Here is a 144,179-nt window from a genome sequence, read left to right as displayed (position 1 = left end):
ACTAAGTATTTTATATATTTGAATATCGGAATTGTATTTCGTTGCGTTAAAAGTAGAGTTTAGATGTATAGTCTTTTTAAGTAATACTCGTGATATAGGGTCAAGTACCAAGCATATTTAAGTACTACAATGATATTAAATTAAAGTTTAAAAATATTTCCATTCTACGTTACTTTAACAACGAATATTCTATGACGTCAAAACACTCAAATCCATGTTTCAAATTCAAATTAACCGCGCAAAACACTTAAATCTATGTTTTCATTTGATTTTTAAATTAACCGCGACGCGCCCCCAGACCGCGTCCCCCGAGAAATCCGCGCCCCAGACCGCGCCCCCCAGGGGAAATCAGCGCACGCGCGCCGCCCCTGGCTACGGTGAGGTGGGGAGGGCTTCGTATATCAACATATTGTGTTCAGGCCAACTTGTTCACTATGTTATATTGTTTTACTAATTTACGCGCACTGTGATTTTCGCAACTTACCATTAATATATTAGCATCTCTGTATAATGTATATAAACAAGGTATTTAACAATGCGTCGGTTAACGCCATGCAGTTACATTAACATCGCTGCAAAATATCGCGTTAATCATTCAATCAATCAGCTAAAGCACATATCGTGATGACTACATGTAAGTCGTTCCGGCTTCGTAGGTATGTCTCTTAAATAAATAACTAAATAAATAAATAAATCTAACCGTCATAAGAACATTTGTACCTACACATATTGCACTTTCATTACTTGAAACTTCAGATTAGTTAGATTGTATCGCTAATTAATCCACTGAATATTTTAGTATCCCGTTTTTGTGAATAATTCCAAACCGAGTTAGTTTTGTTTGAAGTTACGAGCAGACCTGTTTCAATAAAGTTTTAAAACGGAATTTATTTTTCCTGAGTGGCAGAGAAAAGATTCGTTCATACCAAAAAAAAGGTAACGTCGTCCATCGTAAGTTAATGCGAACTTGTCGTATTGTCGAAAACGTATACCGTTAAATTGTTAAAGCTCTCGTGGAGGTTTACGATAATAATATGTAATGACTAACGTAGCTAAACGATAATAGTAAGTTATGACTAACGTAGTTTATTGATAATAGTAAGTAATGACTAAACGCAAAATTTAACCATGGTTAATTTAAACTAGTAAATAGTAAGTAATATACTATAGAGACAGATACTTCATGGTTTAAAATACACTTTTATTAAAAAGAATATTGGGGAAGCTTTTTCGAGCCCACTCGTTCCTTTTCAACCCTGATAGAAATGGCTAAAAAATCCAAATACAAACAGATAGAGCGCGTAAAAAGTCATAACCTGAGCGGTGCGCGTAATCGGATAATACAGAAATATAAATTACTTGATCAAAAAATTTTACGAATAATTTTGAGAGCTTTATCTAGTGAATAAAAGTTAACCATCCCCGACCTCAAGGGTGGTATCGACTTAGATAGAAGACCCTATATGTTCGCGAATTCCGACAACGACCCTAATTTCAACCTATGTTTTTTATATTTTTTATTTCTTTCTTTTATTTTGTTTAATTATATATATTTAAAAATGAAGCTGAAACAAATTTTAAAATGACTTTGGTTTCCCATAAGACATGCTGAACACATATCAGTCGACTATAGCTATCTCAACAAGCTATACAGATGTTTCAACTCACACAGTTAACGTAACTTCAAGGCGGTGCGCGTGCGCTGATTTCCCCTGGGGGGCGCGGTCTGGGGCGCGGATTTCTCGGGGGGACGCGGTCTGGGGGCGCGTCGCGGTTAATTTAAAAATCAAATGAAAACATAGATTTAAGTGTTTTGCGCGGTTAATTTGAATTTGAAACATGGATTTGAGTGTTTTGACGTCATAGAATATTCGTTGTTAAAGTAACGTAGAATGGAAATATTTTTAAACTTTAATTTAATATCATTGTAGTACTTAAATATGCTTGGTACTTGACCCTATATCACGAGTATTACTTAAAAAGACTATACATCTAAACTCTACTTTTAACGCAACGAAATACAATTCCGATATTCAAATATATAAAATACTTAGTGAAAAGAGACTTTAACCGTTTTTAAAATTCACAATATATTTATTTAAAAAATCGAACGTTTCGGAGGAACTGTTCCTCCTTCTTCATGGGATTTTTACAAGTCTGACAGTACGATGGTAACACTTTGGGACGAAAAAATATTTATGCATACATATAGTGGATGCCACTGTTCTTTAGCCGCGAGCGTTTTTTTTTCTCAAAGGCGAGTCGACCCCCGTCGAAGTGTTATATGGGCTCGATATCTTCGTTCGCGCTCGAGGCTACTATGGTCTGAATGGGTGGATTCTGCGAGAGGAGGAATTGGTTTGTTGTCTGTGTGAGGGGGTGAGGTCCATAAAACATTTAAAAAGTGGAGAAAACGGGGCTACGTTAAAGGGAACCATCGTCACGGTTTAAACATTGCGCAGATTTATTTTTTTAAATTTCGATGGATTCGCGTACATTGAAATGAGTTTTATGTAATTTTGGGTTGAGCTAGTATGTCTATTGAGTCCCATCTAGCATTATGGCACCAAAAACACGAAGGTGTTCGTTAAGGGGAGAATTATTGTACGGGTTGTTTATATTTTTGGGGCTCTTTACGCCCTTGAAGAAATGGGCTACGGCATTGCCCCCCCCCCCATGTAATAATCACCACAATCACAGGAGATTTTATAAATGAGGGCCTTGTTGGTTCTTTGTTATTACATAATAAAGCTGACAATTTGGGCGGTGGGTGATAAATAGGATCGAGACCTACTGATTTAAGATTTTTGGCTATTTTTTGGAGAGAAAACATGATAAAAGGGGAAACATGCTGAGATGAAAGAAGGAGGAACAAGGGGAATCCCAAAATAGGCCTCACTTCAATTTAAATGCACTTTTTGAAACTTAATACTTTCATATGCTACACTGCCGAAACGTTGGATTTTTTAAATATATGTATTAAGATTTTTAAAACCGTTTAAAGTCTCTTTTCATTTGGTTTTTCACAATGTGTTTTCTCTTCACTTCTAAAAATACTTAATTAAGTTAGTTTGTATGAAATACTTACTAATACCCGAACGATGGACTTTAGATTGGATAAGATTTGTAAATATCATTTCGAAACTAATAATTTTCACGCTTTATTTAAATCAAGTAATTACATTTTTAAAAATGAAAGAAATTAAACAATACACATGTAGTCAGAAAGATATTATAAAAACACTAAAATTAAAATTAAATGAAAAACTCTTTATTCAACTTTAATACGTTACGCTATTTAAGAAACGTAATTTTAGAAAACAGACATAACGTAAAACCAATGTGATGAAAAAGTAGCAAAAATAATCTTAAAACGACTTATATTTTCTTACACACGATTTTTCGGTACCACACAGCGATTTTGTGAGATTTCACAACGGCGAAATTATTAGGGTCACGGTGAAAATGACAATGTTTAGGAGCACTTATACAAAGAATGGTAGATAATTTAGGACAGTCAAAATCCTCGACGTTCTTGACGTTAACTCCTATGAAATCCGATAAAACTTTGGCCTTTACTAAACCTTTCCAAAAAAAACTTTAACCCTTGTTCTTTTATATAATTCGCGATGGCTCCTAGGCTGTTGTAGTCTTCCCGTCCGTTTTTGAATTGAACACCATCTCTTCTGAATACCTGTGTTGGTTAATTCTAAGGGGGGTTACATATTTTTTTCGATTCAATAAATGTAATTCTGGGGTGGAACAAATTGCATGTAATAAAGTTATCGCATTGAAAGAAGCTTCAGTGTTTTCATAGTGAAATGTAAGGAAAGTTGGCTTTAAATATAGTGGAAAATTATCTTTGTTATTCTATGTTCACCCGTTGAGAATGGTAGCAGGTGAAAAAAATAATTACCCAACCTAATACTGTAATATATGCAAAATTTTCACTAAGAAGCACAATTATTAAACCCAAAAAATATTTAGCTATTTTATTATTACCCATACAAAGCTAGTCAGACTTAGGGAAGCTTGTTTTAAGATAAGTTTAAAATTAACTTGATAAAAACAATGGTTGAGCTTTTAAATGATACAGGGTGGATACCGAAATTTCAGAAAAGCTTGCTAAATGAAATTTTTTCACTTCCTAACATAATCAATGGGTGGACACAGACTTAAAAAGATAATTTTCAACTATATTGTAATGCAACTTCCCTTAATTATCACTCTGAAAACACTGAAGTTTCCTTCAATCCAATAACTTTAACATATGCAAATTTTTCGCTCGAATCATCACATTAACTGAACCCAGAAATATTTATCTCTGTTAATAGTACTCTACACAGCTATTCAGACGTGCTAAGTTTTTAAAGTGATTGTTAAATTAGAATAAAAAAATAATATGTAAATGATATAGGGTAGATACAAAAAAAAATCTTATTTAAAAGCTGAAGTAATTTTCTTTTAAATTGAACACTACAAATGTAGTTTTCGCATTTTAACTTTAAATATTGACTATTTTACCATTCTCGAGTATCTTGCATATTGAAATTGTTACGCATACAGGGGTGCCATTTAATTTTGGAATAGATCACCGAAATGTTTTAATTAAAATATCTTTTATTTTCTACAATAATTACCCTTTATAAATATTGCAAAAATACTCTTTACGTTCAATACGTTTAAATAGCTTTCCAAAATGTAAATATAGGTAGTAAAATACTATAAAAACCCCTGACTCTACGTTCAATACGTTAAAATAGCTTTCAATACGCCAAATATAGGTGGAAAAATAATAGAAAACAAACATACTATTATTATTTTTTAATTTTTGGAAATACACAACATCCACCAGTTACTTCGCAATATGACAAATTGGCTGCTCTCTTAGTCCCTAACATATCACAATTTAAACACAAATATATGCGTGGTAACGCTTTTAATACACCTGGTGGAATTCTTATACTTAGAATTCTTTTAGATTGGAAATAAACAGCTTTACGGTACTTCAAACAGATTGAGTATCCGTCACAGTACCATGCTAGCCCTCCGACAGTTGGAACATGAAAAACTGAACCGTCACAATATATACAGAAGTAGTCACCAGTTCTTAATAATGACGTGATTCCGTCTTTCTTCAATTCTTCGACTGATATTGCATTCACTAGTGGTAAATACACGCTTGGTTATAAATTCATATATATTTCGTATAATAGTTTCTAGGGAAGGCTACCAGTAATTAAGAATTAACATTACAACTAAATAATTATATATAAAAATAATGTGATTTCTAAGGTAGCTTTTAAAAAATAACCTAAAACAATCTTACTTTTGAGAAATGACTCTTTAATATCAAAAATCGTCTGTCATACTCGGAAACAATTAATTGATCACTGATGTCGTTTCTAATATTTCTTCAGCTTTTAAAGAAAAAAAGAGTTACTCGAGAAGGGTAAAATAGTCTATATTTAAATTTACAGTGATTCTTATTTTGGATTCCACTTTCACAATGGGAAAAGTGTCTTTCTCAAATGTTGTAATTGTACTATTGTTAGAACTATTTAAATCCATAAGATAGAATCGTTCAGTACTTTGCGGATATAAAAAGAGGGACTCGTTTAAATGGAAAAATTTTTAAACTTCATTTTAATATCATTAGCGTGTAAGTGGTCCGTGTACCCAAAATTGAACCGCCAGTTCAGATATGCAAATACATCGAAAATACTATAAAAGCATCTTAACTCTACTTTTAATACTAAGTTACGTTTAAAAAGAACCTTTCGTAAACATGAATTCATCCAATTGTTAAACATAGATTCCAGATTAGATGGTGTATGTATGATGGGTAAGACTCTTGTCAGAAAGGTGAATTCTGCTTTTAATACGTTAAAATACATTTCGACTATACAAATATAGTTTTCGCACTTTATCTTTAAATATAGACTATTTTACCATTCTCGAGTATAATGCATATTGAAATTGTTACGCATACAGGGTTACCATTTAATTTTGGAATAGATCACCAAGCTAAAAATATAAAAATTGATAAAAACTTACATGGCTACGTCCTCATCCGAGAACAGCGGAGATGGATTTCTAGTGGACTTGGTTGGATACAAAAAAGACCAGAGTTGTGATGTCTTAGGGACCCAATCCCTGGGTTTTTATACCCAAAAGGACCCCCAAATACACACTTTGAGGGGGCACCCCCCTATGTAGGGGCCATTTGGGATGTAAAAACAACAATCTATGAGAATCCCTCGTAGTTTAAACTGAAATAGTTAAGAGGTTCTATTCCCGCTACTAGTTTATGGGCCTCCATAAAATTCTACGCGCCAAAAAAACATTTTTGGTGGGACCACTCGTTTGTTATAACGATTTTAGCGCTAAGAATCCACACCTGATGTAAAAAGTTGGGGGCCACTTTTTCAATTTATTCGCCATGGTCTCTACAAATCATAGAATGTCGTAGAATAATAAACCGTTTTTATAATACACTCGGCTCTTTTTTACCAAAACGACACTTTTAGCTAGCGAGAGGGGACACCCGCTGTGTCTATTTTACGCGCTGAGGGTAAGGGCCATTCTCTAGCTACCCTTTACCCCCCTAGGGCCGATATTCCGTAAGACGGGTAGCTTTGCGCATCGTGAAAGTGTTTGAAAATAATGTTACACGAGGGAAAGTGTTTGTCGGCGAAAACACAAAAGGCTCGACCCATTAAACTATTTGGATTTATTTATAGCTACTGGCTGTTTGCATAACATCATGTCAGCGCGTCATTTTTTAGATTACGTAATTAATAGTTCATTGTGTCCATTCATTCGCCCACGTTGGAAAAATATTATAAACGTATTTTAAAAATATTAAGTGTCAATTTACCCATGTAAAAATTACTTTATACGGTCACCTTTAAAAATAACAATGTATTCAATATAAAAACGTTTATTCACATTTTCTTTACAGCGGTTTTAATATTATGACTTTGATTAGTTTTACAATATTCTTGAAAATAAATCAGAGCAGCCATTTCCTTTTCAGTCGGCATTTTTAATTCGGCTGGCAGGTTAGATGTAGTTGGTTCGGTTGATTCCATTGTGGCACCGCGCTTTTTACATGCCACAATAAGTTCGTTAAGATAATCGATAATTTTATCATCTGACATTTCCTCGGCCTCCGTGTAATGGAGCGATTCACTCGCATCACAATCACACGCCAGATCCGAATCTTCTTTCATTGTATTACACGATAAATGTGTCATTAAATGTTGTTTGAAACCTCTCACGGACCGGTATATTTCCGCGCATATCCAGCATTTCTTCGGTACTCTAAGCGGAGACATCTTCCTCTTTCCCATAGCGGCTGGCTTATGAAAACCACAACGCATCTACGTAATCTTTACGTTTCATGGTGTAGATTACGTCATCTTTAGTGAGTCATTTTTATAGATTACGTCATTTTTATAGATTACGTCATTTTGGGGTTTAGACCCAGAAATATTATTCCGTAGCTCAAATAGAATCGGGATGGCTAGTCACGAGGATCTCACCACCGTAACCGGTCGGCTAGAAACGTTCAAGCAATGGGACAACGTACACGTGAACAAGGAAGACTTGGCCCACGCAGGACTTTTCGCCGTAGACTCGGACGGCATAGTCGAATGTTACCTCTGCCACGGACAGTTAGGCAGTTGGGAATCCGGCGACGTACCCCAAACGGAACACGACAAATTTTATCCCAACTGTCCGTCACCCGCCGCTTTGGAGGGCCAAGATATCCCGCCATCCGAAAAATACATCTCCGGCGGAACCACAACCACCCCCGAGGGACCCGGCGACAACGTAATCGTAACTCTTACCATCAAACGCCTCGAGGTAGAACATTTAATGAAAATGCTCGTAAAAACGCTAATTTCAGATGGTTCGTTTCAACCCTTTGAGTGAACTTTGGTATATACCCTACGAAGATCGACGTAATTACCATGATATAAATAAAATACATTTCCAAAGACGTATTTTCAATGTAAATCGTATTATACAGCCTCTACTCGAAAAATATATAAATAAAACCGTATAATTTGTATACACTCTGCTCTTTTTTTCCAAAACACTTTTACCGATGACCGCCCGCTATTTTACGCTACCCTTAGGGGCCCGAAAGTGTTTGTCGGCGAAAACCAACTCGAATTGTGCCCGACATTAACTATGACGGGTAGGCTGTTTGCATAACATCGTTTCACCGCCATAGGGGCAGATAACCTATTGACCTAAAATGGGTTAGCACCTGGGTTTTATGGGCTATAACATCGTAAATCAGCTAACCTTTTGACCTAAAATGGGGGTGCCTCCAGCTATTAACTATGACTGGCCGGCTGTTTGCATAACATCGTGTCACCACCATAGGGGCAGATAACCTATTGACCTAACATCGTAAATCAACCCCGTAAATCATCTATTGACCCTAAAATGGGGTGCCTCCAGCTATTGCCCTATTGACCTGCCGAAAATGTACGCAAAATGGGGGCCCCTATAGGGGGTCCGTTTCACACCTATTTAACGGCTGTTTGCATCGTGTCCATAGGGGCAGATAACCTATTGACCTAACATCGTAAATCAGCAAACCTTTTGACCCCGCCGAAAATGTACGCAAAATGGGGGCCCTATAGGGGCCCGTTTCACCCTTATTTAACGGCTGTTTGCATCGTGTCCATAGGGGCAGATAACCTATTGACCTAACATCGTAAATCAGCTAACCTTTTGACCCCGCCGAATATTGCCGCAAAAGGGGGCCCCCTATAGGGGCCCGTTTCACCCCCGTTTCCCCCGTCCGCAGGTGCCCCTTATCGGTATACACACTCCCTTATCTCTCCGGATAATTCAAGTAATAATATAAAGTCAAGAATAAAAATGAGATTATCATGATTTCATTCATTTTCTGAAAACTGTCGAATACATTTGAATTTAATGTTGAAACATTTTAAATTTTAAAATATTTTTTTGAAAAAATTGCGAATTAAGAATACTTGCAATTTGTTTTTATTAAACTGGCTCTTTTCTTGATTTTTTTAAGTTGATTTTAAATTGTTATAGCAAATTTTCAAAGTCAATTATGTAAGCCTAATCATTAGGCTGACATAAAAAGGTACTGTATACATTGAACAAAAAAAAATATACACATTAGGCCCTATTGCATACAGGGTGCTTCAAATCGTTATGCAAAAAATTTAAGGAGTTGTAGGGGTGAGTTGAGAAGTATGCCTGTTTTTTCCTCATTTTCCTACGATGAGTTAAAAGAGCTTCTAAGTGTGGCCTACTAGCCCCTGGAAATATGCTGCAACAAGCGCAAAATCAAGCAGCAGGGAAATGCGAACAGTAAGGTTTGGGTTCGTGTTATAGGTAAAAAAGGAATCGAGGTAACCAGCGTAAAAAAGTTAACCTAAACAGTATTTAAAGTCCTTGCATCTTGGCTTTGTGCTTGTTGCAGCCTATTTACAGGGGCTAGTAGGCCACACTTGAAGCTCTCTGGCACTCTTTTAACTCATCGTAGGAAAATGGGGGGAAATCAGGCATACTTCTCAACTCCCCCTACAACTCCTTCAAATTTTGGCATAACCTTTTGAAATACCCTGTATTTTTTCAATGTAGAGTACCTTTTTTCAGTCCCATATTCTCCTTGATGAGATAATTAGAAAAATGCTAAACGGTTTTATAAATTTTTATTAAATTATATATTAAATTATTATAGAACGTTTAAATTAATTAAAATAAGCCAACCAAAATTAAAGAAATACTTTGTTTTCGCTACTGCTGTGAACCAAGGCTTAGACAGGCTACTTAATACACACAAAATTAATTCATTATAACCCAGAATTAAGGCGTTTTTACAAACACTCCCTAAGGGATTTGTGTGTACTAGTTACACATATAGTAAAGCTGATGCCGCCGATGACACCACCTCCGTATCAGCTAGGCTAATACCCTTGTCACCACCTTAGGCCCAAGTCATCAAGCGACTTTTAAAGCCTTTAATTCAGGTGGGTGGGTTACAATGCGTAGGAGGTTGGTGGCAAGCCCTTCATTCCACATAACTCTCCAAAAATTAGGCTTAAACGGGTCAGGGAAGGAAAGGATATATCATACCATTGGTAGCCCGTTATGAATTTTGGAGATCGGGGCCCCACAAGCTGGTCATTTGTTCATTTTAGTGATCTTTGATGATTTGGGACTTTAAACCTACATACTTTTTAAATTAAAACCGACTTGGTTGAAAATTATATTTTTAGTTAGTGCTAATCATTTCTGAACTACGTTTTCGGCTGCATTCAGAAATTGTAATTTTAACCAGCGTACACACTATTGTGATATTTGAATTTCGTACCATTTCAAGATTCCGAATGCAAGCGCAATCTGTCCCAAAATATTTTATCTTCCGACCTTGAAAACCTCTACAGATCGTTGGATTGTTTCGGCACTGATCGCTTATTATACAGATGCTACGTTATGTTATCTGTTAGAAAACTACATGAGTTAAATAAAAGTTTGAACGATATAACGTAATGCTTTTATTTACAACAAAGACTGAAGCGAGATACACTTCATAACAGAGACGGGAGACAAATTTTACTTTCAGTTTTGAGCCCCGCCTATCAATATAAAAATTGAGGATCCTTTGACCGAGACCGTGGCGGTATCTATGTCACGATTACGGCATATATATACATTTAAAATAGAGCGCGTCTTTTAGTCTCTAACATTATCTTGACGGTTTCGTGTCTAGATCGTGTAACCCCAGTTGTTCACTGTGTTCTTTCACGTGAACTGATCCTAATGGTTTCGTCAACATGTCAGCTAAATTACTTTGAACCGTCGGTACATATTCGAAGGTGACCTTCCCCTCGTCTACCATTTCCCGTAGGAAGAAATATCTTAAATCTATGCGCTTGCTTCTGTCGGAAGCTATCTGGGTTTTGGCCAGACACATAGCGCCTTGATTGTCAACGTTGATTCGCGAGGGTTCTTCGAATAGCGTTCCGTCGGCTATTTCTGTGAGCAGGGTTATCAATCAAATCGCTTCTTTGGCCGCCTCACACATAGCCAGATACTTGGCTTCTACCGTTGAGAGAGCGGTGGTTTTCTGCTTCCTACTTCGCCATGATACGGCTGTGCCGCCTAGTGTGAATATGTAGCCACTGAATGATTTTCTGTCTACTTTATCCCAATCTGTGTCTGAATAAGCTGATAATCCTCCTTCACCACCTTCGAAAGTTAACTTGTAAAATTTGGTCTTTTTGATGTAACGCAGCACGTGTTTAACGCTTTTCCAATGTTCTTCCGTTGGTCTTTCGTTAAATTGTCCGCTAGATCAGGTCTCGTAAGTGCTGCTAGGTACAATATACTTCCCACAGCTTGGCGATACGGAATATGTTTACTTTTGGGTTCTTCTTCTGTCCAGTTTTCGTCTGACACTTTGCTTAACTTAACTCCTGGATCTAATGGCGTTGTTAAGCCTCGTGAATCGACAATTCCAAAAGTGGACAAGATTTCCTCGGCGTATTTAGTTTGATCTATTGATATAGATCCGTCTTCTTCTCTTTGGATACGAATGGAAAGCTGATGATCCGCCTCTCCTAAGTCGCGTATCTCGAAGACCTCGTTCATTTTTCGTATAAAACGATCTCCAATTTCATTGTTTTTAACGATCATGGGTGTATCATCGACGTAAGCGCCTATGATTATTCCTTCTTCCAGATTGTAGTAAATACAAATTTGACTGTTTGAGAAACTTGTCTAGACAAGTATTCCACTCTCGCCCAGCTTGTTTTAATCCATATATAGCTTTGGACAACTTGCAAACTCAGTCTTCCTCTCCCTTTTCGGAATACATTTCGGATTGCTCCAATATATTTCTTCTTTGAGAGTTCCATTCAGGTACGCCGTCGTTACGTCTAATTGTCTAACTTGCCAATTCCATTTTGTCGCGAGAGCCAGCAGTATTCTAAACGATTTCATCTTAATAACGGGTGAGTAGGTATCGATATAGTCCATATCGGGAATTTGCGAAAACCCTTTTTTCCCCGTCGTTATTGTATTTCTTCGTAAAAATCCATTTAGAACCAATGACGTTCCTGTTAGCTGGTCGTGGTACTAATTCCCACGTATCGTTATTTTTCAGATGACCAATCTCTACCTGAACTGCTTCTTTCCAGTTTATTAGCATCTTTCCCTGACATCGCCTGTGTAATGGTAATAGGATCTGGATCTAAGCTCTGAGTATGGTTTGCCGAATAGCATTTCTTCTCTCGAGCGGCTATCCTTTCTGATCTCCTTGGTGGGTCATCGTTGATAATCCGTTCTTTTTGTTTTATCTTCTTTTTATTTTTATTTGGTTCAGTAATGGTGTTTCACGCTACCGAATGAATCACAATGTCTTCTGTCAGCGTTGATTGCTTCCCCCGCTTTCCAGCGGTTGTTTCTTTTTTCGCATCAGTTTCGTCGCATTGATTTATTGAAGTGGATTCACTCTTTTCGTCTTCTAGTATTTCTTCTCCAAATAGTATTTCTTCGTCATATTCTTCATCTTGATTGACGTTTGTCGCTTCTTTTCGTTTGAGAGGGTAAAAACATTCGTCAAACACGACGTCTCTGCTTACGAATACTTTATCAGTTTGAAAATTCCAGATTTTATATCCTTTCACCACGTTCGGATACCCGATGAAAACGGTCCCTTCTCCTTTAGGATCTGATTTACTTCGTTTGTCTAGTTGGCTTCGTACTGCCCATACTCTGCATCCAAAGGTTCTTAAGTGTTTGAGTGTCGCTGGTTTACCTAACCATAGTTCTTCAGGAATACCGTTTTCGACTGATTTTGAAAGACACCGATTTCTGAGGTAACACGCGGTATTCATCGCGTCTGCCCAAAAGTACTTCGGAAGTCCGGATTCTATCAACAGACAACGCGTCATGTCCATGAGGGTTTGGTTCATCCTCTCCGCAACTCCGTTCTGTTGAGGTGTACCAGGTATCGTTAGTTGACGTGTGATTCCGTTTTTCGCCAGATATTCGTCGAAATGGTTACTGACGTATTCACCGTTGTCAGTTCTTAAGGTTCCTATCATCAATCCGAGCTCATTCTCCGAACGCTCTTTGTATTCTTGGAATTTAACAAGGACTTGATCTTTACTTTTCATAAAGAAAATCGAAGTACGACTTGCAAAATCATCAACGAAAGTTACGATGTACTTCGCACCTCCCTTTGATTGTAGATTAATTTTACCAACGACATCGGAGTGCACCAGTTCCAAGGGCCGTCTTGCTCTGGTTGCCTGTCCCCTTGGAAATGGTTTCCTCCTTAATTTCCCCAGCATGCACGTCTTGCAGGGTGTGGTTTCTTCTGGTTTGCCTTGAACCTCTTCATTCAAAATTATTTTTAAGGCACCGTCGTTGACGTGGCCTAATCTCTTATGCCACGTTTCTTTGTCAGATGTTTTGACAAGTTCTGCCAGAGGTGGTACAATATCTTCTTCTATTTTGTAGAGTCAGCCCATCCTGGTCGCTGTCAAAATAATTTCGTCTTTCTCCTTTTTGGTGGCCAATCCATTTTTAAATTCGATGGAACAGCCCATCTCTTCTAGGCGGCCAACGGACATTAGGTTTCCGTCTAATTCAGGTACGTATAAAACCCCTTCTAGCTTGATAATATATTTATCCGTCGCAGATTTTGGTGTGAACTCCATATCACCTTTTCCTTCTACCTTTATTGAGTCTTTGTTAGCAACTTCTACGCTAGACTTGAACTCGATAACATGTGGTCTGTAGCTCCACTATCGAGAAACCAGGTGTTTTCGTTAGCGTCGTCTACTTTACGATTACCCGAGCATGGTGCTTTATGGTTTTCTGGAATAATCGCCTTCTTAGCTACGTTTTTCTGACCATTTTCTTTATCTACGTCGGGACACTCCCTCGCTATATGGCCGAATACTCCGCAACAGTAGTATTTAACATATCTAATCTCGGCTTGACCAGTCCTCTTCGTAATGTTTTGCTTCTGAGGTTTCTTCTTGAACGTTGCGCCTTCTTTATTGTAGTCGCGCATGATAAAGGCCTTATTAGTGCCTGACTCTCCAGTGTCGTTGTGACTTTCTTCTTTTCTATCTTGCCTCTTTTCTTCGACTGCCAGACGTGACTTGACCATTTGCGTAGTGATGTTATTTACATCATGTTCCAACGTCAGAATAAGACTTTCATAGGGCGGTGGTAAGCCCATAAGCATGATCAAAGCAACTTCTTTGTCTGAAAAACCATAGCCACACGCTGTTAACTTTCTGTGTAGGTCCAATCCATAATTCGTATGCATATCTTCGGGCGTTAGCCATGCTTCTTTAGCCCTAACGTGATTGCCAATCCTCGGAGGATTGGGTAGCCTGCTGTGGGGCAGCGGGCCTCTGTATGAGGGCACGGCGGTCCTGTTTCCTGGCCTCTTGGAGTCCCACCGGGATCTCCGGTGCCAGCTGTGCCGGGTTACTTGGACTGCGGTATGCTCGTCGTTCCCCTTTAGGAGCTCTCTCCAAAGGGTTTGACTCTAGGGTGTCGGCTGGAGTTGCTACAGCATCCATTCTTAATCAAACTGCTGTGTGCGAAGTGGGGATTGGTCCACCCATTGCTGCACCTTCGGCTGGGTTGAGTGGCTTAATTGCGTCAAAGCTGCGACCATCAGTAGTAGGGTACTACTACCCATGCTGGATTTGTCACCTGTCCGGGCTAGGTGGACGCTGGCGTAGGGCACTATAATGATAGGCCTCCGGTGGTATGGTCTCTGTTACTAGGTATACAACGGGCTATAAATTCTGACACACTGCCAATATCATCTAAATAATTGTATTCGACTACATGGTATAAGAAGGAAAGAACTTTTTCGTTTCCTTTTCTTTCTGCGTCTGTCATTGCGGGTCCAAATCCTGGGTCTATGGCTTCCCAAATTCCTTTGCTGATCAACGCCGCTTTAGTCCTTACTGACCAGGAATGATAATTTCCTTTGTCAGCCGATAACCGATTTCCTTCTTCTGCAGCAATAATTATTAAGTAATGTCGCCACTTACTTAATCTCCGAGACTCCGACTTAGTTTGCGCAATGGAAGCTTGCTGGGCCCATAACCTGTTAGAAAACTACATGCTTTAAATAAAAGTTTGAAAGAGCGAGTTACACCCTTTTCCCCATAGTCGAACCACCGCAGTAAGGCACCCTCCCCCTTTTACCCATGCGACAATTTCCGTGGCACCCTTTACCCCTTAGTCGAACCACCGCAGTAAGGCCCTTCCTCCCTTTTTTCCCATGTGATAATTACCGGAATACTACCGGTAAGGCCCTTCCTCCCCCTTTACCCCATGTGATAATTACCGGGATACCCCTCCCCCTTTTTCCCATGTGATAATTACCGTGGTACCCCCTCTCTGCTTTTCCTATGTGATAATTACCGTGGTACCCTCTCCCCCTTTTCTCCATGCGAGAATTTCCGTAGTACTTCCCTCCCCCTTTCCAATGCGAGAATTTCCGTGGTACCTTATTCATCCAAGGTGGTACCCTTTTCCTGGCAAGAATAACTCAAACTCTCAGTCGTACCAAACACCCTGTACCCCTTTAAACCCCCTGTATCAAATGGCTGATGCATAAAGGCCACGGGACTAGCGTACGCCGAGACTCCCGACTTACAAATCGGAACGACCCCGCAACTCCCCTCGCCCCCCCCCCACCTACCCTGGCCTTTGAAACTACCCCTTCCGATCCCCCTCCCTCCGAAATTCGCGACGGAAGGAGATAAAATTTCGGGTGCATTGCGTGTTGGGACAAACACGGCCCAACTCTCAGGGGCGACAGATTTTGAGCATTTTTAGAAACTGACATTTGCGTCACTTTTGAAAATTTGTATTAAATAATTTAAAAAGCAAATCGGAAATCAAAGCCGACTCGATGCGAAAACACGAATCTTAGCGTACGTAAAAAAATGCCACGCGACCCTCGCGCCGCGCGAAAAGCGTCAGAAAATCGAGAAATAAATCTCCAAAATCGGTTGACGAACGAACCTACCAACCTACCTACCACCCAACCAACAGCTTTTTATTAATATAGATGCTTTTATAAGAGAATGCTTTTATTTACAGCAAAGACTGAAGCGAGATACACTTTATAACAGAGACGAGAAACAAAGTTTTACTTTCAGTTTTGACTCATCGAGCCCCGCCTAAGTATCTATATAAAAACAAGCCGAGAAGCCCCTCAGCTAGTTGTGTGTTTCGAGACACTCCACCCCAGTAGGCCCCCCCCCAACCCCTTTTTCCCAGGGGATAATTTCCGTTCCACCCCTTTTCTCATAGTCGAACCACCGCAGTAAGGCACCCTCCCCCTTTTACCCACGTGAGAATTTCCGTGGCACCCTTTTCCCCATAGTCGAACCACCGCAGTAAGGCCCCCTCCCTTTTTTCCATGTGATAATTACCGGAGTACCCCCAGTAAGGCCCTTCCTCCCCCTTTTCCCCATGTGATAATTACCGGGGTACCCCCTCCCCATTTTACCCATGTGATAATTATCGGGGCACCCCCCAGTAAGGCCCTTCCTTCCCCTCTTTCCCATGTGATAATTACCGTGGTACCCTTTTCCCCGTAGTAGAACCACCCCAGTTAGACCCTTCCTCCCCTTTTTCCCATATGATAATTACCGGGGTACCCCCTCCCCATTTTACCCATGTGATAATTATCGGGGCACCCCCAGTAAGGCCCTTCCTTCCCCTCTTTCCCATGTGATAATTACCGTGGTACCCTTTTCCCCATAGTAGAACCACCCCAGTTCTACCCTTCCTCCCCTTTTTCCCCATGTTATAATTACCGTGGTACCCCCTCTCCGCTTTCCCCATGTGATAATTACGGTGGTACACTCTCCCCCTTTTTTCCATGTGAGAATTTCCGTAGTATACTCCCCTCCCCTTTTCCAGTGCGAGAATTTCCGTGGTACCCTTTTCCCCGCAAGAAGAACACAAACTCGCAGTCGTACCAAACCCCCTGTACCCAATGGCTGATGCATTAAGGCCACGGGAATTTCAAATCGGAATGACCCCGAAACCCACGGCACCTCCCCGTTTCCGAAACTCGCAGGCCTTCTAAAACTATCTCAAACGATCCCCCCCCCCTCCGAAATTCGCGGCGGAAACAGAGATAAAATTTCGGGTGTATTGCGTGTTGGGACAAACACGGCCCAATTCTCAGGGGCGACAGATTTTTAGAAAATAGATAGTCGAACCACCTCAGTAACGAAGCAAAGGGCAGTCTCGGTTTCCCTCTGTTCCGCGAGTCGCTTTTTCCTCGCCGCCCCGCCTTTGGCTTCATGACCGACTAAGCACACATTCCTGAAAGCTGGGACGTACGACCGACGACGACCAACGTACCAAGCGTTCCTTATAATATAGATAGATAGATAGAGGATCCTTTGACTGAGACCGTGGCGGTATCTATGTCACGATTCCGGCATATTTAAAAAAAAAACTTTTTTTAGTCTCTAACATTATCTTGACTATTGTTAGATAGGATGTGGGCTTTGCTATGTAATGATATTTTGGGTATTGGTATATGGGTTTTGGCTATGTTTTCTTTGGTACTTTCACAGATTAATTTTTAATGGCGGCAATTTTCTAATACATGGTTTTTGACTGGATAAATGACATGGTGATTAGTATCGTTGTTAATGCGCTAAGTTGTTGAGGAAGTGCGGCGTTTGATAAATATATCCTTTAGGTTGTTTTAGTGCGCTTAGCAAGTTAATGTACAGGGTGATTGAAATATTGTTCATAATCAACACGTTGATTGATATAGCGTTTTTGGGGTAAAGTTACTCTTCGGTTGTTAATTAGTTCCATTATTATGTTAAAGGTAGGATGATTGAGTTGTGTGTTCACGGTGGTTGATATTTTGGTGAAATTTACTCCTATGTTGTTAAAATGCGCTTATTAATTTAACGAACAGGGCGATTGAAATATTGTTCATAACCAATTGACAGGGTGATTCATAAAGCGTGTTCAGTGCCCGATTTACGTGTGCTACAGCACATGGCCTCGCGATTTGAAGGGGCGTCACCGGGGCTAGGTTTCCACTTATCTCTGAATGGTAACTGATTTTCTGAGTTATTGCGCTTTCAAGGTTTAGTTAGCACATGGCGCCCTAGAGTACCCCCTACAATTTGAAATCAGATCAAATGGTCGCATATTGGACTCGTGAAAATAATGTTGATAAATTGGTCTACTGAATCGTATCGTCAGGCAAAATAGGGTATTTAAAGGCTTGTTGGCCGATGTTCTCAATGATTGTGAAATTACCACACGTAATGGAGCGTTATCGTTACACGACTGAAGAACGAGCGGACATTAATTTTACGTAGCGGATGGTAATGTATATGTTGTTTAACAAATTTACCGTGAAAAGTATCCAAACAGGAATATCTTGAACCCACTAATTTTCGCAAATGTCCATTGTCGATTGCACGAGACAGGCGCCACACAAGTAAGATTTGGTAGTTAACCTTTTTGTAATTACTTTTAAGTGTAGTAATAACTTCTTAGTAAAGAGACGAACCTGATTTCCTTACAGGCAGCCAATCATTACAGAGGCCGCCCAAGGGATATTCGAAATCCCCAGATAGAAGCGGATGTCTTACTGGCCTTTTATGACAATCAGTCGACTAACACACGTGCTGTTGCACGTTCATTCGGATACAATTATTCGTCTGCTTAGCGTGTTCTACACGATGACGGAAAGCACCCTTATCACCGGTCAAATGTGCAAGATCTTACAGCGAACGATTTCCCATTGGGTGATGGTTTGCAGAGCGTTCTGTCCAAGATCCCGTTTTTCAAACAACTCTGCTTTTCATTGACGAAAACACATTTTCCAGGGAGGGCGTTTTCAACACTCACAAACACCTCAAATGGGCTCACAAACATCATCACGCGACATTAACCCGTGGTTATCAGGAAAGATTTTCTGTTAACTTGTGGACTGGAGTAGTTGGAGACGTTTTGATTGGCGCTTACAAGTTGCCGCCAAGACTCAATGACACCACGTACATTGTTTTTCCTCGTAATACCTGACCTTCTTGATGATGTCCCGTTAGAATTTTTACGATAAATGTGGTTTCAGCATGACGAGGATCCGGCTCATTTTTCCTTGCGGGTTCGTGAGTTCCTCAAATAACAATTTCCACAGAGATGGATAGGTTGAGGAGGTCCACTCGCCGGGCCTGCAAGATCACCGGATCTAAACCCGCTAGACTTTTTCTTCTGGGGCTGGATGAAAGATCTTGTCTACGAAACTCCAGTCGAATCCGAGGTGGATTTAGTTGTAAGAATTCACGCCGCTGCCGAACCCATTCGTACCACACCTGGAGTGTTCCAGGACATACTTTCATCTCTTCTTCGCCACTGCCTTCTTTTTCTAAGAATCGGAAGACAACATTTTGAGCATTTGCTTAAAAAATAAAATTACTTTTCGCACACGATAAGGTTTTGCTTCTTTATTTCATCAAGTTCCAATTTCCTCCTACCCCTAAAATCGGCTTTCCTATCTGGGTTTTTGTGTTCGCGTGGTAGCCTATGGTTAGGCGTCCTTAGGCCAACTTTAATACACTCTAGCGCTTGTCCAATTCGTTGCAGAGGAGCACCACGAAGGAACAACCCATATAACACGTTATACTTTCTGTACTGAATTTTTAAACACAGCCCGTATTATATTGAACCACCTTAAAGCCGCGACTTCTCTATGACTTGGACCTTTATGGGGGGGGGGGGGGGTAATTAAGATAACGTGTTGATTATACCCCGTGGTTGAGAAAACGCTCATTTTAGACGAATTTCCTCTTGGGTTATTTTAGTACGTTTATTAAGATTATGCACAAGATTATTGAAATTTTATCAATTTTGAACTTAATATTAAAAATATATTTAATACATCAGGAGATTGTGTGGCCTTAAATGTCCGTGATCTCTTAATGTTCTATTTTAGATCCTCAATAAGAAGATTCAATTGCTTTAGAAGCTGAATTAGATTTGGGGATATGAAAATTTTAGGATTTTTGACACTGACCAAGTTGCGCAAATATTGATGATCCTTTTGACAAAGAGCGTTTGCGAATCACAGAAATAGAGGAAAGAAACGAAAAATAAATTAAGGAAATCAGAATAATGTGACAAGTCAAACGCTCTACAAGTGTGCAAACTTTGTACAAAATTACCTTATAGCTCCAAATTGGTATTATTATCTAACACTTGGTCAATCTTGGTACCCAAGATCCAATTTTAACTCTCTGTAATTATGTTCAAATTTAAATTATCAATGAGACAAAAAAACGCCAACATTTAACGAAATACAGTGATTTCAAAAGTCACGAGTGAAGATTCTGTTCCTCTTATTGTACTTACAAGGAGACGACCCGAGGTGTTACACACCGATTTTGTTCAAACTCGGGGGATTGGTAGACCTTCATGTAACTTGAAAAATCCTAAAGGGAATTTATTCAATGGGCAACGGTTTTGCCATGGCAACGAAAAATGTTTTTGACAACATGAAATGGATATTTTCCCATTTAAAATAACATGGGATTTTGACCGATTCCAATTTTAAGAAAATTGAAAAAAATTTAAAATACCAAAATTATAAAAAATTTATAAAAATTGACGAAAAAAATCAAAATTTATCACATTTTGATCAATTTGAACCAAATAGGTGAAAATGAACCGATATGGCTTAAATTGGAAAAAATGTGAGAAAAAATTTAAAAAATACAAACATTGAAAAAAATATTTCAAAATTGATTAATATAATTTTTTTTTCAAAATTGAAAAAATATATAAAATTGAAAAAATATTGATAAAAAACAGTAGTTTCGATCAAAATTCATAGGAATTGACGGAAATTTATAAGTTGTGTAAAACTGGATTAAGGTATAGATAAATTGCGATTTTTTCAAAAACAAAGTATTTACTTTGGTCAATTTGATCAAAATTGGAAAATAATAGATCTAAATTAGCCCAATTTTAAAGTTTTGTAAAAATTATATAAAATAAACTAAATTCGACCAACTATTTCAAAATTGTTTGAAATATTTTTGTTTTTCAAAATTGAAAAATGTTATTAACACTGAAAGTTTCGATCCAAAACGATCACGATTGATAGGAATTGATGGAAATTTATTTATATAGATAAATTGCTTTTTTTAAATCATTTTTCGAATTTGGAAAATAGATCAAAATTAGCAAAATCTTTAAATTTTGTAAAAAAAAGTATAAAAAATTAAAATAAATCAGTAGTTTCGATCAAAAACCTCATGAATTTCCAATCTATATATATCCGTAGTTGTTTTGGTTCTAAAAGTTCTAAAATATTATTTACTTGATAAATAATAAATAAAAAAATAAATGAAAATCATTAAAAATTATTTCTATCAAATAAAATTGGGTAAAAACCTTTTAAAAATTAAATATTTGGAATAAATTGGGTAAACCTTGGAAAATAAGTTATTTGTAATAAAATTGGGTGAATTTCATAACCAATTATTTATATCAATTCAAATTGGGTTAAATTCATTAAATTGGGTGAAATAAAGAAATTACGCTAAAATTGACCCAAATTGGGAGAATAAATAAAAAAATATTAAAATTGGGTAAAATAAAGAGATTTCGCTAAAAATGACCCAAATTGGGTAAAATAAAGAATAGTCGCCAAATGACAGCGATTTTGATTATTTTGGGCTTTTATAGGTAATTTTAGATGCCTACAATTAAATACGGATGAAAGCGAACAAATTTGGGTAAAACCAATAAATATTAGTTACTTCAAGTAAAATTGGGAAATATTACTATTTATTTCAAATAAAATTGGGAAAAATTATTATTTATTTCAAATAAAATTGGGAAAAATTATTATTTATTTCAAATAAAATAGGGAAAATTATTATTTATTTCAAATAAAATTGGGTAAACGCGTAAATATTTCAAATAAAATTGGGTAAACGCGTAAATATTTCAATTATACTTGAGTAAACCATCGAATAAGTTACTTTTAATTAAATTCACAATTGTTAGTAAAAAATCTTGTTGGTTGGTAGATAACGGAAATGTCGAACTCATTTACAACGAATAAAACAATTTTGTATTACACTGTTTCATAAAATAATCAATAATAATAATAACAATAATAATAATAATTTAAAAAATTTGCTAATTTTGATCTAGTATTTTCCAAATTTGTAAAATAATTAAAAAAATAAATTTCCATCAATTCCTATAAATTTTGATCGTTTTGGATCGAAACTATTGATTTTGATAATTTTTTCAGTGTTATTAACATTTTTCAATTTTGAAAAAAAATATTTGAAACAATTTTGAGATAGTTGGTCGAATTTAGTTTATTTTTATATAATTTTTACAAAACTATAAAATAGTTGATTTTATAAAATATCTTTACGCTTGCCCAGCTTGTTGAAATGTTGCACTGGAATAGTTCAGCCAATGCCTAAGAATGATTTCATAAACTCTTTAGTGGGAGGGAAAACGGATCCACAGCTGAAGCGGGGAGGCAACATTTCAACAAGATGGCCTAGGTTATTTTATAAAAAGAACTATTGGGCTAATTTAGATCTATTATTTTCCAATTTTGGTCAAGTTTGATCAAATTGACCAAAATAAATACTTTGTTTTTCAAAAAATCGCAATTTATCTATACATTAATCCAATTTTATAGAACTTATAAATTTCCACCAGTTCCTATGAATTTTGATCGAAACTACTGTTTTTTATCAATATATTTTCAATTTTGAAAAAAAAATTATATTAATCAATTTTGAAATATTTTTTTCAATGTTCGTATTTTTTTAATTTTTTTCTCACATTTTTTCCAATTTAAGCCATATCGGTTCATTTTCACCTATTTGGTTCAAATTGATCAAAATGTGATCAATTTTGATTTTTTTCGTCAATTTTTATAAATTTTTTATAAATTTTGTATTTTAAATTTTTTTCAATTTTCTTAAAATTCTTCACAGGGGGGACCCTTGGAAACGGTCAAAGTCCCATGTTATTTTCAATGGGAAAATATCCATTTTATGTTGTCAAAAACATTTTTCGTTGCCATGGCAAAACCGTTGCCCATTGAATAAATTCCCTTTAGGATTTTTCAAGTTACATGAAGGTCTACCAATCCCCCGAGTTTGAACCAAATCGGTGTGTAACACCTCGGGTCGTCTCCTTGTTAGACAAATTTATATTGGACATTTAATGCCGTCAATTGTTTTTTTTCTGATAAATAACATCTGGAGCTCTTAAACTCGCTACTACAGTCGAAAGTTTTGACCTTGAAGCGAGAGTACTTGACATTGGCCTCCAATATATTGTAAGTTGAAAACAGAATGGATTCAAAACAACTTTCGTTTCGAAACCTTCTTCAAATTTGGAATATTTGAATCGTGCGAATTTCAATCTTAATCCCTTTATCAATAAACGGCCCTACAAAATAAGAAATTGATGATAACAATGGGATGCCGAGGAATAAATGCGAAGCCGCGTTAGCAACAGCGTCGAATTCTGCTATCCATCTAGAAATCCCAGAATCTTTTGGCTTTCTTCAAAAATCCGCAAATTCGCAAGAAACAAAGCTAAAATTAGCCAAACATACAATTCCGTTGATTTTCGAGAAATCCACATATTCCCAGGGAACAATCAACAAATTCACTAGTCAGGTCGAAAATTGTAAGATTTTGACGAAATCGTGTGTTTCGTGATAAAAGCATGAACATTTGTATACATCCTACTCTAACGACCCCGAAAAAGCGCCTGTGAAATCGAAAAAAAAAAAAAAACAAAATGGCCAAGAAGAATGTATATTCTTAAATTATCGAACCTTTATACATTATTTATCGAGGTTAGAACTTTCTCAAATATAACAGTTATTACTTAATTTACGTTATATATTTGAATTCCAGATATTTGTATATGCTACATACTAATCTATAAAAATATCTCTTGGGTGGCTCGATTTGTTCTGACTAGGCTTTTTAATCAAAAACTAATTGAGATATAATTTTGAAAAATTTTCAGGATATGCTTATTTAGTTAGGAACGCTTTGAATTGCAAATCGCAGAAAACTCGAATACGTTTTCACGTTTTTTTTTTATTTATTTTTTTGACCGCTAGGTGCTAGGGAACAATTTTCAACGATATAGTTGTAGAATATACTTGAAAACCTACAAATAACGTTAGTTCGATCACAAACGAACAATTTTTCCCTTAGGTAATGAGGTCAGCAAAATATCAAGTACGCCATAGCAGGCCAAAGGGTTAATTTTTTTTTAGAATAACATGTCAATGTACGATAAGTTAACCATTTATTTGTTACAAACAAGTGAGAGAAAGATAAACAAGTACTTTCCAATCAACCTAAAAATTTTTTAATCGAAGTAACGAAAGTTTGTCAGAATTTATAGCCCAGTGTACCGGTAAGATTTAAACCACACCACCGGAGGTCTATCGTCATAATACCCAACGCCAGCGTCCACAAACCCGGACAGGTGACAAAATCCAACATGGGTAGTAGAACCCTGGGTCATTCCATGACAAATAACCAGAGGTGTCCAGTGTCCACCCACACATCTCATTGAAATTTCGAATATAGGGTACTTTAGTGCGGAAAAGCTGATTTCAAAGTTTTTATTATTGTACGATTAGCGGATTTCGAGATATTCGATACCAAATTTTGGCAAAAATGGTAAAAAATGACGTTGACCCATAAACATAAATATTTATATTTTTTTCAAATAATAGTCAGATTTTAACGGCACCAAGTTTATTTTTAAGGCATTTTTAGGTACTTTTTGTAAAAATAAATTGAAAATTCTATTCCAATATTAAAATACAGTTAACACATTTTACCTTTGACCTTAACCAGTTACTCATTTTTTAAAAAATATTCAATATTTTTTTTCGAATTCCCCATATGTGATTTAGTAATAAATGCTAAAATCTCAAGGTATTATTTTTAGTTTTCGAGAAAAATAAACTTTTCTCCAGCCCCAATAGCTCTTTCTATAATATAATAGCAGAAGAAAAAAGGGGGGAGTACGCTTCTGTGGGTTTGAGCTATACAAGTCTTCATATTTTAACGCAAAGGTCCTTTCACGCGTAGAAATCTAAACCGAATAGTACAGGGTGATTACGATGAAACTACTCTTTTGTTGTGCAGGACGAAATACAGGGTTTCCATTGGGAAACAACCCAAGCGACGATTCATCCGTTCGTAGTATATCACCGAGAAGAAATAGGAGAGGTACTTAAGCACATAAATAGTATGATTAGTGACACAAGATCTAACGCAACTACTACAGTCTACATGTTAAAATTTCTCGAAAAACTAAAACAGAAAATTCTTGCCTTGAATAAAGTTATACATATTTTACCGATGGCTGCGCAGCACAGTATAAGAATAAATATAATATTCTTAACTTGTGCCACCACAAAGACGACTTTCATTTGGAATGTGAGTGTCATTTCTTTGCCACTTCACACGGTGAAGGACCTTGTGATGGAATTGGTGGTACAGTTAAAAGGAAAGCCACGAAAACTAGTCTACAACGACCAATTTATGGTCAAATTCTAACTCCGATTGAAATGTTTCATTTTTGTAAAGATGCCTTTGAAAACATAGACTTAGTTTATATTTCAAATAATGAGATCAAAGAACCAACTGCCTTTTTAGAGACACGATGTTTAGACGCAGTAACGATAAAAGGGACTCAGCGGTACCATCAATTCACCCTCGTCAACAAACTACGCAAATAATTAAATAAAACTGTCAACTTCTAAAATAAAAGGTGAAAAGTTTATTTTTCTCGAAAACTAAAAATAAAACCTTGAAATTTTAGCATTTGTTATTAAATCACATATGTGGAATTCGAAAAAAAATATTAAATGTTTTTTAAAAATTGAGTAACTGGTTAAGGTCAAAGGTCAAATGTTTTAACTGCATTTTAATATTAGAACGGATCAGAATATAATTTTAATTTTTTTTAACAAAAAGTACCTAATGCGAGAGGTCGGACATTTGGCCAAATCCCGTACAAAATTTGGAAAAAAATCCACAAATCCAAAATCCAAGAATTTTGCTCCCATAGACTTTGTATGACAAATCCACAATAAAAAATCCTGGATTTTTAAAAAATCCAAAATCCCGTACAAATAACAGGCAAATGTCCGACCCCTCCACCTAATGCCTTTAAAATAAAAATGGTCCCGTTGAAATCGGACTATTATTTGACCAAATATAAATTTTTATGTTTATGGGTAAACGTCATTTTTGACTATTTTTAACAAAATTTGGTAACGAATATCTCGAAATCCGCTAATCGTACAATAATAAAAACTTGGAAATCGACTTTTCCGCACTAAAGTACCTTATATACGAAATTTCAATGAAATGTGAGATGGGAGGGTGGACAAATTAAATAATTTTGGTTGATTTGTCATGGAATCTACTACTGATGGTCTCACCTTAGACGCAAGCCACTCAACCCAGCAGAAGGTGCAACAATGGAACGACCAACCGCTCACTTAGCACACAGTAGTGGGAATAAGAGCGGGTGCTCTAGAAACTCCAGCCGACACCTTACCTACATAGAGCACGACAGGCACACAGCGGTCCGCATAACCCGGCACAGCTGGCACCGGAGATCCCGGTGGACTCCAAAAGACCGGGAAACGCGACCACTGCGCCTCATACGGAGACCCGCCGCCCCACAGCAGGCTACCCAATCCTCCGAGGCGGCCAGTTTGCCTGGACCCTCTCCGTTAGCTTGTACCGAAGTTCATTTTCCAGCCCAAACCTGACCCAAGTCGGAGGTGGAGATAGGACCATTTGACCAGAGCTAACATCTCCCAGTGCACCACTGCCCTTATAAATTACAAGAGCTGGACCCCAACTCCCCGGTTAAGCCACCAGTTATTGCACACGCCAACCCATTTAGGGCCAGTAACGAAAGGGTTGCGACATTAACGGTATGGTTTGATGATTGCTCCGTCTGCCACGATACATATTTTAGCGCGATGAAGCATACTTTGGAATGCACGCTGGATCATGTCGGGAGTGACCAATTGAAAAGTATCGATGATACGCTAACTTAAAATGACCAGGCTCGTAACAGAAATTATTGTTGTTGGTCGTCGGGAAATCCCCATCGTGGATTCACATCAATCCACATGTGATTGTTTTGGTGGTTAAATGGTCCGTCTCTCACACCAACACTCATCGGTCACCAAGAGCAGATTAAAAAAATTCGGAGTTTCGATCTCATGTTGCTTAACCAATTACAAAAGTCAAACCCACGAACGATATCTCCGTTATGGAGAGCTTAATAAAGTGTCACTCGATAAGGATGGAAATTGTGCTCGTGAAGGATACTCCAAAAGCGGATTCTGGGCAAACCCAACTCAACGTTGGCATTTCGAATGTATGCTCGAGGATATGTCGCGAAGTACACTAAAACTAGCTCTTCTTTGTCGATGTTTTGACAACCAGCTCCTCAGTATCTTGGATTGACATCTCCATGGTTCTGGAAATCTCGAACAGCTTCGAGAACGGTGTTGTGACTGGGAAATCTGTCAGGAAACCGCATTCTGAAAAGTTGACATACCCTACGAGTGTTTTGATGGGCTTCACCAAAACTAATTCGATCATTTAAGCACGCTGTTCAGCGGAATGCACAGGCATAGTTGAACTTGCTAGACTCGGACTGCGCTTCATTTTAGGTTATTTGGGTTTAAATACTTCGTCCGGGCCCCAGCTAGAACTAAAATCCCGCGAAGACTGAGTCATAAACAAAACCGTATTCCCCCTCCCAGTCTCCATTCTCCAAGTGACGATGACGCAGCCGCTAAATTGACTGAGGCAGAAAAATATTGGTTGTATAGGTGTATGTAGGTTGCAGGATTCACGGCACCTTTCCAGGGGCAAAAATACATAGGTTTTGACTCGCTTTTTAACATTATTTAAGTAATTAACTTAACCCAAATTGGAAATCGATAAAAATAGCGCGACTCGCTGCCTTTGCGCCATAAAGGCTGTCGCACACTATGTAGTTTCCCGTACCGGCAACAGTTGCTGGTACCAAAACCAGCGCTGCTATCGGCGATGTATATCGCACACTATGCGAGTAAAATATGAGTCTGATACCGGCGATCACGCGCTCGGACGAAATCCGTCACCCGTACCGAGTTCAACTAGTCTCAACTTTTTGTCGCTCCTCTCGGAGAACCGCTCTGACGTCACGGCATTCCTTATCTCTTCAACCAATTGGGAGCAAGAAAATATTAGACAACTTTTGAAACACCGGCGTGTTGGGATATTTCTTTCTTTCGAAAGGGTTTATTTGTTATCCGTATTCGGTCAGTAAAAACATGGCAGAAAATGATATTATGTCCATTTTATTAGAAAACGGTAGGGATGTGACCGATTTGACGTAATATTCTTATATCCATAGCAAATAATTTAGTATTTTTTCTTACCTTAGTAAATTCTAACTACGCAGCTTTATCAAATAAGAATGTTTCACTAAATTATATAACAGTTATACGTCTAGAAAATCAAATTAAAACGTAATATATACAATACGAAACCAAAACAAACGGATGCGCGCGCACTCCTGGTCTCGTGTATTTTGTAGCAGTGCTTCCTCCTAGTGTGCGACTGCATAAAAAAATTCACCGGTATCGACAGCAAAATTCCCCGACGCCGATAACGAAAACATTTTCCCCCCAAAAGAAGTTTTGATGCCAGTACCAATTTCAAGATTTTTTTCTGTAGTGTGCGACAGCCTTAAGAGTAGCTGTGAGAAATTTGGAGGTCCTAGGTTGAACGGCTCGGACGTCTATAGAGAAACAGACGCAAGGCAGACAGACAGACAGAAGACACTTAGGAATATAGTATAGATTTTAAAATCCCGGCCTTGGTCTGCCTTATATTTATAGTTGTCCATTGTTATCGCGAGCAACTTTACAAATTGTAACGTATATTAATTAAAATTTGCTTTGATAAAGTGGAATTTTAAAAATTAAATATAATTTTTTTAAGATCTGTGAATGGTCAACTCATGTCTTATGCGGTTGCCACTTTGGCTGAAATTCTTCCCGCACTTAAACCGACACGGATACGGCTTGTCACCGGTGTGGGTTCGCGAATGCTTCTTCTGCGTTGAGCTATCGCTGAAACACTGTTCGCAGTGTGCGCACTTGTACGGCTTGGCTCCTGAATGTATACGTAAATGCGTGTTAAGCGAAGAACGCTGTACAAAACAATTCCCGCAAAAGTCGCACCGATATTTTTGTTCGTCTTTGCTTTTGTGGCGCATGCTGTGTGTTTTGAATCTCTGCTGATCGTGAAATTGTTTTCCGCAACGATTTTTAGTAATTTTGTCTATATGACTGCAAGTAATTAGTTCGCGACACAAAGCCTTCAAATCAGCCCTAGCCTGGACAGACGCGTTTTTGGAATTTGGGCTGATCATTACAGTCTGCGTATTAACCTCGGCGGGTGCAACCTCGTTCGAGGATGTTACCCCCTGTGGTGCCGTCGGACTGCTGAATGACGTATCATTGTCCGCGGTTTCGATGGCCGTCGACTGTTCGGAAACCGGAATTGTAGATTCGGAAACCTGAATTGTTGACGAGGCTGAAATGGAAATTCCAAATTAGTTATTAGAAATTGACGATAAATGTAATTAACTAAGTTACTCGTATCACTTGTGGCTAGTGGTTCATCCAGCGAACAGGTTTCGACGTCGATTACCGGAGACACAGCGCCTTGCCGGCTGATAGAAAACAGATTAATGGCCGCTTGCCAGTCGTCTACGGTCATACTTGGGTAGGTGGACATTAGACGTGGTGTTGGACGCGGCATCGTGAAAGACGTGTTTTGTTGGTAATGCAACTCATAGAGCGATGAAGATCTCTGGTACGGCGATTGATGGTTGTTTCCGTCTACCACGCCCGACTGGTACCCTCTTGATGGTTGGGGCAGCAAACACTGGTTGAAATATCCAGTGTAAAATAATTGGCCAGGAATGGAGGATACTGAATATCCCGCGCCAGGAAGTGAAGTCCTGGTCATGATTTCTCGTAGTATGTCCGATCCGGCTTCGTGTGACGGTGGTTGATGTCCCCTTGTTGCCTGCGCGGAATCTGTATTGTAACTGAGGAAGAGCCAGATAAAAGGATTATCTCCAATATCCTGTAGTTTAACACAGTTAATTATAACTAATTGAAACTACCACTTATGGTCTTGGGTGCCCGAGTGTATTTACCATACCAAATAGAGGTCTTTTCATGCGTGATATTTAAACGTTGTTAATATACTCACGATTCCATTACGGTCGGGGGAAGAACTGGGGCCAATCGAAAAGGTGAATCACGTCCAAAAGTAACAAAAGCAGATTGCGCAGGTTCAGCAAGAGGGAGATGACTTGTAATCGAATTATCCACCTTAAAAACAAGTCAAATAACATTAAAAAAATTATCTAAAACTACAATGTTTTGATTCCCAGAGGCGGACTGGACATGTGGGCAGGCAGGAAACATCCAACGGGGCTGCCACCAATATTTTGCTTTGAGGCTGTTCGCTGTACTACGGAGGCCGGTGGGGCCACCGGGGTACTATGCCCTGGTGACTAAGACGTGCAAAGTTCGATTACGTATGAACCACAACGCTACTTTATTTCCAGGTAATAAAGTTATACATAATCCCGAGACAACTAATGTTAGTTCAAGTGCAAGTTCTGCTAAGCTACGTGACGTTTAAAAATAGTGAGCCACGGGAACGTTTTTCAAAACCAGTTAGGTCATTCTAAATAACATTCATTTATTAAATGTAGAACTCTAACAAAGTTTCATTGAAAATTATTTCAAATAATTACACAAATTGCTATCGCCGGGGCTCTCACAAACGACCAGTTACATTTCCCCGTCATAAGTAAAATATATAATTTGGACTTGAAACTAGTTTTTCATAATTATGCCAATTTGTTGTCCAGGTTCTGGCCGCAACGTTCGGCAGGGGTCAAGACAGTCGGAAATTTAGATCTACGGCTTGAAATAAAGTACAGCACTTTGGTAAACGAGTTGGTTTCAATTAACATTACTACCTAGACTACAATACGCATTTCCAACGCATTAGGTACTGGCGTCATAATTTCTGAGAATGGTAAATTATAATTACGGTTCGTTTGCGAATTACGTAACGCAAAACCAATTATTTACCCCCGAAAAATGATTTCTGAAATTGTTTACTTTAGTTGGCTCTTTTTATTAATCTCTAACTATCCCTAATTATTTTGACTAGAAGACACGCTTACGGATCTCAATTAAAGCCCTACGCCGACCACAAACGAATGAAAAAGGGTATCTTACCGAAGCCAGATTAGCGGCTGTTGGAGGACAGTGATTTCGCTCGTGATGGTCGTGGTGAAAAACTGGAGCCATGATGGTCGCGAAAGAGAAACTTCGTTTGGCGGCGAAGACCGAAGAGAGCGAGAGGACGTCTTGGCCGATGGTAAGATGCGGAAGTACGGACATCCCAAACTCTCGAACTTGGTTTTATAAGAAGACCGCGTCCACTAACAGTCCTTATCTGCCGCGCCAGCAACCCTTTGAACCCTCAGCCACCCCGCTCTCGTTTCAGCAGATTAAGTTTCTTATCACCCCCGAAAGTGAGAGCTCCCTTCTAATTGGCGGACCACAGACGCGAGAAAGTTTTTCTGGGGTTCACGAAGACCATACTCGGCCAATTTTTACGAAAAGAATACAATTACAAATAAAAGAAAGTAAATTACATTCAATGCTATCATATCAACTCTGATAATGTGTATATATATATGTCTAGTCCTATATCTAGTTTAGCTAAGCCTAGTTTATAATAAATTTTTAAACATATTAAAATATGATAATATGTTAATATATTTCATACCAATTTAGTTACTTTGAGTTACTTTGAACTTAAATGTCATTTTCACGCGTTACTGGCTTCGAAAAAAGTTTAATAAATAAATAATTATCCTCCTTTAAATGCTGCTGTAATTTTAATCGATTTACAGATTAACAAGCCAAATTGAAGACTAGATTGATTAGTACCGTAATTAAAATAAATTACGTAAATAAATAAATAAAATGGGAAAAATTACTTTATCTAGATCCAGGCGATGACTTTCATGTAGTTTTCTTTATTTCTAAAATAACACCCTGAGCGTTAAGAAGAATCAGGCGTGCGCAAAACAGCAATTAATTATACCGCTACTGATATTGGCTTAAATCATATTCCATAACCTTACGTCGGAAATATGTGTTTTCTTAATAAATAAATATATGCGCATTAAGACTACGAGTTGGTTCTGAAACAATTCTTTGAAATACGCGAAGCCGTTGCGTAGAAGCCCGCCAACGACCGCTGCTACAGACTGTCCGAAATGTGCTTTCAATCTAGCGACTTTTAAATGAAAACGGCCCGTGCAGTTCGTGCCGTGAGTAGGTGAGCCACGAACAATCTCAAAACGGCGGCTGACGTCAAATCCGAGCCGAACTAACCCCGCTGTTCGCGTTTAGCGCTCAAGTGCCAACTATTTTCCGCTTTTGAAGATCCATTTCGTTTGAACTTTATTAAAGTAGCCCCAGGCTGGGCTCTCATTGAAAATTGTTTTTGATAAATATTCCACTTCAGAGGCAAGATTATCGAAATATCCCGAAAATCAACAGCAAATTTTTGATATAAAAATACATTTACGTGTTCGAGTGGCCATCGACTTCCACCGAAACAAAAATAGGACCGAAATCGTGTCTTTATGATTGTTAAACATATCTTCAAAATAACATATGCTACACGATCATATTAGTAAGCCGATCTCACCTTGTCACGACGATTAGCTCATTACAGCAGCCCCAGTGGTGCCATCTCCGGATTAATTGCTAAAGTATTAATTTTCATGAAATTGTAGCTAAATAGTGCTTCAGTAAAGAATTTAGAGATAGCGGTATAGCGTAGGTAGAACATTTTTTTTCTGCTATGGCAAAGTTTTACATTAAGTTAAATCTCTAATTTATTTTTGCCAATCTAAACAGCTAGTAGGCAATACTCGATACTTTTAGAAAATATGATTTATAAAATTTTTTGCTTTGTGTTGGCCATTTTAGTCCTTAGTTGATACTAAGAATGCATTTATTTATACCATAAGTAACATAATAAACATGTATGTCCCAAAACGAATTCGGTTCATGATAGTCTGTCGTGGAGTGATTGCGAAATAGGAAGTTTCCAAACAGGAAACTTGTTCCTTCCTACTGTTTCCGTTGACAAAATAGTTGGTTAGTTTCAGTGGCGTAGCGAGGGGGGGGGGGGGCGGACCGCCCCAGGCGCCACCATTAGGAGGGCGGCAAAATTGCCCCTTTTTACAAGGATGATTTTGGCGCGTTCATCCCTTCTACTTCGCCTCTCTTCCTATCCTCCTTGGAATTATGATTCCGCCCCGGGCGAAAATGGCCCACGCTACGCCACTGGTTAGTTTGATGGCGAGAAATACGAGCGTACACGCGTTTAGGTTTAAAATTCGAAAATAACTAACTTCTGAAATGGAACCAGTGTTTATAATAGTTATTTATCTTCCGAATCAATAATTCATCATTATCTTCCAAAAGTTAGCGTAACTATTTACACTTTTGAAAGCATTTGAATACTTTAGTAACAGTTCGTGTCATACTTATATTTATTATGCTACTTATGTTAATATTAAGGTAGAATGACCCGACATTTTGACACGGTGGCCTAAATCGGAAGGCTTACTGCGGTAGGCTAGCCGCTTTTAAGCGCCTCAAGAATTCGGTTCAATTATCACGACGTAAGAGGTTATTTTGACTCTGTGGAAACATCGAGAAATAAACACTGACTATTTTTTCATGAAGGTAGGAAATGCGGATTTGAGGAAATCCCAATTTTGTTCTCAGCGGGGAGATTTTTAAGAAACTCGTATTTGGACGTTTTCATGGAAGTCCACTCTTTACTTTCAAACGGGTTTCACACCCCAGAAACCTATACACTTGGAATGTTCAATGTTCTAACCACTCTCTCGACTTCCTTCGGATAAGGGCAGCTTGCCGGTCGTTTAATTTTGCAGTAGCGCGTGATTACTGTAAACTCCAAGCAAATCGATCCCAGTTTAATGCTAAAACTGCTTTAGCTTTATTAATTTCCCAATTTATTAGCTTAGGAAAATTAATACGTCAACGAACACAAAACTCAATCCTAAGAAGGAGAAGCATTCTTTCGTTGGCCATTACTAAAATTGAGCTATATTCAGAATTAGGTTCCACTAAGCACTAACCGGACGGGAAAAGCAGGCTAAGCAGCTTAAAAAGGTATCCCCCCACTGTCCGTTTGCGTCCTACTTCGTGTTAGCTCAAATAGTCGGCTGTACTCGATTCTCAGGGCCGTCAAGGTCATTCGGAAGTGTAAGCGTCCGCTATCTGTTTAAAATGGCGCGGGCCACGGGATTATCGGAAAATTTAGGTGACATTTTAATTTTAAAGAAAAATGTATTTCAACTGGAGCATTCTTACAATGGAAAGTAAGTACTATTAATTTTGAATTTTATAAAATGAATTATGGCTTTTAAAAACCTAAACAAATTACTTTAGATTAATTTCATGCTAAGCCTTGTCTTTGTACTACTGTTTTGAACCATTTAGAAAATCTACATTGGGGAAACAACTTGAACAGTTGGATGAAAATTTTGATGGAATCAAGGAAATGAAGGAGGAGGAAAAAAACTGTGCAATAATTGTAGAACAATACGTTGATAATGATGTAACAAATTCCATTAAATCCAACTCCACCCCAGTTAGTCTCATTATTTTTCCAATTATTCGTAATGTTGTTACTGCTCCTCCAAAAAAGAAGGTGAGGGTGCAATCTCATGGAATTTTGTTCAGTACGTTGATAGAAAATTTGGAATTTAACATTTAAATGTTATAATTAATTTAAATTTTTGCAGATTTGACTCAGATTAACTTCCGGCACATGATCAACCTAAGTTTGGAGCAATTACAAACTTAGAGTATTCCAAAAGGAAGGGACATAAATACAACTGTAATCATGGAGGAACTTATTTCAATTGGCATTGCTAAAAAAGCAACGGTGTGGGAGTCTGGCCTTTACATAATGTATTCCTATCTATCAGAAATTAAATCATGCAAATCATTTTGGGAAATAGGGCAATCCATTCATTCAGACGAAAGCTTCTGTCGGATGGAATTCAATACATAACCTTGATAGCTCCACCAGTAAGTAGCTTTATATTTTTATTATTACAAAATACGTCTAAATAAATTAATACACAGTATTTCATTGCAGATATTTACATGTTTGCCGTTCCTGAATCAAAGGAGTACTAGTCACAATTTCACTCTAAATAATAAGTATGGTATAGTGTGAAATAACTTTATATACCATTTGTTTTAAATTATAAATTGCATACTGTAAACAATATTTGGGAATCAGCAACATTTCTGGCATACATGTATCAAAGGAAAGTCCTTTGAAAGTTGACACTTCTGTTAATTTCCGACCAAAAGTGGTAACCCCATTTTGATACTAATTGACACGAATAATCAGGGCCGGACTTAGAGATCCTGGGCCCATAGGCAGATAAGGAGTCTGGGCCCCCTTTTACGCGCTGCATTTACTCTTATCCCTGGAACTAGGCTGTGCCTGAATTTCCCCGATTCAGAGTAGAAGTCTGAGCTCTACGGTTATATAACTAAATAAAAGCTCTTAACAATCGTCGACTAAATGTGCGATAATTATGCAACATTTCGATTTAAGGATGGGTCCGTAAATTGCCAGGCAGAAATTTTGGTAAAAACACGAGAACCACCAATGGTCTAGAGAGTGAGGAGTAAAAACGCGAACAAGTAAAGAGACCAAGAAATGGGGGAGAAAACTAAGCTTTAATGGGGAAAAATAGGCGGTACTTCGGCCGATAGGCCTTCAAGGCGAAAAACTTTATAACGACTCGTTATAAAGTTTTTCGCCTTGAAGGCCTATCGGCCGAAGTACCGCATATTTTTCCCCATTAAAGCTTAGTTTTCTCCCCCATTTCTTGGTCTCTTTACTTGTAGAAATTTTGGTAATTTTAAAACTAAATCTTCTACCTAGGAATTTCTCCAATATACAGGGTCTTTTTTTTTGCTCGGAAAAGTGTTTTTTTTCAAAAACTATTTATAGTACCGATTTCAAATTTGGAAGGTCAATTCTCTATACCGGGGGACATCAGTTTGAGAAATTTGAGCGTTTTCGGTAATGTTTTTCACCAATTTTGAAAAATTATTTTTCGACCACTAGGTGCGAGATAAAAAATTTCTATTATAAAGTTGTAGGCCGTCATCGAAAACCCTTAAAAATTGTTCACTCGACGAAAAACAATTTATTTATCAGTGAAAATTCGAGCTTGAAAAATTTACAAGTTGGTGAAGCCAAATTACGATTGTTTGAAACGATAATTGAAACCGAATTACCTAATCCAGTTGAAACTTTGGTTAAAAAAACGACCGGATTTAAAAAACACGAGGCTATAGGTCAATCCTAAACATGCATTGGGTATTTAAAGGAAAACTTTGGGAGATTATTATCAGTGTTTGATAATATTTCGAACAATGCCTCGTTATTCAGTAGCTGAGCGTACCGAGATAGTTGCCATTTACTATGGAGAAGCAGCGCAAAACCTTAAAAGAGTGACTGAAATCTTCGCAGAAAGACATCCAAATGGAGCACCATCTGTAAATACAGTAAGACGAGCAATTCACGATTTCAATCAATTTGGTAACTTGCAACCTAGGTTTCGCGGATTGGGTCAACCGGATTTAGACTTCGAGAACAATGTACTCGCGTACTTTGTGGCATATCCTCGTCGCAGTTGCGCTAACGCCGCTGCTGATTTGGGTTGTTCTGCAAATCGTGTGTGGAAAATTCTTCGTAAGAATCGCTATCACCTATACAGAGCTACGCTCCACCAAGGACTAATTGACGGAGACCATCAAAGACGTTATGAATTTAGCAACTGGTTACTAAATGCTGTCCAAGAAGATAGACAATTTTTGCGCCATGTTTTGTTCTCCGACGAAGCGTCATTTTCTAGAGATGGGCCCTTTAATCATCAAAACAGCCATCTTTGGTCTGACATCAACCCACATTGGGGTTTTGAATATCATCACCAGGTTCAATTTGAACGGGTCAATGTTTGGGTTGGACTTGTTGGAAACCGTTTGATTGGTCCCTTTCTCCTGCCGACGAACCTCAACGGCCAAAGGTATTTACATTTTCTACAGAACGAACTGAGTGACGCAATCGACGACCTTCCATTGGCTGAAAGACGTCAGTTGTGGTTTCAGCAAGATGGCGCCCCTCCGCATTTTTCCCGGCAAGTAACTGAGCACCTCAACAACGAGTTTCCTGAAAGGTGGATAGGGAGAAATGGTCCAGTGCATTGGCCAGCAAGGTCACCTGACCTAACACCGCTGGATTATTTTCTCTGGGGATTCGTTAAAGCAAAGGTATACGCCACGCCCATTGAAACTAGGGAGGAACTCATTAGACGAATAATCAGTGCTTGCCGAGACGTCACACCAGAAATGGTAGAGAAAGCGTTTGAGAACTTAATTGTCCGCGCACAAACCTGTGTTGCAGCCAATGGTGATATTATTGAAAATGTTTTGTAAAAATTTATGTGAATAAAATATCTGCATTTAAAAACCAAACGTGTACATTTTTTCAAGTGTGAAAACTCTACTACGTTTGTATTAGACTTGTTCCCTTTTCAATTATCGTTTCAAACAATCGTAATTTGGCTTCACCAACTTGTAAATTTTTCAAGCTCGAATTTTCAATGATAAATAAGTTGTTTTTCGTCGAGTGAACAATTTTTAAGGGTTTTCGATGACGGCCTACAACTCTATAATAGAAATTTTTTATCTCGCACCTAGTGGTCGAAAAATAATTTTTCAAAATTGGTGAAAAACATTACCGAAAACGCTCAAATTTCTCAAACTGATGTCCCCCGGTATAGAGAATTGACCTTCCAAATTTGAAATCGGTACTATAAATAGTTTTTGAAAAAAAACACTTTTCCGAGCAAAAAAAAAGACCCTGTATATTAAGATTGATATTATAGATTTATGCCTTCGAATACAGTAATTACGGTCACTGGAGGGCCCCTTTAAAAGGACGGGCCCCTTGGGGTAAGACACTCTGCGAACTCGGTGTAAGCTGCCATACCTTTGACAGTGCTAAATGGAACTCGCGAACTCTTTCTTTCATCTTTTATTAGCCCATGTTTTCACTATGCAACAGTGGTTTTTTATTTAAATTATTTTAATTCATAGGTGTTAGAACAACATAAAGAACAAGTAAGAACTTGTTCGACAGTACGTGCGAGGAAGTATGGTTAGGCTTAGATCAATAATTTTTTAAAGTTTAGAAATGAAATGGATTCCAGTTAATTGGATTAAAAACCTCAGCCATTGGTTATTTTTTTTTCTTGATTTGTTAAGGAACAACAGATATCATAAAGCTCTCGGTTGCCCTATAGGCTGAAGCCTACTTAGATCCACAGCCAATTTGCCTCTGGAGTCTGCCACTGAAAAACCTCTTGATCGTGCCACTACTTCCATGCGCTATGGGCGATTTCATTTAGGACCACTTGTGTGATCTCATTTACATTTCATGTGTGATACATATACGATCTTAATTTATTTATTTCAAGTAAGCCAAATGTGATCTACCGTTAAGAGTGATCTAAAATCTTTACAGTAGTTATCTTAGTGTGACCCTTAAGAACGCTTGGCGTTCGCCGTGGATCATTTTCTCGTTCGCGGTGGAACGCTTTGTCGTTCGCGGTGGAACCCTTTGTCGTTCGCGGTGGAACCCTTTGTCGTTCGCGGTGGAACGCTTTGTCATTCACCGTGGATCATTTTCTCGTTCGCGGTGGAACGCTTTGTCGTTTGCCTTGGATCATTTTCTCGTTCGCGGTGGAACGCTTTGTCGTTCGCGGTGGAACCCTTTGTCGTTCGCGGTGGAACGCTTTGTCGTTCGCGGTGGAACGCTTTGTCGTTCGCGGTGGAACGCTTTGTCGTTCGCCGTGGATCATTTTCTCGTTCGCGGTGGAACGCTTTGTCGTTCGCGGTGGAACCCTTTGTCGTTCGCGGTGGAACCCTTTGTCGTTCGCGGTGAAACGCTTTGTCGTTTGCCGTGGATTATTTTCTCGTTCGCGGTGGAACCCTTTGTCGTTCGCGGTGGAACCCTTTGCCGTTCGCCGTGGATCATTTTCTCGTTCGCGGTGGAACGCTTTGTCGTTCGCCGTGGATCATTTTCTCGTTCGCGGTGGAACGCTTTGTCGTTCGCCGTGGATCATTTTCTCGTTCGCGATGGAACGCTTTGTCGTTCGCGGTGGAACCCTTTGTTGTTCGCGGTGGTACGCTTTGTCGTTCGCCGTGGATCATTTTCTCGTTCGCGGTGGAACGCTTTGTCGTTCGCCGTGGATCATTTTTTCGTTCGCGGTGGAACGCTTTGTCGTTCGCCGTGGATCATTTTCTCGTTCGCGGTGGAACGCTTTGTCGTTCGCGGTGGAACCCTTTGTCGTTCGCGGTGGAACGCTTTGTCGTTCGCGGTGGAACGCTTTGTCATTCACCGTGGATCATTTTCTCGTTCGCGGTGGAACGCTTTGTCGTTTGCCTTGGATCATTTTCTCGTTCGCGGTGGAACGCTTTGTCGTTCGCGGTGGAACCCTTTGTCGCTCGCGGTGGAACGCTTTGTCGTTCGCCGTGGATCATTTTCTCGTTCGTGGTGGAACGCTTTGTCGTTCGCCGTGGATCATTTTCTCGTTCGCGGTGGATCATTTTCTCGTTCGCGGTGGAACGCTTTGTCGTTCGCGGTGGAACCCTTTGTCGTTCGCGGTGGAACGCTTTGTCATTCACCGTGGATCATTTTCTCGTTCGCGGAGGAACTCTTTGTCGTTCGCGGTGGAACGCTTTGTCGTTCGCGGTGGAACGCTTTGTCGTTCGCCGTGGATCATTTTCTCGTTCGTGGTGGAACGCTTTGTCGTTCGCGGTGAAACGCTTTGTCGTTCGCCGTGGATCATTTTCTCGTTCGCGGTGGAACGCTTTGTCGTTCGCCGTGGATCATTTTTTCGTTCGCGGTGGAACGCTTTGTCGTTCGCCGTGGATCATTTTCTCGTTCGCGGTGGAACGCTTTGTCGTTCGCGGTGGAACGCTTTGTCGTTCGCGGTGGAACGCTTTGTCGTTCGCGGTGGAACGCTTTGTCCTTCGCGGTGGAACGCTTTGTCGTTCGCGGTGGAACCCTTTGTCGTTCGCGGTGGAACGCTTTGTCGTTCGCCGTGGATCATTTTCTCGTTCGCGGTGGAACGCTTTGTCGTTCGCCGTGGATCATTTTCTCGTTCGCGGTGGAACGCTTTGTCGTTCGCCGTGGATCATTTTTTCGTTCGCGGTGGAACGCTTTGTCGTTCGCCGTGGATCATTTTCTCGTTCGCGGTGGAACGCTTTGTCGTTCGCGGTGGAACGCTTTGTCGTTCGCGGTGGAACGCTTTGTCGTTCGGGGTGGAACGCTTTGTCGTTCGCCGTTGATCATTTTCTCGTTCGCGGTGGAACGCTTTGTCCTTCGCGGTGGAACGCTTTGTCCTTCGCGGTGGAACGCTTTGTCGTTCGCGGTGGAACGCTTTGTCGTGATCTACCGAGGCGAATGGAGCACCCACTGGTGGCGTGTTTCCTTCCCCCTCTCGCGGCGGAAGTAAATTAGACCATGACGCGACTAAATATTTTTAGGGTAAAAATTAGAAGGGGTTTTTATTATTTTTTATCTCAATAAGTAGGAAATCCAAGGCAATTCTCAGAAGAAGGCCTGGATTAAACATTAAAACGATAATTTTATTTTAACGGTGACATAAAATATTTCTTACAGAGAGGTTTCCATATTCCGGAACTGTTCGTGTTGTGCATTTGAAACATGTGGAACATAATGACTCATAAGTATGACTCTGTGCAACATTTCCATATCAAAACATGCAATAAGTGGACCCAAAGTCAAAAATTCTTATAATCCTCAGGCTATTAAAATGGTAACCATGGAAACCAAATCACATGATAAATTAGTAAAGTAAAAAAAGGTCTAAGAATTCTGCGCGTTTTAAAAATCCGCTTTATTAGCTGAAGACGCGTTTTTCGTCACGGAGACGGAAGTTACGTTGTTTAAGTCATATCGGGTGGACAAGGTTTCATTGAAGAAAATGCTTTTATGGCAAACTTATGGGTGATAATGATAGACCGAAGAGGAATTCAAACAGAAGTTTGAAAGAAGACTCTTCGCGACCGAAAACTATCGCTACGCCCCCTTTGGTTCGCCATTGAAAGCTACATAGGTAGCGCCCTTCCATAAAATGCAAACTTGTACCTCTTTGTGGTGGAAGGGAGTAACAGGTGGAGGGGTAACCCTTCATGCTGGCCAACTAAGGCTCTGCTTCTTCCTTAAGTAAAGGTGTAAGGTATCGTGCTGAGGGCTGAATGGTACCGGGGAAGCGAAAATACGGTATCACTAACGATCCCCTCGGGGGACCAGGCGAAACTCCATTGTAATTAGCCTTCCACCCGGGAGGAGGACTACCGGATGGTGACCTCTTACTTTCCTCCATACTCGTGGGATCATTTATGAACTCAAAACAAAAACAAAACCAGTAATACCCGGCTTGATGAAAAGAATGAGCAAGGGTCTGCTTCCATCAGCACCCGGCTTGATGGAGGGTCTGGGTCATCTTCGGATGTTACCCGACCCTCAAAAACTTCGATACGCAATGCACGCCGCAAGGCTGCAAGGATCGCTAAGAAGGAGGTTCAGTCATCCTCAGGGGACAAAGTAACCCCTTCACTTAAGAGGCTCAGGTCGGAGGATTCCAATCCCTCGCCTGGGCCTTCTCAATCTACGGCCAAAAAGGCTAAATAGCGTCCAACTCCTATGTCCTATAGTGACGCAGTAGGGTTGCCTAAAATGGACATTGTTAAAGATGGCTTTCCGAACAACCTTATCACAGAGGAGGAGATGGGCGCCGTCCAGTGTGGGATTCTGTAGAAAGTTGATGGGAAACCTTCGGGTGAACCTCTTCCTCTCATTGCAGGAATTTCCAGCTGGTCGGAGGTGCCATCACATATCTCTGTGGGGATGCCCCGACCGGGGAGTGGTTAAGGAAGGCCTTTGACCAGAATGACTGTGTTTTGGAGGGAACGAAACTTTTAGTAAAGGCTAGTGAACTACCGAAACTGGTCAAGGTCGCCTTCAGGACTAAGGATGTCTGGACAAAGAATCCAGACGTTCTTCTAAAGAGGCTGCACCTCTATAAAAACAAGCTCATTACGAGCCGTTGGAAAGTTGTCACCTCTGTCTGTGACAAGAACTTCATTCGGTGGATTTTCCAGATGGATGAAGATTCTGTCGCAGTTTTAAAGGAGGCAGGATTTACTGCCTACACAGGGGTGGATAGGGGAACTTTTAAAGTCCTTAAAAATCCTACACTCTTAAAATGGTTTAGTTAAAAAAATATAGTTAAAATATATTTAACCCATCATTAGTCAAATATAACTAAACTTTGGGTTTTGCCGATTAGATATTTTAAAATGGGTAAAAATTTTGGGTCAAGATATTTGACCTAACTTTTAGTTAAAATTTAAAACACAATTTTAGTCACTTTTAAGTATATTTGGGTTATTTAAAACATTCAACCCAATCCGGGGTTTCTTAAAAAGATCTGAGTCACGTGATCTTCTACGTATAAGACGACAGCGCTGTGTCAAAAGTTCGAAGCAGCCATTTTAACGGTTGGGGTTTTTTCGGCCGTTTGTACTTTATTTAAAGTTGGAATTTAAAATTGGCATTTGTCATCTTTGAAGAACTATAACCCAGGAAACAATATAGAAAAGGTAAGAACTGTCTTTAAATTTTTTAAATTAAATATTTCAGGCATCACATTTTGCTCTTTTTAAGTACCTTGGATTGTTTCTTAGCAAATTCTACAAGGTATTTTAAAACTCGTTATAGAGTAGTATCACCTCGTATCTTTAGCCATGGCCGCCATTTTAGGCGCGTTTTATTCTCTTATAGGAAAAATCATGGGTGACGTTGCACTGATACTACTCTATTGTTTAAAATTGTACGTTTATATCGAAATATTTAGGCCTATTTCTATTTTGAATGTAAATCTGAGAAATAACTTAAATTATTGACTGTAGTTTACATCTGCCCCAATACTAGTTTTGGGTTACGTAGGGTACGCGACGAATGTATTAAAAGTTGTAGACTAGAATATTGATGTTCATATTGATTATATACGTAGCAGCTACTAAAGAGCGAGAAATGGCTTGTTTCAATGATTGTTAGGTTAAGTAGGGTTAGGTTAGGTTAGGTTTAAGTTAGGTTAGGTTAGCAATTTCTGGTTCTTTGTAGCGGTTTCGTAATTAATTACCTTGTTTTCCATTGAAAACAGCCATCATTGGCCCTTTGTAGCTTCTCCGAATGCACATTCCCTGTTTTTCATTGTAATAAAAAATTTGTTTCTTTTGTAGTTATTCCGTATTTAATTACTCTGTTTTCTATTGAAACAAGCCATTTCTCGCTCTTTTGTAGCTGCTCCGTATTTAAATACCCTGTTTTCTATTGAAACAAGTCTTAGTTTAGTCTACAACTATAAATCCAATCGTCGCGTACCCTAAGTCACCCAAAACTAGTATTGGGGCAGATGTAAACTACTTCCAAATTATTTAACGGCAAGGGCAAATATGTTAGAAATGACTATTTAATCAATTTAAAATAAATGGCTTAGTGGCACGGGCTCTGCCTGAGCTGTGAAAATAACAATGTTCATTGATTTTTCCAAACCAACATGGCCTTATCTAAAATTTTAATTTTAATATGAAAGCTTATTTTAGGAATATATTTCAAGAAAAATGTTCAGAATTTGGGCTCAGGGTGAAATAATATATTTATTCTCAAACATCAAGTATATTTTCTCACGCTTCAAGATAAAAATGAAAGTTAGGTTAAATATTTCTGGGCCAATTTGACAGTCTCCATATATGAAAGTTTATTTTACCATAAATTATCAATAGTTTAACGACTTAAGATTATATTTCAAGAAAAATGTTGAGAATTTGGGCTCAGGGTGAAAAAATGTATTTAATATCTCGGAGCCACAATTCTAAACATTTTTCTTGAAATATAATCATAAGTCGTTAAACTAATGATAATTTATGGTAAAATAAACTATCATATATGGAGACTGTGTAGTTGCACATTTTTAACTACAAATACCTGCTTAGTTTTTACATTTTTCTGGTTAGTGGTAGTTTACCCTCTTAATATAGTGTAATGAAAATGCATATGTTATATAAAATTCAATTTTTCTTTCAGTCTTTTCAAACAAATGTCAAGTTAATGGATGACTTTGTGAGAACAACTTTAACTGACTGGGGTTTGGAGAATTTAATTGAAAACTTCACCTATAATGCAGTAGACAAAGAAAGTTTTATGCTTCTGACACCTGACCTACTGAAAGAGCTTTGCCCTGCCATTGGGCCAAGAGTAAAGTTTTTGGCGTTGCACTCAAATTTATTGAAAGGTGTCTCTCAAGTCATAGAAGGAAGCCTCCCTAATGATTTGACAGTGTGAGTTTGGTTTGTTTTTAGTTTTATCATATCTAAGTTGTTTAAAATCTGAATTTGATTTTAGATGGGGTTCATTTGTTTCAAATGTAGCAAAGAAATTTCTGGGGCAGCCAAAGGCCTAATTTATCACTTTAGGAATTTCCATTTATTCCAAAATCCGGGATCTGGCCCTTTTTATTGTGCGGAACTTGACTGTAATCAATCGTACAATTATTTCCAAACTTTAAAAAAACATCTTGAAAAACAACATAAGGATGTACTAGAAGCTCAAGAAACAAAAACATTACCGCATATGATAGAATTTCCAGCTCTTATTCATAAACCCACTACTAATAATATTTCTGTGAATGATGTAAACCAAATTCCAAATGCTATTGAAACAGAGTATGATAATGAAATTGATGATGATCTAGTACTTCCCTTTGATAACATAAAAGATGGGGCTATGAATTTTATTTGCGAACTTAAATCATCTCCCTCTATTAACACTTCTACAGTGAATAATGTTATAAGGAGTGTATCTAGTCTTGTTTCTGACATAGTTCAATACTTAAGGGTTAAATCTAAAGAATGTTTAAAAGATGTTGCTGCCCCGGAAAAGGAGATAATTTTGAAAAATCTGGACGTAGAATTTATAAAGGCATCCAATCCATTTGAAAACTTTTATACTGAAAATCAACAATTGAAATATTTAAAAGATTCTGGGGATTTTATACAACCAGTAGACCTTAAAATTGGTAGGATTGATATACAAAAACAGAACAACAATGTAGAACTAGAAATTTCACGAAAAGATTGCTTCTTTCAAATGGTGTCTGTGGAGAGGACGCTGAAAAACCTTTTTGAAAGCAATGGGGTGTTTGAAATTATGAAAAACTACATTAATGAACCAGTTGAAGGCCTACACGATTTCAAAGATGGAAAATTAGGTAAACACGTAACGTTTACTGAAAACCTTGTATTAATACCAATATTTTTGTATTCTGATGAGTTTGAAGTTTCAAATCCTATAGGGTCAAAAACTGGTATCCACAAAGTTAATGGGTTCTACTACACAATTAAAAGTTTACCACCAAAATACAATTCATCGCTTCAAAATTGCCATTTACTTGCGCTTTGCAAATCCTCGTATATAAACCATCATGATATAGGTTTAGCTCCAGTTATGGAAATCATTTCTGAAGAATTTAAGGAACTTGAAAATAATGGAATTGAAATCAACATACCATCAATATACTCCGGAACTGTTTATCCGTATTTAGCTCAGGTGTGTGGTGATAATTTAGGAATGAATGGCATGTTGGGATTAGTGGAAGGTTTCACAGCAAATCATATGTGTAGGTTTTGCAAGGTTCATAAAAATACTATGTTTTTCCAAACCAAGCTAGACAGGAAACTTTTACGAACTAAGATGAATTATGAAGCTGATCTCATTCTTAACAATGCCTCTGAAACAGGTATCAAAAAACCATGCCCCCTAAATGGTTTACAGTACTTCCATGTAACTTCAAACTCAGTAGTAGATATAATGCATGATATTTTGGAGGGTGTGGGACCACTGGAATTGAAGTTAGTCTTGGGGAAATTAGTGGATGAAAAAGTTATAACTCTTAGCGAATTAAACTTGCGCATAGCTGGATTCTTTTATGGCCCAGACCAAAAGAACCGTCCGTCTCCTTTGACCAAAGGAATGCTAAAAAATCCACATGGTGCAACAGGCCAAACCGCTTCGCAATCCTGGTGCTTATTAAGGTATCTGCCCATTCTTATTGGAGATCTTGTTAATGAGGACAACATATATTTCGAACTCATTTTGACACTCTTAGATTGTATGAACATTATTTTTAGTCCAGTAATTTTTGAGAATCATTTGTGCTATTTGGATCAACTAATAACTGATCACCATCAACTTTTCTTAGATTTGTTTCAAGATCGCCACTTAAAACCAAAGCATCATTTAATGTTGCATTACACTGATTGCATTAGGCAAATAGGTCCTCTGGCAAGAGTCGGCGTGATTCGATTTGAAGCCAAACACAATTTTTTTAAGAAGTACGCTCATATCATATGCAATTTCAAAAATATTACCAAGTCTTTGGCTGTACGTCATCAAATGATGTGTGCGTTTAATTCAAAAAGTTACAAAGTTCTTGATGAAAGAGAAACTAAAATTGGTGTTTCACAAAAGGATCTGGTTTCTAATCTCAAGTGGGCTAAAAATGTTGCCAAGTTGTTAGGTCTTTCTATATATGATAACGTGTCTCTTGCAACTTGGATTAAGTTTAATGGCACTCAATATAAACCAGGATATGCATTGTGCGTGGAAATATCCGAGGATAATCATCCGGTTTTTGGAAAAATAGAGTTCATAATTTTAATGGGAAACCAAACATTTCGCTTTGTTGTGTCTCTATGTAACACAGAACACTATTCGAGGCATTACCACGCTTACGCAATTTCACCAAAAGAAGTACAAGAGTTAAAATTGCTTAGTCTGGATGATGTTGTTGACTACTATCCACTTCATTTTTGTGGTTCATTTCTACCTGAAAATATAATTTATGTCGTACCACGATATAGTTACTTTTAGCTAATTTAAAAAAATAGTTAAAGTTTATCATACTTAACGACTGGTATTAATTTCCTTTTATATTAGGTGGTGGCTTAGTTACGCATATATATATATTTATTTATTTATTTTATAGGAATTTTTCTAACGAAACTGCACAAGGCGTTTCTGATAGTTTATCTACAATTTCTGCCAATGCCAGTTGCTCAGCCTCCGAATCAAATGAAACACAGAGTATTGACGTTTCTCTAACTGGTTCCTCAACTTCGCAGTTTGTATGTTAGGATATTATTGTTTTTTGATAATTTAGGTAATTTAATTTGATTAAATTACAGGATATTAGAAGCATCTTGCTAAAACACCCAAAAGGCAAAGAATTACTAAAGGCAATCATGGGGAAAAATCCAATTGGTCTAACCAGCAGATGGCTATTCACTAAAATAATGGCAGCCAAACTTTTGGAAATTGATGATCGGTAATTTTAAGTAAAAAAATTGTTTGTGTTTTATACAACAGAACTAATATTTTTAGTCCCACTGCGAAGAGTAAGCATGATATGGCGAAAGCAATTGTAAACACATTTCCGCAGCAATTCAATGACAAAGACAACAGGGGTCATGTAAATATATAATGTTTCTTTTTTAAAATTAACTCTTACAATTCAACTAAATTGCAGCTAATTTGGTTTTCCAATGGTGGTGGACGACCAGCCACTGGATTTTTGGAAGAAAGGATTAAAAATGTTAAAAAGCGTTTAAATCAGAAAGGAAAATCAAAAGACCAAAATAAAGAAACAAGTATTGTTTCCCTGTCAGGTCAATGTGAAGTGATAAGTACGTATAATATCTGAAATTTTTTCAAATATTTTACCTACAATAATATTTTGCTGATTTGATTCTCAAAAATTACTGGACTAAAAATAATGTTCATACAATCTAAGAGTGTCAAAATGAGTTCGAAATATATGTTGTCCTCATTAACAAGATCTCCAATAAGAATGGGCAGATACCTTAATAAGCACCAGGATTGCGAAGCGGTTTGGCCTGTTGCACCATCTGGATTTTTTAGCATTCCTTTGGTCAAAGGAGACGGACGGTTCTTTTGGTCTGGGCCATAAAAGAATCCAGCTATGCGCAAGTTTAATTCGCTAAGAGTTATAACTTTTTCATCCACTAATTACCCCAAGACTAACTTCAATTCCAGTGGTCCCACACCCTCCAAAATATCATGCATTATATCTACTACTGAGTTTGAAGTTACATGGAAGTACTGTAAACCATTTAGGGGGCATGGTTTTTTGATACCTGTTTCAGAGGCATTGTTAAGAATGAGATCAGCTTCATAATTCATCTTAGTTCGTAAAAGTTTCCTGTCTAGCTTGGTTTGGAAAAACATAGTATTTTTATGAACCTTGCAAAACCTACACATATGATTTGCTGTGAAACCTTCCACTAATCCCAACATGCCATTCATTCCTAAATTATCACCACACACCTGAGCTAAATACGGATAAACAGTTCCGGAGTATATTGATGGTATGTTGATTTCAATTCCATTATTTTCAAGTTCCTTAAATTCTTCAGAAATGATTTCCATAACTGGAGCTAAACCTATATCATGATGGTTTATATACGAGGATTTGCAAAGCGCAAGTAAATGGCAATTTTGAAGCGATGAATTGTATTTTGGTGGTAAACTTTTAATTGTGTAGTAGAACCCATTAACTTTGTGGATACCAGTTTTTGACCCTATAGGATTTGAAACTTCAAACTCATCAGAATACAAAAATATTGGTATTGATACAAGGTTTTCAGTAAACGTTACGTGTTTACCTAATTTTCCATCTTTGAAATCGTGTAGGCCTTCAACTGGTTCATTAATGTAGTTTTTCATAATTTCAAACACCCCATTGCTTCCAAAAAGGTTTTTCAGCGTCCTCTCCACAGACACCATTTGAAAGAAGCAATCTTTTCGTGAAATTTCTAGTTCTACATTGTTGTTCTGTTTTTGTATATCAATCCTACCAATTTTAAGGTCTACTGGTTGTATAAAATCCCCAGAATCTTTTAAATATTTCAATTGTTGATTTTCAGTATAAAAGTTTTCAAATGGATTGGATGCCTTTATAAATTCTACGTCCAGATTTTTCAAAATTATCTCCTTTTCCGGGGCAGCAACATCTTTTAAACATTCTTTAGATTTAACCCTTAAGTATTGAACTATGTCAGAAACAAGACTAGATACACTCCTTATAACATTATTCACTGTAGAAGTGTTAATAGAGGGAGATGATTTAAGTTCGCAAATAAAATTCATAGCCCCATCTTTTATGTTATCAAAGGGAAGTACTAGATCATCATCAATTTCATTATCATACTCTGTTTCAATAGCATTTGGAATTTGGTTTACATCATTCACAGAAATATTATTAGTAGTGGGTTTATGAATAAGAGCTGGAAATTCTATCATATGCGGTAATGTTTTTGTTTCTTGAGCTTCTAGTACATCCTTATGTTGTTTTTCAAGATGTTTTTTTAAAGTTTGGAAATAATTGTACGATTGATTACAGTCAAGTTCCGCACAATAAAAAGGGCCAGATCCCGGATTTTGGAATAAATGGAAATTCCTAAAGTGATAAATTAGGCCTTTGGCTGCCCCAGAAATTTCTTTGCTACATTTGAAACAAATGAACCCCATCTAAAATCAAATTCAGATTTTAAACAACTTAGATATGATAAAACTAAAAACAAACCAAACTCACACTGTCAAATCATTAGGGAGGCTTCCTTCTATGACTTGAGAGACACCTTTCAATAAATTTGAGTGCAACGCCAAAAACTTTACTCTTGGCCCAATGGCAGGGCAAAGCTCTTTCAGTAGGTCAGGTGTCAGAAGCATAAAACTTTCTTTGTCTACTGCATTATAGGTGAAGTTTTCAATTAAATTCTCCAAACCCCAGTCAGTTAAAGTTGTTCTCACAAAGTCATCCATTAACTTGACATTTGTTTGAAAAGACTGAAAGAAAAATTGAATTTTATATAACATATGCATTTTCATTACACTATATTAAGAGGGTAAACTACCACTAACCAGAAAAATGTAAAAACTAAGCAGGTATTTGTAGTTAAAAATGTGCAACTACACAGTCTCCATATATGATAGTTTATTTTACCATAAATTATCATTAGTTTAACGACTTATGATTATATTTCAAGAAAAATGTTTAGAATTGTGGCTCCGAGATATTAAATACATTTTTTCACCCTGAGCCCAAATTCTCAACATTTTTCTTGAAATATAATCTTAAGTCGTTAAACTATTGATAATTTATGGTAAAATAAACTTTCATATATGGAGACTGTCAAATTGGCCCAGAAATATTTAACCTAACTTTCATTTTTATCTTGAAGCGTGAGAAAATATACTTGATGTTTGAGAATAAATATATTATTTCACCCTGAGCCCAAATTCTGAACATTTTTCTTGAAATATATTCCTAAAATAAGCTTTCATATTAAAATTAAAATTTTAGATAAGGCCATGTTGGTTTGGAAAAATCAATGAACATTGTTATTTTCACCAGAGGTGGGCAAAAATTGTGAGCGAATTCTGAAATGAACGCTCAGACCTTTTTAATTTGAGTGATCAAGTAAGCTAGTGCTCAATACTGGCGATGCTATTTTCTCTCTCTTAAACTGAACCAGCTCAGGCCGAAAGCCGTGAAATTCTCTCAGTCACTGATCGTTCACGGTGCGTTGAGCGAAAACGGCTGATCGACACGCTAGCCTGCTCAATTTGAAGCGCCACGTCCTCCAGCGGTGGGATAATTCGTTCACTAGAAAGCGCTGACGCCGGGCTGAGTGAGATCGTGCCGAGAGAAGCGGCAGTTTTTTAACATCGGAATTTCTCAACCCACTGAGCGACGGGATAGTCTTTCTTCTGGAATTCGCTCATAGCGCGGTGAGAAAAAATTATACAAATAATATTTTATTGACGATTTTTTTATTCAATGTACTTTTTTATGAAATAATTTATAAGAAATGAAACTTTTTTCTCACAGCACTTTGAGCGAATTCCGGGAAACAGTCTACCCCGTCGTTCAGTGGGATGAGAAATTCCGATGTTAAAAAACTAGCGCTTCTCTCGGCGCGATCTCACTCAGCCCGCCGTCAGCGCTTTCTAGTGAACGAATTATCCCGCCGCTAGGGGAAGCGGTGCTTAAAATTGAGCAGGCCAGCGCCTCGATCGGCCGATCTCGCTCACCGCGCCGTGAAAAATCACTGACTGAGCGAACTAATCGGCGATCACCCTGAGCTGGCTCAATTTATCTTTCTCGCTTAAGAAGAGCAACCGACCTTCGTATTTGAAGTGCTCACTCGTTTCGAGAGGATTTTCAAAAATGAACGCTCACAATGTTTGCCCACCTCTGATTTTCACAGCTCAGGCAGAGCCCGTGCCACTAAGCCATTTATTTTAAATTGATTAAATAGTCATTTCTAACATATTTGCCCTTGCCGTTAAATAATTTGGAAGTAGTTTACATCTGCCCCAATACTAGTTTTGGGTGACTTAGGGTACGCGACGATTGGATTTATAGTTGTAGACTAAACTAAGACTTGTTTCAATAGAAAACAGGGTATTTAAATACGGAGCAGCTACAAAAGAGCGAGAAATGGCTTGTTTCAATAGAAAACAGAGTAATTAAATACGGAATAACTACAAAAGAAACAAATTTTTTATTACAATGAAAAACAGGGAATGTGCATTCGGAGAAGCTACAAAGGGCCAATGATGGCTGTTTTCAATGGAAAACAAGGTAATTAATTACGAAACCGCTACAAAGAACCAGAAATTGCTAACCTAACCTAACTTAAACCTAACCTAACCTAACCCTACTTAACCTAACAATCATTGAAACAAGCCATTTCTCGCTCTTTAGTAGCTGCTACGTATATAATCAATATGAACATCAATATTCTAGTCTACAACTTTTAATACATTCGTCGCGTACCCTACGTAACCCAAAACTAGTATTGGGGCAGATGTAAACTACAGTCAATAATTTAAGTTATTTCTCAGATTTACATTCAAAATAGAAATAGGCCTAAATATTTCGATATAAACGTACAATTTTAAACAATAGAGTAGTATCAGTGCAACGTCACCCATGATTTTTCCTATAAGAGAATAAAACGCGCCTAAAATGGCGGCCATGGCTAAAGATACGAGGTGATACTACTCTATAACGAGTTTTAAAATACCTTGTAGAATTTGCTAAGAAACAATCCAAGGTACTAAAAAGAGCAAAATGTGATGCCTGAAATATTTAATTTAAAAAATTTAAAGACAGTTCTTACCTTTTCTATATTGTTTCCTGGGTTATAGTTCTTCAAAGATGACAAATGCCAATTTTAAATTCCAACTTTAAATAAAGTACAAACGGCCGAAAAAACCCCAACCGTTAAAATGGCTGCTTCGAACTTTTGAGACAGCGCTGTCGTCTTATACGTAGAAGATCACGTGACTCAGATCTTTTTAAGAAACCCCGGATTGGGTTGAATGTTTTAAATAACCCAAATATACTTAAAAGTGACTAAAATTGTGTTTTAAATTTTAACTAAAAGTTAGGTCAAATATCTTGACCCAAAATTTTTACCCATTTTAAAATATCTAATCGGCAAAACCCAAAGTTTAGTTATATTTGACTAATGATGGGTTAAATATATTTTAACTATATTTTTTTAACTAAACCATTTTAAGAGTGTAGGATTTTTAAGGACTTTAAAAGTTCCCCTATCCACCCCTGTGTAGGCAGTAAATCCTGCCTCCTTTAAAACTGCGACAGAATCTTCATCCATCTGGAAAATCCACCGAATGAAGTTCTTGTCACAGACAGAGGTGACAACTTTCCAACGGCTCGTAATGAGCTTGTTTTTATAGAGGTGCAGCCTCTTTAGAAGAACGTCTGGATTCTTTGTCCAGACATCCTTAGTCCTGAAGGCGACCTTGACCAGTTTCGGTAGTTCACTAGCCTTTACTAAAAGTTTCGTTCCCTCCAAAACACAGTCATTCTGGTCAAAGGCCTTCCTTAACCACTCCCCGGTCGGGGCATCCCCACAGAGATATGTGATGGCACCTCCGACCAGCTGGAAATTCCTGCAATGAGAGGAAGAGGTTCACCCGAAGGTTTCCCATCAACTTTCTACAGAATCCCACACTGGACGGCGCCCATCTCCTCCTCTGTGATAAGGTTGTTCGGAAAGCCATCTTTAACAATGTCCATTTTAGGCAACCCTACTGCGTCACTATAGGACATAGGAGTTGGACGCTATTTAGCCTTTTTGGCCGTAGATTGAGAAGACCCAGGCGAGGGATTGGAATCCTCCGACCTGAGCCTCTTAAGTGAAGGGGTTACTTTGTCCCCTGAGGATGACTGAACCTCCTTCTTAGCGATCCTTGCAGCCTTGCGGCGTGCATTGCGTATCGAAGTTTTTGAGGGTCGGGTAACATCCGAAGATGACCCAGACCCTCCATCAAGCCGGGTGCTGATGGAAGCAGACCCTTGCTCATTCTTTTCATCAAGCCGGGTATTACTGGTTTTGTTTTTGTTTTGAGTTCATAAATGATCCCACGAGTATGGAGGAAAGTAAGAGGTCACCATCCGGTAGTCCTCCTCCCGGGTGGAAGGCTAATTACAATGGAGTTTCGCCTGGTCCCCCGAGGGGATCGTTAGTGATACCGTATTTTCGCTTCCCCGGTACCATTCAGCCCTCAGCACGATACCTTACACCTTTACTTAAGGAAGAAGCAGAGCCTTAGTTGGCCAGCATGAAGGGTTACCCCTCCACCTGTTACTCCCTTCCACCACAAAGAGGTACAAGTTTGCATTTTATGGAAGGGCGCTACCTATGTAGCTTTCAATGGCGAACCAAAGGGGGCGTAGCGATAGTTTTCGGTCGCGAAGAGTCTTCTTTCAAACTTCTGTTTGAATTCCTCTTCGGTCTATCATTATCACCCATAAGTTTGCCATAAAAGCATTTTCTTCAATGAAACCTTGTCCACCCGATATGACTTAAACAACGTAACTTCCGTCTCCGTGACGAAAAACGCGTCTTCAGCTAATAAAGCGGATTTTTAAAACGCGCAGAATTCTTAGACCTTTTTTTACTTTACTAATTTATCATGTGATTTGGTTTCCATGGTTACCATTTTAATAGCCTGAGGATTATAAGAATTTTTGACTTTGGGTCCACTTATTGCATGTTTTGATATGGAAATGTTGCACAGAGTCATACTTATGAGTCATTATGTTCCACATGTTTCAAATGCACAACACGAACAGTTCCGGAATATGGAAACCTCTCTGTAAGAAATATTTTATGTCACCGTTAAAATAAAATTATCGTTTTAATGTTTAATCCAGGCCTTCTTCTGAGAATTGCCTTGGATTTCCTACTTATTGAGATAAAAAATAATAAAAACCCCTTCTAATTTTTACCCTAAAAATATTTAGTCGCGTCATGGTCTAATTTACTTCCGCCGCGAGAGGGGGAAGGAAACACGCCACCAGTGGGTGCTCCATTCGCCTCGGAAGATGCCAGTCTCAGGTCACCAATGAGTTACATACACTGCAAATTTATAGAGCACTCCAAGATCGCTTAAAGATCGCACATAAAGCACATTTAGATCACTCAAACCTGTAACGATTTTAGAGCACTATTCACCTTAAGATCACACAAGGTGCATGTGCTGGATATGATCTTAAAAAGAGCCTAAGTGATCCATAGGTTCATACATGAGTTATTGTAGTATGCTTTGAGTGATCTTGCCAAGCGTTCTTAAGGGTCACACTAAGATAACTACTGTAAAGATTTTAGATCACCCTTAACGGTAGATCACGACAAAGCGTTCCACCGCGAACGAGAAAATGATCCACGGCGAACGACAAAGCGTTCCACCGCGAACGAGAAAATGATCCACGGCGAACGACAAAGCGTTCTACCGCGAACGAGAAAATGATCCACGGCGAACGACAAAGCGTTCTACCGCGAACGAGAAAATGATCCACGGTGAATGACAAAGCGTTCCACCGCGAACGACAAAGGGTTCCACCGCGAACGACAAAGCGTTCCACCGCGAACGAGAAAATGATCCACGGCGAACGACAAAGCGTTCTACCGCGAACGAGAAAATGATCCACGGCGAACGACAAAGCGTTCAACCGCGAACGAAAAAATGATCCACGGCGAACGACAAAGCGTTCTACCGCGAACGAGAAAATGATCCACGGCGAACGACAAAGCGTTCAACCGCGAACGAAAAAATGATCCACGGCGAACGACAAAGCGTTCTACCGCGAACGAGAAAATGATCCACGGCGAACGACAAAGGGTTCCACCGCGAACGACAAAGCGTTCCACCGCGAACGAGAAAATGATCCACAGCGAACGACAAAGCGTTCCACCGCGAACGAGAAAATGATCCACGGCGAACGGCAAAGGGTTCCACCGCGAACGACAAAGCGTTCCACGGCGAACGGCAAAGGGTTCCACCGCGAACGACAAAGCGTTCCACCGCGAACGAGAAAATGATCCACGGCGAACGACAAAGCGTTCTACCGCGAACGAGAAAATGTTCCACGGCGAACGACACAGCGTTCCACCGCGAACGAGAAAATGATCCACGGCGTACGACAAAGCGTTCCACCGCGAACGAGAAAATGATCCACGGCGAACGACAAAGGGTTCCACCGCGAACGAGAAAATGATCCACGGCGAACGACAAAGCGTTCCACCGCGAACGAGAAAATGATCCACGGCGAACGACAAAGGGTTCCACCGCGAACGAGAAAATGATCCACGGCGAACGACAAAGCGTTCCACTGCTAACGACAAAGGGTTCCACCGCGAACGACAAAGCGTTCCACCGCGAACGAGAAAATGATCCACCGCGAACGAGAAAATGATCCACGGCGAACGGCAAAGGGTTCCACCGCTAACGACAAAGCGTTCCACCGCGAACGAGAAAATGATCCACGGCGAACGACAAAGCGTTCTACCGCGAACGAGAAAATGTTCCACGGCGAACGACACAGCGTTCCACCGCGAACGAGAAAATGATCCACGGCGAACGACAAAGCGTTCCACCGCGAACGACAAAGGGTTCCACCGCGAACGACAAAGCGTTCCACCGCGAACGAGAAAATGATCCACGGCGAACGACAAAGCGTTCCACCGCGAACGAGAAAATGATCCACGGCGAACGACAAAGCGTTCCACCGCGAACGACAAAGGGTTCCACCGCGAACGACAAAGCGTTTCACCGCGAACGAGAAAATGATCCACGGCGAACGACAAAGCGTTCCACAGCGAACGAGAAAATGATCCACGGCGAACGACACAGCGTTCCACCGCGAACGAGAAAATGATCCACGGCGAACGACAAAGCGTTCCACCGCGAACGATAAAATGATCCACGGCGAACGACAAAGCGTTCCACCGCGAACGAAAAAATGATCCACGGCGAACGACAAAGCGTTCCACCGCGAACGAGAAAATGATCCACGGCGAACGACACAGCGTTCCACCGCGAACGAGAAAATGATCCACGGCGAACGACAAAGCGTTCCACCGCGAACGAGAAAATGATCCACGGCGAACGACAAAGCGTTCCACCGCGAACGAAAAAATGATCCACGGCGAACGACAAAGCGTTCCACCGCGAACGAGAAAATGATCTTCGGCGAACGAAAAAGCGTTCCACCGCGAACGACAAAGCGTTCCACCGCGAACGAGAAAATGATCCACGGCGAACGACAAAGCGTTCCACCGCGAACGAGAAAATAATCCACGGCGAACGACAAAGCGTTCTACCGCGAACGAGAAAATGATCCACGGCGAACGACAAAGCGTTCCACCGCGAACGACAAAGCGTTCCACCGCGAACGACAAAGGGTTCCACCGCGAACGACAAAGCGTTCCACCGCGAACGAGAAAATGATCCACGGCGAACGACAAAGCGTTCCACCACGAACAAGAAAATGATCCACGGCGAACGACAAAGCGTTCCACCGCGAACGAGAAAATGATCCACAGCGAACGACAAAGCGTTCCACCGCGAACGAGAAAATGATCCACGGCGAATGACAAAGCGTTCTACCGCGAACGAGAAAATGTTCCACGGCGAACGACACAGCGTTCCACCGCGAACGAGAAAATGATCCACGGCGAACGACAAAGCGTTCCACCGCGAACGAGAAAATGATCCACGGCGAACGACAAAGCGTTCCACCGCGAACGAGAAAATGATCCACGGCGAACGAAAAAGCGTTCCACCGCGAACGACAAAGCGTTCCACCGCGAACGAGAAAATAATCCACGGCGAACCACAAAGCGTTCTACCGCGAACGAGAAAATGATCCACGGCGAACGACAAAGCGTTCAACCGCGAACGAAAAAATGATCCACGGCGAACGACAAAGCGTTCTACCGCGAACGAGAAAATGATCCACGGCGAACGATAAAGCGTTCCACCGCGAACGACAAAGGGTTCCACCGCGAACGACAAAGGGTTCCACCGCGAACGACAAAGCGTTCCACCGCGAACGAGAAAATGATCCACGGCGAACGACAAAGCGTTCCACCGCGAACGAGAAAATGATCCACGGCGAACGACAAAGCGTTCTACCGCGAACGAGAAAATGTTCCACGGCGAACGACACAGCGTTCCACCGCGAACGAGAAAATGATCCACGGCGAACGACAAAGCGTTCCACCGCGAACGAGAAAATGATCCACGGCGAACGACAAAGCGTTCCACCGCGAACGACAAAGGGTTCCACCGCGAACGACAAAGCGTTCCACCGCGAACGAGAAAATGATCCACGGCGAACGACAAAGCGTTCCACAGCGAACGAGAAAATGATCCACGGCGAACGACACAGCGTTCCACCGCGAACGAGAAAATGATCCACGGCGAACGACAAAGCGTTCCACCGCGAACGATAAAATGATCCACGGCGAACGACAAAGCGTTCCACCGCGAACGAAAAAATGATCCACGGCGAACGACAAAGCGTTCCACCGCGAACGAGAAAATGATCCACGGCGAACGACACAGCGTTCCACCGCGAACGAGAAAATGATCCACGGCGAACGACAAAGCGTTCCACCGCGAACGAGAAAATGATCCACGGCGAACGACAAAGCGTTCCACCGCGAACGAAAAAATGATCCACGGCGAACGACAAAGCGTTCCACCGCGAACGAGAAAATGATCTTCGGCGAACGAAAAAGCGTTCCACCGCGAACGACAAAGCGTTCCACCGCGAACGAGAAAATGATCCACGGCGAACGACAAAGCGTTCCACCGCGAACGAGAAAATAATCCACGGCGAACGACAAAGCGTTCTACCGCGAACGAGAAAATGATCCACGGCGAACGACAAAGCGTTCCACCGCGAACGACAAAGCGTTCCACCGCGAACGACAAAGGGTTCCACCGCGAACGACAAAGCGTTCCACCGCGAACGAGAAAATGATCCACGGCGAACGACAAAGCGTTCCACCACGAACAAGAAAATGATCCACGGCGAACGACAAAGCGTTCCACCGCGAACGACAAAGGGTTCCACCGCGAACGACAAAGGGTTCCACCGCGAACGACAAAGCGTTCCACCGCGAACGAGAAAATGATCCACGGTGAATGACAAAGCGTTCCACCGCGAACGACAAAGGGTTCCACCGCGAACGACAAAGCGTTCCACCGCGAACGAGAAAATGATCCACGGCGAACGACAAAGCGTTCCACCGCGAACGAGAAAATGATCCACGGCGAACGACAAAGTGTTCCACCGCGAACGAGAAAATGATCCACGGCGAACGACAAAGCGTTCTACCGCGAACGAGAAAATGATCCACGGCGAACGACAAAGCGTTCCACCGCGAACGAAAAAATGATCCACGGCGAACGACAAAGCGTTCCACCGCGAACGAGAAAATGATCCACGGCGAACGACAAAGCGTTCCACAGCGAACGAGAAAATGATCCACGGCGAACGACACAGCGTTCCACCGCGAACGAGAAAATGATCCACGGCGAACGACAAAGCGTTCCACCGCGAACGATAAAATGATCCACGGCGAACGACAAAGCGTTCCACCGCGAACGAAAAAATGATCCACGGCGAACGACAAAGCGTTCCACCGCGAACGAGAAAATGATCCACGGCGAACGACACAGCGTTCCACCGCGAACGAGAAAATGATCCACGGCGAACGACAAAGCGTTCCACCGCGAACGAGAAAATGATCCACGGCGAACGACAAAGCGTTCCACCGCGAACGAAAAAATGATCCACGGCGAACGACAAAGCGTTCCACCGCGAACGAGAAAATGATCTTCGGCGAACGAAAAAGCGTTCCACCGCGAACGACAAAGCGTTCCACCGCGAACGAGAAAATGATCCACGGCGAACGACAAAGCGTTCCACCGCGAACGAGAAAATAATCCACGGCGAACGACAAAGCGTTCTACCGCGAACGAGAAAATGATCCACGGCGAACGACAAAGCGTTCCACCGCGAACGACAAAGCGTTCCACCGCGAACGACAAAGGGTTCCACCGCGAACGACAAAGCGTTCCACCGCGAACGAGAAAATGATCCACGGCGAACGACAAAGCGTTCCACCACGAACAAGAAAATGATCCACGGCGAACGACAAAGCGTTCCACCGCGAACGACAAAGGGTTCCACCGCGAACGACAAAGCGTTCCACCGCGAACGAGAAAATGATCCACGGTGAATGACAAAGCGTTCCACCGCGAACGACAAAGGGTTCCACCGCGAACGACAAAGCGTTCCACCGCGAACGAGAAAATGATCCACGGCGAACGACAAAGCGTTCCACCGCGAACGAGAAAATGATCCACGGCGAACGACAAAGTGTTCCACCGCGAACGAGAAAATGATCCACGGCGAACGACAAAGCGTTCTACCGCGAACGAGAAAATGATCCACGGCGAACGACAAAGCGTTCCACCGCGAACGAAAAAATGATCCACGGCGAACGACAAAGCGTTCCACCGCGAACGAGAAAATGATCCACGGCGAACGACAAAGCGTTCCACCGCGAACGACAAAGGGTTCCACAGCGAACGACAAAGCGTTCCACCGCGAACGAGAAAATGATCCACGGCGAACGACAAAGCGTTCCACCGCGAACGAGAAAATGATCCACGGCGAACGACACAGCGTTCCACCGCGAACGAGAAAATGATCCACCGCGAACGAGAAAATGATCCACGGCGAACGACAAAGCGTTCCACCGCGAACGACAAAGGGTTCCACCGCGAACGACAAAGCGTTCCACCGCGAACGAGAAAATGATCCACGGCGAACGACAAAGCGTTCCACCGCGAACGAGAAAATGATCCACGGCGAACGACAAAGCGTTCCACCGCGAACGAGAAAATGATCCACGGCGAACGAAAAAGCGTTCCACCGCGAACGACAAAGCGTTCCACCGCGAACGAGAAAATAATCCACGGCGAACCACAAAGCGTTCTACCGCGAACGAGAAAATGATCCACGGCGAACGACAAAGCGTTCAACCGCGAACGAAAAAATGATCCACGGCGAACGACAAAGCGTTCTACCGCGAACGAGAAAATGATCCACGGCGAACGATAAAGCGTTCCACCGCGAACGACAAAGGGTTCCACCGCGAACGACAAAGGGTTCCACCGCGAACGACAAAGCGTTCCACCGCGAACGAGAAAATGATCCACGGCGAACGACAAAGCGTTCTACCGCGAACGAGAAAATGTTCCACGGCGAACGACACAGCGTTCCACCGCGAACGAGAAAATGATCCACGGCGAACGACAAAGCGTTCCACCGCGAACGAGAAAATGATCCACGGCGAACGACAAAGCGTTCCACCGCGAACGACAAAGGGTTCCACCGCGAACGACAAAGCGTTCCACCGCGAACGAGAAAATGATCCACGGCGAACGACAAAGCGTTCCACCGCGAACGAGAAAATGATCCACGGCGAACGACACAGCGTTCCACCGCGAACGAGAAAATGATCCACGGCGAACGACAAAGCGTTCCACCGCGAACGAGAAAATGATCCACGGCGAACGACAAAGCGTTCCACCGCGAACGAGAAAATGATCCACGGCGAACGAAAAAGCGTTCCACCGCGAACGACAAAGCGTTCCACCGCGAACGAGAAAATAATCCACGGCGAACCACAAAGCGTTCTACCGCGAACGAGAAAATGATCCACGGCGAACGACAAAGCGTTGAACCGCGAACGAAAAAATGATCCACGGCGAACGACAAAGCGTTCTACCGCGAACGAGAAAATGATCCACGGCGAACGATAAAGCGTTCCACCGCGAACGACAAAGGGTTCCACCGCGAACGACAAAGGGTTCCACCGCGAACGACAAAGCGTTCCACCGCGAACGAGAAAATGATCCACGGCGAACGACAAAGCGTTCTACCGCGAACGAGAAAATGTTCCACGGCGAACGACACAGCGTTCCACCGCGAACGAGAAAATGATCCACGGCGAACGACAAAGCGTTCCACCGCGAACGATAAAATGATCCACGGCGAACGACAAAGCGTTCCACCGCGAACGACAAAGGGTTCCACCGCGAACGACAAAGCGTTCCACCGCGAACGAGAAAATGATCCACGGCGAACGACAAAGCGTTCCACCGCGAACGAGAAAATGATCCACGGCGAACGACACAGCGTTCCACCGCGAACGAAAAAATGATCCACGGCGAACGACAAAGCGTTCCACCGCGAACGAGAAAATGATCCACGGCGAACGACAAAGCGTTCCACCGCGAACGAAAAAATGATCCACGGCGAACGACAAAGCGTTCCACCGCGAACGAGAAAATGATCCACGGCGAACGACACAGCGTTCCACCGCGAACGAGAAAATGATCCACGGCGAACGACAAAGCGTTCCACCGCGAACGAGAAAATGATCCACGGCGAACGACAAAGCGTTCCACCGCGAACGAAAAAATGATCCACGGCGAACGACAAAGCGTTCTACCGCGAACGAGAAAATGATCCACGGCGAACGACAAAGCGTTCCACCGCGAACGAGAAAATGATCCACGGCGAACGACACAGCGTTCCACCGCGAACGAGAAAATGATCCACGGCGAACGACAAAGCGTTCCACCGCGAACGAGAAAATGATCCACGGCGAACGACAAAGCGTTCCACCGCGAACGAGAAAATAATCCACGGCGAACGACAAAGCGTTCTACCGCGAACGAGAAAATGATCCACGGCGAACGACAAAGCGTTCCACCACGAACGAGAAAATGATCCACGGCGAACGACAAAGCGTTCCACCGCGAACGACAAAGCGTTCCACCGCGAACGAGAAAATGATCCACGGCGAACGACAAAGCGTTCCACCGCGAACGAGAAAATGATCCACGGCGAACGAAAAAGCGTTCCACCGCGAACGACAAAGCGTTCCACCGCGAACGAGAAAATGATCCACGGCGAACGACAAAGCGTTCCACCACGAACGAGAAAATGATCCACGGCGAACGACAAAGCGTTCCACCGCGAACGACAAAGGGTTCCACCGCGAACGACAAAGCGTTCCACCGCGAACGAGAAAATGATCCACGGTGAATGACAAAGCGTTCCACCGCGAACGACAAAGGGTTCCACCGCGAACGACAAAGCGTTCCACCGCGAACGAGAAAATGATCCACGGCGAACGACAAAGCGTTCTACCGCGAACGAGAAAATGATCCACGGCGAACGACACAGCGTTCCACCGCGAACGAAAAAGCGTTCCACCGCGAACGAGAAAATGATCCACGGCGAACGACAAAGCGTTCCACCGCGAACGAGAAAATGATCCACGGCGAACGACAAAGCGTTCCACCGCGAACGAGAAAATGATCCACGGCGAACGAAAAAGCGTTCCACCGCGAACGACAAAGGGTTCCACCGCGAATGACAAAGCGTTCCACCGCGAACGAGAAAATGATCCACGGCGAACGACAAAGCGTTCTACCGCGAACGAGAAAATGATCCACGGCGAACGACAAAGCGTTCCACCGCGAACGACAAAGGTTTCCACCGCGAACGACAAAGCGTTCCACCGCGAACGACAAAGCGTTCCACCGCGAACGAGAAAATGATCCACGGCGAACGACAAAGCGTTCCACCGCGAACGAGAAAATAATCCACGGCGAACGACAAAGCGTTCTACCGCGAACGAGAAAATGATCCACGGCGAACGACAAAGCGTTCCACCACGAACGAGAAAATGATCCACGGCGAACGACAAAGCGTTCCACCGCGAACGACAAAGCGTTCCACCGCGAACGAGAAAATAATCCACGGCGAACGACAAAGCGTTCTACCGCGAACGAGAAAATGATCCACGGCGAACGACAAAGCGTTCCACCGCGAACGACAAAGGGTTCCACCGCGAACGACAAAGCGTTCCACCGCGAACGAGAAAATGATCCACGGCGAACGACAAAGCGTTCCACCACGAACGAGAAAATAATCCACGGCGAACGACAAAGCGTTCCACCGCGAACGACAAAGGGTTCCACCGCGAACGAGAAAATGATCCACGGCGAACGAGAAAATGATCCACGGCGAACGACAAAGCGTTCCACCGCGAACGAGAAAATGATCCACGGCGAACGACAAGGCGTTCCACCACGAACGAGAAAATGATCCACGGCGAACGACAAAGCGTTCCACCGCGAACGAGAAAATGATCCACGGCGAACGACAAAGCGTTCCACCGCGAACGAGAAAATGATCCACGGCGAACGACAAAGCGTTCCACCGCGAACGACAAAGGGTTCCACCGCGAACGACAAAGCGTTCCACCGCGAACGAGAAAATGATCCACGGCGAACGACAAAGCGTTCCACCGCGAACGAGAAAATGATCCACGGCGAACGAAAAAGCGTTCCACCGCGAACGACAAAGCGTTCCACCGCGAACGAGAAAATGATCCACGGCGAACGACAAAGCGTTCCACCACGAACGAGAAAATGATCCACGGCGAACGACAAAGCGTTCCACCGCGAACGACAAAGGGTTCCACCGCGAACGACAAAGCGTTCCACCGCGAACGAGAAAATGATCCACGGTGAATGACAAAGCGTTCCACCGCGAACGACAAAGGGTTCCACCGCGAACGACAAAGCGTTCCACCGCGAACGAGAAAATGATCCACGGCGAACGACAAAGCGTTCTACCGCGAACGAGAAAATGATCCACGGCGAACGACACAGCGTTCCACCGCGAACGAAAAAGCGTTCCACCGCGAACGAGAAAATGATCCACGGCGAACGACAAAGCGTTCCACCGCGAACGAGAAAATGATCCACGGCGAACGACAAAGCGTTCCACCGCGAACGAGAAAATGATCCACGGCGAACGAAAAAGCGTTCCACCGCGAACGACAAAGGGTTCCACCGCGAATGACAAAGCGTTCCACCGCGAACGAGAAAATGATCCACGGCGAACGACAAAGCGTTCCACCGCGAACGAGAAAATGATCCACGGCGAACGACAAAGCGTTCCACCGCGAACGAGAAAATGATCCACGGCGAACGACAAAGCGTTCCACCGCGAACGACAAAGGGTTCCACCGCGAACGACAAAGCGTTCCACCGCGAACGAGAAAATGATCCACGGCGAACGACAAAGCGTTCCACCGCGAACGAGAAAATGATCCACGGCGAACGACAAGGCGTTCCACCACGAACGAGAAAATGATCCACGGCGAACGACAAAGCGTTCCACCGCGAACGAGAAAATGATCCACGGCGAACGACAAAGCGTTCCACCGCGAACGACAAAGCGTTCCACCGCGAACGACAAAGGGTTCCACCGCGAACGACAAAGCGTTCCACCGCGAACGAGAAAATGATCCACGGCGAACGACAAAGCGTTCCACCGCGAACGAGAAAATGATCCACGGCGAACGAAAAAGCGTTCCACCGCGAACGACAAAGCGTTCCACCGCGAACGAGAAAATGATCCACGGCGAACGACAAAGCGTTCCACCACGAACGAGAAAATGATCCACGGCGAACGACAAAGCGTTCCACCGCGAACGACAAAGGGTTCCACCGCGAACGAGAAAATGATCCACGGTGAATGACAAAGCGTTCCACCGCGAACGACAAAGGGTTCCACCGCGAACGACAAAGCGTTCCACCGCGAACGAGAAAATGATCCACGGCGAACGACAAAGCGTTCTACCGCGAACGAGAAAATGATCCACGGCGAACGACACAGCGTTCCACCGTGTAAGAGTCGCCTCTTCGTTACTCTAATCCTGAAGCGATCACTACGATTATTAATTATCCGACGCCGTTAAGAGTTTAAATGGTTTAATATTCCGAAAATACCTTAACACAACAATGATACGTGTTACCGAGACGTCGTGCGAAAACGGACTAACCTACTAAAAACAAATAATATCGCGCTACTCCCGACGGATCTCGTGCTAATTATCTTTTATACAACGCTATAATAATGAACGCTAAGCAACACAGAAATAGCGCTTACACTCGGCCATCCAATAATTTTTAAAACTCCTGGTTTACGTTAACAAGAAAAAAAAATATATACACACATTACAAGAGTTTGTGTTTTTTTTTGCGATACATTAAGCGATTGGGCGATTTTCTTCGCCTTGAACTTCTTCTTAGAGGGTTTTCTTCAGGGTCCTCTATTTCTGACGTGGTAGCTTCGTTATCGTCTGTGGTTCGTCCGTTTTGATCAGTAGTGGTTGCGACTTCCTTTTCCTCTTCGGATTGCTCACCCGAACCCTCGATAGAGTGGTCTACGACTAGAAACCGTTTGAGCTTATCGACGGGAGCCACGTTCCTGTAAAACGCCAGAGTTCTTTGATTCTCCGGAAGATCTTCGACTATATACCGATCGTACTTCAATTTATCGGCAATAACATAAGGGCCTTTGTAAATTGGCGCCGTTTTTCGTGGGTTACCAGTGGCTTGGGGTGTTCGTTCCACAACCACGAGGTCTCCCGGCTTAAAGGTCGGAGCCTTCGCTCTTCGGGCGTTATACGTCTTCCGTTGCTTCTCTTGGTCTTGACGAATTGCCTCTATCGCACCTTCTCGGCGTTTGAGTATTTCATTGTCAAACGTTTCTTTTACGGCGTCTTCGAGGACGCTGCCGTTTGGATTTCGAGACGAAAAGTTGAAAAGAAGTGAAAATGGCGTCCTTTGGGTCGCCTTGTGAAGAGTATTGTTAACACCCCACTGGATTTGAGAGATATGCGTGTCGCAATCTTTGTCATCTTCGCGCGTTATCATACTTGCCAAGGCAGGGGTCAAAAGACGGTTCAGCCTTTCAACTTGCCCATTACCGCGAGGCGTGGCGGTCGCGTTCAGGATGTGTGTAATGTTAGCTTGTTTACAAGCGTTTTCGAATGCTTTTCCCGTGTAAGACGTTCCCTGGTCAGTTATGACGCGTTTGGGTGCACCAAAAATCGCAATTAACTCGTCCAGAAACTGCTTCGTAGGGTGCATTCCCGCGTTTCGGACTGGTTTCAAGATCGTGAACTTTGTAAAAGCGTCGATCGCTACGATCAAAAATGTATTTCCGTTCACGCTGCGTACGAATGGTCCAAGGTGATCGAGGTGGAGTGTGTGAAAGGGAATACCAATTTTATCGATCGGGTGTAGCATGCCCGGTCGTTTACCGGAAGGTCTTTTGTGATATAGGCATTCGAGACAAGACGAAAGGTATCGACGAACGTAACGTTTCAAACCCGGGAACCAAAAGTTCTCCTTAATTTTCTCGCAAGTTTTGTCGACCCCAAAGTGTCCTATGTCGTCGTGATTGCTTTTCACTACGCGCCAACGAGCGCTGTCCGGTACTACCCAAAGTAGTTTTTCTTCTTGACCTTCGTTAGCAAGTTGAATTTTCTTGAAAAGCTTCCCATCTCGCAGTTCGTATTCGTCGCGGAGGCGCTTTAATTCCTTACTGGGTTTACCAGATTTCCGTAACTCTTTCTTTATTAATTTAATCTTCGTATCCACGTTCTGAGCGGCGATAAGGAAATCTTCGTGAGTGACTCCCACATGTAGAATTTGGATGCCTTCCGTCGCGTCAATTTCTTCGGCTTCGTACCATGGTGCTCTGCTTAACGCATCTACGTGGGCCATTCGATTTCCTGGTCGATGCGTTACCGAAAACGTGAATTCTTGTAATCGTAGCCACCATCGGCCTATTCGTGGAACGAGGTGTTTCTTCGTAAGGGTGCAACGTACAGAGTTACAATCGGTTACGACGTCGAAATCGATTCCTATTAGGTAAACTCTGAACTTTTCGAGACTCCAAACGACGGCTAGGGTTTCGAGTTCGGTGGAATGGTATTTGGCCTCTTCCCTCGTGGTTTTTCTGCTTGCGTAACAAATCGGGTGCCACCTTCCGTCTGTAGCTTGTTGCAAAAGTATAGACGCCAATCCAACGGAACTCGCATCGGTATGAACTTCCGTTTTTGCGTTTGCATCATATAATCCGAGAATGTGTCTCTCCGTAAGTTTGACCTTGAGAAAGTCAAATGCTCGTTCTTGTTCGGCATTCCAATTCCAAACAACGTTTTTCCGCAAAAGCGTAGTAAGTGGTTCCGCTTCTATCGCGAATCCCTTTACAAAACGTCGGAAATAGCTGGCGAGCCCGAGAAAACGCCGAAGCTCGTGGACGTTTTTGGTTTTGGAAAGTTTCGAACGCAATCAACTTTCCGCGATCCGGGTCTGACGCCGTGTTGATTTATTTCAAATCCGAGGTAGTCGATTTCATTCAGTAAAAATCTGCATTTCTTCAAATTAAGAGTTAGTTTAGCGTTTCGTGTGACATCTAAAACTTGACGTAAGTTTTCGAGTCCTTCGTTGACATCCACCGACGGAATTAGAACGTCATCCATATAGGTCAAAGCTATAGCGTATCTCAATGATCCTAATACGGAATTTATCATCTTCTGAAACACTGCGCCCGCGTTCGACAGACCAAAGGGCATCGTGACAAACTGATAATGTCCGTCTGGGGTCACAAATCCCGTCTTCTCTTTCGAATCTTCGTGAAGGGGAATTTGGTAATAGCCCGACATCATATCCAAACTTGTAAACAATTTGTTTCCGCTTAGCCGTTCGAGTTGATTTTCGATCAACGGCAACGGATAGGCGTTTTTCTTCGTAATTTTATTCAATGCGCGAAAATCTACGCATAAACGCTCTTCTCCGTTTTTCTTTTTAACGATGATTATCGGGCTCGAATACGGTGAATCAGACTCTTCAATAATTCCAGCTTTCAACAACTCGGAAATCTTCGTTCGTACTCTGCCTCTTTCCGCAAAAGACAGTCGGTATGGTCGGTAAGAAACGGGCTCATTCGACGTAAGCTCTACAGTCATTTCCGCTTGACTCGTTCTACCGAGTTCCATCAAATTGTTAGCAAAGCAATCTCGATAAGAGTTCAAAAGTTCGTGTAAACGTCCTCGAGATTCCTCTGAAATATCCGGTTTCGAAACGATGTCTTCCACGAGTAGTGAGCGGCGTTCTACTGATTCGGTGTATGATACTCCAACTGCAGGTTGTGGTTCTTCGACGCAAACCATTCCACGCGCAACTTTCTGTCCAGCCTCAAATGTCAAGTCTTTAGCAGACACGTTGAATATCGGTAGGGATGTTTCTCCGTCTTCAGCAATCGAACAGACGGTACGAGGTATAAAATATTCGTTACCTGGCTTCATTCTCATACTAGTCTCGACATACAATTCTTGCGAGTGCGATCTTGATCCCCGAATGATCAAGTCAACGAATCCAATATAATTCGGTGGGATCACAGTAGCTTTCTTAGCCCATAGGTTTACTACTGGTTCTGGTAACGTAGGAATGTCCAAATTTAGAAGACAAGCGTTGCCTTCTCGTTCGTCGGAGCGTTCCTCAAAAATTCGTAAGTTGTTTTTACGTTTCACAACTACGATATGCGTTTGCTCAGTAAAAGGTTGTCCGATCAAAATTGGAATATCTTGAGCTGTGTCAGGGACTACGTGAACTTTAACTTCGGCCGTTGCCTGGTCCACTTTCAGCTTTACCGTGGATACGCCCAAAATTCGAGTCTTTCCAGAGCCATAACCTCCAATGAACGAGCCTCCGTCAGTCCTTTCGTATTGTAGCTTTAACCCTTGCGCATCGCTGTTTCTTATAGCGACACACTTGCTTCCCAAATCGACGTAGGATCGTATTGAGGTTCCGTTAATCTCCGCATCCATAAAATATTTATGATTGCCCTCCAAATCGGCCGTTGCACTTTCAACATGGTGAGCGTCTTTCGTTTGATCAAATGTCGATTTGGTGGTGCAATTCTTAGATTCGTGGCCAACTTTTAAACATGTTTGGCATCGTGGTTTTCGTTGAGGCTTTTTGCAATCTTTCGATATGTGCCCGTAAAGATTACAATTATAGCAAAGGGGTTCTCCCTTTTCGTTGATCTTCGGCTTACGCCGCGAAGTTGAACTACCGTTGTTCATTTCCGTAGATTGCGTTTCGTGGGACTTCGAGTCTTGATATTGGAACTTTCCGTTACTCTAATCCTGAAGCGATCACTACGATTATTAATTATCCGACGCCGTTAAGAGTTTAAATGGTTTAATATTCCGAAAATACCTTAACACAACAATGATACGTGTTACCGAGACGTCGCGCGAAAACGGACTAACCTACTAAAAACAAATAATATCGCGCTACTCCCGACGGATCTCGTGCTAATTATCTTTTATACAACGCTATAATAATGAACGCTAAGCAACACAGAAATAGCGCTTACAACCGCGAACGAGAAAATGATCCACGGCGAACGACAAAGCGTTCTACCGCGAACGAGAAAATGATCCACGGCGAACGACAAAGCGTTCCACCGCGAACGAAAAAATGATCCACGGCGAACGACAAAGCGTTCCACCGCGAACGAGAAAATGATCCACGGCGAACGACAAAGCGTTCCACCGCGAACGACAAAGGGTTCCACCGCGAACGACAAAGCGTTCCACCGCGAACGAGAAAATGATCCACGGCGAACGACAAAGCGTTCCACCGCGAACGAGAAAATGATCCACGGCGAACGACAAAGCGTTCCACCGCGAACGAGAAAATGATCCACGGCGAACGGCAAAGGGTTCCACCGCGAACGACAAAGCGTTCCACCGCGAACGAGAAAATGATCCACGGCGAACGACAAAGCGTTCTACCGCGAACGAGAAAATGATCCACGGCGAACGACACAGCGTTCCACCGCGAACGAGAAAATGATCCACGGCGAACGACAAAGCGTTCCACCGCGAACGAGAAAATGATCCACGGCGAACGACAAAGCGTTCTACCGCGAACGAGAAAATGATCCACGGCGAACGACACAGCGTTCCACCGCGAACGAGAAAATGATCCACGGCGAACGACAAAGCGTTCCACCGCGAACGAGAAAATGATCCACGGCGAACGACAAAACGTTCCACCGCGAACGAGAAAATGATCCACGGCGAACGGCAAAGGGTTCCACGGCGAACGACAAAGCGTTCGACCGCGAACGAGAAAATGATCCACGGCGAACGACACAGCGTTCCACCGCGAACGAGAAAATGATCCACGGCGAACGACAAAGCGTTCCACCGCGAACGACAAAGGGTTCCACCGCGAACGACAAAGGGTTCCACCGCGAACGACAAAGCGTTCCACCGCGAACGAGAAAATTATCCACGGCGAACGACAAAGCGTTCGACCGCGAACGAGAAAATGATCCACGGCGAACGACAAAGCGTTCCACCGCGAACGAGAAAATGATCCACGGCGAACGACAAAGCGTTCCACCGCGAACGACAAAACGTTCTAATTTGAACAAAGAAGGTTTGTTCAATATAGAACATCTAAGTTCAACCATCGCTCTTTATCGAACGAATATTTTTTGTTCATAATAGAACAAAATGGCGTTCTGTTACAGGGACAGCCTTCTGAACGGCGATTTGTTCAAATAAGAACAATTTTTTTAACAGTGTAATTTTTGCGTAACCTTTTGAAACAACCTGTATAAAATATCGTATACACTCTTTTACGCGCGTCTTTCCCCCCCATCAAGGACTCTCCCACGATTTGCTCCACAGGCAGCTGCCATAGACTTACTGCACGTAGCTCTACCGTGGAAAGTTCTTTCCCCCAAAAACCGTTCTCTCGCGTGTAGCACGGTAATGGCAACACCCATAAAATACGCGCGTAAAAGAATCTATAGTAAGGGTACGGGCAACGTTCTTAAAGGTCGACTACATAGTTATTCAGTTTACTCTGCCTTTCACTGGAAGTTGGTTCGCCGCAAGACACATATGCTATGCAAGCAATGAGAAACTGAGTAAACCGAATAAATATGTAGTTGGCCTTTAAGAGGTTAAAACACTGAATAAAACAATAATAACAATTTCGCACGGCTGTGATGCGGTGTAGCATCTGCGATTTGGCAGACAAAGCATTTTCCCCAATTGTTCCCTTAATAGCATAGAGCCTAGTATTTGAAGGTGGTTCATTCTGATAATCATCAATAAATGCTTTCAACTGTACACGTATTGCGGTTGTAAGAGTTTCATATGATCGGAAGAATGGAAAGTTTACCTCTGTCATAACTCCATTGGAAAAAAGGAATTATATTTTTCAACATATAATTTGATTTAAGAAATGGGATAATTTAAATTATAGAATCATATTTCAAGTAAATATTGCGTGGAAACTATTCTCCTTGAATCGCTTATAATTTTGGGAATATCAAAGGACTTTTCGGGATGGAGATTCCCCGAAGCATTTATTCATTGAAATTATCATTTTTCAATTATATTTGAAAAGTAAATCAACAGATAAAACATTTTAAACTATTTAATAGCATTTAAAGGGAATATACAATATTGAAAACTTAGGTAGCATTTTATACACTTATGCTTGTACGCGTCGTAATTCAACCTCCTTAAAGTTGAATAACCCTGCTATAAGTATTTTTAGTTTTCAAACGCAGAATGATACGTAGTCGTATCATTTCTAGAGTACATCTGCTGTAATAGAAAATAAATAGGTGTTTTGTACAAAAACTAGGGATGCACCGATAAGGGTTCAGCCGATGTATCGGCTATTTGTGGCTGTTAATACCGGACGATATATCGGCCAATATTAACCAATTTACTATCATAACAGTATAGCCATAAGTTAATGATACCTCTAAGTAGACTAATGGCTATGCTGCCTATGGCGGATATGCTTGTCCAAATCAAAGAATTTAGACCCCAGGAATGGAAACTGCAACTGTATCTAGTATAATTTACTTGTCCCTAGCCTCCAAAGGCAAACCTAGGTTGACGGGCTTATTTCCGGTTCTATTGATTCGCCTAGCCGGAAGCTCTCCCGTCAACTTGAGAGGTGAGACATTAACGGTTTTTCTTTCGATTCCTGGGGTCTATATTCTTTGTCCAAATCAACCTATGTCTCTCTGTACTGCGTATCAAAGTAGCCTTAACATACACTTGGAACTGCCAAAGCTGACGTTTCTTTAATCTCGTTTGGTGCAAGGCTAGCTTGAACTTCCCCAAAAGGGATAAATTTCGGTATTCCCTTAGAAAATTCGTTCCCCCCGCAGAGGCAAAAGAACGTTTTTTTGCTATTGGTTTATTTCTCTCAGCCCAATATAGTTTCATTCTCGACCGCACAGCGGCGCTGGGTCCGAGATATTTTCAAAATCTTTCATTTTCGCGGGAATCGGAGAGACAAGATTTGACATCACTTTTTCTGGACAAAGATTCCACCTTGAAAGGGCTTATTTGTCTACTTAGAGGTATCATTAACTTATGGTATAGTGTATCTGATAAAATCATGGTAAAAGACGGTTCAGTACACTGCCATACCATTACACTGACAAAAAGTTTGCCCGGGCATATCGAAATATGTTTCTTTTCATTTTACGTGATACCTATTTGCTGTCACAAATCTAAAATCATGGTTTTTTATTTGTTTACACTCGTAAACTCCTGTCTAAAAAAATGTATGATCTAGCTTCTAAAGTCTGGCGTACGTGGCGCGAACAATCAAATAAAATATTATCATTAGTTTGTTAATCTGTAATTTTCTTATTTTTAAATATTTTTCTAATACCGGTATCGGCCAATATCTGCTTCGATTAAGCCGATATTGGCCGATACCGATATTAGAAAAATAGGTCGATAAAACGGCGCATCCATAGACTAACCCAATACATAGACTGGAAGGCTATCAGTGAAAATTGTTAACAATTTGAGTACGCGATGTCTTGATTCCGAGGCTTGAAATAAACAAGATAGCCATAGGGTACCTAACAATCTTAAAACGTCATATATGTTGGGCTAGCAATTTAGAAACTTTTAGTTAGTCTGTCAGTTTGCATAGACTATTTCATTATATTTAGTTATACTAATATTTTTTTATAATTTTTAGTTTTTCTTTTATATTATTTTAGTAAGTTATATTATTAATAATTTTTAATATAATGTTGTACCAAATCTATATTTTTGTTCAATATTTTAATTTTTTTATTTATTTATTCAAATTTGCATAGGCAAATTACAATTACTGAGTAATGATACAAGTGATACAATATCTAATTTTTACATGAGGGAAATGAACAAATTGAACAGGATAATGAACACACTTATGGCCATGTAACAGAGCTCATGATTAAGTTTTTCTTAAAACTGAAATAATTTAAAATTTTATTATGAAACATATATATATATATATATATATATATATATGAATAAATATTTTAAAACATAACTAAAAACATTTGAAATAACTGTGATTGATTTCAGGAAAAACTAAATTAACAACTTCCATTTTGAAGTTTAATTAACTTTAAGTAAGCTATGTCTTTTATGTTTTTTTTGCCCATGGCTTTTTCTTTTTCTGGTTCTTTTTCTTCGCTTTCTCTTCAACTAATTGTTCATTCATGAACTTGATGGCAAAGTATATTCGAATACGTAAATATGTTTTAACAAGTTTTTCCTGAAAGCCTTCACACATTTGATTATTTCAAATGTTTTTAGTTTTTTCTAAGAGCCTATTTAAAATATTGGTTTTATGCATGTTTGGATAAAATTCTTCTAAAAAGATTTTCTCTATTTTTATCACGAATGATAAAACTGATTTAGTTGGACAAATTAACCCTCCAAAATCCCCCTTCTTATTTGAATATGCTTTAAAATGCACAAATAATTGGTTATGGTCTTCCAGCATTTCGGCTTCAGTTATAAATATGCACAATTCTTGGTCACAATTATCATGATTATCTCTCACTTTTCTCATAACACTGAACACTACATAGGAAAGCGCATTTAAATCCGCATAAGTTCCAAATTCATTAGCCACTTTCTTTGAGTTTATTTCGATTAATCCACTTACTCGTGGTTTTTTTGGAGGTTTTCTATGTTTCTTAAAACTTTGGATGTTTCATTTTCATAACTTCCAAATGACTTAAATTCAAAAGGGTTTCATTTACATCCTCTTCACAGTTTTGACCCTTGCTTGGGCAGAGTAAAGATGTTGATAGCTTAAACTTGAATGTATCCCGAAACTGTTTAGCATTTGGATTCACTCTGTTTCCACCTTGCTAAAGAAATTTTCCAAGGGGTCCTGGCATAATCTTCTTGTACAAAGAAAAGATGCTCCTTCACAATTTAAGTCTTGCCACAGTCCTTTAATGGCGCTTATTGAGATAAGCCAAACATTAACGCAATGGATTTTAATTTTGTTATGGGGAAGTTCAAATTTTACACTTCCTAGCATTTCAATCGCTTCGTTTAGAGTTTTTATATGACTGGAAGACTGTGTTAGCTTCGATCTTGGAGTCTTGGTTGACTTATATTTGTTACAATTTACTGCATTAAAAAGCTGGTCAACTTGATGTATGAATTCTGCACTATAAATAGCTTCTGAATCCAGAGTACGTAAATGGAAATTCTATTGTAATATGGAAAGTAATAAGTCACTAGATATTGCCTACCAAATGAAATATATGCTGACATTCCAACTGAAACTGAAAAAGACACCAGTTGGGCGGTGTTAAAAATCGAATTATATGTAATTAAAAGTTAATCAGTTGTATATATTAAATAATTTGGGTTTTGGGTTTCAGTGTATTACTGGTATTTTATTTTTATTTTAGTGTATTTCAATTCAGAGTGTCAATTGTATTTTTGTATATTTGCTGTGTCATTTACTTTTTCTATGGACTTATGGCGTTGGAAAAAAACCCGTCACTTTTAACAATAAGTAGATTGACGTGGAAGGCGAGGAAAGCACCTGGGCTCTAGCGATTTGAGTGTGCGGGCTTCCCCGAAATTTCCCAACGTTGTGGAATCTTTGTGCCGTCCCAACGGTCGGACAAGACGGCGCCGAAGGGGGAAACCCCAAAAAAAGAGGAGAGTACAGCGCGCTTTCCTCGGCCTTTCCCTTGGACGAAAGCAAAGACTATATAAATTCTTACCTAGACTGGTTTGTGCTACGGAGAACTAGTTGATCGGTTTTTCTCGAGCATCAGCGCCATCGGGTAGTGGTGGAAGGTACTTTTATCTTCATATAGTCTTTGGACGAAAGGGTCAGATTTGTTTAAAAAGCCCAACTGTGTTGGTGTAGGCAACGTGCGCCTAAGTATTATTTTGTAGTGTAACAATGTGCGTTACCAGTATTAAATCAAGTTAAATTTGAGTTTCATCCAATTAATTATTTATCCGCGACATATTACGTGCTAGGTCCCGTACAATTTAAGTGCTTTTAAGTCGGTGTTTCAGTCCGCCGGTTTAAATACGATTAAAATTAAGCTCTCCCAAAGCTATTCGCGCTGATATTAAATGGGCTCCAAAGTTCGGTGGCAAAATGTGTGTAAAGTCAGTAAAGTGTGAAATTTACGGTTAACTCTGCCCGCTTCTGGCAAGGCCAAGTGAGGGGTTGGAGGGAAGGAAAAGCATGCTCAATTTTCTTTTTTTTGCCACCGAACTTTGGAGCCCCTTTAATACGCAATAGGCGGCATCTTTCACTTTCATTTTCGAGAAGCTTGTTGGGTGAATATGACTCTGCTTTAATTTTGGTGAAAGTCGTACGGGTCTTTTCTGGTCAAGTTTAAAAAAGTTTTCAACACGATGGAAACGAACAGGTTTGCCAAAAACCTCCATTTTATATTTCCTAAAATTATTCCTTAAACTTTTGAGCAGATGAGGTGGGTCATATAGGCAATAAATTTTCTGTTGGTTGTGGAAGAAAAATGGTTGCTTTAGAGATATTTCAAGTTTCGTATAAAGACTTCTGTTAGTTGGAGCCTGATCACAAATGACTGCCCTGATTCTCGGACCAATAGCTTGAAGTTTCGAAATTCCTTCAAATACCAATTTGTGAAGCAATTGCGCGCTTGTAGTACCCCTAGCAAAAGTGAAGCCTAGAACTTGCTTCAAGGCTGAAATATTCCTTGCACCATAAATACTTCAGCTTGATCCGCAAGTATTTTCTCTGATGAGGCACCAGTTTCAACAAAACCAGGACACATTATAAGATAATGAAGAGCGTATGCTCATTCCATCAAGTAATGAAGTACAATTCATATTTTTCACTTTCTGGGCTAATGCATCAAAAACCACATCACTAAATCCAGAAGTCGTGGAGTTGGGAATGCAAATAATCTACATAAGAGTTTGTATGAGCTTGGACTTCTATAATATATTGTTAGTGCCATTTGTTTTTCCTGGTCAGTCCACCTTCTTACATAATGGCTGTTCTTTGAAAAAGTTGATATAACTTTGTAAGACCTTGATAATTGAACACATTTAACTCTAAGCTTTCGCTTGAGCATTTGTTTTCTTGGAGTATCAAAATGAGTACTTATGGGCTACTCCTGCGCTTGCAAAGAAGTTATATCTAAAGATTAATAGAAATATTAATTTTATTGGTATATAAATATAGATTAAGATTTAATTTACCTGATTTAATATCATTTAAAGGTTGATTTAAATCCACAAATGAACAAGTTGGAAAGCTTGCCAAAATATACCTCTCCTCGGAAGAGTTTTTAATTTTCAGTGAAGCGTAACTGTATCCGTGGTTCTGCGGTAGAACGCTCACCTGTCGTTCAAGAGGGCTCGGGTTCGAATCCCGGCCGGTTAAAAAATTATACTTTTGGAAAAACCTTTTCCCTGATTCTAAGAAACTGCGTACGCAGTGATTACCCTTTGCCTCGAAAATGCGACAGACAGACCCACCCACAGACAGACAGACAGACACAGTGGTTGTATAACCCCTCCTAGGGTACAAAGTCCTCTCGGAGAGGTAAAAAGGATGATGGTTAAGGTAGAAATTAATTATTTCATGGAGAGAGAGTTCATTTAATTTCAGGACTTCAATCCAACATTTGTGTCCCTAATTTATATGAAATCTATGTTATTAAATTTTCAAACCACATAACTTTATGAATGTTATGAAACAAATACTCACTGGGTCTTCTGTTATCAAAGTACTTGATGTCTTAATTAAATTACTGTCAATTAAATACTGATAAATCAATTTTCGACTGATATTAGTCATTAGCAGATCTGATATTGCAGAACTTTTAGCTTCTTAAAAACCAAAAACATTATATTATTGAAAACTATGTGCATTGAAAACTACGATGCTCACCTGTTGTTTTGGAAACTTTCGTGCCCAAAAATGGTTAAGATATTGGTGGTCTAAATAAAACTCGACCCAGGGTTTCTAAAATGATCAAAACAGAAGCATTATACAAAAAATAAATTAAAAAAATTATAGTTGAACATACCACTATTAAGTCTTGGCCTCTTACGGGAGAGCATACAGATTCATTATCAGAAATTCTTTTTGGGCTACATTTGTTGGGTGTGGTAAATTCTATATCAATAGGAATTGCGTTCCAATTAAGTCTCTTTCTCTCACTATTCGTGAAATTTCTATTATACGATGTGTGTTCCGCGCAGACCGCGACGTCTTGTTATCAAAATTTCACGCCTCGAAAACAAGTTGGCTCGTTAGGATTAATGTCGCATATACCTCCATAGAGCCAAAGACTATAGTAGCTTCTATAGTCTTTGATAGAGCCTTCCAGTCTATGTATTGGGTTAGTCTATGGGCGCACCCTTAACAAAAACGATAATGGTTGTCAGTGATCCCGTTATGAACTATAACGGGTACAGACGTAGACTATAGTCATACAAAAATAAATAACCTTTAACCCAGAAAACACGAAATCGTCACATTAGGTTAGGATATTCTGAATATCCATATGGTGAACAAACCCAAATTGAGAACTTTGATGTACTGCGGATACCCAAACAGGCCCGGACTGGCCCGGGCGGCTAACCGGCGATCGCCGGTCAGTTCGGGGCCAACTCAATTTGGGGGCCATAAAGGAAAAAATTGGCATCAATGGGAAATGGGACCACCTACTAGCCAGTCCGGCCCTGCAGCCCAAATGTCCTCATTTTAGACATCCCTGTAATATCCATTGGAAGTGGATTTCGGTTTTCCAGACGGACATTCACACGATATTCGTTAGGTCCTAAGCAGTAGCGGATTTACTGAAGGGAGGTCCTGGCGAAACTCGCGTGTCCCGAAGAAAGATCCATTGATTTCATCAGTGGTGGGGGCCTTCTGTTGGTACGGGCCCATAGGCCAGTGCCGAGTAGGCCCAGTCCTTAATCCGCCACTGGTCCCAAGTTAATATTTCTGACTTAATATGGACATCAGATTTCACGGAGTACCCCAGCAAGTACAAATAGGTCCAATGGTTGGTTGTCCAAGGATATCATCTTAGGACTTTCATTATATTACTAAGTTATTACGGTCTTCAATCGCAAAGTTACGTATGTTGTGTTTGTTGTGTAAATTATAATACTGTCTAACACTCTAACTTAATTCTATAATAAGGCTAATAATGAAGCATCTTTAATATATTTATTTTGTTCTGGTCTGACTATCTTAGGCAGGTCTCACTCATTAGGGCTCTCTATTAGATCACATGATCTCAGTACGTAACATGTTTTTTTTAACAATAGGAAGGAATATAAAATGTAGGAACAAGTTATTATTTGATGATAACAATTAACGTAAAATAATGCTTTTATCAGTCCAGGAATTGGTCAGGCATTTTCGTGACACGACCGGATCGTGTAAAGTGATTGGGAATCCCTAGGGAAGTAAGTTCTGCAGCAGATTTCGTAGCAGGAACACCAGGTTGTGGACGCTCAGAAAAGACTTTGAATTGATGTATAACCGGGAGCATGATGATTCAAACTGGGAGTATAAGTGTCTTTGGGGGGTTTCGATTGCGGGGTTGACAGTTCGCCAGCACTTCTTTAGACACAGGAACAGGGTCAGGTAGAATCGATGGTATGGGAATCCCTGAACGAGTATTGTAAGACACAGTAATCGGATATTGAGTTGGCCGGGCTGAGGACGGAGTGATTGCGGAAGTATGAGGAAGATGGACTAGTTCAGTCGAGGGGTCGGACATTTACCAAAATCCCGTACACTTTGTCTGAAATCCCAAAATCTTTTAACTCTCGCTATGGTAAATTAACATTGAAATCCCAAAATCACTTCAAAAAGTAATGATAAAATCGCCAAAATCTCTCCGGAATCCCAAAATCCCGTACAAAATAATGACGACTGACCGCCCCCCGGGGTCGGTTGAGGGGAGATTTTCAGAGTAGAAAGCATTGTCTGTTACTTGAGGTACCAGTGGTTTCAAGTCGATATTGAGCACCATTTTCAGTTTGTATTATGTAGCAGTGGGAGTGCGCAACAAACGACCCATCAGCATTTCCAAAGGAGCTGGTAGATTTTTTTGAGGGGTTGCTCTATATTCAAGCAATATGTATTGAGTGTCAATACCAGCAGCTTTAGCTTTGTCCATTAAATTTTTGATTGTTTGTATATGTCTCTCCGCCATACCATTAGATTGGGGAAAATGGGGACTTGAGGTAGTATGGTTAACACCCCATTGATCTAGGAACTCAGCAAAGGCGCTAGAGTTAAACGGAAGGCCATTATCCGTGATGACCAACTGAGGCACCCCATGGCGTTCAAAATGTGGTTTGATTTTCACGTATAACGGAGACCGCATCGGTGGAGCGCAGTTCATCAACTTCCAGATATTTTTAGTAATAGTCCACACATAATAAGAGAGTTTTAGTGTTATGATGAAAAATATCCATTCCAACTGTTTCCCATGGGCGTTGAGGGACCGGATGAGGAGTGGTAACCATATGAGACTGCGCTTGATCATGAGAGCGGCAAACGGCACACCGTTGAATCAACGCCGTGAGAGAAGAGGAGAGGCCAGGCCAGAAAACATAGAGACGTGCTTTACGTAAGCAGGAGTTTTTACCCTGATGGGTCCCATGTAATTGATTCAATACTTGTTCACGTAGGCTCGAAGGAATAATTAGCCGATCCCCACGATAGAGTAAGCCATCATGACCAAAAATTTCCGATTGATACGGCCAGTATATTGTTTGAGCGCTGGAGATAAGTTGGTAGAATATCGCGGCCAGCCATGTTGAGGATAGTGGGTCAGTTGACACATTTCAGGATCATCTAACATTTTAGTCTTCATTTCAGCTAAACGAGTGTTGGATAAAGTAGTTAGCGAATGAAGAGCAGTGTGAGCACCTTCCAAGTAAGTAGTGTCTACATCCGACGTTGATCGGGGAGCCCAAGAGAGCGCATCAGATATATACATTTGTGAGCCAGGCACAAACACCAGTTTAGGATCATAGCGTTGCAGTCGAAGGACAAGACGCTGGGGCCGTGGTGACAAAGCATGAAACGGGTGATTCACAACAGCAAGTAATGGCTTATGACATAGAAGTTGAAGTGTTCAAGAGCAAACACAATAGCCAGAAGCTCCTTCTCTATTTGCGCATAGCGTTGTTGCGTAAAGGTTAAGGCTGTTGACCCATAGTGATTGGGATGGCCATCTTGAAGGAGGACAGCCCCTAATCCTGTTTGGCTTGAGTCAGCAGAGATCACACTGCTTTTATTAGGATCATAGAACGCGAGAACAGGTACTGTGGTTATAGCATCCTTCAATTTCTGGAAATGAGTTTGTGAGTTGACATCCCATATGTATATAGAGTCTGTTTTTAATAAGGCCCGCAATGGAGCCGTCTTTGCAGCATGATCAGAAATAAATTTGCTAAGAAAGTTAACGACCCCAAGAAAGCTCTGAAGTTCTTTTTTTGTTGGTAGGGGATGGAATAGCCTGGATGGCTTTGATACGACTGTCATGTATACGAATCACATCAGAAGTTTGTAGTATGAGCGTCGCAAGGCCGCATTCAGATTACGAGGATCCAGGCAAACTCGTAAAGCACCATCAGGCTTAGGAACTATGACTACAGGGTGAACCCATTCAGTCGGTTCTGTGACAGGGCGGATTATTTTGAGATCCACCATTAGCTTCAGTTCAGATTTGAGTTGTTCTCTATACGTATATGGAGCAGTGCGTGGTGCAATGATGACCGGCTTAGCATCAGTTTTCAGTTTGATGTCATGTAATCCCGGGATACGACCCACAGGTCCAAAAGTGTCATGAAATTCCATCAGTAGGCTTTGTGGAGTGTCATTCAAGTTTCCATAAGGTTGCAAGTCCATTGTTAGAAGATCAACTGGTTGAGAAGGAGTTTGGGTAGGTGGAGATACTAATTGGTGATTAATTCCATCCATACGTTGAACAAGGCCAAGAGCTTGTGACGCAGAAGCACCAATAATGGCGATGGTGTTTAGACTGGTAATGTAGAATACAAATGACTGAATTCCAGTTAATTAATGACATTCGAGATTAACCATTCCAAGCATTGGGACAGGTTCACCCGTATAGGCCATGACACAATTTTGTGGTAAAACGGGTGATGGCGGATCAGCAAGCTGATGCTTGTACGACGCGGGCAGAACATTCACCTGCGATCCAGTGTCAATTTTGAAAGATATATTTAAGTTTTGAATTTGAATTGGAGTGATCCAGTCACCTTTTGACAGGGTCGTAGTTGCATTGATAGTTAAGGAGGCAATGTGGAACGGATCCATATCTTGGTAGGGATCCTGAGATGCCGGTAATCCAGCTGATATCAAATTCAAATCTTGAGTGACATGAGACAATAGTGGACCACTTTGAGAAGTGGTTGACATAGCAGTAGCATGAACATCCGAGGTTTCTTCAGCCCTACAAATAGATATAGCTTGCGTAAGGGTGAGATTTGATTTTGAAAATAGTTTCTTGCGGAGCTCATTCTTGCGTATTCCAACCAATATCATGGTGCATATGATAGAATCTCGAAGTGTGTAAAGAGCAAAATGTTTTGCCTTTTTCTTGAGTTCCGTAGCAAAAGCATCAAATGATTGGCCTGGTTTTTGCTTGATAGTGAAGAAGCGGTAACGTGACATTATCACGTTTCATATGTAGCAAAATGAGCAGTGAAGCGCCTGTGAAGGCATCAGTAATTTCAATAAAGGTACGGGTGGCTTGACCAACCAAGGGATGAAATTCCAAAGTATCATATATATCACGCCCTTCTTGGCCTATGACCAACAAAAGAGTATTTATCTGAATTTTATCAGTCTTCGCTGTCAATTCAGTAGCCTCAGCAAATATTGTAAATACATCCAACCAGTCATCCCAAGCATCAGCTGGTTGAGCTCCCAGAATTAATGGTGCAGGAGGCGGGAAAGTGGTAGTCGTGGTTGCCATGTGGGTGGTGATTTGGCGGGAATAGAAGACAAGGCAAAAAACGGTTTTTTAGAAATACGTTAAATGGTGTGAGAAACAAAGAGTTCCAAAAATATGATTTAGGAAAAGCAATAATGAGCAATAAAATACATCACTTCTGCCACCATGTTGTGTAAATTATAACACTCTAACTTAGTTTTATAATAAGGCTAATAATGAAGCATCTTTATTATCTTTATTTTGTTCTGGTCTGACTATCTTAGGCAGGCCTCACTCATCAGCGCCCTCTATTAGATCACATGATATCAGTACGTAACAACGTATTTCTTATCTTCATTGGGTCTCTGTTATTGGTGACAAGGTTCATAGCGTATTTTGTTTCGCTTTTGTTTTGATCTACACTATGTCAATTTTAAAAACAAATGTTTAAAATATGTATAATCTAGTAGACCATTTATGTACACCTTTGGATTGATGATAGAATCAAAATAAATAAAATTTATTGGTACATAAATTTTTTAAAACTTTTATTAAGGCTTAAGCCTTAGTCTGACTTGTTTCGGCTAGCTTAGCTGGCCATCTTCAGAGACAATGAACGTCTTCAAATTTTGAACAACAAAGCATCCGTACAACGGTAAAAAAAAACCAGAGGACAAGTCGTCTACGCGCCATCTATCGTTTAAACATTTTATTATTTTTATTTTATAATATCATTTTAATGAATTTATTAATTTTGAAATATTAATTTATTTAAATTAGATTAACATTACGAATAGAATTTAGAAACATTTATATATAAATCTTTTTTTTAGCTTTATCTTTCAGGAAGGTATCCCAGATGGCGTTGTAGTAATGACCAGGTGATTCGCCTTTTTATTTCATTGCCTCACATATATGGCAATGAAATATTAGAGAGGGTCACGCCGCCGCCGCTGGCGCTCCCAGCTGTAGGACCCATTTTGGGGCAGGAAGGGAAAAGGGGGACCACAAGGGAGGATCCCCTACCGGATGAGCCAATCTTTTCAATAACCGTCGTCAACGAGTTTCGAACTCAAGGCTCTCCGCTTTGAAAACTGATGCCTTTAGGATCTACGCCATCCTGAAGTAACAAATAAGTGTGACACTTATCGGAGTAATACGCGATGTTTACAACGTATGACCAAAAGTAACAAATAAGTGTGAAACTTTTCGGAGTACTACGCAATGCCTACAACGTATGACCTGAAGTAACAAATAAGTGTGACACTTATCGGAGTAATAGGTGATGCTTATAGCGTATGACCTGAAGTAACAAATAAGTGTGACACAAATAAGTTTGACACTTATCGGAGTAATACGCGATGCTAACAACGTATGACCTGAAGTAACAAATGAGTGTGACACTTATCGGAGTAATAGGTGATGCTTATAGCGTATGACCTGAAGTAACAAATAAGTGTGACACAAATAAGTTTGACACTTATCGGAGTAATACGCGATGCTAACAACGTATGACCTGAAGTAACAAATAAGTGTGACACTTATTGGAGTAATACGCGATGCTTACAACGTATGACCTGAATCAACAAATAAGTGTGACACTTATCGGAGTAATAGGCGATGCCTACTACGTATGACCTGAAGTAACAAATAAGTGTGACACTTATCGGAGTAATAGGCGATGCCTACTACGTATGACCTGAAGTAACAAATAAGTGTGACATTTATCGGAGGCCATTCTAATATGACAAAAACTAACAAATAAATGTGACACTTATCGGAGTAATACGCGATGCTTACAACGTATTACCAAAAGTAACAAATAAAAGTGACACTTTTCGGAGTAATACGCTATGCTTACAACGTATGACCTGAAGTAACAAATATAACGCGCATTATCCCTTTTGCCGATTGGAAATTCGTTAGTTCAAATTCAACTCTGAAGTATTCTTTGTGTTATGAGTATAATTGTGATTCTATACAACTTCGATTTGTCAGTCATTTCGCAACCTCTTTCAACGCGATCTAGGAGGATTTATAATTTTATACTCGATACAAGAGCAGGCCTTAGACTTCACCATTCCAGTCACCCCTTCTCTCCTTTAAAGACATAATCAAATAATTAAATAACCTACTCTCTATCGAAATGTAGATACAAATTAAGTACAAAAATTATATTTACATTATGTTTTTGATTAAAACCAACTTTTAATTTAATAAAATCATCGTGTATCACTTGCCAAAAGTATACGAAATTTTTCTTCGCGGTTTGGGCGCTGAGATTACACAGCGTGGGCTTCTGGCGTTCAGAACACTCTGTAGTAAAAAGTTTGTACTATAGAGTGTTGTTAAATTAAATTTTAAAGAAACCAATTTAACACGGTTAAACTTGATATCATAGGTCAGGGGGCTCTGGGCTTCAAAGATCGTACGTTATACCGATAAATTTAAATTTTTCTACTTTGTCGTTGGAGAATTTTTCTCTTTCTAGTCTACTTTTGATAGACATACGATTTTTCTGTTTAATAATCGCTTTGTTCACAGTTTTAAGGTTGAAGCCTCTTTCTAGGGCGATAGATCTAAAGTAATTAAGTTCATCGTTTAATGTAATTTTGTTCGAACATAATTTAAAAGCTCTAAATATTAATGTTTGGAACACACCGATATTTTGGCTCATAGGGTGGCAAGATTTGAAATGTGGTACGCTTGGAACACTGCACGATTTCCTAAAGACGGTAGTACTTAAATGGTTGTCATGTCTGGTAATTTTAATGTCTAGAAAGGGGAGTGTATTATTTAATTCATGGGTAAATTGTATGTTAGGGTCCATAGAGTTTAAAGCTAATAAAAATTCAGGAAATGTGTCCAAGCTACCTTTTCAAATTATAAAGATGTCATCGACAATTTGATTGTCATTAAATAATTTTTCCGTAAATTCATTTAGATAGATAAAAGTTTTAAATATATGCAAATATAACGAAGTTTTTAATTTTAACCTACAATTTAACAACGCATATAGCACTGCTAACTTAACTATTAATAAATATATTTTTACCTCTCCGAGGGGACAAAGTCCCCTAGGAGGGGTTATACAACGACCGTGTCTGTCTGTGGGTCTGTGGGTGGGTCTGTGGGTTCGTCTGTGGGTGGGTCTGTGGGTGGGTGTGTCTGTCTGTCAGGACTGCGAACGCGTTCGCATTTTCGGTGCAAAGTGTAATCACTGCGTACGCAGTTTCTCAAAGGGTTGGCAAAACCACCGTGCGACGGTGCGCGTTAACGGATGCATTTGCGGTTTGGTTTGGATGGTGTTTTTTCGCTCACCGTCGTGACGGTTTGGTGTATTACGTTTTTGTAATGTTTATGCGTAGGTTGTGAGTGTTGAATTTGTTGTGTTTGTGTTCTGATGGATGTGCATGTTGAGTCTGTTGTGTTTATATGGGCGTTTTCTCTCCAACTTCTTCTTAATGACTTTGGGACGGACCGAGTGCTGAGTGTAATGCTACCTCTCAACGTTCAATGGCAGGGTTTCCACCAGTTGTACACGGTATTCGTCTTAGTATCAATTTGCGATCGCATCGGGCGGGATTTGAACCCGAGACCTCCTGATTGACAGGCGGACGTTCTACCACAGAACCACCGACACTTGTTACGCCTTATTGAAAATTAGACCTTCAGCTTTATCGGAAGCGTATTTAATAGAGTACGAAATTTTGGTTTAATTGAAATAGAATTGAAATTGAAATTATTGCATCGAAGAAATTCTAATTTAGCGATTTCTCATTTGATTAAAAACAAATGCGTCACCCAGGTTTCGAACCCGGGCCGTTCAGTTAGGCAGTCGAGCGCTCTACCACAGAACCAACGATAACTTCAAGCTACACTGCAAATAAGACACTCATTGTAAGCATTATAGTTAACAAAGTCCTGAAATTTTTTACGAATGAAATTGTGAAGGCCTAATGTGGTTTTTTTACGAAAAAATTATAAAGACTTAATCTTGTTTAATATAATAAGTTGCTTTATTTCAATTTGGTACTTTTGTTTAGTGTTTTTTTAATGAATGGAGTTTAAGATTGTTTCTTCTATTATTTGACGTTTTATTTTTGCGGTTGTATATTTGTTTTATCTTTTATTCTTTTAAAATTATTTACTTCTTCCGCAAAATGGTTCATTTTTTGGAGGAACCTTTTTACTTATTTTTTGTGTATTAATGTTTTGAGAACCTTTACGTTTGGGGAAGGATAATTTTTGACGGAACCTTCAAAGTGTATACGTCGCATTTTCAAAAAATTTAATGGTCAAATCTTGTTTTAGCGCAGTCAGCAGATAAGATAAAGGGTAGAACCCGTTAGTTTTTTGTAATTTATTTAGTTTTTTTTCAGTCGTATATTCTTATCTATTAGGTTTAGCGTATTGGTTTTCAAGCTTAATAATTCATTTATTAACAACATATCGAGTTGGTCTGGTTTTCAACTCGGTCGTAATTTATTTTAAACGTTTTCTCGGCTGATTAAGATGTTTAATGCAGTTCATCAATTGGGTTCGTTTGTGTTTATTTATAAAGAACCCTAACTATTCCCTCTACGGTCATTTATTGATATACGTTTAGTCAAGTGGCTTTCTGTGCTTTGTGAATGGTAAGTTTTTCGCTTCTTGTTAATAAGTTTTTTGTTGGTGTGGATATTTGGATATCTACGATTCCTAATGCAGTCATTGATATCCTGGGTGTGCGAGTCATTATATGATATGGGAAATTGGACGGTTTTGGTCTTTTTCATGCGGTATGTGTCACAACGTCAACAGGTTCCGACAGTCTACGAGTCGTCCACTACCAGATATCTACGGTATCTTGATCGGGCGATAGTTGAAATAAAATGAGCGTTAACTATGCGGCAAGTATTTCGTAAGCGACAAAAATACAAATACCCTCTGTAGATATTTCTTTCATTAAAATTGGCTTCGTATTATTTTTAACTGCTAAACTTGTACCGTAAATAGGGTTAAAGTCAATTGTGCATTGTTTTAGTACGTCTAACTCACTGTTGTAACTACTTAATTTATAATATTCTGAATAAATTAATCTCGGTTGTTTCGTCTCAATTATTTTAATTCAAATTAAAATTTTATACCGGGCGGGATTGAACCGGGATTACGTTATTAGTAAATAACTCTGAATTGGGGAGATATAACTTAGAGGGTCATCTCGAGAAATTATTACCACTAGGGACAATGCTTCCGAGGAGAGGTATATTTTGGCTTGCCAACTTGTTTATAATTAGGAATTCTTAAGATTTTGTTCCAAATTTCTATATCATGATACAAAAATATTTTATTAAATAACTGACGCGAAGTAACTCTCTTTTTAACAGATGTCGCTAAAATCGAAAAGAACACTTAAGCTACATTTGGACCCAAAAGGTGGGACATAAAAGTGTCCCTGGCGTTGATTGGTCCGTTTGTAAATTTATAACGTAACTATATTTATAGTAAATTTTAGCCTAAATTTTTATATGGGATATACAACTTAGGTAAAATTCCACTAAGTAGATTATGAGTTGTCTAATTATAATAATTATAAATTTTGCTCTGAGACTCTGACGGCGTTATTGTTTCACTGTTTCGAATTTAGATTTATTTGAGATTAATAGATGGCACCACGCTCTCCAGTAAAGTCAGAGAGGGTAAAGTCGCTTCGCTATGAGAGGCGTCTCTTCCTATTCGGGTAATGTGAAAATTTGTAAGAGACTTTTGACGGCCGGGCTTCATGGGAGATAGATCTGCTCCCCAAAATGCGATGGCGCAAGTGAAAACGTTTCATACTATCATTACTATTAGTCAGGGGGCTAAAGTAATAAATTAATTTCTACTTCGGAAATAGTACCAAGTTTAGTTTTTTGATTGGAATAAGTTAATATGCCTCTTACTAATAATTTAAGACTTGTCGTAAAATTTACAAATAATTTTAAGTATTAATTTATATTATTTTAAATTTCCGAAAAATTCGAAAAAATGTTGCAGATATCATGTGTATCTTGGACTGATAGGAAATATCCTGGTTGGGTTTTACAGCGTTAATTCTACCATTTCTCCAAAATACACACGGTTTAGCCACTTTTAAGTATAAAGTTACGACCAATGTTTAAAATCATAAACACAACTCTTTAACTATGCAACATTGAAAATAGTTCTTTTTATATAGTAACGTGGCCTTCTTGTTTAAATGTTGCTCTTACGTCACAACCTCTTGCTTTTACAAGTCTACGAGCACGCGCTACAGTCGCGAGAAATATAGTTTTTTCTAGTGCGCGTGCAAATAGCTCATGCGAAGAATATACTAATAAAGCTGGGTCCTGTGACGTAAGAGCAACATTTTAACAAGTTGGGCAAGACCACTTTTTATTTTATAAAATCAACTATTGAAAAATCCGTTATAGATATTAAAACGTCCAGATTTAGTTGCGAAAGATGCCATCGGAAAATACGAATTTCATGTTTTTCCGCATTCTAACTTTAAAACAGATGGTAGTATGCTTTTTGCTGTCTGGTAAACACGAATTCGTATCGGAGTTCCTCGCTTTACATCTACCCATTGAATTATCACATTGTTACACCTTGGATTAATAATAGAAGCTAACGCTTCCTGGATATGACACTTACACAAAAACGCATCTCACAAAGGCCAATGGGCGACCCCAGCGCGCTTAGAGGGAATTTTAAGAAGCACAACGGACAAACAAGGAGCACGTGCATACGCCAACAAACACGTTTTGAGAAATGCTTAGGAAAAGGTAATAGTTGTACGTTTTGCATATTAGCAATAAAACCAAAAGTAAATATGGGGAGAAAGTCTATCAATGCCTTCAGATTTTACCTTCCACCATGCTTGACACCTTTTTTGAAGAGCTAGTGATCACGTGATATTTCTAACCAATAAGGATAGCACATTACGCATTAGTAGTGCATTTGTGGTATTCCGGTCCGCGCTCAAGATGAAAATTTTTAATTTTATTCCCTGGCAACCATGTCACCGCCTCGCGATTTCAAATAGTCTCTCTGTCAAATGCTGACCATTATTTCCTTCGAAAACGGTTGATTTTAATTAATAATTACTATATCAATTGTAAAATAAACAAAAAAAGCTCGTAGCTATAGCTATTATTTCAGTTAAACTTGCCAATTGTTAGGCCTTTCATCGTAGATTTACTAATTAGTCCCGATCTCTGCTCTTAGATGGCGCCACGCTCTCCACGATTTAAGCGAGTGTTATTCTAGTTACGGTTTATTTCTTTTCAAAAGTAATGTTATTATTTTTAAAATGTCGCATTTTAGTTTCTATCATATATTTACTTTATTTAGGAACTAAATTAACCCAATTATCGAAAGCAAAAGTTTAATATTCACGTATTTTATAGAGAACTATTTTTCATCGTGGCGGAGTACAACCGATACCTTTGTGTCCCTGTAAAGAGGCGAGGGGGAAGTCATTTCCGAAGCCCAAAAATTTTACCCCTCAAATAAGACGTCGTGCGGTTGGACCCAAGTGCCAGACTTTCTCCCCCTATTTATTTTTGATAAAACCAATAAAACCCTAATTTTTGCTTTCATTTCAAAGAACTAAGAGCAAGGGATTTCAAACCCTTGGCTTTTCAAACTACAAATCGTTTGCTTACAATATTGGCATTTGGCTCCTGATTTGCTAAAGACTCGCGCATGCGTCGCGAAAACCGGAAAGGTAACATTTTAAAGGAAGTCGTCCAAACCCCCTTTTTTTTTCGTCCCCTTCTTTCACTGGCTTATGTGAGCCAAACCAAAATCGTCTACCAAAGGCTACAGTGTCCTAACGCTTCTATTATTAATCCAAGGTTAAACGCCTTGCAAGAAAACAGTTTTGATTATTGACGCCATGTGTTTAGTGCAATCGTGTCAAAGCGCAAAAGGTATTACAAACGCTTTGCAATTTGCCGATATATTTTTAAATAAAGTCGATCAAATTTCATCGAATTCAAAGAAATTAGAATTTTGTTTGATGTAGAAGGCTCGTTGAAGGAAAGAACTCGAGTTAAATGAATCGGAAAAAATGTACAAAATGACCAAGGCCTAATTGATATTATTAGAAAAATTTGAAAAATAATGAGAGCTTACGCTTTTGTATAGATGAAGATTAAATTATTTGAAAAATTGTTTTCCTGTAAATTCTTGGGTGTGTATTTTGTGTGGAATTTTCATCAGTTTCCCATCTAACCTTTTTTGAGATATCACGTATTGATTTCTTATTTTTGTTTTACAACGTCCCACTTAATTGTTTTTCGCAAATATCATTCTTTTTAGTGTTTTGGAAAACTAGGGAAATTTTAGTCCAAAAAGGGAAATTTCAGGGTTCGGAAAGGGAAATTCCATTTTCGTGACCTGGCATCACTGTTCTTTCACGCATTGGCAGGTGGTACATTCAAATGTTTTGCAAATCAGAAGAAAGCGGGGAAATATGAAAAATAAAAATTAGGTAGTCGAGAGTATAGTTCAAGTGTATACCAATTTTCAGAGCTGTATTCCAATTCCGGACAATTCGGGTGTTTTTGTAACCATGCGCTCTCACTATAATACGAGATATCAGGAAAACAGTGAAAGGGATATTGTTCAATTTAATCAAAGACTGACATTTTAAAAATATTCTTCTGCTCTTGGGTACACACGTTTTATTAGTAAATGTACCAGGATAAGAACGAAGGATAAGTCAAATCAAATCCGTAATATCAATAATCTGAATAAATGAGAACTCATAGAAGCATCTAACTTCAATAAGCATATCCAGCTGCAGGAAAAGGATCGAACTCCAGCTGCAGGGGCAGTAGTTTTATTTATTGGTTTTGAAAATGTAGATCCTACTGTTGTTTGCTAGTCTGGACGTGTTATCTGAATCAGGACCTTTTTATATAAATATACTTTTTGAATTAATTAAATGCGCTGGAAAAAATATTTTTTTATTAATGGGCGCACTATTTTTTCCTTATTTTATTTTGTCTAATCAAAGTTCGATGACTGCGATTCACAACTCGTCAAAAGGATGTAAAATAGAAATCGAGTAGTTAAATTAGATGCGCCCCTCCCACCCGAAATGCTTTTCCTACAAGCTTCTGCTAGTGTCTATACTTTTTATATTTTATGGCGTCAGGAATATTCTTCACAATGTGACTATCTAAATGCACCAACATTTGGCGAATAGAAATCTATATTGCTATTTGCTTCAGAACGTTACGAAAGACTTCGTATTCTAACAAAAACCAGAATCCCTGCAGTTAATAAAGCAATATATATTGGCTTGAAACGAAAGCCAATTTCATAGAAGACCTCTGAATCAAACTCTTTACTATTAAATCCTTTACCTTACTTGTTAAAATAGCAATGCGTCCATCGAGCAATTTTTTTTTCTAATTTACCCATTACCAAAAAAACTTCTAAGAGTATGTAAAATCTTCCTCGAAAAAAACATGTTTAAAACAGTTTGTTTAAAACGTTTTAAACATATTGCGTTTCGTTTAAAAGGTTGGTTTAAAACATGTTTAAAACACTTGTTTTAAACATTTTTTTGAAATAAGCCGATTAGTTTTTGCGTCTTCAAAACACGTGCGAGAAGTCTGGAAGTGCCGGTGGCGCCCTCTCTCAACGGGGACCCGAGTACGCTCTCGCGCTAAAATTTGGAAGTGTTTGGCATCACAGCGCCACCTAGATTTGTTTCGGTCGCGAATTGTAATAGCAAACCCCAAAAATATTATAAAACCAAGAATGAAAATCAGATTATCATGATTTTATTAATTTTCTGAAAACTGTGTAGAATACATTTGAATTTAATGTTGAAAAATTTTTAATTTTAAAATATTTTTTGAAAGAATTGCAAATTAAGAATACTTGCAATTTTTTTTATTAAACTGGCTCATTTCTTAATTTTTTTAAGTTGATTTTAAATTGTTATAGCAAATTTTCAAAGTCAATTATGTAAGCCTAATCATAAAGCTGACATAAAAAATTACTGTACATTGAAAAAAAAAATACATTAGGCCCTATTGTATACAGGGTTTTTCAAATGGTTATGCAAAATTTGAACGAGTTGTAGGGGGTGAGTTGAGAAGTATGCCTGTTTTTTCCCCATTTTTCTACGATGAGTTAAAAGAGCTTCTAAGTGTGGCCTACTAGCCCCTGGAAGTAGGCTGCAACAAGCGCAAAACCAAGCAGCAGGGAAATGCGAACTTTAAGGCTTGGGTTTCTGTGATAGGTAAAACAGGACTTTGTAATCAAACCGAGTTAACCAGCGTAAAATAGTAAATTTAAACAGTACACAGAATCTCGTTATATTTAAAAACAACCAAAACATAAAACACTATTAATATACGCTTTTGCTTATACTGAATATCTAATTTTAAGTGAAGAGTTGTATGTGTCGGTGGTTCTATGGTAGAGTACCTTCCTGCCAAGCAGGAGGGCCCGGGTTCACATACCGCCCGATGCTATCGCAAATTGATAATAAGACGTATAACGTGAACATTTGGTGGAAACCCGGCCATTTGGATGCTAAGACGGGTAACGTAACCATTAGCAGTTATACAGTTTGGATTGAACAAAATGTTTTTAAAATATTAATTAAGTCTTTCAAAAGGTTTGTTACACCAAAAACTACATAGTAATAGGTGCTAGCATAAATTATATTCACGTCCTGTAGAACTTGTTGAAAAGTTCAAAGTGCGTCTTGATAATTTAGCGTAAATAGGTTCGAACGAGGTCTCTAAAACTAAACAAGTTCACCAAGGCGATAATATTATTTCATGCCCGTATTCCATTCAAGCAGGTAGCATAAAATCATGAATTAGTAATAAACCTTAAATTTAAGCCAAATATTACTTCTGGCCATACACGACTTCGATAAGTAAGTGCCACACTTATTTACGACTTCAAATATTTACAAACCGGCGAGGAAAAACTTATTCTAAATTCTAACAAACGCATCAAAATCAAAACTATTCCGAAAAGACACTATTTGCTGACTCAGCGCTGCCAGACCACAAAAATGAAATTATATTAGAGTACAAAAGTACGGGCAGCTTTGATTACTCGCTATAAGTATGGTAGCATTTGGTCATAGTTGGCCGTGACTCACATTTATTTTGGCACAAATTTTAAATTTATATATTGGCATTTTTACATTCTTAAGTTAACAAAAAGGTACGTTCTAAAAACTCTTCAATTATCGCCCAAATATCGGAAATATATTTAAATTATCACGAAAAGCGTACGATATAGAACGCGATTAAAATTATAGTTCCGAAAAAAACCAAAGGTTTATCGAACTGTACGATAATAATAACACGATTGGCGACGCGAATCGAAAGTGCAATTTCGCACCGAAAAAGGGGGCTACAGAGAGCGATGCGATATCTCTTTGCAAGGAACCTTTGTCGTTCCGAACAGATCGCCCTCTTTTATCGCGTCCAGCTGTCTCCATGACCTAGCAGGCGGCCCGACACAGCATGGTCACCTAAGGAAAATGTTGGTTTTGTCAAAGTTAAAAACCCCTGTTTTGATACATGTTAACCTGCACACTTATTTATTACTTTTGGCCATACGCGGCTTCGTTAAGTAAGTGCCACACTTATTTATTACTTCTGGCCATACACGGCTTCGTTAAGTAAGTGCCAGACTTATTTATTACTTCTGGCCATACACGGCTTCGTTAAGTAAGTGCCAGACTTATTTATTACTTCTGGCCATACACGGCTTCGTTAAGTAAGTGCCAGACTTATTTATTACTTCTGGCCATACACGGCTTCGTTAAGTAAGTGCCAGACTTATTTATTACTTCTGGCCATACACGGCTTCGTTAAGTAAGTGCCAGACTTATTTATTACTTCTGGCCATACACGGCTTCGTTAAGTAAGTGCCACACTTATATATTACTTCTGGCCATACACGGGTTCCATAACCTCCATGACCCAGCTGGCTCACACTTATTTATAACTTCTGACGGAGTTGCCAAATTAATTTCCAGGATCCTGCACACTCAAAAACACTCAAAATTGGGAAACTAGCCCAAAATCTTGCCCAAAGAAAATTTGTTTTATCTACGATGCAGCCCAATCCCAGTCCATGGAAATCGCTGTTACCTGATGATTACAGCAAAGAACTACGAAGGCCCTTTTAACTTTGGTAGTGGTATCAGGGAAGGTATATTGCCTTTTGAACGATAATTCGAATTAAATAAAGAAACTTATAGTGCAGTAAGAATATGGCAGCAAGTATATTTATAGTCGTACTAGCTGGGCGACCCGGTGTTTCCCGGGAACGATGCCTATTTGTATAACCAAGGAAAAAGCGGCAGTGGCGAAACTCCGACCCATTCGAAACAAAAATAGATCGCTGCAATAACTGTCTCCACGCATGGTACCATACCCAAAAAAACCAAATGGTTAATGACAATATTAAGCAATTATACGTGGACTACGCAATAATTTGCTTTTTATTATACGGCCTAGTGTCTATAGAAGAAGGCTTTTAAAATAATTGTTTTTTTCGTGAGTATAAAGAACTAAGAAACTCAGTCTTTGGCTAAGGTCAAAGTGTAGTATCTAGTAGGGATGCAACGGATAACCGGAACCGGAACCGAGAAGAGCCGAGTAAATTCTAGGAACCGGAACCGAAACCGGAACCGTTAATATAAAAATTTGATAACTGTATCCGGAACCGGAACCGATATTTGTAAAAAATTATAACCGAAACTGGAACCGGAACCGAGTTTTTCAGTGTTTTAAACGGTTTTTAAACGGTTCTATAAATTTATTTACCAACATTAAGCGCATGTTGAAATTTAGTAAATAAACTTCCTAATTTACTATTAGCAGGATGACCAGACTTCCTATATTTCCTATATTTCCCTATATTTTTAATGCCTTCCTATAAATTACTTTATTTTCACCTATTTTCCTATATTTTCCTATAAATTAATGCTCTTTTTAAAATGAAAGAACTTTTTTGTACGTGTCATAGAAAATCTAGTTTTAACACTGCCACTTTCGAACAAAATCTTGAAATGTGCGGGCTTTGTAAATCCGTTAAGTGATCCAATACGAAAGCAGTGTACCAAAAATGATCAATATTCTAGTCAAAGTATACAGATATGCAATAATTACCTTATTTCCCCCCCCTATATTTTCCTATTTAGTGTCCTATATTTTCATATAATTCACTGGTTTAGTTTCCTATATTTTCCTTTAATTCGCCTCTAAAATTCCTATTTTTCCTATAAAACTTTCAAAGACTTTCCCTGGTCACCCTGTATTAGTTCCTATCCTATCTCAGATAACTGTTAATGCCTTAATGACATTCGCGACCGATTACTCACTCTACATCGGGGGCTAAGCTCCTAGACCCCCGTTTCGTTTCTCTTTGCCCCCTCCAACTTCTAAAACGTTCCTACGCCCCTGAAATGAGGAGCGGAAGGGAAGGCAATGTCTCCCTAAACCTTGAAAGTACATCATTCCCCCCCCCCCTCCATATTGAAACGATGAAACCGTGGGAATTTTCAATCAGAAGATATCATTTTTACCCTACTTTATTGAATAAGCAAATAACGCGCTCACACGAGTTCCCTACGAGAGAATAGTAAAAATAATTTTTTTTAATTATTTTACATTAAGTCATCTAGATCGTGATTCTGGTCGGACTTGGAAAAATTATCCCTCTACAACCAACGGTTGAGAAGTTATAGCGTTTCCAAACTTTCCTCGAAACTAGAAAACACCTAAAATGCATCAAGCGATTATAAATAACGCAACTTCGACGACAATTTGGAAACGCGATAACTTCTCAACCGTTGGTTGTAGAGGGATAATTTTTCCACTTTCTAAATATGAACCGGCCATTGTGAATTCAAAAACGCGCGAGTCAGTGCCGTAGAACCAATATTTAAAAAGTTGTCAAAAATGAGTTTTGACGGTTCCCGCCAAACTATTAATTTTTGGCGAACGAAACCGATAAATAACGAAAGATATTGGAAAATAAATAAAAGTTGCATTTGGTTTCATCGAGCTATCTATTATAGTTTTCTAGCAGAATTAAAAAGAGGGCAAAAATTTCACCTGTCGAAGACTTTTCAAACAGAGTGTACTGTTCCCTATTTGGACCCTGCGCTAGGAATCTGATAAACTTCAACTCCAAAAAGTGCAAAATCGGTTCACAAAACTTACACTAAACTCAATAAACTTTCAGCCCCAGCCCGCTTAAAGTTCTTAATATTCAGTCAACTGGGACGCGTACTTTTTACCTCTCCGAGGGGACAAAGTCCCCTAGGAGGGGTTATACAACGACCGTGTCTGTGGGTCTGTGGGTGGGTCTGTGGGTGGGTCTGTGGGTGGGTCTGTCTGTCTGTCAGGACTGCGAACGCGTTCGCATTTTCGGTGCAAAGTGTAATCACTGCGTACGCAGTTTCTCAAAGGGTTGGCAAAACCACCGTGTGACGGTGAGCGTCAACGGATGCATTTGCGGTTTGGTTTGGATGGTGTTTTTTCGCTCACCGTCGTGACGGTTTGGTGTATTACGGTTTTTGTAATGTTTATGCGTAGGTTGTGAGTGTTGAATTTGTTGTGTTTGTGTTCTGATGGATGTGCATGTTGAGTCTGTTGTGTTTATATGGGCGTTTCCTCTCCAACTTCTTCTTAATGACTTTGGGACGGACCGAGTGCTGAGTGTAATGCTACCTCTCAACGTCCAATGGCAGGGTTTCCACCAGTTGTACACGGTATTCGTCTTAGTATCAATTTGCGATCGCATCGGGCGGGATTTGAACCCGAGACCTCCTGATTGACAGGCGGACGTTCTACCACAGAACCACCGACACTTTTTACGCCTTATTGAAAATTAGACCTTCAGCTTTATCGGAAGCGTATTTAATAGAGTAGGAAATTTTGGTTTAATTGAAATAGAATTGAAATTGAAATTATTGCATCGAAGAAATTCTAATTTAGCGTTTCTCTATTGATTAAAAACAAATGCGCCACCCAGGTTTCGAACCCAGACCATTCGGCTTGGCAGTCGAGCGCTCTACCACAGAACCACCGATAGCTGCTTAGATTCACTGAAATTAAGACAGGCATCGTAAGCATAATAGGTAATAAAGTCTTTTTTTATTAATGAATTTATGAAGGCCTAATCTGGTATTTTTTAAAGGTTAAATCTTGTTTTAGCGCAGTCAGCCGAGATTAGAGGGTTAAAGGGTAGACCCTGTGGGTGGTCCACTTTCTTAACGACCTATATATAGTTCTGTTAATTCAAAGGAGATAATTTAACGTTAATTGCTTTAAGAGCTGGCGGTTAGTCAAGTGGCTCTCTGTGCTTTGTTGATGGTAAGGTTTTTGCTTCTTGTAAATACATTTGGTGTGGATATTTGGATATCTACGATTTCTAACGCAGTCAATGATTTCTTGGGTGTGCGAGTCATTATATGATATTGGAAATTGGACGGCATTGGTCTTTTTCATGTGGTATGCGTCACAACGTCAACAGGAAGTGAACGAGTCGTCCACTACCAGATATCTACGGTATCTTCATCAAGGGCGAGTGTTGAAATAAAATGAGCGTTAAAGATGCGGCAAGTATTTCGTAAGCGAGTAATTCCAAAAAGCCTCTGTAGATATTTCTTTCATTAAAATTTGCTTCGTATTATATTTAACTGATAAACTTGTTCTGTAAAAGGGTTTAATTCAATTGTGCATTGTTATAGTACGTCTAACTTACTGTTGTAACTACTTAACTTATGATATTCTGAATAAATTAAAATTGGTCGTTTCGTCTCAATTATTTTAATTATAATTAAAATTTTATACCGGGCGGGATAGAAATGGGTTAATATTTTTAACAAATAACTCTAAATTGCGGAGATATATCTTTAAGGGTTATCTCGATAAATTAATACCACTAGGGACAATTCTTCCGAGGAGAGGTATATTTTGGCTTGCCAACTTGTTAATTCACAGGTTTCGTAATTTGGTTCATATTTTAATTTTAATTGTGGGTTCCTTTGCCCCGTGCTTTACTTTTTAAATCTATCTATCACCTTGTTGGTCGAGTCCCAGAAGCGGAAGAAGGCCTTCAGTAGAGCCTGGCAAAACGGGACTGCGTTCAGTAACTCTCAACGAAATATCTGAATTTTTTTTGGTTTAGAACGGTGCTAACGCTCTTTACGCTTGTTGTAAATTTTGTAAAATATCGCCTGTTGCCGGGTCTGCAGCTAGCCTTACTCCGCGCTGCGATGTCACGTGACCTTTGAGAAATGTAAAAACCTGCTCCTATAGCCGATGACTTCGTTGCTCAACGGATGGGCATTGTGACGTCAAAACCGGAAGTCAAAAAACCAGTTCATCTCAGCGCAGAGCTTATTATGTGTTACTAAACGCAGCCCAGGAACGTGCGGTGTTTTGTCTCGCGATCTAAAGTAATTAAATCTTGTTAAATTATTTTCATAATTAATCACCCCACCATTGTTTAATTTCTATAATTATCTACAATAGAGGGCGTTGCCGACTAATGAACTTAAAATCTCCCACCTTCAACCAGGACCGGGAAGAAAAATGAACTTATTGTCAAACACGCTATTCTATTACTGGTACCCGTTCACCTCCTAAAGTTTATCTGCTGTAATAGAAAAGAAATAGGCGTATTGTACAAAAACGATAATGGTTGTCAGTTATCCTGTTATAAAGTTGATTTTTCTGACTTTATACGGACATCAGATTTTACGGAGTATCCCAGCAAGCACCAATAGGTCTAAAAGAAATCCAAGGATATCATCTTAGGATATGCATTATATTTCTAAGATTTTCAGGGCTTCAACCGCGAAAGTTACGTATTTCTTATTTCCATTGGGTGACTTTGGGTCTATGTTATTTGTGACAGGGTTCATTAAGAAAGAAAATTACCTTATTGTTGTGTAGGTTGCTACTATCGTTCACAGCGTACTTTGGTTAGTTTTTATTTTGATCTACAATATGCCAATTGTAAAAACAAAACTTTAAAATATGTATAATCTAGTAGACCATCTATGTAGACCTTTAGATTGATGATAGAATCAAAATAAATACTTTTTTTATTATTAGGAATTATCAAGATTTTGTTAAATAACTGATTTAAAGCAAGTGTCGGCACGACGCGAAATAACTCTCTTTCTCAAAAGATGTCGCTAGAATCGAAAACAAACTTTGACCCAAAAGGTGAGACATAAGTATCCCTCGCGTTGATTGGTTTGTTTGTAAATTTATCAATAACTTAAATTATAATAATTTTTTGCCATATATTTTATATGGGATTTATAACTAAGGTAAAATTCTAAATTTAAAAACTTTTTTGAGGTAAATACCACTAAGTAGGTTATAAGTTGTATAATTATAATAATTATAAGTGATTGGCTTAGACTCTGACGACGTTATTGTTTTGCTATTTTGAATTGAGCTTTGTTAGGACTTTGCTGTACTTTGTATAGGTTATTATAAATGTCGTCTGCAAAGTCAATGCAAACTCTAGCAGACTAATGTTATCTGCTAAACATAACAGACAATATAGCAGACGAATTTCGTCTGCAAACCAAAACTTAAACTTTGTTTGTTGTGTCATGTGCTTTTGAGAGAGAGATGTATATTTTGATATTCTAACTTTTGGTCTTCATTAAACTTAATTATATTTCATTTCAAGTTGTCTAGATTATTTACTAATTGACAATAATCCCCCACAATCTTCCTCTTAAATTAATAGAGGGCACCTCGCTCTCCAGTATAGTCAGAGAGGGTAAAGTCTCTTCGCTATGAGAGGCGTATCTTCCTATTCCGGTAATGTGAAAATTGTAAGAGATTTCCTACGGGCGGGCTTCATGGGAGATAGTTCTGCTCCCCGAAACGCGATGGCGCTAGTGAAAACTATCATTACTATGGAAGGATCCGGAAATTGTTTTCTATAATTTTTACGATGGTCAATTTTACTATTAAAAAAGTAATTTCATGGAAAATATCAACTACTAAATTTTAAAAAATTAAAGAGATTCATGGAAAACTGTACAAAATGACCAAGGTCAAATTTGATAACTTAACAATTTTTAAAAAAATAACCCCTGTAGCAAAATAGAGTCGGGCCGACGTCGGCAAAAGATACTAAACACTAAAGTCGGCCGACCTTTGGATTTAGGGTCGAAATGTCCTAGGGGTAAAAGGGTCGACCGACCGTCGGCCGCCTACAAAACGTCGACTCTTAACCGCCTTTTCATAGACCTAAGAACCGACTCCGAAACGACGTCGGGCCGACTTTATATTAATGCTTATTTCCGACCCAAAACTGATCTAATTATTAAATGCCGCGTTTTTCGAATACAAATAAGTTTGAAGAAAAAATTAAAGTGAATAAAAATTATCTCAGAAAATCTTAAAATAGTCAGAAAATAATTAAAATGTCCCCTTTTCCTAAATACATATGGTCAGTTTCATAAAGTTAAGATCAAAATATTTTCGGCCCGACGTCGGCGATCAAGATAAATGGTAGGGTCGGCCGTTACAGTACGTCCCGACACCTCTGTTGAAACGGTCGAAATGTCCTACCCTAAGTCGGGTCGGCCGACCCAAAATTACCGACGTCATCCCGACTTAGAATGTACTGTATAACTACGTCGAAACGACTTACTTTTTGATATTTTAAGTGACTGAAAATGACCACCTAAAACCGTAAATATAGCTATATAAATAGCTATATACATGTATGCAGTCCCATGAACGGGAGTGCAACAATGAATTTATTTCCGTCAATCGGAAAGCTCTTGAATCTAGTGTACATAGTTCTATAGTTTCTTTGGGCTTAGTAAAAGCAAAGATAATTTAAACTCGTACCCTAGATACGAATACTGAGAGCTTTCCCATTGACGGTTTTGTTACGAAGCGTTTACCCTTTTCCGGCACGTGACCTCAGAAAAATCAGGCTCCATCGGTTGCGGCACGGCCAACTTCGATCACGCGCTATATAGCGTGGCAGCGCGTGATCGAAGTTGGCCGTGGTTGCGGTAAGGCGCAAACCATGGAGCGAATTTTTTCTGAGTTCCGGCGCGCGAGAGAGTGATTTCGAATCTAGGGTACGAGTTTGAATTATCTTCGGTAAAAGTAACGAATAAATCTTCATTAATAATATCTAAGCCTAACATATTTATCTATTTAGGAAACATTCTCAGATTGAATATATTATCTTTTTCGAAAAAATATACTACAAAAAGGAAGTTATTTTAAAAATATTTCAATTTGTTTTATTAAATCGCCAAAGTTTCACAGTTTTGAGCGATTAATTGGCAAATAAATGTTGGATATAAGTCGGCCGTTGTTCGGGCTATAAATGTGTCATGTCTTTTGCAAGTCACAACAGCTATTACAATTCAAGGTCGGCGTTTGGACTCTAAATAGTTCCAATGATAAGACTCTTAGAGTCGGCTAGTGGTTCAAAATGCTAGGTCGCTATACCAACTTTAAAAGCGACCGAAAACGTACTCACGAGGAATTCTCAAAAAGTTTAGGACTTTTAGAGTTCGTATTTGGACCAGGACCGAAAGGCGACTTTTCGACCAAAGCCCGACCTTAAATCGACTCTTTGCGCTACAAGAGTAATAATTAAATGTAAGGTCAATTTTAAGTCGGATAATGTTCGGCATACCGACCATAAATAGTCCCAAAAAAGGACTTACGGTTTTAGTGTCGAAAGACGTTCAGACGTTTTTAGGTCGGCATTTGGTCGTCGACTATAAAGCGACTTTTCGACTGTACCCATAGAAATAGAAATGAGACTAGAACCACGATCGGATTGGGGGAGATGTACCAGCTAGAAGGCCGCCATAAGAGTGGAATCGCGCATATCCGCGCCATCTAATAAAAAAAATTGAAACTAAATATGATCACGTGGCATAACGCCGTAAGCAACGTCGTCTGGGAGGCTATTCTGTAAGCTTCGAAACCGAGTTGTCGATCGACATCTCTCTCGATCTCGAATATCGACAACGCTCTCGAAGACGATGTCGACAGGGAAATAGCCGAGGGGCTGATCACTCCGCGTAATCGGTGTACAGAGCCGTACCTTTGACTGTACTAATGGGATTACGCGTAATCTTTGAAGTCCCTGCCTTTGGTAATGGTAATCTTAGCGTAATCCGGTGTACAGACTTTCTAAGAGTGGTTAACCCCTCGGAAATAGCTGTCGACATCGCCTTCGACTAGCTCTCCTCCAATGAGATTCTGTTCGTCTGAAGTCTCACCACTGAGCGTGAAAATTAATGGCTGCTGTAAATTTAGCTCGCCTTCAATTGATTAATTTAGCAATACAAATAGATCGAGAAAATTTAAGAAGGCAACGGGTTATCCGAGATAAATCAAAGGCTTTTGAGCTAACCAACCAAAACTTTAGTAGATTATATCGCCTAGAAATGCACATATATGTAGAGTTATGTCAGCAGCTCCGTGGGCCTTTGTCAGGCCAGCGAAAAACTACCTGTAGATAGCAAGGTAGGTCTCTAACAATCTTTTGCGCATTAATTTTTTTTTAAATGTACTAAGTATTATATCTATTTAGATCGTAATCGAGCTTTGCTGTTACGCGGTTGGTTCTTTCTAACTTTGAGTTGGTCAAGACCTATTTCTTGAAATAAGTCAACCAACAGTCTACAGTGATTTCAATAGTTTTGGCCCCCTAATTGGGTAACATTTATCAGTAATGAGATTGAAAGGGTGGCTACAGAGATGAGGTAACTCTCAAATAAACATCAAATTATGTCAGAGAAATGCTTGACAATAACACGCGTAATTATGTAAAGGTTTATGGAGAAAACTAGAGTTTCGGGTGTGATTGATTCGACGCGTGTGTTATACGTGGTGTTCCGAATGATTACAATGAATTGGAACCTTTAGGAGCGGGAGAATATGGCCCTGATGATGGGTTATTGATTGATAATCAACTTTGAGAAGATGTAGCACCACCAGCAGGAAATCTAGCAGACACATGGAGGTTAGCAGGGCAACACACACGGAACTAAATCGTCAGAAGGAGATTAACATAATATTATCTTATCTTAAGTTGTTTAATTAGTTTAACAAATTAAAATACTCAATTGTTTATTCAACATGAATTACCTTCAACAAAACTTTGTTGTTTTATATTTTTTAAACAAATTATGACTATCAATGGTTATTCAATATGAATTTCCGCGAAAAACATTTTGATAACGACTGTGCACACGGACAAAATTTAACGGATTTTTCCGCCGCCAGCGCTGCCCGTAAACGAGAAAACGGAGAAAAAAATGTTGAAATATCTCTACTTTATTTTCCCGGTTTATGAAGCTCTTTGAGTTCGACTAATCAGCGAGCGTTTCGCTGTTAAATGATATAAGGAGCGATTTTGAAAGTCTTTAAAAGTAGGCTTAATAATTTTTGCGTCTACCACGTGACGGCATAACGCTCGCTGACTGGTCGAGCCCAACGCCCCTCAAAAATAGTTTGTTTCCTCGTTCCCCGGCAGCGCTCGCTGTGATAAAATCCGGCAAATTTCGTCCGTGTGTACAGTCGTGTTCCTACACGCCAGAACCATGGTAGAAGTAGAGAAGGAACGTGGGCCTCATGTTAAAAAAGCTTTAGAAATTCCCCTTTTTGTTCATTCCCCCCATACTTTTACCCGGCACCAAGTTTCGTTTGCGCAACGTTCACGCGCATCCTACCTTATGTTATTGGTCTGAATGTCCGTATTCAATGCTTTTTACCTCTCCGAGGGGACAAAGTCCCCTAGGAGGGGTTATACAACGACCGTGTCTGTCTGTGGGTCTGTGGGTGGGTCTGTGGGTGGGTCTGTGGGTGTGTCTGTGGGTGTGTCTGTCTGTCAGGACTGCGAACGCGTTCGCATTTTCGGTGCAAAGTGTAATCACTGCGTACGCAGTTTCTCAAAGGGTTGGCAAAACCACCGTGCGACGGTGAGCGTTAACGGATGCATTTGCGGTTTGGTTTGGATGGTGTTTTTTCGCTCACCGTCGTGACGGTTTGGTGTATTACGGTTTTTGTAATGTTTATGCGTAGGTTGTGAGTGTTGAATTTGTTGTGTTTGTGTTCTGATGGATGTGCATGTTGAGTCTGTTGTGTTTATATGGGCGTTTTCTCTCCAACTTCTTCTTAATGACTTTGGGACGGACCGAGTGCTGAGTGTAATGCTACCTCTCAACGTCCAATGGCAGGGTTTCCACCAGTTGTACACGGTATTCGTCTTAGTATCAATTTGCGATCGCATCGGGCGGGATTTGAACCCGAGACCTCCTGATTGACAGGCGGACGTTCTACCACAGAACCACCGACACTTGTTACGCCTTATTGAAAATTAGACCTTCAGCTTTATCGGAAGCGTATTTAATAGAGTACGAAATTTTGGTTTAATTGAAATAGAATTGAAATTGAAATTATTGCATCGAAGAAATTCTACTTTAGCGTTTCTCTATTGATTAAAAATAAATGCGCCACCCAGGTTTCGAACCCAGACCATTCGGCTTGGCAGTCGAGCGCTCTACCACAGAATCACCGATAGCTCCTTAGATTCACTGAAATTAAGACAGGCATCGTAAGCATAATAGGTAATAAAGTCTTTTTTTATTAATGAATTTATGAAGGCCTAATCTGGTATTTTTTAAAGGTTAAATCTTGTTTTAGCGCAGTCAGCCGAGATTAGAGGGTTAAAGGGTAGACCCTGTGGGTGGTCCACTTTTTTAACGACCTATATATAGTTCTGTTAATTCAAAGGAGATAATTTAACGTTAATTGCTTTAAGAGCTGGCGGTTCGTCAAGTGGCTCTCTGTGCTTTGTTGATTTTAAGGTTTTTGCTTCTTGTAAATACATTTGGTGTGGATATTTGGATATCTACGATTTCTAACGCAGTCAATGATTTCTTGGGTGTGCGAGTCATTATATGATATTGGAAATTGGACGGCATTGGTCTTTTTCATGTGGTATGCGTCACAACGTCAACAGGAAGTGAACGAGTCGTCCACTACCAGATATCTACGGTATCTTCATCAAGGGCGAGTGTTGAAATAAAATGAGCGTTAAAGATGCGGCAAGTATTTCGTAAGAGAGTAATTCCAAAAAGCCTCTGTAGATATTTCTTTCATTAAAATTTGCTTCGTATTATATTTAACTGATAAACTTGTTCTGTAAAAGGGTTTAATTCAATTGTGCATTGTTATAGTACGTCTAACTTACTGTTGTAACTACTTAACTTATGATATTCTGAATAAATTAAAATTGGTCGTTTCGTCTCAATTATTTTAATTATAATTAAAATTTTATACCGGGCGGGATAGAAATGGGTTAATATTTTTAACAAATAACTCTAAATTGCGGAGATATATCTTTAAGGGTTATCTCGATAAATTAATACCACTAGGGACAATTCTTCCGAGGAGAGGTATATTTTGGCTTGCCAACTTGTTAGTAAGGTACAACCATGGAAGAAGTACTTCTTCTATGGTACATCTTATTTGTTTGGTCATCTACTGCGTACTGTTTTTAAAATTTTAACGGATATTTTTTAATGTGTAAGGCTTAGGTAGTTTAGGACAAATTAAATTGGATTTAAATCTAAATGCAAAAACATATAATATATTTTAATATATATTCATATTTTGTATCTAAATATAAATTATATTAAATAAATATATAAGAAAGAAAACATCAATTCTAAAAGTATGGTGAAAATTTAATCCATAGTTTGCATTTCTCATATTTCGTTTTAGGTTTAGGGAATGTTAAAAATGAAACGTTCTTCATATAAGGTTCTTTGTAAAACTTACTGCTATTTTTACAACCCATGTAACAACATTTTTTATAGTTTACCATTGTAGATAATTATTCATAAGCTAAACTTAAAACTATTTTTAAAAAATGTAAATAAATTAGGCCTTTGCGCCTTGTGAAGCTCAACACAAAGTCACAAACACACGGAAGATATATTGTAATGTTTACAGCTGACTAGACTCCGCATCGTGACGTAGTGCGCGTCGAATAATGCGCATTAAGGACGGAGTGCCCGAACCAAAAGTAGGTTGAAATGAGGGAAGACGACAACATTTTCGGTACAGGCTTTCCTATTCTGGCCGCCGTTACTTCTCTACTTTTTCCATGCCAGAACCACGGGAAAAGGCGGTAAAACTAGAAAATATAGAAAACCAGGAAAACACGGCCCGTGTGAACAAGGCTTAGCATTCGCTTTGGCGAGATTTCTACAGCGGTGGCAGGGGCGTAGGAACCGGGAGGGGCAGAGGGGGCAATTCCCCTCCCTAGAATTTTGCTGGGAGGGGCATCTAATGTTATTGCACCCTCCAACCTTTGGTCAGTTGAAATTTTCAAAAGGCTCAAATTATCATTTTAAATGCATTTACAGTTTATAGAACCTCAACTCTGTTCAAATTTCAGTCTTTTCCTGCCAATTTACATAGTAGACTTAACAAGTACACATGCATTCGGAGAAGCTACACGCCATTAAAAATTAAAACCATTCTCCAGACCCCTTTTCGTTTATCTTTGCCCCCTCCAACTTCTAGTACGTTCCTAGGCCCCTGAGCGGTGGAACATCCCTTAGTTAAATAATCCATGAATTATCCATTGCTAGGCCTAGTTATTAGGTATATATATTTACTGTTTTATTAAATTATTGTGTCTAGGATATTTACGGGTTTTAGTTTAATTCGTGTGATGTTCATCTATCGATTTACTTGTATAATCTACATGTAATGGTGGAGTGTCGGAGTGGTTAGCGCTTTCACCTCGCGGCCCACTGGTTTAAGGGGTTTCCCCCGAGTTCTTCGGTTTCCCCTTTCTATAAAAGCTTGTAGAGGTTAACGGTAATAGTTAGTGTAGGGAGCTATTGGCTCGCGTGGCATGAAGAGCTTGCCACCACCCTCCTACGTATTGTAAACCGGCCACCTGATAAGGGCATTAAAAGCCGCTTGATGACTTGCGCCTAGCTGATTATTATTATCATCTACTTTCCAAATGATTATTTCAATAATTAATTTGAAACGGGCCTCTGGAAAAACTCCTTGAGAATCTCCATCCAGAAACGTCGATTCAGATTCCCAGAACTCTTTCATTTTAAATCAACGATTGCGAAAAGTAAACAAGACATCAGCGTTGATAAGCTCCTTGAAGTTAGGTTGAATTAAGGTTTCTTTGTCATGGAAATTTAAAACAGCGTTTATCACACTTAATTTATTAATGCTATTTTAAGCATAGCATTTAGTGATTTTATGCCCAAGTATAGCCAAAAACTTGGCAAGTGCTTTTATAACATATAATATTGTTAAAATGCATAATTTTTTATTAATCTTTCAACGTGAAATCCATACTATTTAAAAACCCTGCAGTTTATCCCCAAAGAAAACATAGGCCATATAACCTATTATTAATTATTCATGCACTTAAATGACTTCATAATGCCTTTAGACAAGTGTGGCGGGAAATATTTAAGGAAGACTATACAGATGAATTCCAAGGTGTTTTAGTAATCAGCTAGGCCAAAACCCAAGGCACCAAAATAGGCCTAAGTCGACTAGCGACTTGTAAAGTCAAATACCGGTGGCGGGATTACAATGCGTAGGTGGGTGGTGGCAAGCCCTTCATGCCACGCGAGCCAACAGCTCACTTCACTTGCTATTACCGTTAACCTCAGCAAGTTTTTTTATGATTAGAAAGCTATTGAAAACGTCGCATTGCTTTCTACCGTATAAAAACTAATACAAGTGTTTAAAAAAGATTATATTTAGAATATATAATTGAAAATGGCAATATTACAGGTATTTTAATGTTGCTTTATTTTAAAAATTTCAAGAGATACGTCGGATAAGTGTAGCAAAAATATCTTTGTTCACGAAAATAGCGGCCATTTTAAAAATAACGGTTGTGCTATAGCTAGCGATAGTTCCGACATCTTGAATCCAAGATGGCGGAGGTCAGAATAATGTGATCTATTGTCCGTTTTTGTATATTGGCGCAATTTGGAAAATGTCACCCCACCTGTTTTTAAGCAATTGATTTATTGTGACCAGGTTTGACCAGTTTCTCATGAACGGATTCATGGAGATTTTGAAGAGTCGATTCGCACCATTTTAAGGAACACGTGGCAAAATAAATTCTAATAATAATGATCAGCTAAGCTAATACAAAGGCCTAATTGAACTAGTGACTTGTGACGCCACTTGCCGGTGGCCGTGTTATATTACGTAGGAGGTTGATGTTAAGCCTTTACTAACTATTACCCTTAACTTCAGCAGGTGTTTATTGAAATTGGAAACTGAAGAGCTCGAGGAATTAAAAAACTCAACACAGGAAATAGTGGTTCCTAGTTTTCACTTGGTCCCACAAGCTGAGATCGAACCAGGCTCATCTCGCTTCTCGGCGAGAGTGCTAACCACTTGGCCACCCCACTGATACGTTCTTACGAAAATGGTTCTCCAACGGAGCGATGACGTCACTTGATCCGAACGGGAAATGAGAGTAGTAGAAATGACTAGAAACCGGTCAAGCAAGTTAGTGGACTGCTTCTGTTCTATATTCGGCTCTGAAGAGAGTTTGCAATCCTTCTCAGTGTTGCCAATCCTTTAGCGCAATTTCCAGACGCCCAAGTTGCGAATCGCAACGCGCCAACCCTAAATTGGTGAAAGTTGCTCAAACCCTATTTTGCTAAAAGCAATATCTCCTCAATGGTTGGCTGTAAACATATTTCATATTTGTCAATGACATTTCTAAATAGGAATCGACGATTGTGAACACGCTTATTTCCAAATGTCCTACGAAATGCAATTTATTACTTACTAAAATTTGAAATTTGGCTTAAATGAAATTTTTTTCCCTCTCTTTCGCAAAAAGCATTTTGTTACTTTCGACAATTTTGAATTTTTTTTCCCTTTTTTTAGGAAACATAATAACAAAACATATTTTAAAAAAATCACTTTATTGGCATTTTGTAAAAATGAAAGACATTGGGGTTAAAAGTTACACTGTGAAATAGAATTAGAATAAAATAAATATTAAAAATACTTGGAATATCGTTATTTTAAAAAGTTTTAAATAAAAGATTTTCAAATTTACTTTTAGATTAAGAATAAATTTATAATTTTTTTTAAATATACAATATTATTTTAAAAACCCGGCCTAGGTCTGCCTTAATACTTTAGTTCATAACGTGGTTTTATTTAATTAAATTAAATCTTTTCTACTTGGATTTGTGAATGGTCAACTCATGTCTTATGCGGTTGCCACTTTGGCTGAAACTCTTCCCGCACTTAAACCGACACGGATACGGCTTCTCGCCGGTGTGGGTTCGCGAATGCTTCTTCTGCGTTGAGCCGTCACTAAAACACTGATCGCAGTGTGTGCACTTGTATGGCTTAGCCCCTGAATGGATACGTAAATGAGTGTTTAGTGAAGAACGCTGCACAAAACTTTTCCCGCAAAAATTGCACCGATATTTTTGTTCGTCTTTGCTTTTGTGGCGCAAGCTGTGCGTTTTGAAACTTTTCTCATCGTTAAATTGTTTTCCGCAACGATTTGTCGTAATTTTGTCTATATGACCGCACGTAATTTGTACGCGACTCAAAGCCTTCAAATCAGCCCTGGCCGGCACAGACGCATTTTTAGAATTTGGGCTGTTCATAGCAGTCTGCGTATTTAACTCGGCCGGAGAAGTGAACTTGCGCGCCACCTCGTTGGAGGATGATGCCCCCTGTGGTGCCGTCGGACTGCGGAACGACGTATCATTGTCCGCGGCTTTGATGGCCGTCGACTGTTCGGAAACCGGAATTGTTGACGAGGCTGAAATGGAAATTCCAAATTAGTAATTAGAAATTGACGATAAATGTAATTAATAAAGTTACTCGTATCAATTGTGGTGAAGGGTTCATCCAGCGAACAGGTTTCGACGTCGATTACCGGAGACTCAGCGCCTTGCCGGCTGATGGAATACAGATTAATGGCCGCCTGCCAGTCATCCTCGGTCATATTTGGGTAGGTGGACATTAGACGTGGTGTTGGACGCGGCATCGTGGAAGACGTGTTTGGTTGGTAGTGCAACTCATAGAGCGATGAAGATATCTGGAATGGCGCTTGATGGTAGTTTCCGTCTAACACGCGCGACTGGTACCCCATTGAAGGTTGGGGCAGCAAACAGTGGTTGAAATACCCAGAGTCAAATATTTGGCCAGGAACGGATGCTCCTGAATATCCCGCGCCAGGAAGTGAAGTCCTGGTCATGAACTCCCGTCGTATGTCCGATCCGGCTTCGTGTGATGGTGGGCGATGTCCCATTGTTTCCTGCGCGGAATCTGTATTGTAACTGAGGAAGAGCCAGAAATAAGGATTATCTCCAAATCGTGTAGTTTAACACAGTTAATTATATACAATTGAAAATACCTCTACTGGTCTTGGGTGCGCGAGTGTATTTACCAATGGTGTTTACCATACCAAATATAGGTCTTTTCACGCGTGGTATTTAAAAGTTGTTAATATACTCACGTTTCCATTACGGTTGGGGGAAGAACTGGGTCGAATCGAAAAGGTGCATCAGGTTCGAAAGTTGGAAAAGCATAATGCGGAGGAACCGCAAGAGGGAGATGACTAGTAATCGAATTCTCGGCCTTAAAAAGAAGTCAAATTACATTTATATAAATTTTTAACTATGTCCTAGTGACTAAGACCAAAAGTAAATATTGAGATAGTCTAATTCTATCGCTTCGACTTGCTTCATCTTATTTAAGGGGTAAATAAGTCTTTGGTGATGCCTTCCCCCTCGCCACTTTTCAGGATCATAAAGTGTACCGATGTACTCCGCCGCGGTAAAAATAGTTCGCTTTCATATATGCGGGTATTAAACTTTCGCTCGTGCTAATTTGATCATTTATTTTCCAAAATAAATTATCAAAGATATAAGATTGAACCTAAATTACGACGATATTTTAAAAACAATAATACGACTTTTTAAAATAGATACACATATAACTTAAATCCGTGCTTTTAGTAAGCCTAATATGACGTGATATCGCGCTAGCCACAAATTTATGTCGATTTTTTGAACTGGATGTAACCATAAAGCTATTTGCGAGTCGTTGTTGCTAGATGGAAGTCTTCAGCAAATACTAGATAAACTATGCTTAATAACACCTTGAAGAAAGACTTTGAAGATAAGAACCATGGCTATTCGGGTTTTTGATGGGCTTATAGTCGAAGTATTAGCCTAGCTGATTATTATAATTATTATATTTAAAACACTCCAAACAGAGGATGGAAACATTACAGCTAAAATTTCGGTTTGGGTTTGTTTACTGACTGACGCCTTTGCTCTCATTTCATATAAAAATTAGACGGTGTGGATGGAACTTTTGTGGCGTTTAAAACTGCAATCCATCAACTCCCCGTCAAAGGTAAAAATATAGAATTTGGACTGGAAACTAGTTTTTCGTAATTTGGCCAATTTGTTGTCCAGGTTCGGGCAGCAACGTCCGGAAGGGAATGAAAAAGGGTATCTTACCGAAGCCAGATTAGCGCCTGTTGGAGGACAGTGATTTCGCACGTGATGGTCGTGGTGAAAAACTGGAGCCATGATGGTCGCGAAAGAGACACTTCGTTGAGCGGCGAAGACCGAAGAGAGCGAGAGGACGTCTTGGCCGATGGTAAGATGCGGAAACACGGACCTCCCAGCCCCTCAAACTGGGTTTTATACGAAGACCGCGTCCGCTAACCGTCCTTATCTGCCACGCCAGCAACCCTTTGAACCCTCAGCCACCCCCCTCTCGTTTCAGCAGATTAAGTTTCTTATCACCCCCGAAAGTGAGAGCGCCCTTTTATTTGGAGGACCACAGACGCGAGAAAGTTTTTCTTAGGCCCACGAGGACCATGAGGGAACAATTTTTACGAGACGAATACATTTACAAATAAACGAATCATATTAACTCTGATAATGTTTGTATATATATGTCTAGTCCTATATCTAGTTTAGCTAAGCCTTGTTTATAATAAATTATTAAACATATTTAAATATGTAAATATTTTAATATATTTCATACCAATTTAGTTGATTTCTGTGCGTGTTATAACCAACGAACTTAAATGTCATTTTCACGCGTTACTGGCTTCGAAAAATGTTTAATAAATAAATAATTATCCTTCTTTAAATGCTGCTGTAATTTTAATCAATTTACAGATTAACAAGCCAAATTGAAGACTAGATTGATATGTACCGTAATTAAAATAAATGATTTAAATAAATAAATAAATAAATAAAATGTGAAAAATGACTTAATCTAGATTCAGGCGTTGATTTTCATGTAGTTTTTCTTTATTCTAAAATACGAGGGGCTGATCACTCCCCGAAATCAGCGTACAAGCCTGTAGCTTTGACGGCACTAAAATGATCACGTAAGTGAGTACAGATTTAGCACTACCAAAGGCTGTACTCATTTTCATATTTTTGTAATCGGTGTACAGATTTTCAAAGAGTGGTTAGCCCCTCGCTAAAATAACACCCTGAGCGTTATATAGAATCAGGCGTGCGTAAAACAGCAATTCCTTATACCGCTACTGTTATTGGCTTAAAACATGCGCATTAAGACTACGAGTTTGTTCTGAAATAATTCGTTGAAATACGCGAAGCCGTTGCGTAGAAGCCCTCCAACGACCGCTGCAACGGACTGTCCGAAATCGTGTCATTTAAGGTTCTTAAACATATCTTCAAAGTAACATATTACACGATCATATTAGTAAGCCGATCTCACCTTGTCACGAAGATTAACTCAGTACAGCAGCACAAGTGGTGCCATCTCCAGATTCATTGCTAAAGTATTAATTTTCTTGAAATTGTAGCTCATTTAAGCTAAATAGTGCTCCAGTAGAGAATTTAGAGATGGCGCTAGTGTAAGTACAACATTTTGTCTGCTATGACAAAGTTACAATTAGTTGAATCTCTAATTTATTTTTACCAATCTAAACAGTAGGAAATATGATTTATAAAATATTTCGCATTGGGTTTGCCATTTTAGTCCTTCTTTGATAATAAGAATGCATTTATTTATACCATAAGTAATAAAATAAACATAAGTGTGGCACAGAACGAATTCGGTTCATTATGGTCTGTCGTGGAGCGAAAAACACCTACAATTATAATTATCTTTCCCTGAAACCCAAACTGCCATTTTGAATAATTATCGTCTAATAAATTAAATTTAATTTAAATTAAAACGGTCTTATTTAACCCTTGGTCATTTATATTATATTTTTATAATAATATAATTTTTGCTATATTTATATTTTGTCCGTTTGTGGCTTTCCATTGATATAAATACAGTGTGAAAGTTCATTTTCTCAAACATTTTGGTATTTTCATCGCGCAGGAACGGAAGAGTTCGAGTGAAAGACAAACAAATAACGTTTGATAAACGCGGTTTTAATTTTCCATGAAGACCAAACCTGGTTTCCAAGTACAAGCTGGACTCAAAGTGCTTTTCGGGAAGGAGATTCCCCGAAGCATTTTTTCATTCTATTCATTGAAATAATCATTTTTCAAATAGATAAGAAAAGTAAATCAACAGATGAAACATTTTAAGCTATTTAATAGCATTTAAAGGGAATATACAATGTTGAATTTATTTTCGTTGAGACCGTTACCAACGTGACGTATGATCTTGTTGAACGCTTTTACGCTGGTTGTAAATTTTTTAAAATATCGACTGTTGTAGAACATTTTGAAAAAAACACCATTTATGGTTCGCACATATTTCGTTATAACTCGGAAACGATTAGTTCTATGGAATTGCGGTTGGACTCATTCGACTCGCCACAGAATAATACGTAAGATCCAAAAGCATGGTTGGTCCTGGCCAAATGGTTGATATACTTTTTCAACATTTCATGAAATTTCGAAAAAAGAACATTTTATTTAGTGTACGTTTGGTCATAACTCCGAAACTATTAATCCCAGCAATCCGCGGTGGGTCTCGTTCGACTACAGAAACGATATCCAGCTTGACTCGATTGCTAAATTTTACATTTGGGCTTTTGTTTTTCATATTAGAGAAAAAAGCACGTGATTCAGTACAGACACGGTTCATCCCACGGGCATGTGGTTGGTCGCATTCGACTCAGGGTGAAATTTACCACCTGGAACAACCACAAACACGGTGAAAGCAAACTGTGTTGTCCACCCCGCATCGCTGCGGACTCATCAGATCCTCAAAGCAGACACCGAAATAGAATTTTTAGGTCACATTGCAAGTTGGGACGAATTTTGCCGCTGGAGAACCCGTTTTGGGCCTCTTTTACCCGTTCTACTCGGGAAAAATCAAAACTTGTATCCAGTTGTATCGGTAAAAAGGTGATTTGCGCATGCGCGGCTAAAATGATTTCGGGACAGTCGCTAACGCTCGCTATGGCGAGATTTCTACGGCGCGGCGGTGGAACATCATTCAGTTAATTAATCCATGAATTATCCATTACTAGGACTGGTTATTACGTATATATTTACTGTTTTATTAAATTTTTAAAATCTTGGTAATCCTCAGTAAAGTTTGGTAATTTCAAAGTATTGTTTAAAATATACCCCTGAAAAAATCGTTTAGTTAATTTAATTTAAAATCCTCTAGACTTAATGTTAATATTGGATCCTCGCTAAACCGACAATGGACGTTACACGAGTACCCGGATAATTTCATTAATTGTGGCTGGATATTTACGGGTTTTGGTTCAATTCGTGTGTCCGTAGGTCAACCTATATATATATATATATATATATATATATATTATGGATTTACTTGTATAATCTAATGGTGGGGTGTCGGAGTGGTTAGCGCTTTCACCCTGCGGCCCACTGGTTTAAGTTAAAGCTTGTAGAGGTTAACGGTAATAGTAAATGTAGGGAGCTAATGCTCACGTGGTGTGAAGGGCTTGCCACCACCCTCCTACGCATTGTAACCCGGCCACCTGATTAGGGCATTAAAAGCCGCTTGATGACTTGGGCCTAGCTGATTATTATTATCATCTATTTGCAAAATGATTAGTTCAATAATTATTTTGAAACGGGCCTCTGGAAAAACCCCTTGAGAATCTACATCCAGAAACGTCGATTCAGATTCCCAGAACTCTTTCATTTTAAATCAACGATTGCGAAAAGTAAACAAGACATCAGTGAATTAAGGTTTCGTTGTCATGGAAATTTAAAACAGCGTTTATCACACTTAATTTATTTGTCCTTCACTCGAACATTTTGGTTCCTCCCCAAATTTTGAAAGTTAATTTCGTTAGCGGTTTTTCGTCAAGTACCAAATCTCCAAACCCAAAACGCCTATTTGAAGCACACCATATCGATATGAAATCCACTTTCACTAAACGTTCAAGTGTTTGGGCACCATTGAGTTACACCAAAAGATTTAAAATGCACATTATTGTACAATGAATAAAAACAATTAATAAATAAACACCGTTGTTTTTAAAGAAATTTTATTTAGTGATTTTATGGACAACTAGCCAAAAAACTTGGCAAGTGCTTTTATAACACATAATTTTGTTAAAATGCATTATTTTTTTGATCGTTCAACGTGAAATGCATACTATTTTAAAAAATCCTGCTGTCAATCCCCAAATAAAACATTGGTCATAAGACCTATGTAATATGTTTAATTATTAATAATTCATACACTTAAATAAATGACTTTATAATGCCTTTAGACAAGTGTGGCTGGAAATATTTAAGTAAAACTAGACAGATGAATTCCAAGGTGTTTTAGTAATCAGCTAGGCCAAAACCCGAGGCACCAAAATATTCCTAAGTCGACCAGCGACTTGTAAAGTCAATTACCGGTGGCCGGGTTACAATGCGGAGGAGGGTGGTGGCAAGCCCTTCATGCCACGCGAGCCAACAGCTTCCTACACTAACTATTACCGTTAACCTCAACAAGTTGTTTATGATTAGGAAGCTACAATATAGAAACTGATAATAGTTTTTAAAAAGGATTATGTTTAGAAAACATAAATTAAGATGGCAATTTACAGGTATTTTAATGTTGCTTTGTTTGAAACATTTCAAGAGATACGTCGAATACGTATAGCAGCAACCACTCCTCATTTGCTCACGAAAATAGCGGCCATTTTCGAAATACCGGCTGTACTATAGCTAGCGATAGTTCCGACATCTTTAATCCAAGATGGCGGAGGTCAGAATTGCGTGATCTTTTGTCCGTTTTTGTATTTTGGCGCAATTTGGAAAATGTCAGCCCACCAGTTTTTAAGCAATTGATATATTGTGACCGGGTTTGACCAGTTCCTCAGGAAGGGATTCGTGGAGATTTTGAAGAGTCGATTCGCACCATTTTAAGGCGCACGTTGCAAAAGAAATAAATTCTAATAATAATAATCAGCTTGGCAAGTCCTTCATGCCACGTGAGCCAACAGCTCCCTACACTCAGCGAAGGTTTTATTACCACTTATTTAGTTCAAACCCTAAATCGCCTGGGCTCTACCAGGAAAGAGTTTTGACAGTTCAGAAGCGCGGCATAAGAAATAATGAACTTATTAATGGAACACGCGGTCACAGATTTTCGCACGAAGTAGCCTGAATTATGGCACGCCATCCAGGACAAAATTCGCAGAAAATATAGGACTACCTTTTAGAAATATAGGCCTACCTTTTAGAAATATAGGCCTACCTTTTAGAAATATAGGCCTACCTTTTAGAAATATAGGCCTACCTTTTAGAAATATAGGCCTACCTTCTAGAAATATAGGTCTACCTTCTTTAAAAAAATAGACCTACCTTCAGAAATATAGGCCTACCTTCAGAAATATAGGCCTACCCATAGACATAGGAACTATACTTATACCTAGACGGAGTATTGCAGAAACTCAAGGCACTAGCGTTTTGTGCCCGGTTTTCCGTCCCGCGCGCGTCTCATGTGTGATATGGACAAAATTCCGTGGCGCCACCAAATCGTTTGGTGGAGAACGGAGAAACTATAAAAAGCGGAAAATTCGAACGCTGGACGCAAAAACGTATTTTCTTAGAGACTTGTAAAAATTGTTTAACTTACGAAAATAAAGTTAGTTTTTGGTAAAATACAACGCGAAATAAAATATTTTACGTAAATTTAAACTTCAAACAATTGAAAATGGTACAAACTTGCGTGGTTCCCAATTGTAAAAGTCGGTCACCAAAGGAAAAAATACCATTTCACAAGTATTTCTTGTTTTTATCATAACAATTTCATATCTTTGTTTAAAACCTTGTATTGTCCATTTTTTATAATAAAGATTACCTCAATCTAACTTAAACTTGTGCTCAAAATGGCTTAAGGCAATAAATCGATTGAACTTAATACCCGGAAAGTATCACTTTGTTTGTGGAAAACACTTTAAAGAATCGGATTATCGTGTTGGCAAAAACGCGAAAGATCTCACGCGGAAAATTCTTAAGGAAGACTCAATTCCTTCGGTTTTTGCGAGGGGAAAAAGTGATCTAACATTTAATGAAACTGGGACAAAAGTATATAATTCAGTGTTTAATAATGTTAGTGAAATAGGTATATATACATAATAAACGACTTTGTAGCGGAGCTATAGCAAGCATGAAGCAATGGAAACTTCAGATACCCTGCAGTTTGATTCCAGTAACCAGCTATCGGAAATATTAGATGTCGCAGCGTCTCCAAGTGTGTCAGAGCAGCCAGATCTAGATTTCTATGCTCTTGAATTAGACATACTATCCAACGATGATAAACACTCGGAAGTAAGTATAGTTGCCCTAATAATAAATATAAAATTATTTCTGAAAAGAGTAAGCTTGGAAGATCTTCACATACCGTGGTTAATATTTTTTAAACTTTGTAGTCTATAGTGATTGGCGATGAACCTATCCAAGTTAATGGAACTGAAGATGAAAATGCACTGGAAAATGCAAAGAGCAATCACGATTATGTGGGTAGTTAGAAATTTTAAATACTTACCTAGTGAAGTTTATTTAGAATTTGTTTTGTCAATTTTGTAGACATATTTCAAGGAATCCAGTAGTGTTAATCCTCAATTGCTAAAGAAAGAAATTAAAACTGTTGAGGTAAAATAGAAGTATAGCACAATATTAAAATTATAATTAAATAAAATTTTTCCCAATAGAAATCATGCCAAACATCTACCCATTATGTTATGTTCCAAAAGGCTTTAACCCAAAGGAGAAATAGAGTTCAAGCTCTAAAAAAAAAACTTAAAGTTACCAAGCAAGCCATGAAACGCAAAACTTTAAAACTTTCTTCCCTCAAGCACGTACTGCATCAAATGAAGAAACAAAATCTTATCTTAGAAGAAAATGCACTGGATATTGAGGAAAGATTCGGACCAACTTCAATTGAATTGTTTAAATTTTTGCGTCAAACAGGACCAAAAAATCAGAAGCTAATTCGAAGCTTTGCTATGACGGTGCACATCTTTGTTTACCTCATCCCAACACACTTCGTGAATGGACGAACAAAGCCAATGGTCAACCAGGCTTCACGGCTTAAAGTTTCACCTACATTAAAAATGAGGTTGATAAATTTGATTACCCGCTGCTAGTAGCACTGTCTTTGGATGAAATGTCCATTAAAAAACACACCGAATGGACTGGGAAGGAATTTTCTGGTTATGTGAATTTGGGGTTGGATCACGATACCCAAGATACTGAAGAAATTGCGACATCTGCCCTCGTATTTATGGTTGTAGCCATAAATGGCCATTGGAAAGTCCCTGTCGGATATTTCTTCGTCCATGGCACTCCTAGCCATCTGTTGAAAAATTTGGTAAAAGAGTGTCTCTTTCAAATCTATAAAACAGGGGCCAAGCTCTTACATGCGATGCACTTCGAAGTAACATTTCCATGGCTCAATCTCTTGGTGTTGTCATAACGGAAGATTTTATTCAATGCAGTTTTCCCAACCCTGGTAAAAACAAACTGAATTTGTTCTGTGATTGCTTTAGATAAATGAAAGTATTAAAGTACCTTTGGACAAAAAAATAAATCAAAATAAACAATTCTACCTAATCAGCTTTCCATAAAGTGTTTCATGAACAGCAAGTAAATCTTTTACCATGGAACACTCTACCATAATCATAAAACTTTCATATGTTTATGGTGAACATAATCTGTTCAAGACTACAATGTTATATCTTTTTTAGCGGATCCAGGTGAAGTTGTCCATTTTGTCCTTGATGCTTGCCACATGTTAAAGCTATTGAGAAATCTATGGGAATTTTACGGTGTTTTGATTGACCAACGGACTGGTGAAGTAAGAGAAATTCACCTTAAAAAGTTATCAAGGAAATTGAACAACATTTAATGTAAATATTTAGAAATTCGAATGGGCATATATTGCCATCCTTCAGAGCTATCAAGAATATGAAGGATTAACGTTGGCTAACAAATTATCAAAATTTCATATTAAGTTTAAAACTCAAAAAATGAAAGTCAACTTGGCCGCACAAACAGTTAGCAGTTCTGTGGCAAAAAGCATAGAATTTTTGAAAGAGGCTGGTGATCCAGTGTTTCAAGGAAGCGGGCCAACATCTAAATTTATATCAAAAATTGATCGGTATCTACAAAAAACAATTTTTAAGCAACTTTTCTAAACAATTTTGACTTCATATCTGACCTCACTGTTCCTTGCAGTTTGTTTGATGTATTGAACTCTCGAAATCCATGGGCTAAAGGTTACAAGGCACCAATTCGGCTTTCCAACCTTGAAATAACTAAACGTGACATAATGAAGACTAAAGAACTTCTATTCAATTTAACAGACTTGGAAGGCAACTTGATTTTTAAAAGCCAAAGAAAGACAGCCATTATTGGTTTTGGTGTCACAATTCACAGTGTTTTGGACATTGGAGAGAAGTACATTGTTCCCCCTGATGGACCACTGAAGTATATTTTTTTTAAATACGCTTAAATTTTTTGGCAAATACCAGATTTTGTAAACCATTGTTTATTTTTTAAGGTACCTTTTAACTTACAAACTTTCGCAGGACCATTTAGAGTTATATTTTAACACAATTCGTCAGCGAGGAGGTTGGAACAACAATCCTACTTGTAGAAACTTCACTGCCGCATACAAAAACATGTTGGTTACTAAAATTGAAACGTCAAAAAGTGGCAATGTAATTGCTTTGGATAACACTCACGTTCCAAATTTGTGCATGGTGCCAGTTCCAACCAACGAACTTAGAGTTATTGAAGAAGAATCTCTAGAGGAAGAAATGGATGACTTTATTATGTTTCTTAGTGATGATACATCAACATCCAACATCTTTTGAGAAAACATAATCCGTTATATGGCTGGTTTTGTTGTAAAGAAATTACGAAAAGCATTAAAATGCCAAACATGTTTACACGCTTTAGACGAAATTCATTCCTCACTATCAAGTCATAGCTATGCAAAGGAGGACCCAACCAAACTTCTACTCCTTTTAAAGGACAATGGTGGATTATGTCATCCGACAGCTAGGGTTCTCAAGATTTGTAGCTTGACTGAGAAGGCAGTGAGATACTTCGGATCAATCAAAACTGTGGCTAAAAACATTGACTTAAAAATAGAATGTTTGGTTCTGCGCCAGTTAGTAACAGACGATATTTTTCCAACTCTTACTGAACATATGTTTGATGACGAACTTGGATCACAACACCACGTTAATGTTTTGATGAAAAATATTATCAAAATATACGTTAACATAAGGCTGAGGAAAATAAGCAGAGACATAAACGATCAAATGAAGAAAGCAGCTATTCGAAAAAGACTCACCAAGTTAATATTTTTTCAAGGGCAATAAGAGTTCTTTAATCCTTTATCAATGTGTGTAGAATCCCTTCCACAATTATACCTCCCTTTTTTTTGCTTTTACATCTTTGATTGCAATGTCAATGGCCAAATACTCAGACACTGTTTATTTTTATTCCTATTATTTATGTAGTTTATTTTATTTATTTATATTAATATTGAAACTAATATATTAATTTACATTAACAGATAAATATCATTAATATTTACTCACATTTCATTATATAATTTGGAAATTTATTGGTACATTCCTCCATGCTTCCTTTGTTTACATTTGACAGCTGACTTACTTTTTTTAGTATAGTCAAGGCTATAGCCTAGGTATAGTTAGCCGCGCGTAGACGCCGTAGGCGGCGCCACGTAATTTTGTCCATATCACGCATAACAAAGCGCCATTGCTCAAAACCGGCCTCAATTTCGTAGATCCAGCAGTTTGTCTAGGTATAAGTATAGTTCCTATGTCTATGGGCCTACCTTCTTTAAAAATATTTTTCGGTCGCTCAAAGCGGCACAACGCAAAATCTCAGAATATAATAATCTATAGTAGGATTCTACTATAGTGTCACTATTTGAGGATAAATTGTTGCAGAAGTATATAATATTCACAAAAGTCTTCATCTCCGAGGCTGCACTCGAAAATAACGGAGGTGTACCAGGAAAATTCCTGAAAAATTACAGGTATTTTTTCCTGTAAACGTAGCGAGGCTGTAAGTTAAAACCTGTTCTAGACACGAGAAATATAAAGTACCATTAACAGTAAATTTTAAATTACTGTTGTTCAAACGTGAAATTTCCCGTTGCATTTACGGTAATTTAACAATAGAACCTTATTATCCTGTTGTGACAATTACTGTTGTTCCAACATGAAATTTCCTATTGTTTGTACTGTAATTTAACAATAGGATGTTGCTATAGGCCTACCCAAACTTAATTCTAAATATCAGTTACTACATAATAGTTGGACATAAGTGAACTAAACAAATGTTTCTTAAAAAGCAATTTTAAATTTAAATAAAACTATTTTATTGGTGAATAATTTATTTGAAAAACGTGATACGTACAGCGAGAGTTAAATCAGGTTAAGTGAACAAAACATATTAATACATCAACAAAAACAGAATGAAGATTCTTTTTAAAGGTAATATAAAATGATACTAAAAAATCCTTTTATAATTTATATCGTTATTAAAGTTCATAATTTCAAATTTATTAATAAAATTAAAAAATTCTGCCAACGTTCGTCAACACTTGTATTTCAGTGAAAATAAAAAAATAAATTATAAACGTGACTTTTTCTGCTCTTTAATACTTCATTTAATTTAGCAGTTGATGTCATTTGAAATTATCAGCTTCAGCTATCTGGTCTGTTTGCCATTAAAGAAGGTAGGCATATATTTTTAAACAAGGTAGGCCTATATTTCTGAAGGTAGATAGATTATCTCCTGAAATTGTTGCAATACAAGCTTTAATATTTTGACCTCTAACTACAAAACCAATTTGAAAAGATATTAACTCTTCAATTAGTGGTTTAAAAATTGTTGCTTCCCCATACTTCTTAACAAATGGATATCTGACGCACAAAGAAAGATTTATGCTACTTAGCTTGCTACGAAATTTAGGATGGAAACTTCTTATCATAAAGTAAATAAGTAAAACTTTATGCATGCCTCTTTTGGCACCCAAAGGATTATTCAGCTCAACTTCATCAAGATAAAAATATATCTTAAACATTTAGGATTTTTTGAAAATAAAAAGTGGCGTTTATAGATGTTACCATCATCATAATCAGTCAAATAATTTTCCCCAATTTCTACTTTTTCTCTTGTATATTCTTCCCAAATATCATCATGCGAAAGCGAGTTAATGAGAACCAGAGTTACTGGCACGTAAGTAAATGTAAGTTTTACATTTTTTTTCTAGTATGAATTCTTCCCAGAACATAGTCCACTGGTTTAATAAGATTAAGATTTGTCTCGCAAAACTTGTTTAGTTGATACTCGTTTCTAATAATACTTGTGAGTGAATTTCACGAAGAAATTTGCTCCTGTCTTTTTTTCTACACAATTTTCGCGACGAGCAATATTACTGCAGAAGTTCATGCAGTCTTCTAAAAGACTAGAAACACTGTTAACAATAGAGGTTGCAACAGAGTTTGGTAATTTGCGTTTTTCTCTAGTTTCCAATATCATTAAAGCTGCTTTTCTCTGCAGATCCTTTTTATCAACTTCATCGTAATCAACATCAGACATAGTAGAATCAGACAGTCTTTCCTCAATGACTTGATTAATATTTTCAGGGTTAATATAACCTAAATCTTGATGATTAAAATTGTTCAGATCAACCGGAATGCCCACATTTATAAAATGACCATTTCGAAAATGGTGGCGGTAAACATGCTTAAGTAAGAAATGTTTGGTACAACAGTGAACGAGGTTGCATTTCAAGGGCAAATTAGGATCATGAGCGTGACTAACTCTGAGATGCGTTAGCCACCCTTGGGGGTGGAAATCTTCTAACCTTACACAATGAACAGGAAAAAACATTCATCTGAGCATTCAGCACCTTAGTTTAAAGAAATGAAAGAATGTATCTGTTTAGTTGCATTAAATACCGTCTCCTTATGTGAAAGCTCATTTTACCCTAAATTGACATTAGTTTAACCTTTAACCACCTAGGAATATATTTAAAGATAAATGTTTGGAATTTAAGCACAGGGTGAAAAAATATATTTATTCTCAAACTTGAAAAATATTTTCTCACGCTTCATGAAAATGGATATATTGCATCTAACTTGATGCATATACATAAGAAAATTAAGAAACAATTCCACTATACCTTTAAGAAAAGCATTGTCTAGTTTAAAATACAAGATATTACTACAACTCCCTCACTTTTTCTGACGTAATTCTCTAAAATTTGGTAGATTCTGCATAAATTCTAGAGTTTATTTTTGTTTACTCGTGTTTAAGGTATTGAAAACTAAGGGATTCTCCCGCGCAAATCTGAATTTCCAAAAGACGCTAAAGCTAAAAATCCATATTCCATTGGCAATTACATTTACTTTATCTCAGATGTCCCACACTTATTGAAAACTTTACGCAATGGACTTGAATCAAGTGGTACTGGAAATCATTCAAAACTTCTAAAAAAAATGGTAAACATTTGTTGTGGAACCACGTTGAAGAAACTTTTAAAAAAGACTCTGAATTAGATTCTGGATTGAAACTTGCCCCCAAAGTCAAGTACGACCATGTATACCTAAATAACTTTTCTAAAATGAGAGTTAGCTATGCAGCGCAAATCTTGAGTAAGACAGAAGCCGCAGCTGTTAATATACTTGTTGGCGAAGAAGCTTCAGAGACTATAAATTTCCTACAAATTGTCAATGATTTTTTTGATTGCGTGAATGTAAGAAATCTAACTGATGGAAAATATCAAAGAAACCGCTTTCAAGATCCCTACCGACAAGTTAATGATTGGAGATTTCAATGGTTACAAGAAAAAATTTTAGGATATTTTGTGGGAGGCTGAAGTCAAAGCTTTAGTAGTACCGAATGATTTTGACAAGTTTAAAATGTTGTTGAGTCAAGAAACAAGAGATGGCTTAAAAATTACTGTACATTCTATTATTGAAGCAACTCAGTTCCTCCTTTCAAAAGGAGCCAAATTTGTATTCACTGAACGCTTTAATCAAGATCCTTTAGAAAGGTACTTTGGCAAACAGAGAGCTGCAAGCGGATCGAACGACAATCCAAACATCAGTTATCAGCAGAATATTCCCAATTTGAAAATGCTTGGTAAAAATTGTACAACTCCTGTAAATGGAAATGTCAGTGCTAAATCCAAAAAAGTTAAAGTTTTAAGAAGACTTTTGTATGAAAACCTCTAAATTCAAGCTTTATTTTGGGTACATATTAATAAACGTCAGTTACCAGTAAAAATGTTGGTTTATTTACTAAATCCTTAAACTTAATTTAAAATATTTCTTTACCCGTATCACATATTACATTAAATTTTGCGTAATTTTTCTTATCACTGAAGTTAAAAATTTCTTTACAATAGGATCTAAATAACAGGAACTTGTTAATCACTTATAGCTATCACATTACTTTATCAGTTAAGTTACAAACCCCTTTGCTGGTTTATAAACCTTTGGGACTTTAGGTTTTTTATTTCCATCTTTCTTATTTGCATGACATTGCTTGCAAGCCTTCTTATTTTTAATTTCTTTTCTTAAACAGGTTTTCTTTAAAGAGGCACGCTTAGCAAACTGGAATTCCGTTAAAGCTTTAGTTGTCAACCCTTTCCCCAGGGCCGTCTTTACATATTGTGAGGCCCTGGCACTTTTTATTTTGGGGGCCCCCTATGGTGGCGTACGAATTGGGGGCACCAAAGTGGCGACGAGATAGCAAGTATGGGCTGTAGCCGAGTACTCTTCAAGGTAGGGCAGGGCGAGTAGAAAATTATCATTTATTTTTGGTATCATGTACGGACACGGCGTGGGAGTAATTGCCGCTCCCCCCATTCAATGAGCTATGCCCCGTTGCCCCTTCTTGGGTCTAGGTTTTCCCGAATTTATTTTCGATTAAATATCGGAGACTAGGCTAATACCGAAAAATGAACCGCGGCCCGTCCGCACCAACGTATTACTTGAACTGTCGTTCTTCGTTTTGGGGAAAACACTGCAGTAGAGTATTTACTTCAAAAGTGTCTTATATCACTTACGGAAAGCTCGTTCATTATCATTTATCAAACCGTTCTGTGTGACCGCCGAGCGAGCGAAGCGAGTGAGGTTTCTATATCATGGCACTCCCATAGAATGTCTGCTGGCGCCCATGTTGGCTATTTGTCAAAAACAAAATATTTCGGTTTTTAGAAATAATTTGTCAAATTTGATTTCGAAAATAACCGAAGTATTCGAACAAATACCGCCAGGTTTGAAAATTTTAAGTAAAGGGAACTTTTTATCATATACCAAATATCAACGTTTTAGCTTGAGTAAATTTCCATCGACTATGAAAGCGTGGTATTTAACAGATGGTAAATAACTTGATATAAAATGGGAAAAGTTGTTAAATAATGGTAAATAACACTACAGCAAAAAATGGGAAAAGATAGCGTTATGGGATAGCTTTAACTTCTTGGCCACATCAATCGTAGGATGATATTCAAACAATTCCTCAGTGACTTTTTCCCCTCCAACTTTCTAAACGTGCTACTAGCATTGCTGATATAATTTTCTTTCGCCTTTTCCATTGGCTTATGCTCTGGGTTACTAAATACCTAAAGGCATAAGTAACAAAATATTATATTTCCTATCACCCAATGCAAAATTTTTTATGATATTCTGTTTCGCCAATGACCACCTAAATCATTATGTTGCTAAAAACTGACACCGGTCTTAGAATTACTTAGTCTTTGTAAGTTCCAGGTAACAACGCGCGGGAAATCGTTGCTGTTAGCCATTTTCAACTTTTGATGAACGAGGCCAGACCCTTTGAAAATTAAAACACTTTCACAAGTATCAGAAAAAAATTAACTTCTGCAAATATAAATAACGCTTGCTTTGGGGAAATAATGGTGTCTTATTGAATCGGAAGTGAAATATCAGAATTATGAACACTCGCTTCATTCTTTAAGGGAATATAACCTCTGGTATTTTGGTCGCCCTCCAACGGTTTCGCTGTTGGCCGCTTCCTCCTATGGCTTTCGAGGCATCGGAGCTGCTTAGTGGTTTACTTGAGAGTTAATCCTTAAAATTGTGGGGTCTTCCATACATATCGCGTTGCAGGTTATATTCCCTTTAGAGTACTTATTTTTTAATTTGAAACTTAAATGCGTTTACGATAGTTACTATCGCCATCAAACTAACCTGGCATTTACCGGCGAAGAGTTTAGGAAGGGAAGAGTCTCCCCGTCCAAAACTTTCGATTACACAATCACTGTCACAGATTTTCCTTCGCAGAAATCGTTCAGTGTCATACTTATTCGTACTATGTGATTTATGCTATAAATAATATGGTGAGCTAAGGAAATTTCACACAAAACAAAGGCAAAGATACAGAAGCTAAAAGTTTTTTGTTAGGATACAGTATATTTTCTTTTTGCTATAATTATTTCATACACATTTCTTAAAGAGGGAAACACTTCAAGATAATGCGTCATGAAACATTTTAGCACCTTCTCTCAAACACTGCAAACGTTTCCGGGCTTACGGGCGAAAATTTTATGGGAATGTCAAATAATTTTGTAAATTTTACAAAATCAAATAGTAAAAATGTTTAAATAAAATACTCGGTTTTCTGAAATTCATTATTTGCTATTTCAGAAAATTAATAACAAAACTTGGATCCGCCGCGCCGGTGGGAATAGTAAACCCGAAATTTAACGTCATAATTTAGTCGTATCAAATAGTGGCAATATCTTACCCGGATCTACTTCAAGCTCGTTTGACGTCAACTTCGCACTCTAAACATAGTCAACCTAAAAATTTGGCTGTATCCGGAAAACTGTTGGTGAGAGACAAAGCCGGTATTAGGGCAAGGCGAACGAGGCAACCGCCTCGGGTCCCGCGGTAAGCGCTGCCTTCAGGGGCCCTGAGACGATTCAATGATTCGAATTTGATTCCGGGTAAGCTTTTACGATTCGAATTCGATTCCAGATTCGAAGATTATTCTTTGGCTCCGAAAAAAAATAAGATTCTCGGTCAGATTCCTGTGATTTGATTTATGGGAATCAGGTGTATAGCAATATTATGAATTTGCTCACCGAGCGAGCGAACCCTATTTGTTTCGAACATTTCCTCGGCAAATTTGTTATGGGGGGAAGGGGCCCCGCACGCCCTAACGCCGGTCCTGGTGAGAGAAAACTATTTATCGAAGGTAGAAATCAGTTCCGACTAAATATGCCCGCCGATTTCAATAAAATGTCTCCGTTAAATAAAAAAAAGTGGGGCCAAGATACACCTTTCCTTCGCTTAGCCATTATTGCAAATATGAAATTTTAATGGTGAATGGTTTTGTTTTGAGCCTGAGGGGGCCCTTTTCGAACTCGGGGCCCTGGGCCCTGGCCCAACGGGCCCAATGGGAAAGACGGCACTGCCCTTTCCCCAAACAATTTAAAATAATCTGGCACATCATTTTAAAAACTGATTCGGATATGCTCTGGCAAGATTATTTGGAAGAAAAATTTGAATGTAATGGCATGACAGTGTACTCAACCGTCTTTTACAATGATAGTATCATATACACTATACTGTTATGATAGATAACTTTCTGAATATCGGCCGATATAAACGGCCACGAATAGCCGACCCATCGTCTGTACCCATAGACATAGAACTATGTATTTGCACCCCGCCGTTCCGCCTTAAGCGCTACAGCGGCCTACGAGACTAATCAGGCCGGGACAACAGTGCGCTTTGCGAAACAACGTTCGCCAGTGAGACAGCCTTCGTTTCTGCCACACATATAGCAAACAAACGCCCTCATCACGGCCCGACTAAAGGCGACACCATGGGCTGCCCGGAACCCACCCTCGCGCAGTTGACCTGACTAGAGTGACTTATTCTTCCACTACAAACTATCCTCCCCGAAAGGTTATAGAATTAAGGACCGTTCAAATAGGGACAGTGGGAATGTACCCATAGACATGTGAAATAAAATAGACCCCCGATTTTACACGGAGAGCGTGCGCCAGCAAGACCCATTCGTGAGGTAAAAACTGCGGAAAGCGCCTTCTATCGATGACCAGATTAAATAATAAATTAAATAATATCACGTGATTTCACGAAGGTCACGGGTGTCGAGAAAATGATTCTTTGGTAATCTGATGAAGGTGCAATTGAATTTTAATTATGCGAATAAATATATTAATTCGTACAAAATGAAAGTTAGACAAACCGTAAATTATTTTAAAATAAATAATGAAAATAATAAATTAAAATAATGCTAAAATATTAAATTAAAATAATGTTAAAATATTAAATTAAAATAATGTTAAAATATTAAATTAAAATAATGTTAAAATATTAAATTAAAATAATGTTAAATATTAATTTAAAATGTAAATAATATTTGACCGAGGCTTAAAAAGTAGGTTACTAGGTTATAGTAAAATGATATTTCAACTATATGGTGGAATATCCCTTTAATTTCCCCATCAGATGGCGCTTTTTACTGAATTTACCTCACGACGGTTAGTTCCTGCTTCCATGTTTATTTTTAGGCACTTCCTATTCTTCACATACAAAAGTTTTACAGAAAGCTATTCACAAGACAAACTGCATTACAGGCTTCGTCGCCGTTTTGCGTCCGCTTACTCCAGCGTCACACTAGCCTTGACAGCGCCTCGCTAGGGGGAAATTTTCATCTTGTGATAACGTCACTCCGTGAGTTGCAGGCTAAGAAAGACAAAATATATAATACAATCGGCGCAAGGATGCCTCAGACCGTTTCCGGTCATTCCACGGCGCGAAATTTGAATTTGGCCATTTTACGGTCAAATTCGAATTTTGCTCTTTTTGTCGTCTTTTGGCGCCATCTAGAGACCGAAATTGGAATTTTTATTTTTTAATTTCATAATTGTGGTGGCGAGCAAATTTAAAAGATAAGGCATTCCTATCATTCTTAAATTTAAAATAGTATGTATAATTATTTAATTTTGTAAATTTATTTCTACGTCTTACCAGTTAAATCGGCAGTTTCTTTTAAAATAGTTACCACGCTTTCTTGGGGGTAACGTTGTCTTAATGAGCTATAGACGTTTAAAATTATATTTTTCTCTTTACTTGTTAACAATAAACCTTTATCATGCTTTTTATAGTAACCTCTTGGGCTATTTAAAATATTTGGAGCTTCAATTATCGAATTTTCTTTAGCTGCATTCAGTAATTAAACTCATGACAACATGAAATTAAAAAATAGATTCCAATTTCGGTTCCTAGATGGCGCGAAAAAATTATGAAACTCACGAAATTTGAAATTGACCGTAAAGTGGTCAAATTTAAATTACGCGCGGTAGACTGGCCGGAACTGGTCTGAGGTATCCTTGCGCCGAATGTACTATATATTTTGTCTTTCTTAGCCTGCAACTGACTATAGCTCTCAGTAAAATATTCCCCAAAGTGACAAACTTATGGAAAAAAATTATAGACTTATAGTACCACTAATAAAATTGCATGTTCTTCAACAAGTAATTTTTTCTTCCCGCACCTGGTTGAAGGTGGAAGATTTAAATTTCATTAGTCGGCAACGCCCTCTATTGTAGATAATTGTAAAAATTAAACAATGGTGGGCCGATTAATTATGAAAATAATTTCTTAAGATTTATTTACTTTAGATCACGAGACAAAAAACTGCACGAGCCTTGACTGCGTTCAGTAACTCATAATAAGCTCAACGCTGAGCTGAACGGATTTTTTGACTTCCGGTTTTGACGTCACGTTGCCCGTCCATTGAGCAGGTTTTTCCGTTGCTCAACGGTCACGTGACATCGCAGCGCGGAGTAAGGCTAGCTGCAGACGCCGCAACAGACGATATTTTACAAAATTGACAACCAGCGTAAAAAAGCGTTCAACAACGGTATCAACGAAAATAATTTCAACATTGTATATTCCTTTTAAATGCTAATAAATAGTTTAAAATGTTTCATCTGTTGATTAACTTTTCTTATCTATTTGAAAAATGATTATTTCAATGAATATAGTGAAGAAATGCTTTTGGGAATCTCCATCCCGAAAAGGCTTTGAAGTCCAGCTTGTACTTGGAATGTAGGTTTGGTCTTCATGGAAATTTAAAACCAAGTTTATCAAACGTTATTTGTTTGTCTTTCACTCGAACTCTTTTGTTACTGCGCGATGAAAATACCAAAATGTTCGAGAAAATGAACTTTGACACTGTATTTTTAAGAATGGAAAGACTAAAATATAAATATAATAAAAATTATATTATTATAAAAATATAAAATTAATTAACAAGGGTTAAATAAGACCGTTTTAATTTAAATTAAATTAAATTTATTAGACGAGAATTATTCAATATGGCAGTCTGAACTTCATTAAAAAATAATTTACTTGTAGGTGTTTTCCGTTCCACGACAGACCACCATGTCCGAATTCGTTCTGTGCCGTAATTATGTTTATTTTTTTAATTATGGTATAAATAAATGCATTCTTATTATCAACGAAGGACTAAAATGGCAAACCCAATGCCAAATATTTTTATAAATCATATTTTCTAAAATTATCAAGTATTTTCTACTGTTTAGATTGCTAAAAATAAATTAGAGATTCTACTTAATGTAACTTTCTGTCATAGCAGAAAAAATGTTGTACCTACACTAGCGCCATCTCTAAATTCTTTTATGATGCACTTTTTATCTAACATTAGCTATATTTTCATGAAAATTAATACTTTAGCAATGAATCTGGAGATGGCACCACTGGGGCTGCTGTAATGAGCTCATCGTCGTGACAAGGTGAGATCGGCTTACTTAATTTATCGTGTAATATGTTACTTTGAAGCTATGTTTAAGAACCTTAAATGACACGATTTCGGTCCTATTTTTATTTCGGTAGAAGTCGATGGCCACTTGAACATGTAAATGTATTTTTATATCATAAATTTGCTGTTGACTATAAAATAATACTTGGGCCGACTTCAAATCGACACATTTACGACTCCGAAATGACTTAAATAATAATAATAATAATAATAATCAGCTAGGCTAATACCCAAGGCACTACCTTAGGCCTAAGTCATCGAGCGACTTTTAAGGCATTAATTCAGGCTCTTGGGATATTTCGATAACCTTGCCTCTGAAGTGGAATATTTATCAAAAACAATTTTCCAAAGAGAGCCCAGCCTGGGGCTACATTAATAAAGTTGAAACGAAATTGATCTTCAAAAGCGGAAAATAGTTGGCACTTGAGCGCTAAACGCGAAGAGCGGGGTGAGCTCAGCTCGGATTCAACGTCAGCCGCCGTTTTGAGATTGTTCGTGGCTCACCTACTCACGGCACGAACTGCACGGGCCGTTTTCATTTAGAAGTCGCTAGATTGAAAGCACATTTCGGACAGTCTGTAGCAGCGGTCGTTGGCGGGCTTCTACGCAACGGCTTCGCGTATTTCAAAGAATTATTTCAGAACAAATTCGTAGTTTTAATGCGCATATATTTATTTATTAAGAAAACACATTTTTCCGACGTAATAGGTTTTGGAATATGTTTTAAGCCAATATCAGTAGCGGTATAAGGAATTGCTGTTTTAACGCTCAGGGTGTTATTTTAGAATAAAGAAAACTACATGAAAATCAACGCCTGAATCTAGATTAAGTAATATTTCCCATTTTATTTATTTATTTGTGTTTTATGTCACTTATTTGAATTACGGTACATATCAATCTAGTCTTGAATTTGGCTTGTTAATCTGTAAATCAATTATATTTTCAGCTGCGTTTAAAGGAGGATAATTATTGTTTTATTAAACTTTTGCGAAGCCAGTAACGTGTGAAAATGACATTTTTGTTCATTGGTTATAACACACACTCAAAGTAACTAAATTGGTATGAAATATATTAAAATATTTACATATTTTCATATGTTTAAAAATTTATTATAAATTAGGCTTAGTTAAACTAGATATTGGACTAGATATATATAGAAACATTATCAAAGTTGATATGATTCGTTTATTTGTAAATGTATTCGTTTCGTAAAAATTTTCGGCGTATGGTCCTCGTGGACCCCAGAAAAACTTTCTCGCGTCTGTGGTCCGCCAATTAGAAGGGAGCTCTCACTTTCGGGGGTGATAAGAAACTATCATCTACTGAAACGAGAGGGGGGTGGATGGTGGTTCAAAGGGTTGCTGGCGCGGCAGATAAGGACTGTTAGTGGACGCGGTCTTCGTATAAAACCAAGTTCGAGAGGCTGGGAGGTCCGTGTTTCCGCATCTTACCATCGGCCAAGACGTCCTCTCGCTCTCTTCGGTCTTCGCCGCTCAACGAAGTTTCTCTTTCGCGACCATCATGGCTCCAGTTTTACACCTCGACCATCACGTGCGCAATCACTGTCCTCCAACAGCCGCTAATCTGCCCCGTCCAACTCCACGTCTTATGTCCACCTACCCACATATGACCGAGGACGACTTACAAGCGGCCTTTAATCTGTATTCCATCAGCCGGCAAGGCGCGGTGTCACCGGTAATCGACGTTGAAACCTGTTCGCTGGATGAACAACTTGCCCCAAGTGATACGAGTAACTATATTTATTACATTTAAAGTCAATTTCCTCTTACTAATTTGGAATGTCCATTTCAGCCTCGTCAACAATTCCAATTTCCGAACAGTCGACGGCCATCGAAGCCGCGGACAATGATACGTCATTCAGCAGTCCGACGGCACCGCAGGGGTCAACATACTCGAACGAGGTAGATACGCAGACTGAAATGAATAGCCCAAATTCTAAAACCGCGTCTGTGCCGGCTAGGGCTGATTTGAAGGATTTGTGTCGCGAACAAATTATTTGCGGTCATATAGACAAACTTACAAAAATCCGTTGCCGAAAACAATTCAACGACCAGAAAAGTTTCAAAACGCACAGTTTGCGCCACAAAAGTAAAGATGAACAAAAATACCGGTGTGATTTTTGCGGGAAAAGTTTTGTGCAGCGTTCTTCGCTTAACACTCATTTACGTATCCATTCGGGGGCTAAGCCGTACGAGTGCACACACTGCGAACAGTGCTTCAGTGACAGCTCAACGCAGAAGAAGCATTCGCGAACCCACACCGGCGAGAAGCCGTATCCGTGTCGGTTTAAGTGCGGGAAGAATTTCAGCCAAAGTGGCAACCGCATAAGGCATGAGTTGACCATTATCAAATCAAAGTGAAAAAAATTTAATTTAATTTATATAAAACCACTTTAACAAAACAAAATTTAATTAAACAGTAATTTCCAAATTTTACTTCAAATTTCCGACAATTTTTTAACCCCCAATGTCTTTCATTTGTACAAAATGCAAATAAATTGATTTTGTAAAATTATTTTTTGTTCTCATGTTTTGCAAAAGAAAGGGGAAAAAATTCCATCTCGGCCAAATTTGAAATTTGTCACAAGTAATAAATTGCATTTCGTAGGACATTTGAAATAAGCGTGTTCACAATCGTCGATTCCTATTTAGAAAGAGTCATTGACAAATATGTTTACAGCCAACCGTTGAGGAAAATAGGGTTTGAGCAACTTTCACCAATTTAGGTTTGGCGGATTGCGATTCGCAACTTGGGTGTCTGGAAATTGCGCTAAAGGTTTGGCAACGCAGAAAAGGATTGCAAACTCTCTTAGAGTCGTCAGAGGCGAATATAGAACAGTAGCAGACCACTTACCTGCTTGACCTGTTTCTAGTGACCCAATGATCCCAAACCTATCTTTACGTTAGTTATTAATGATTATTAGTTTATTTTGGTATCTTAAATCGTATTTCTTTGGCCTGTTCAGGAACTACTCTAATTTCCCGTTCGGATCAAGTGACGTCATCGCTCCGTTTTAGAAAAAATTTCGTAAGAACGTATCAGTGGGGGGCCGAGTGGTTACCACTCTCGCCTAGCAGCAGGAGGAGCCGGCTTGGATCTCAGTTTGTGGCACCGAGTGAAAACTCGGAACCGCTATTTCGTGCGTTGAGTTTCCAATTTCAATAAACACTTGCTGTAGTTAAGCGTTTAAATTAGTGAAGGCTTTACAACAACCTCCTACGTAATATAACACGGCCACCGGCAATTGGCGTCACAAGTCACTAGTTCAATTAGGCCTTTGTTTTAGCTTAGCTAATTATTGTTTCCAATCTTTGGGTGAAGTGTAGTACAGCGGCCTCATCGAATTTGATATTAATTTTTGTTGCGCCTGATAGACCTTGTCACGTAGATGTCGAGGGTATTTTTTATTTTGGCCGCAAATGAGTATTTAATTGTTTAATTTAATTTTTTTAATTTAAAGAATTTCTCATTTTCATTGAATTTTATATTAATTTTGGTTGCGCCTGATAGACATTGTCACGTAGATGTCGAGGGTAATTTTTATTTTGGCCGCAAATGATTATTTAATTGTTTAACTTAATTTTTTTAATTTTAAAAATTTCTCATTTTCATTGAATTTTATATTAATTTTGGTTGCGCCTGATAGACCTTGTCACGTAGATGCCGAGGGTAATTTTTATTTTGGACGCAAATGATTATTTAATATTTTAATGTAATTTTAAATTTCTAATTTTTGGGCATTTGCACGTGTTTTGTTGTACTTATTTCCGTCGTGTGTTCGCCGGCAACACAGTTTCGGTGTCCTAATGAATTCCACGTGATATTCCCTTTTTGTATAAAATCAGTTACAGTTTTTGTTCATTTTCTCGGTGTTTTGTATTTTTGGGCCACAAAGTGATATTCCCGTACTTTATCAAATCTTTTACAGTTTTTGTTCATTTTCTCGGTGTTTTCTATTATTGGGCCACTATATACTTGATGCGTAAGGCTTGGTACTGTCCTCTAGGTCGCGTTATAGATGGCCCATCGCTTTTTTTAGTATGGGGTTGGGGAGGCGCTGCGCGCCCCCAGCGCTTGAGCGAAGCGAGTGCGCGGCGCCGTCAGGCGCCAATACGGGGAGTTTAGTAACGTCTTTTACGTGTTTTGGAAGTAATTATCTTCGTCGGGTTGTCGCCTACACCACGGCTTGTTACTGTTTGTTTAGGTTTCCACTCTACTAACTTTTTAACATTAAGTTAGTTAATTTAATTATCATTTTCGACCCAAAAACAAGTTTCGTAATCAACGCGTCAAGTGCTACACTCTCCGCCACCCAAAAATACAAAAACACGGTAATTTCCTACAATTAGTACATTTTTAACATTAAGTTAATTAATTTAATTATCATTTGCGGCCCAAAAAAATTGTTTCGTAATCTACGCGTCAAGTGCTACATTCTCCGCCACCCAAAAATACAAAACCACGGTAATTCCCTAAAATTAGTACATTTTTAACATTAAGTTAATTAATTTAATTATCATTTGCGGCCCAAAAAAAATTAGTTTCGTAATCTACGCGTCAACTGCTACATTCTCCGCCACCCAAAAATACAAAAACACGGTAATTCCCTAAAATTATTACATTTTTAACATTAAGTTAATTAATTTAATTATCATTTGCGGTCCCAAAAAAAATTAGTTTCGTAATCTACGCGTCAAGTGCTACATTCTCCACCAAAAAAAAAACACGAAATTACATGAGGCCGCTGTAGTGCAATTTTGCCCAATCTTTTTCTGTAGAATTAACAAGATGTATCCGATGACACGATGCAGGCTACTTCGCGCGAAACTCTGTCACCGCGTGTTCCATTCATAAATTTTCAAGATCATGAGTTCTTATGCCGCGCTTCTGAACTGTCAAAACTGTTTTCTAGTAGAGCCCAGGCGTTTGCTGTCTACAAGCTGCTAATTATTAGAATTTATTTCTTTTCCAACGTGTTCCTTAAAATAGTGCGAATCGACTCTTCAAAATCTCCATGAATCCCTTCCTGAGGAACTGGTCAAACCCGGTCACAATATATCAATTGCTTAAAAACAAGTGGGGTGACAATTTCCAAATTGCGCCAAAATACAAAAACGGACAATAGATCACGTAATTCTGACCTCCGCCATCTTGGATTAAAGATGGCGGAATTATCGCTTGCTATAGTACAGCCGGTATAAGCTTCTATACGGTAGCTTTCTAATCATAAACAACTTACTGAGGTTAACGGAAGTGAGCTGTCTGCTCGCGTGGCATGAAGGGCTTGTCACCACCCTCCTACGCATTGTAACTCGGCCACCGGTAATTTACTTTACCAGTCGCTAGTCGACTTAGGCCTATTTTGGTGCCTTGGGTTTTGGCCTAGCTGATTACTAAAACACCTAGGAATTAATCTGTATAATTTTCCTTAAATAATTCCAGCCACACTTGTCTAAAGGCATTTAAGTGTAAAAATAATTAATAATTAAACATATTACATAGGTTTTATGACCAATGTTTTCTTTGGGTAATAAACTGCAGGGTTTTTTAAAATATTATGCATTTCACGTTGAACGATCAATAAAAAATCATGCATTTTAACAATATTATATGTTATAAAAGCACATGTCAAGTTTTTGGCTTCTTGTCCATAAAATCACGAAATAAAATTTCTTTAAAAACAATGGTGTTTATTGCACATTATATGTTAATCTGAAGATGGCCTAAATATGTTAGTTATATAATTGCTTTGAAACATTGTACAATAATGTGCATTTTAAATCTTTTGGTGTAACTAAATGGTGCCCAATCGCTTGAACGTTTAGTGAATGTGGATTTCATATCGTTATACTATGCTTAAAATAGCAGTCTAACATGTAGGTTTGGAGTTTTTGTACTTGACGAAAAACGCCAACGAAATTCAGTTTCAAAATTTGGGGAGGAACCAAAAAGTTTGAGTGAAGGACAAATAAATTAAGTGTGATAAACGCTGTTTTAAATTTCCATGACAACGAAACCTTAATTCAACCTAACTTCAAGGAGCTTATCAACGCTGATGTCTTGTTTACTTTTCGCAATCGTTGATTTAAAATGAAAGAGTTCTGGGAATTAGAATCGACGTTTCTGGATGGAGATTCTCAAGGGGTTTTTCCTGATGCCCGTTTCAAAATAATTATTGAAATAATCATTTTGCAAATAGATGATAATAATAATTAGCTAGACCCAAGTCATCAAGCGGCTTTTAATACCTTAATCAGGTGGCCGGGTTACAATACGTAGGAGGGTGGTGGAGAGCCCTTCATGCCACGTGAGCAACAGCTCCTTACATTTACTATTTCCGTTAACCTCTACAAGCTTTTATAGAAAGGGGAAACCGGTTTTGGTTCTTAAACATTTTTTTATCGGTTCCGGTTCTCAAAATTTAAAACCGATCGGTTCCGGTTCCTATACGGTTCTAGTGTGTTTAATAATAATTAAAGTTAGATACACAAGAAATTCAAATGAAGTTAAAGAGATATAAAATCCACCACATTTATTTATTTTTAATATAAAATTTGTTTTTGATAAATTATATTTTGTGAAGCCTGGAAACTGTCGGCTTATGTCTTAAACCATGTACGAGAGTTACACTATAAAACAACCTTTATTAATCATATATATATTTACCAAGGATAACAAATCATGGCAACTAAACAAACTTTTTCTAGAAGAGATAATATAAAAGATATGACTGGTTAGGTCGGAGTCCGTAACCCAGAGAGATAAATCCATTGTCCCGACGTCCCTTATATAGCGGGCCCCTCGGATGACGCTACCGGTCTCCAACCTAATTGGCTGGAGGAGAAAGTCCGCCAAGAAATCTTTGCGGACTCACTGTGGTGCAATAGTTAGCGTCACCGGTAACTTTACCCCGCTCTTAACCCTTCGGGTCAGAGGTCGCCATTTTCGGAGAATTCCGAAGGTGGACGGCGCCAAGGTTGGTAAAATATTGCGTATAATGGGACGGCGCGAGCGAGGATGAGCCATCCCTACCTTCACGAGCAGCATTGGCCCAAAACAACGAGATAACTCTCAGAAGTAAAGTGAAATACTGTTAGGGACAAAGCCTACATTTGCGGATGCAAATGCGGGCTTTACAATTTTAAAAATAGTAGCTTTCTCAGTGACGTAGCTATGGGTTCGGGGTCCTCCCGCGAAACTGTTTTTGGGCTCCCTTATAATCACTAAGGCCGAGTCGCGATTATCGCCATCTGGAGTTAGGGCTAACATGTTTCGCCTTCTACAATTAGATTTAACACGTACTTGCATGTCAAATATATAAAACGCTTAAAATGGCTTTAAGCCCTAAGTGAAACGATTAAGATAAATCACGGCAATCAGCGCGGCTGGAGCATTAAAAACAAAGGCTCTGGTAGAACTTGTAAGTCTGGAGTTCAAACTCCCAAGTCCGACCATAATCACGATCTAGATGACTTAATGTTAAATAATTATTGCTACTATTCTCTCGTAGGAAACTAACGTAAGCGCGTTATTTGTTTATTCAATAAAGTAAGGTAAAAATTAAATCTTCTGTTTGAAAATTAACACGGTTTCATCTTTTCAAGATGGAGGGTGGGGATGATGTACTTTCAAGTTTGGGCGAGACATTGCCTTCGCTTCCGCTTCTCATTTCAGGAGCGTAGGAACGTTTTAGCAGGGCCGTCTTTACAAGATTGGGGGCCCCTGGGCAAAGCGGTGCGCGGGGGCCCCCAATAAGCCCAACCAAGTTTCTAACCTCCAATTCGAAAATTAACCTACTCGAAGACCTATCGGTCAGAGTTCTTCTCGACGTTTTTAATTTTTCTGAATTTGTTAGGGTTTAGCTTCCCCCCTCCTACATACTTAGATGGATTTTTCTACCATTTTTAGATATTTTTCACTTGTTCTAACCTCCAGTGCGAAGTCTATCGTCAACCAACAGTCTTTGTTTTATATTTACCCTGGTTAGAGAAGGTACTTAATTTAATATCTTAATGGTACAATTTAAATAGAGTCACCTTGTACAGTAACTTTTGAAAGTACATTTTTATTTTACATCAACGTGACATCTGCGAAATTTCTTAGCAAAGAATGACTGTATAATAGGATTAAAGTCAATGGATTTTAAAAGGTCACTTTCCAAACAAATTAGAGCAAGACAGTTCAAACGCTGTTGGCCCATAGTAGTTCTTAGCGGAGTCTTCATAAGTTTTAATCTTGAGAACGAGCGTTCGCCAGAACAGTTAGTCACCATCATGCACATGAAAATTCTGAGGGCAATTTCAACATTCGGAAAAACTGATTGTAAGTCGTCAAAAATTATTTTTCGGTATAAATCATTAATAGTCTTACAATTTTCGTCAGTGTAGTGCTTCAAATGATTGCATTAACTTAAAAGGTCTTTATACTCAATGTCTTCATGATAAACATTAGCCAAATGTTTACACTTTTCCATCAGTTCATCAGAAGTTGTAGAACGAAAACAGATTTCCAATCGTTGAATAAGCTTCAGCTCGTTTTTCCAGGTCAGACTTCAGAGAATCCAGAACAGGGAGGAAACTTTCCACCTTAAACTTTTCACTTTTATGTAGAACGGTCTCTTTTTCTGGTCCATCATACGCGGTTATACGTACACTTCGTTTTGGTTCCCTTCGGTTCACGTCACTGTAATCCAAATCTGGACACCGATTTTTGGCCTTCAGTTCATATTCAATAAATGTATTTCTAATTTCTTGGAGATATGATTTCAGAGACTCAAGAAGACTTGTAGCAGTAAGTATATTCATATCTTCCGATTGCAAGACCTTACTTGTTTTGTTTACTTTTTCGAGAATATCGTTCCAAAGAATTGTTAGAAATATCTTTTCCAATTTATCCATTTTTTTCTGTAATCCTACGGCTTCTCTCCTCGCGTTTACATCTTGGTCCATGTCACCTGATAAAGAACCCAATGCGTGTCTAATTTTCTCGTAACCTTGAAGCAAGGCATGTACAGCATCAAAGTGAGCAGACCACCTCGTGTCCGACAGACGTTTGACCACAAGATTCTTTCCTAAAGATGATACTAGAATATTCCATCGATGTGTAGATGCCGAGAAAAATGAATATAAACGTTGAACAAAGTCAAAGAACTTTACAGATTGTTGACAACACTCTGCTGCTTTTAATCCTACTAAGTTTAAGCTGTGTCCAACGCAAGGAACATAGATGGCGTACTCATTTAACTGACGTATTCGTGCTTGTAAACCAGTATATCGCCCAGCCATATTTGAGGCGTTGTCATAGGATTGACCACGGCAGTTCGATAACGGTATATCGTTCTTGTCTAAGAAATCCACAACCGTGTCGGCTAGATCCTTTGATTTATGGGAAAATATAGGTATAAACTTGAGAAAACGCTCCACAGTTGCACTTCCTCGCATGTACCGGACGATAAAACAAAGTTGATCAATATGGGTTATATCCGGAGTTGAATCAACACTTATAGAATAGTACTTCGATATTTTTAATTCATCTAGAATAGCACTAAGAACGTTTTGCCCCATAATTTCTATAAATTCTTCGCAAATATTTGCTGAAAGATATGACGTGTGACCCTTTCCTGGATTTCCGTACAATTTTAAATGCTCGTTTAAAAAAGGGTCAAACTCGCTCAAAAGATCTAGAATACCTAAAAAGTTACCATTTTTGGTTGATCCAATTGTTTGGTTATCACCACGAAACGGCAAACCCCTTGACGCTAGAAAGCGAATGACAGAAACCACACGTGTTAGCACTTTATACCAGTATTCTTGTTCTGAACGATGATGTTTAGTTAATATGGAATCCACAGTTCCGATTTCTTTGTCTTATCAAATAAGCTGTTATGCAGTTGCGATGTTCTTCTGAATTTTCATGTGCCTCTATATAAATGCAGTGTTTCCAGTCATTAAATCCAGATGTTGCAAATGGGGATTCTTTCTTGGACAAAAGACGACACACAAAGCAGTACACACGACCTTGAAAAAGTGAATAAAGTAGCCATTCCCTTTTAACCATCTCGCCATTCACGATTGAAAACCTATTTAGATAAATAGCGTGACATAGTTTTCTGTCCTCCGACTTCGACATATAGTCTGCATGAGTTAGAAAAGTCGCAATCAATGTTCTGGCATGAAGTTGGTCCTTGCCGAATCCAGTATTCCAAGGTGTCGTTATCCTTAATACACCATAAACCAGGATCTGTGACGTAATTTTTCAAATCCGTCTTCGTAGCCGTTAAAGGATTAGGTGTCGGAAAATCTATTTCCCTTGAATCTGCAGAAACAGGTATATCTGTGACGAAACTCTCTAAGCCTTTTGTAGTAAACGACACGTCTATTTCTTGTTGTAGAACTCTCATTACTTCCCCAGTATCTGCAGGAGCGGGTATGTCTGGTTCGTTACAATTCTCTTCAACTAGAGTAAATTCTTGATAGGAAGCAGAATCGGATGTACATGGCGATGCTGCGTTTTCAGAAGTACTGGTACTGGTAACTGTCATTACATCTGATTTGAGCCAAGATGTTAGCTTTGGAATTTTACTCATTTTCTTCTCCTCCGCGGCGGCTTTTTTCCTTTTTTCATATCCACTCATATAAGTCTGCTTCATTTTACTTATCCACAAAAAGGTATCTACTATATAAAAATTAATCTTGAAACAAAACATAAATTAATTAATTTAGGTCATGAGTACTATTTTGTTGGTTTTCAAGTAATTTCGTCTATACATAAAAGACTTTCTTCGCGACGTCTACTGTACTTAGTTTAAGATTGATTAAAAGGTTTTGGACTTTCAGGCAATAACGTAAATTACGTAATGATGATTCAGATCATTCAGTAATTTAAATAAAAAATAAAAATAATGCTTAATAAGATCCAAGCTCGGCAGAATTATGGCGCCGTCTTAAAAATTCCTAAAATTTTGATTTTGTTAATTCTAAATGACATAGAAAAATCTACAGACCGGGGCGACCGTCCGTCGGTCATTGGAACATCTAGACAGAGCGTTAAACGTTCTTAAAATCACAGTAATTGCTTTATATCTCTTTTTAATTTTAATGCGTTCAACCATGCTATAGTTCATAAAGTATGTGAAAAATCATACCTCAAAATCAAAATGTGCTACTGTATATAAAACAAGTTGGCAAGCCAAAATATACCTCTCCTCGGAAGTATGGTCCCTATTGGTATTAATTTCCCCAAAGATATCTCCGCAATTCAGAGTTATTTACGAAAAACGTATTCTCGGTTCAAATCCTGCCCGGTATAAAATTTTAATTTTAATTTAAATAATTGAGACGAAACAATCGAGTTTAATTTATACTTGCCGCATCTTTAACGCTCATTTTATTTCAACACTCGCCCTTGATGAAGATACCGTAGATATCTGGTAGTGGACGACTCGTTCACTTCCTGTTGACGTTGTGACGCATACCACATGAAAAAGACCAATGCCGTCCAATTTCCAATATCATATAATGACTCGCAC

General features: G+C 39.1%; 2 protein-coding genes and 1 long non-coding RNA gene across 4 annotated transcripts; all 3 read right to left on the bottom strand.

Annotated features, from left to right (window-relative positions):
* Window positions 1–29,139: 29,139 nt before the first annotated feature.
* On the bottom strand, window positions 29,140–112,959 carry LOC149934334 (uncharacterized). The gene is made up of 4 exons (XM_090153422.1): window positions 112,820–112,959; window positions 30,429–30,550; window positions 29,804–30,261; window positions 29,140–29,741 (listed from the first exon to the last, which is right to left on the bottom strand). The coding sequence occupies exons 1-4, from the start codon at window positions 112,889–112,891 to the stop codon at window positions 29,140–29,142; spliced, it is 1,254 nt and encodes a 417-aa protein (XP_090009548.1). The 5' UTR covers window positions 112,892–112,959.
* A 7,729-nt stretch (window positions 112,960–120,688) lies between these two features.
* LOC149934333 (uncharacterized) lies at window positions 120,689–121,387 on the bottom strand. 2 transcript variants are annotated; one of them, XR_016472347.1, is made up of 4 exons: window positions 121,297–121,387; window positions 121,110–121,214; window positions 120,951–121,037; window positions 120,689–120,894 (listed from the first exon to the last, which is right to left on the bottom strand). It is a non-coding gene; the product is annotated as an uncharacterized LOC149934333 (long non-coding RNA). The 2 variants fall into 2 exon arrangements; XR_016472346.1 differs by having other exon boundaries at window positions 120,951–121,214.
* A 19,745-nt stretch (window positions 121,388–141,132) lies between these two features.
* Window positions 141,133–142,215, bottom strand: LOC149934332 (zinc finger MYM-type protein 6-like). The gene has a single exon (XM_090153421.1). It carries the CDS (start codon window positions 142,213–142,215, stop codon window positions 141,133–141,135), a length of 1,083 nt encoding a protein of 360 aa, XP_090009547.1.
* Window positions 142,216–144,179: the final 1,964 nt, after the last annotated feature.

The sequence above is a fragment of the Leiobunum rupestre genome, chromosome 7 (genome assembly GCF_980474605.1).
Source record: "Leiobunum rupestre chromosome 7, qqLeiRupe1.1.hap1, whole genome shotgun sequence".
Classification (NCBI taxonomy): Eukaryota; Metazoa; Arthropoda; class Arachnida; order Opiliones; family Sclerosomatidae; genus Leiobunum; species Leiobunum rupestre.
Note: the sequence above shows the minus strand (reverse complement) of the source record. Positions and strands in the feature narration are given on the sequence as shown.

Bases quoted from the DNA above. Each gene is read 5' to 3' on its own strand.
- LOC149934334 (XM_090153422.1), bottom strand. From the start codon at position 112,891: ATGGCTCCAGTTTTTCACCACGACCATCACGTGCGAAATCACTGTCCT. The intron at 30,262-30,428 runs GTGAGTATATTA...GCTCTTCCTCAG, and splicing joins CCCCCGACCGTAATGGAATC to TTACAATACAGATTCCGCGC. The intron at 29,742-29,803 runs GTAACTTAGTTA...TTTCCATTTCAG, and splicing joins ACTAGCCACAAGTGATACGA to CCTCGTCAACAATTCAGGTT.
- LOC149934332 (XM_090153421.1), bottom strand. From the start codon at position 142,215: ATGGGGCAAAACGTTCTTAGTGCTATTCTAGATGAATTAAAAATATCG.